Below are 129607 nucleotides of genomic sequence, written 5' to 3'. Positions count from 1 at the left end.
ACCTTCTCTAAGGAAGTTGATTTAAATACTTCAGTAATTTGTCAGGAACAATTTTAAGACCCAGTGTTACAACAACATCGCCAATTAAGGACTAACAATACCAAAGATGAAAAGAAAATAGAATTCCGACAATCTAAAGCCATAATGTCGTACATCAATAATTTTGAAAAGTTGTTTTGTAGGGAATCTCTTAGGTATTCAACAACAAACAGACGAACCAGATCTTGAATATTTAAAAATTTGTGTGCCACTGTCATTGTTCTTTAAAGCATTTCAGTTAGCTCATTGTGAATTGTCAGGTCATGTGGGACTAGATAAAACACTTGCTAACGTAAAAAGAATTTTTTTGGCCCGGAATGTATAAATGGATTGAAAACTTGATTGCTGCTTGTCTCGATTGCCAGAAAATAAACAAAAACAAAGAGACATCCACGAAGCACCTCTCAAAAAATGGACTGATACAGTCCCATTCCCCTTTCATACGGTCCACATTGATCACAAGGGACCTTTAAATCCTCCATCGAACGGTAAACATAATTATTTAGTTATTGTCGATTCATTTTCACGTTTCATTCAGTATACCCTTTACAATCCACAGACGCATTAAATACCATAAAAACTTTAGAAAAGTTCATCTTGTCTTTTGGAATACCACAAAAACTTGTGTATGGTAAGGGTTCCAAGATTTTGCGAGTTATATTCATTGATTAGGTATAACAACCGCACCTCGAACTGCTTATGCGGTTTGGACTAATGGTAAAGTCGAGGTCCAAAACAAACATTTAGGAGCACATTTCCAAATTTTTCTAGAACAAGCTCGAGGTAAATGGGATGAACTGGCACCTAAATTTGCTTTTTCTCATAACAAGGTTCCAAATGCTAGTACTGAACTTCATCTTATGAAATTGTGTTCGGACAAAAACCACAGATACCTCTGTCACTTAAGTTAGGACTCCTACCAAATTCACAACTCACATGCTACTCCGAGTTTTGCAAAGACCTGCCTCTTCACAGGCATACCTTGCAAACTTCGAAAAACACAGAAATTGACTAACTCCTAAAACCAACTATTAACAATTCATTAACGCTTACAAAAAGAGCTTAGAAAATAATAACCGCGCACATAAACACAGAATCGGACACAAGCTAGGTAAGCCACTGAAAATGGGACAAAACGTTTTAATGGAAAACCATCAAATTGAGTTAGGAACCTCAAAAACAACTACAGGAGCTAAGATCAGGTCCTTATACTGTAGCTAAAAAATTAACCAATGTCAACTGTGAATTAACTTTAGATAGCAACCCGGCTACCAGGAAGGTTGCTCATAGAAATCATCAAGCCGAGTACTACCCAGCTACTGAAACTATACAAGAGTTAACCCTAAAATATGGAGTAGATAAAAATAATTGTGACACATTTTATAATAACTTAATGACAAGTCAAATGAAAAAACTCAACAGTCGCTTGACTAATTTGTCCTTCCAAAGCCCAAATAACACCGAATATTTCCCAGTGGAGAATTTCATACGAAGGGATTCCCCCGTGCAGAACTTCGACCCTGACCGAAGTCCTACCAATTTCGATTCTGGATTTAACGAAGCAAGTTCAGGTGGTCGTGACAGCCTACCTCCAGTCTAAGCAAACCTGCCCAGCGGTAGTCGAACGAGAAGCTCAACTCCTTGCCCACAACACACTTCTAGAATACCATTAGATCCAAATTTAAGTCCTCTCCGCTCTAATAGATCGTAATAAGGACCTTCTAATCTGCAAACTTTAGAAAACAATAATTATAGGCGAACTTCTAGTCGCTCGGCCAAGCCACCATCACGCTATCAAGCCGGATTTACTTAATTTTGTTTAAGGTAACAATAAAACCAGTCAACAATTACTGGAAGTGCCTACTACTACAACTCATAGCCTAAACTCCCGAATTGAAAGGCTAAAAATACCAGGATGAAAAGATATCCTGATTTCAAAAAAACTATGTTTTCCTTAATTAGTTGTAAGTCTTTTCTACTTTTGTACTCTTTTTATAGTTATTAACGCTACTGGACCTCCTTTTGAGGAAATTAATGATGTATCTAACAAACTTAGGGTCATTCACTATGACTGTTCTAAAAGGAAAGAAAACAAAATGTATGCTCTAACACAAGTTTCTCCTTGCAAAATCACACCCGAAAACATTCAGAAGTTTGATACACGTGTAACACTTTATCAGCGGTCTTATCGGACTTTTGTCAAAGCCCTTATGTGCTAAGTGACTGCGATGCTAATTCGTTATAATTGTGGCATGTTTACCCATTCATCAATTGTACACAACGCTCCAATAATAACATACGATATTATTGTTTCGCCTTAACAATGTTTAAATGCAAACAAAACTGGAAAAATTACTGTTTCAGAAATTGATGATGATGACATGGAAATTGACAGAAAGAATGGAATAAAACTGTCTCCTATAAAAACCAAGGAGTTGATCTTGAAGGTGATTCATTAACATCTTGTGATAATCGCGGTCAAACTAAACATTTTTCTTTTGAAACCCTGATGCAAGAAACCGTACTCGATATTGATCTGTCTATAACAATCAAGGACTAAAACTTCCTTGTGTCCTCTCAGGAGGTTGTCATTCGACATCACTCGACCCCTTTGAATACAATTGGGAGGCACCAGAAAATTGTATAGTTACTAAACGATTTTCACAAAATGCCAAAATGCTTAAACATGAAAACGAACTTGGTAACGTACAGTATTTCATAGTGAGTGATGAAAAACCGGAGACGCCCTATGAAGGACCAGGAACGTATTCTCCTGCTGAAATGGACATAAAAAATTAGAGTAGTTGATGAAAAAAAAGGTGTGGAAAACCAGAACTTACATAAAGAACAAAGTTGGATTCTTTATACGTTTCTTATACAGGCGGATTTTATATGAAGACTGGCAAATCTTATAATTCAAAAACTCAGCAATTTTTTCATAAACTTCGTACTGATCCTGACAACAGCCGAAGTGTAAATGCGTTTAATAGGAAGCCTTCAGATGACCAGATCCGAACATCCGACAAGGGTTTTGTTGCATGGGAACACTTAGACAAAGACAAGTTAGACTATGATCTTAACCTTGCGGTAAAAATGGATGTTGTCATATATCATAAGTAAATGCAAAAAAAAACAAGCATGGAAAGGTTTGGTCATAGAGCAATGCAAATTTGATCAAACTCAAAATCAAATGATACTTATGCAGGCTATCCAAAATAATCGTTTAGCTGGAGACATGTTAACTGGCAACCGCTCGATATTCTTAGACACAGATAATGGCATAGGTTGGCTGTACCACTGTCCGAAACGGAACTCATCACTTAAGGTTCTTGATCAGTGTTTTGATAGGATTCCTATTCACTATGATGATAGGACAATGTTCGTCGATCCAATTACTCGACAAACCTATCAATTTGCTAACGAAGTAAATTGTGTTGGAGGCTACAAAAACGCTTACGAATTAGATAATGATAATGATAATTCATGGTACCATTTGATGCCAGCACCTGTTCCTTCAAAACCGCCAAAAAATTTCTCTTCAAGAGTTGTTAGCTCTGTTCCAAAATGTACCGGTTACGAATCACAACGTGCCCGAATTTACACACCAAATCAACAATAATCTTTCTGGGACAACATCTTGCATTCGGAAGCATCAAAATCAGTTTTGCCAAAAATTTCGAGAGAAGTTCTAGAAGGAAGAAGTATAGACTATTCACAAAAAGATTTCTATGCGTCCGAGATGGGCATAAATAGACAAATTTGTCTAGACTCTCTGCTCTCACCTACATTTTTTACGGAGCAGTTCAAAGGCACTTTTGGGATTATCACTTTCTACTTAGAAAAAAATTGGAGATTATTTTGCTTGTCACTTGTGCATAAAATTCTTAACTGACGTAGTTGTAACTATCATAATAGCGTTCGAAATCCACAAAATATCCAACAAAACAATGGGTTTTTGGAAAATTCTATTAGGAGCAACTTATAATATTTGTATCTAATCGTTCTTTACACCGGTATTTTCTAACAAAACCACACCGTCGGCTCCACAGAGCACCAATCATTTTTTACCGCTTAGTAATTATCAACCCTGCAGCACAATAGAAAAAAAATTACAAATGCGTAGAGGATCAACCAAGTGAAACTAAAATTGATGAGCATTGTCATACTGAAAATAATAAAAAAGTATACCCCAGTCTCGAGTCACATCAACCACAACCACAAAATGAGGCTACCATTCGAAGCGTGGTGGCACCTCCTTAAAGACCAAAAATTGTCCTTTTTATAAAAAAATATTCTCAAAAATCATAAAAAATATTTGTATTAGACCCTATCAATTAATTATTATCTTGTTTAGATACACCTCAAGGATGCTATGTTATGCAGCCCAATTCATCAGCCTAACGCTTTAATATTTCGATTTGGACAATACATCGGACAAATCTTATCATCAAGTAATTCTACCTTAGGAACTAATGTATCTATTAGAGTTGCATCTTTCTATTTCAGTGACATTATTGATCTCGACAAACCGCATTCAAATTTTCAATACTTCTCATTGTTAAGAGCCCTGATTGACGACACAATTACCTTTGTAAACGTTGGAGTAAAATACAAAATTGTTTCAAAGCGCCTGAAGAAAGATCTTACTAGATTTTGAATTCTCTTGTCAGTTCAACAGTGAGAGAAATGTGCGGAATCTTTTCTTTATTTTTATTTCTTATAATCCAGTTTCAACTGTTTAATCGTAATTATGTCCATCTAGCTATTGCCTGCATTCTTCCCCTACTTCGATTTTGCTACAGGGAATCCGATTGATAGATTATCTATAAATAGCAATCGATGTCAATAATCCTACTTTCAGAAGAATTCGCACCATAAAAAAACATTTATTTTTGAAAATAAGCATAAGTCCATGCATAGCTATGAAATGAAAAACAAACTAAATATTAACTAAAACGCCTCCATTAATGTACTTTTTATTTCAAGATCGACTGGTTACAATCTATCAAATAAAGAAAACATTTGAAAAAAATCATGGAGACATTTTGCCTCAAATTGTTATAAAATTCGAGTTTTGGGACATTTGGGAAAACGATAGTGTCATTTTAACCTCTCACTCGTTGTATTGGAAATATTTCCTGTATTTAAATCAATTGGATCCTAACAGTTTGCTAATGAACTAGACCAGCAAAAATGATTCATTTAACTAATAGAAACTTTCAAGTCAGAATCGGAAATCAAAATTTCGAGCTTTTAGCCGTAAACAAAGTTTCTGCTATAAGTATAGTGACTTTCGTGAAAAAGCCTATGACAAATATTTACAGACTTAACGATCTTCATTACCCATCCTCAGTTTGCCGAATTCGCCGTTTTTCTAGCTAACAAATAGAACTCGATATTTCAAGTTCAGCATCCAATCTACATTAATTAAGTACTTTTCCAAACTATGATATTTGCAGTTAACAAAAAATTTGTAGAGTTGCACGAAATTCAACGATCTTTCAATGCATACCCAACTCCTGTACCTACCATGCTAGTAACACTCAAAGAGATCCAAAGTAAAAGATTTTGTTTAATAAGTATTAGCCCCCTCTCAGTCCGTTGGAAATTCTTCCTCTTTATTCTAGAAAATCCAAACTGTGTACCTCATAAAATTTTTTTTGATCTGCCAAAAACCGATTCTTGCCAAAAACGATTCAATCACTAAAGAGTTGGAAACAATTAACAATTAAAAACCAATGATATTCTCATACCAAAATTGCCTAGTACAATTTCAATTTTTTGAAAAATCATTTGTCACGACAAAATGTAACAGAATAAACCCACAACTAATACTCCATTTTGAGTATTTAAACCCTTGGACTGATGGCACTATTACCTTAACACCATCTTCCCCTTATTGGACATTTTTTTATAAATATATCCCAAGCTTTAAATGGCTCTAAAATCCCTTTTAATTTAGATCTTCTGTAATGCTGTTCCATTTTGGTGAACGCCTGGTGAAAGTAGAGTCCCTTGAGAAATCGTTCACTGAAACACCTACCGGAGACACCAAACCCTGTATAAATATCCATTATACAGACTACGAACGTGGATGCGAGGGTTCTACTCGAGTTAACATGGGAATGATGCAGTGGGAATTCTTCCTAGCCCTCAATAATATTGAAGAGCACTTCCTAGTCAACTTGGGCGCTCTTCAGTAAAGTAATTGAGTTTACAAAAACAAAACTTTTTTCCCTTTAAACATTTTTTGCCAGCTCATTTTTTTTCTTTCCTTAAATAAGGTTGTTACTTCTTCGTTTTTTTGAGTTGTTAAAAACAATGATTTTGTTCGTCCATAAGGAAAAAATTAAAAATCTTAAAGTAGATAGTTTACTCTTTGTTTCGTGAATTATAAAGCATGTATTAGAGTAACCTATATGTTCTTAAACACAGGGACCACTGATCATTTTTTCATTTACCCAAATGATCAACACTGGAAATTATTTTTTGCTTTTACAGATTTAAATGTCACTATTCCAATGAAATTGAACACCCTGTACTAGAAATCTCATACCCAAGTATTGCTGACCTGTCAATGTAATGGGAAACATTTTAGAACTACATTCTCAGCAATCACCTATTCACCCAACCCTTAAAGTTGAATGCCCTATTTGTTACCTACCTAAAAACCCAGATAATTAACCTCCCCAATTTGCTTGCATTCCCTGTAGAAATGAGTTATTTAAATATTGGAGCCAACCTAATTGCCCCGTTTGCTAAACTCCCATTTATACAATGAGTAATTGCCATTATTTGCAGTGTGATTCTTGTCAGGAAATCAAAAAGTTATCCACCTGCCATAGCCACTTAAAAGATTTACACCCTAAAAAATCAATTTGTTTGCAGTGCATGGCTTTCACAACTACAAAATGCCCTCTATGTAAACAAACAATTGATCCAAACAACCCATGGTAAAATCCTCGATTCAAAACTACGTTCACAAACTATTCAAAAAGGGGTATACCTACATTACTTGATTTTTTATTATTGGCCCTCATGATTATTGCAGCAGCCTTTTCTTTCGTTTTAACCGTTTTCCTTGTAGTTGTAAGTCTTCCTTTCAACTTGTTAATGTTAATAGTTATATTAGTAATAGACCAAACAATACAATCCCAAAGTATTCTACCGTACCAGTTCAAAAAGGAATACAATTGACAAAGAAACCAATACTGAAGAATCCAAACCGGTCACATTATTTTGCCTATGCTGCAAACGCGAAACGATTGTTTGCAAAAAAAACTACAAAAAAACTTCCCAAACGAACAACCCCACGTGATGTGTCTGCTTTGTTATCAATATGTTATAAAAGATATGGGTTATGATTTTTGTCCCAAATGCTCTAAATTTAATGTTATCTTTTCAATCTTCAACTGGTTTCAATGTGATATTTGCAAACAAAAAAGATTTCAATAGTCTGTTGCAAAAACGTTTCATCACAGTGATCATAAGCCCGTCAACTTTTTTACATTTTGCGTAAAAGATTATAATTTATGCCCTCTTTGCGAAAAAAGAATCACCTAATCTAAGATGCGTCCAAAAACATCCAAAATTTTCTGGAAGATGGCAGAAAAAATGCTCGTTTTGCGAAGCTTCTTTAAACGATATTGTTTAATCAACTAAACACAACTCGATTCACAACAACAATAATTTTTTTCTCTCTCTTTCACCTTTTCCTCGAGAAGGGGTTACCTCAGATTTCTCCAGCTTGCCCCCCCCCTCTGGCCTTAGAACCTACACACTTAAGGAGGCGTCATCAAATTTTTTTCCAATTAATCAGCTCTTGTCTTTCTCCATAATGGTTCTAATGTTAACTGCCATAGTTCAAATATTTTTTTTATTTCTTTGAAGAGGAATTAAAACCTATTTCATAGTGTTACCTCTTCCGTGGAACCTTGACACGATAGAAAAATTCCCGACAAAAAACCCCGCAAAATCATATTCCAGCTCAGCAAGTTTGTCTCCCCAGCTGCACGGGTCGTTGCAGTAGTAGTGTGACACATGCCCCAAGACTCACACCTCCGGGCAGCGGAGAAAGACGTACTTGTGCCACGGCTGCCCGCCTGGCATAAGTATAAAATTTTCCCCCCTTTTTCTTACTTTTTTTTCATAACAATTAATTTAAAAATGGGCATTGTTCTCTCATCAAAAATATTACTTCCGCAGTATACCATTCAAAAACTGTTCAAAAACCCTTCGTTGGCTGATAAACGGAATTGAAATTGTATTTAATTGCCCTTATTACAGCATAGCCTTTATCTACCTAGTCATTGCGACTGAGCTTGGTCTATTCCCTATAATGTATACCAAACTCCACGAATATTTTCGAGTTCTTCACAGCGGTAGGGGCTAAACCAAGAAAATTGCATTTAGCAAAACAAAACTTTTCTACCAAACTTTAATAAATAATGCATTTAGCATTATAATTTTTAAATAAAGCAGTGAGCAACAAAACCTTCAAAAAAAAAGATTTTTACATTAGAATACTTTTTTATATTAGCAATACATTTTCAAATTTGAAAAGAAGCCATATTGTGTAATACTAATCACAAAGGCTAATAATATGAAAACATTTTAGACCTCAACCATAAAATGAGCACCAAGCACACCATCCCAAGTGTAATCATCCTCACTGCTTCTCACATGCAACCACCATCTTTATCAAGCCAACAACCAACACTACAACATCGCAATCTAATAGAACAAGAGAAAGCCACATCAACTCCGCCATTTCCACAAATGCGAGAACAACAGGACCTATATGACCCTTCAAACAACTGGCAAGTGAACAGGATAAGATCGTATTCGTTCCAAAATCCCCAACAAAGCAGTCACGCAGAGAAAAAAAAGAAAAATGGCAAACATAGATGACCTCATGAATGATAAAGAACGAAAGGACATCGCCTACTGCTTAAAAATACAGAAAAGTAAATCCTATGAATCCCAGATTTGTGACAAACTTGAGATATGCTTTGAAGAGCCACGCCAATAAGTTCAGAATCTCTGACAACGTTAAGGTTCAGAACATGTCAACCGGCGAAGAATTCCTTGCAAAAACCGAAACTCTGCCCATTATGAAAGAATTTTCCTTACAAGACACAATGAATGGATGGAGAATCAAAGACAGAGACACTCAAAAGAACACTTAACTCGCCAGAAATAATCAGCTAGACTCCTATGTCAACTTCCCCTATGCCCACTTGACTGCCTTTCCGACGCATGCGGACGCCATCGAAGAAGTCACTCAATCTTCACTAATTACGGAAAATTCAAAGTTTCTACAGGAATTATTTAAAAAAGAAACCGAACTGCAGGAGCTACAAACTATATTTGGAACCTCCAACTCAATTGATTGCAGCCCCAATCAACGAAAGGTTGAACAAAACTCAAAACTCACCTGACATTCATTTAGGACTTTTGTATGATGTAGATTAATCTATTAAATTTGTTTCTACTACTAAAAATGCTAAAAATCGGGGTGAGCTGTAGTATTACGATAGCCGTTACAAATGAACGGATAATTAATCCCCCATTAGAGCAAACGTATTTAGGCGTTAATTGACCATTCTTTTGTTGCGCGCTAAACAAATTAACGTTCGTTAAGACTACCAGTACACAAGTATTTAAACAACTTAGTTTGACTTATTTAAATTAACACCACTTTAGGCCTGGATGTCCTCGCTTATACCCAGGATAGAAAATGTACGTTGTTGAGCGTAGGCGGCCTGTATAGCCGCGCTCTCTTTTGTTTTAAATTACTGCTTTTGACAGTTGCAATGCAGATCTTTTCCCCCAAGTTCAATAAAGATGAAGCAGATTGCTTCAGGGAAAAGACAATAGAGTCTCATAAAAAGCCACCAAGAAAACCATAACTGTTGCGGTTTTAGAAGAGGGGAAAAGCAGAAAACAGGCGCCTAAGTAATCATCAATTGACGCTCTCAGTTTTTAGATTTTTATTATTTTTTGGAGTTTCAATAATTTTTCCGTGAGATAAAAAGAGTTAATTCTCTTGCCTTCTCGGCCAATAGGAAAATTAAGAAGCACCTCAATATGAACACGAGTTTGTGGTTCGCTCCCTATCGGCCCAAACTGAGCAGAAATTAATTTGTAAACTCTGTCAGCGAAGTGGGACGGAATAAAAATTAGTGAAAAACAAGAGAACCGAAAATCAGCAGCAGACAACTGCTTCCTTTTTCTTCCAAAACAAATTTCTAAATTCCAGCAGAGAGATTATATAGAAGACTCCGAACATAGCCATTTTTCAAACGGGCAATTCTTACATTGCACCTCCATCAACTTCCAGTCAATATGATCCGCAAAACAATTGGATAGTCAATCGCAAGAGAGCAGCTCTAGGAAATCAACAAAGCAGTCACGCAGAGAAAATAAGAAAAATGGCAAACATAGATGACCTCATTCGTGACAAAGAACGAAAGGACATCGCCCACTGCTTGAAGATGCAGAAAAGTAGGGAAAACGCTATGAATCCAATGAATCCCAGATTTGCAACAAACTTGAAGTATGCTTTGAAGAGCCACGCCAACAAGTTCAGAATCTCTGACAAGGTTAAGGTCCAGAAAATCTCAACCGGCGAAGAATTTCTTACAAACACCGAAAACCTGCCTATTATGAAAGAATTTTCGTTACCAGACACAATGAATGTTCGATGAATCAAAGACAGAGACACTCAAAAGAACACTTACCTCGCCAGAAATAATCAGCTAGACTCCTATGTCAACTTCCCCTATGCCCACTTGACTGCCTTTCCGACGCATGCGGACGCCATCGAAGAAGTCACTCAATCTTCACTAATTTCGGAAAATTCCAAGTTCCGACAGGAATTATTTGTTAAAGAAACCGAACTGCAGGAGCTACAAATTAGATTTGAAAGATTACAAATGCAGTGCAGTGAAAAGGAGAAAGTAACAAGCGATGACTATTGGAGGAGGCAGTACATCGTCTCCCAGCAAGTAAAGAAAACGGAGGAAAGTAATGTTAAAGAAATTAACAAAGTGTATGCAAGAAAGCATTTAGAGATCACTACAGTCAACCAGAAACTAGGAATGGAAAACAAAAAACTGGTTGAAAAAGCACAGCAACTCAACTCTGAACTGACGAAACTCAAGAAGAAGAACCGAAAACAAAAAAGGATAATAAAGGAACTATCAATTACAGAAAAGGATGACGAAGGAGACGAAGTAGAGGAAGTTATCGACAACATGGACGATGGTAACAGCCCGGTACCAAGCCCGGTCATTTTACCACCAGAATTTTTTAACTAATATGGCCACCGCCCTTTGCATTTTATTTTGTACCTCGCCACTCAAGTTCCTTTATCGCCTTTTGCGATTGTTTTTATAGCCCAACATTATCGCCCTTTGCGATTGATTTTACAGCATACCATTATCGCCCTTTGCGATTGATTTCATAGCACAACATTATCGCCCTTTGCGATTGATTTAATAATATGACGCCATCAAAACTTCGTGACTAATCAACTCTTACAACCCTTCGCAACCAACCAACATTTGCAACCTCCAACTCAACTGACTGCCGCCATCTCAACTCAATCAACGAAAAGTTGAACGGAACTCACAATTTACCTGACCTTCATTTAAAACTTTTGTATGATGTAGATAAATATATTAAAATTGTTTCTTACTAAAAATCGGGGTGAACTGTAGTATTACGATAGCCGTTACAAACGAACGGATAATTAATCCCGCATTAGAGCGAACGTATTTAGGCGCTATTTAGCCATTCTTTCGCCGCGCGCTAAACAAACTAACGCTTGTTAAGACTACCAGTACACAAGTATTTAAACAACTCAGTTCGACTTATTTAAATAACACAACTTTAGGCCTGGATCTCCTCGCTTATATCCAGGATAGAAAATGTACGTTGTTGAACGTAGGCGGCCTGTATAACCACACTTGCTTTTGGTTTAAATTACTGCTTTTGACAGTTGCAATGCAGATCTTTTCCCCCAAGTTCAATAAAGATGAAGCAGATTGCTTCCGGGAAAAAGACAATAGAGTCTCATAAAAAGCCCCCAAGAAAACCATAACTGTTGCGTTTTTAGAAGAGGGGAAAAGCAGAAAACAGGCGCCTACGTGATCAATAATTGATGCTCTCAGCTTTTAGATTTTTATTATTTTTTGGAGTTTCAATAATTTTTTCGTGAGATAAAAAAGAGTTAATTCTCTTGCCTTCTCGGCCAATAGGAAAATTAAGAAGCACCTCACTATGAACGTGAGTTTGTGATTCTTTCCCTATCGGCCCAAACGGAGCTGAGAGGGATTAATTGTTTCTCTCAGCGAAGTGGGACGGAATAAAAATTAGAGAGACAGAAACAACTTCCAGAAGTCAGCAGCAGACGACTGCTTTCATTTTTTCGAAAAATAACTTAGCACTTCGACAAGAAAATAACCGAACAACATTGTTTAAAAACTTAAACAAATATTTCTAGATTCAATTTTATAAATTTCTTTTCCCGTCAAAACTGAAGAACTACGCAACTGAACAATCGCCTTGCAGCTCATCTCGATTTCACCACAACGTAACTGGTAATTAGTAAGTTTTAATTGTATATTTTATCTTTTATAAATTAAATACTTTCAGCCCCCCAACTATTTTAAATTGAGACTTATAGCACAGACAGGTCTTAGGCATATATCTTTGCCTTCGATTTGTTATATCTTTTGTCAAGTTTGACTGGCATACATAAAGAGATCCCGTATCGTGTGATCTGTAGCAGCCCATCCTAATTTGATACTATTTGTAATCATACTGAAAATCAACAATTGCTAGGCACACGCACGGGCTCAGTGGACTACATTCCTCGTGACCCGCATCGCGATTAAGATTTACAACATGAGCAAATTTTGTTTGTCAAGTAAATTTGAGAATCCAGTGCAAAACAATTTCCTACTGAAAGAAAAAATACTCAAAACGCCACGGATTGTCTTAAATTTCAAATCGAAAAAACAAAATCGAATAGACACTAAATTACAAGTATCATTCGCGTCGCGAAATGACTTCACTGAAAATAATCACGCGCAATCACAAATGGCGCGAACACAAATTGGTCAAACGCAAATTTAAAAAAGAGTGAAAAAATAGCAAATAGTTAACTAATTCCTCTAAATGTCCAGTTCCAAATCAGTGGAGTCAAAAAGCAAATATTTATAAATATCTCATTGCCAGATTTTCACCAAGATTGCTGGCCAGTTTAACATCCAAAGGTAAAGGAGGTTAGGGATGGCATACTCTCAACGAAGAGACATGCAAAAAATAAACCCTTTATCAACAACTATTGGCGTGATTTGCATGTCAAGTCTGGTTGTATTGGCGTGGACGAGAGAATCGCTATCTCGATAAAAGAAGCGTACGTAGAGCCAATCCACAGTGCTCACCCCTGGAGCTATAGAGATGACTAGAGAATGGTACTTGTTGGCCATATATGAATCGGGATAAAGTGACAATTCTAAATACGCCGTATGCGTCAAGATTGTCTGACCGACTGAACTAATCAGCGAAGAGGCACGGGATGAACGCAGCAGAACCGACGAGCAGCTGGAGAGGAACTGCACAAACGCGATCCAGAACACCAATGAAAGGCAGAGGAATGCGCTGGGGAAACTCGGGTGATACCGAACGTACTGAGCCATTGCCTCAACGCCAGCGGTGAAACAAAAAACCTTCTATTTGCATTTCAAGTCAAAGGAACCTGGAAAAGTTCCCATACAAGTACCAAAATCAGACATGACCTAACAGAAACCCACACTTAAAATATATGCGACAATAAAGCCAAAAGAACCGACGGCACGCACAACCGAAGAAAATACCGCCAAGAAACCAACGGGTATGCTCCACAAACTATAGAGGGATAAGGAAAGTAAACATCCCGTACGACGAAGTACGCTGGGTATCTATCAGATCAAACGTTTCACGGTAATTGTGAGTTAGAGTGCCAGTAAAACCAGCCCTGCCATCAAACTAGATCAGTGAACTTCAGACGAGCAATGCAAATACACTCAAATAAAGTCTAAATCGAGACCGAGAAACAAACCAGCACTTCACCAAAACAAAGTATCGGCATTCACCCAATTTGCGGGGAAGACGCTTACTCTGGGAGCGAAACCCAATAAATCAAACAGACTATGAAGTTGGAGAAGTGTCACCGCAAACGGAACCAGTTGTACAAACGGGCATCTATCTCAATTTTGATGAGCGAATCCCATCGTTTCTCGGAAATCTTCCAATTGGGAGAGCGATTGAAACAAACGAAAAAGATAAACTTATTGGATAAATAATAGGTTGTTATTTATATTACCAACCAATGCATACTATTAATTAAGCCAGTGAATATCATTGCTAAATTCCTATCAAACCTAGTTTTTTCGAACCAATTAGTCATTAATTTTTTTCAATTAAAATAAATACAAGCAAATCTTATTTTCTCTGAAGAGGGAAAAGTGGTGCACACTGTACAAAATGCAACAAACAATTTGTTAGTTTAAACAATGTTAAGTTTTCATCGGCCTTCAACAGACTCCAAGGCAGTACAATCTTAATATTCAGTTTCCAAGGTTAACCTGTGTATTTTGTTCATCTGTGTGTTTATGTTGTTTACTTCGTCTGGAATAAATAAACTTCTGTTGATAAATTTACTCAATCCATTTTGATATCCAGTATCATCTAATTGCTAAATTAATGTTCCTCTCATTGTTCTATTGAAAAAGTGGGAGCAAAGCGAGATGCAAACTCAAACATAGCCGTCATATTGCGGGAAAATAGCCGCCGTTGACGGGCTTGATGAACTTTGGGATTGAAACAGAAAAAAAAGAGAAAAATTGACCGAATTTTTATGTTCTTTTTCAGTGTCCTAATTCGGCGTGCAGTTTTATTTAGATTTTTAAAATGTACTTCAATCTGCTTCTAAACTGAAAGCTATTAAGCTTAATACTGATGTCAGCTAGCAATCGCCTTAATGAACTTTGATAACCTAATGCACTATGACTTAATGACCTGGCTTTATTGGTTTATCCCGTTCTATTCATTTAGTACTTTTGACATTGGCCGTATTCACTACATTACTTAATTCGTGAAACAAAATTTCAATCCTATCAGTTGAAACAGCGAATGAAGTAAGTCAGAAGTCCAGCAGCATGACTTGTGTAAAACAAAAAAACGTGATCAAAAGGTAAAGCGAAAAAAAACAACATAGCAGGACAAGTGCTGACGTATAATTCAAAATATAGCAAAAACTAGACCTAGAATGGACCATGATATAATATGGAAAACCATTTCCGAAAAAATCGAAAAATTTAAAAAAAACTGAAAATCAATGTCAAAATGCGGCATGTGAACAAAAAACCACTAGAGAGAAAGCGAATTTTTGGTCAAACACAATTTCCTTACTCTACTTTAAAATTAGAGTGAAAAAATTTTAGGCCGCAAAACCACTCGCTTTTTCGCTACACTTCCTGTTTCGGTGTGTCCAAAATCAATACTCCAATCTAACTTCAAAATCATGAAAAAGGGTGGACAGATCTTAAAGACAGCGCCCCAATACAATTCAAATTCTTTGAATTGTAAAAAAAGGAGAGCGCCTAAATCATAGCCGCTGAGAGGCTGACGGCGGCTATCAATGATTTTGTGAGGTTCACGGACCCTGCAATTGTAATGCCTAATTTTGAAAAACCGATAGCATGCCGAATTCAAAGAACAAAAAAAATTACTGTTTGACGGAATACGACAATTCAGGCTAATTTGGACACAATAGATTGTTCGCTTTTGGGCAATTCCCAAAACTTTCAAAATTCAAAATATGTGGATTGTCGGCATAAATGCGAAGCTCAGCAGAATCACTAAAAAGGTGTGACAAGCGTAATAACTCTGTGGTGTGCCAGCCAGTGGTGATAGTTTTTTTCTTCAATTCTCTGCATGTGCTTTTCAGCGTCTAAAAATTAAGCTATTAAGCTTAGTACTGATGTCAGCTAGCAATCGCCTTAATGAACTTTGATAACCTAATGCACTAAGCGCCCCAATACGATTCAAATTCTTTGAAACGTAAAAGAAGGAGAGCGCCTAAATCATAGCCACTGAGAGGCTGACGGCGGCTATCAATGATTTTGCGAGGTTCACGGACCCTGCAATTGTAATGCCTACTTTTGAAAAACCGATGGCATGCCGAATTCAAAGAACAAAAAAAATTACTGTTTGACGGAATACGACAATTCAGGCTAATTTGGACACAATAGATTGTTCGCTTTTGGGCAATTCTCAAAACTTTCAAAATTCAAAATATGTGGATTGCCGGCATAAATGCGAAGCCCAGCAGAATCACTAAAAAGGTGTGACAAGCGTAATAACTCTGTGGTGTGCTAGCTAGTGGTGATAGTTTTTTTCAATTCTCTGCATGTGCTTTTCAGCGTCTAAAACTTTGAGTTGAAATACTTTCTCTCGGTTTCATGTGCCCGAGGAGTAGGGGGGAGGAGGTGATGATGCAGAATTTGCATCGTCCATCGCTTCGCGCTCCTCATTCTCGACGAAGGTCAAACAAAGGATAATTAGTTTCGCGGCTGTACTGAAACCAAAAAACTTTGAACGTTGAACATACTTCGCTGAAAGATTGGACGTTGCGGACATGAACTGCTGCAGTCATAAGAGAGTATCTTCTCTTTAAGAAAACAAAACACGAAATGAAAGTACTTTTGGCGGCTAATGTTTTCCGGTACAGTAGCAGGCGATAGCAGGACTTGGTCGGCTCACAGCTTTCTCTGAAGACCTTTTTAATGGTGAAACGACCAAATAATTCTTCTCGAAACTTTTTACAGTTGCAGTTGCACCACTTTTGATAAGTTCAGCTACCATAATTCTACGGTAAAGTTTTATTATTGCAAATATTAATGCCAACCTAATTCAAACATGATCCATTGCGCAAAAACTATCCTGGAAAAAAAATCAGAATGATGCAGTGATTGGTCATTAATCAAATTTGTGGGTGTCAATTCAACCAAAGATGATTCAAGGTGATTTCACGACTACGATGAACTCGCTTAGCACTAGCTAATCTGCACTCATGATTGTTTAAACATTGGTGTCCAAATTTTAAGGGTCTGAAAAGCTATCCCACCGCAATAATTTTATGACGAAGTAACTTATTGACAATAAAAAGCCCCAGACAAAAATTCCAAGTAATAAATAATTACAGCAAACTAGAAGAATTACAAAATACGTTAGACTACGAAAGTCCGAAGGATTATTTCAAGTTATTTAAGCACCGGGGCACAAAATGGTGTCAGAATATATATAGTTTCTGTTGAAAAGAACTACAATAGAACTAATATATAGGTACAAAAATAGAACTACATATAAGATAGGAATTCCAAACCATGAGAATTGCTGTTAAAAGTCCAATACCTCAATTTGAAGCTCTCAGAGCGTGAGTTTTGACCGATAACAGATTACGATTTGAAGTTCATCATCTCTGAAACTTTAATTATTAAAATACATTAATTGGCTGCCATTTGAAACAAATACCCATTTGCAATTTCGTCTTGAACATGCTTAGTGTAGTCTTTCGGCTCAACTTGTCGCTTGCATACATTACACTCTACAGTACCACTCATCCCTTCATCTGAATTCAATTTGATCCGTTTAGTCTCTCTGGCATCCTGCTGTTGCTTTCTTTGAATCTTCAAGTGTGATTCCCCGTCCAGATGCTGCCGGAAATTCGGCAATCCGGAAATAGTGATTTCACAAAGCTTACATTCGAATTGGTGTTTCTGGCCCCGCTTTGACTCCGGTTTCACCAGCTCTGATATGTTCCAAACATTTTGTTTATGCTGGTCACTCAGCAAATGCATTTGATATTCACTCTCGCTCGTAAAAACAATTTGGCAACAAATGCATGGTATTCTGTTACGATCTTTAGAGCTCTTATTCTCTCTGACAGAATTAATATGACAAGTTGCTTTGAGATGTCTATCAAACATTTTCGGCCCATTGAAATTTTTCCTGCAATTTGGACAGATAAGGATCTTCTCGTTGTCAAGTCCTCGGAACCTAGGAACGTTTGCAACAACTTCTTGATTGTGAGCGCTGCTCGCCAAATGATCATTTACGTGGCCCACGTTCAGGAGCTCCGAGTTGCCACATTTAACGCATACAGCAATATGGCCCACCTGGTTTTCGTCAATGGTTTCCAAAACGCGTGCTTTAGACAAACCAGACGCCCTTTTCCCGTTATCGTCAACATGCGAAGTACGCATACTGTTGTTTTCATCATCAACAGTTGACGAATGCGTGACAACCTCTTTATCAAGCGATTGGATTGCCGGCGGTTTCAAGTTGTCCTGTGTATATTTTTCTCCAGTTTCTTTTTGATTCTCTCGTAGTCTCCTCCGGTGCTTTTTTCCCTCATTGTGTTTCTCTATAGCTTCGGCTCCAGTTATATTGCTTTCGCAAATTTCGCAATATTTGGTTAACGTCTTTTTAGTAAGATTAGTTACTTTCTTTAAATGTCGTTTCGTGTTTAAATGACTTGATTTGCTATTTTCGTCTGGGACAATCACTCCACACAGCTTACAATCGAACACGTTACTCTTCCTTAGAGGGTCAAAACGAACATCAAAGCCCTCAATGACTTCCAATTTCTTTTCAGATACAGGAGCACTCGATACATTGCTCAAAGAACTTCGGGCTCTATTTACACTAATTTCAGTTCGAGCAGGCGGATTTTTGATATCATGCTCATGCAACATCATTGTACTATCAGGTATGCTCACTGATACTTTCGTACCTGAAGACCCAGAGATCGAATCCGAGCGAGAACCTTGTGCTTTCGAAGTGTCACCTGAAGTCAGTGATTCGGACGCCTTTCCAGTTTTGGGCTTGTCTATGCGGTGTCTGGATTCATTGAAAAACTCAGAGCACTTAGCATAGAAGATTTCATTTTCCTTCATAATATGTGCTTCCTTGCAAGCATGATCCAAACAACTCACATTTTCGACATTGATGGTGCAAGTTAGACATCGTACCGTTTCCTGTTTTGAAATTGCAGGAAATACCTTTGATTCTAAAAAATCGACAGTTAAATTTTCTTTGACATATTTTTCCAGCTTCTCTTTGTCGCGAAATATTTCATCAGAAATTCCAAACTTGAGTGCAGTATTCAAGGTCCAAAGCTGAAACTCGTCAAATATTTCAAAAACATTGAAGACTTGAAACCCAGAAAAGCTTGATATATAGGCCACCAATTCTCTCAGGAGATGCTTCAAAGAATAGAAATGCTTGCCAGCATCAGATGACTTCTGAAGGAATTGATTGCAAACTTCACACAACATCTTGAATATCACGATACATCTGAAAATATAGGCCATCAAACATACAGGTGTCAAAAAACCCTCGGTCTTAATTAGCTAACATGTTCAGGCTAAGGTGCTGAAAGCAAAAAACAAAAGCAGAAAACAGCCAAAATGCTCAATACATTCCAAAAAAAATCAACGAAAATGATGCGTTAAAAAGCTTTATTTGACGAAATAACAGAAAAATTAACAAATCAGCCAAACTTTTCGCATCAGAAGAAACCGCAATGGGTAGAACAAGTGCAGCCATTCGTCTTAAAAAATTAAAATGAAACCAATGAATTCCGAATAATCCATCTGAATATCCAAAAAACGTCATACGTCTAACTCTTCACAGGTAGAAACCAGAACAAATTGTTCTAAAGAAAAAGGTCAAAAGTGCGTGCAATTTTGGTTGGATTTCGTAGTTAGGCATATTCAATTTCTTAATTAGAAGACATGCATTAGTACGAATACCAATGAACATTAGACCTGTTTATTAAGACTAATTAGAACGCAAAATGTTGAAAAAGCGGCAAAATTTGGTAAGGCGAAACAAATTTTTGTCTGACAAGGTAAATATCATGGCTCAATAAGTCCTTAAATAGGATCCCAAAAGTTCAAGAACTGATTGAAGAACTTGGAAAATCCTGACCTACCAGCAGACTGTTTGAAAATTAAGAACGAAACAGACAAAAAAAATTTCTCATTTACAGAAAAAAAAGTAGCAGACATTGCGAGGCCCAATAATTGTATTGCGAGGCCCAATAAATGTTAAAACGAAAAATAAAATTTTAAAAATGAAAACTTGCTACTCTCAACTGTTAGGGTTGGCATAAGCAACACCAATATCATTCAAACACTTCACATTAAGCAATACCTTTTAGCATAAGCAATAACTATGCCTACACCTCACATTCAATTTGAACTGCAAAAACCTCTATTATTGGGTGAACAATGTCAATTGAAGACCCATTTCCCAAAAAATTGAAAAGGTAAACATACCCGGCAGATTGCCGGGAAATAGCCGCCGTTGATTCTAATAAGCATGATTGGGATTGAAAGAATAGAAGATATTGAAAAAAAAAGATTTTTGTACAAAAACATTTTTTAAGTCCGATTTATTTTGATGGCATTTCTTAGTTGAACATAACATACTTCTGTTTCTTAGAGAGAGGCTACAGGGGCTACTATCAATACCAATAAGCATTAGAGATGGTAACTAAGACTTATAGGAACGACGTTCAAATAGCGGGCATCTAAAATTGGGCTTTTTGGGTTTATCCCGTGTCTATTTCTGACTTCAATTTTTTATACTGACTCTGTTCATTTTGAAATGCTTTGCTGAGCAACTGATGTTCAAATTCACTTTCAGCAGAATGAGAGAAGAGAGAAACTAGCCTAGAGAAGTCAAAAAGAAATCACGTAAAATGTTGAAAAAGCGGCAAAATGAGGTAAAGCGAAACATTTTTTTATTCGACGGAGTAAAAAACATAGCAGGACAAGTCCTGACGTACAATTCAAAGAATTTTCATTGATTTAACAAACAACTAGACCTAGAACGGACAATGAGTGAATTGGGAAAACCATTTCTAAAAAAAATCAGATGAAAAAAAAAACAAAAAAAAAACAAATCAATGTCAAAATGCTGCTAGGGAGAACAAAAAAACCACTAGTGAGCTATGTAATTTTGATTCTAACAAAAAACTACGTCCAGAATGAGCTGTGAATGGATTGGGAAAGCTATTTAGAAAAAAATCCGATCCAAAAAATCGAAAAAAACAGTAAAAATCAGAGTGAAATTGCCGCATGTGAACAAAAAACCACTACCGAGAAACCGAATTTTTGTTCAAACACCGTTTTCTCACTCTACTTTAAAATTAGAGCGAAAAAATTTCACGCCGCAAAACCACTCGCTTTTTCGTTCCACTTCCTGTTTCGGCGTGACCAAAATCACTACTCCAATTTGACTTCAAAAATCACGAAAATGTGTGAACAGATCTTAAAAAAAAGACAGCGCCCCAATACAATTCAAATTCTTTGAATTGTAAAAAAATAGGAGCGCTATAATAGCCGGCTGAGAAGATGAGGGCGGCTATTAAACAATAACAAAAAAATTGCACCACTTCGGACTTAGGAATTGGAATTTTAACCTTAAATTCATGCCCTCACAGCAACGTCCCCAAATTTGCACTTTGAAGACTAAGAAAGCCCGCTTAGAAAATCTCATGCAACTTAATGTCTACAAATTAACCTGTTTATCCGGTTTTAAGTCTTAAATTCAACATGACAATTGGAGTACCAATCGAAGAATCTTCGCAAACTGAACAAAAAATATAAAGGAAAATATAAAAGACATAAATAACTATGAATAGTTTTAAAAAATGAATAGTTTTAAAAAGAGTTTTTAAAAATCCGATTAAAAATGGAATAAACATACCCGACTAACGTCGGACGAATTGTTCTCAAACAGTTGGCTTCCTCATTAGCTAGCTACGGTTTAATGAGGCTAGCTTTAGCTTAATTGAAGGAGCGTGAGGCGAGCGCAGAGTGGGGGGGGGGGGCAACACTAGCGGGGGCACCGGTTTTTGGCTGCATAGGGCCCTTACCGGCTGAACAATGTGCAGGGGGCGTGGAGTGAGAGGAGTGTTGATACGCAGGGGGTGTGTTGTGAGGGGGGGTCAACCTCTAAGAACCACTCTTCACACCATAAGTATGTCTCCAAAACAGTTTCTATGAATCGCATACTTGGAGACCAGTGAGCTGAAAAGCTCTAAGAGCATTTAATGCTAGCTGGGCGCCATCTGTTTATCCCGTTTTTGAGGCGGAAAAGACAAATGCGTCAGGCGAAAAATCGGTCAAGCGGAAAATTGCAAAAAAAGGACCGATGGGACCAATAAAATTGCGACAGAATTGTAACACCAGTAATTGAGTTAAATTGCCGCGCACAATAAAATTGCACTATCGAAAAAAACGGAATGTTCTACAAACACCATCAGAAACTTTTTGATCCTTATTTGGGCGCTGACTTTTTTCAAAAACTCTGTTGTATGCTATATATTGGGTAATTAAAGGTCTCAATGGCCAACAATAGATATTTAATTGAAATTAATAACTGATATCGGTATATAGCTAAGGGTTCTATCGACTTTCAATTTTCTTTTCAATTTTCTAAGTAAAAAGTATTCTTGAACTCTTCCCCTTCTGTTCTAGTTTTCATCACTTTTTCTTATTTTACAATTTCTTATCATTTCGGTAACTTGGTCTCATTAAAGAGAGATCTCATTTTTTTGTTGAACCAAACATTAATTTCCCTGTTGGTTAAATCTTTTTGACTTATGTCTTTAGGGCTTTGACAATTTGCTTCAAAGTTTTGTGAGTCTAAGTTACTTTGAAATGTTTGTGGTTCTTTTTGTTGTCAGATTGAGTTTTTTTACAAAAAATACTTTATTGTTCGAAGGAGACGCGAGTGAAGATTTAAATTTCTCGCGGTAAAAAACTTCAAAATTTAATAGCTTCAACACTGTGGTTTCGTATTATTTGAGAATTTTTGTTTAGTTCTGCTTGTAATTATTGTTGTAAAATTCTAGGAATCAGTCTCAATAATAACAGGCGCAAAAAATTTCTAAGATATTGCAAACTAAGCTGTCTATTTCCGATTTTTGAGAATTTTGCAAACGTTTGTTTTTAAAAAAAAGACAGAAGAATTTTTGAGCTTTGCCGATCTTGTTTTTGTTTATTGTTAGCTAGTATCTCTATAGACAATTCACAATCTTAATCTAGTGAACTAAATTTTGCTCCTTATAAAAGTTTTATTTTCTTCAAAATTTCTTTGTTCTTGGTACTACGAGTTTTCAAAAAACATTCGGGATTTTTGCTTCTTTTCCCATATTTTTTAGGTTTTCGTTTTCTCACAGTATCAAAAAAATGGGCAGTCATGTTGCCCTTTAAAAAATCGCTGTCATAACTGTTCAATTATCTCAGTGAACAGATTAATGTTTAATTGGCTGGGACACAGTTTTTGTGCAAATTCTTTTGTTTGTTTTGACTGCATTCTTCGTTCTTTTTTGTAGCCGTATGACATATCCTGGAAAATGAAAGGACTCAAAAACTTTCCATGAAGGCACAATCTAGTCTCTCAATGAGTTCAGTTGATACAATGTTTTCAATCAGTTTGACAATTATTTTTTTTTTCAATTTTTTAGTATAGGCTTTATCTGATGCCATTTTGATTTGGTTATTAATTGTTTTTAAAAAAATGGACAACGAGTACTGGTCGTAAGTAATATGTGTAATTTTTTAATTTTAATTGCCGTCTGTTCTGGTAAGCTGTAAGTGCACTTAATGCTCGCTGGGCGCTACCTGTTTATCCCGTTTTTGAGGACAAAAAGTCAGACAAATGGATCAGAGAAAAAATTGCTGAAGCGAAAATAGCATTAGAAAGACCGATGGGACTAATTAAATTGCTACATACTTTGTTTGAGAGCAATTAAGCAGTAACACCAGAAATTGAGCCAAATTGCCGCGCATAATAAAATTGCGCTACCGAAAAAATGGAATGTTCTACAAACACCGTTCTCTCGTCATTCATTTTTTGTATCCACCTCCCATCTTTGCGTGACAAAAATCATTGCTTAAATTTGACTTCAAGCATCAACATGGATGATCAGATTTCAGAACAACTGCAGGAAGAACTCCAGATTTCATTTGAGGTACGTGGGTGACTCCACAAAATGAAGTCACCATATTCAAAAGAAGCAATCAAATTTAGCAGCAATTTACAGCAGAGCTCTCTTAAAAACAAAAACTTTTTACCTAATTAAAAAAACCGTGCTGCGCGTTCTTTATCTGGTCGCATGCAACAAGAAGTTCAATTTCACAGAGTAGCATTTTTCTTTATTGTGCAATTGTTTAAGTTTTGATAATGTTGGATAATCAATGCTGGTTGAAGGCTTTCAAAAAGGTTTCAAGAGATTTAAACTTTACAAATGATTTAAATATTGTTATAGAAAGCAAATTACCTGCTCGCAATAGTTAGAACACATAGTGCAGAACAGTAAAGATCTAGCGCAGGGCACGAAGAATGCCAAAAAATGAAATTCAAAACTCAGAATAGACACATGCCTAGAAATTGCTGACACAATCTCCGTAAGCTCCAAACGAGAGCTAGTTGAAACTCGGCGCCCTATAAAAGTATTTTCTACACAAAATTTTTAACCCTTTGCAAATTTAAATCAATATTTATTCAAAATGCAACATTGTTTTTGATTTTGCAAAAATTTCACATCACATTTGATCGCATTCGCAAAGATTCGGAACGATTAGGTGTTTTTTAGTCGCGCCGCAAAATTAGGGATAGGTTTGATCTCATCATAGGTTCTTACAAACAGAAATTTTTTGATCTTTATTTGGGCGCTCCCTTTTTTTTAAAAAATAATTTGCTTTTACTGTTTTTTTTAATGTTAATTACTGATAAAAACTTCAATTCACGGTTCAATTAATAACAGCTCCGATTTACATGAAAATGAGGCTGAATGTACATATATTTTGTAAACAGAGAAAATCTAATAGCTTTATCTAATTTTTTGGCTTTAACAAACATTTTTAGTAGTCTAACTTAGTCTAATATATTTATGGCTTTGACAGAGTTTTAGTAAACTTTAACACAACTCTTGTGTTTTGCATTCAATTGTTATTCTTTTTGCAGTCTGACTACTGATTCTAACAGATCAAAGATCCCAATTGATTGTTCAAGAGGTATAAGTGAACATATGCAACGCATTTTGTTATCTAATGTCTCTTATGACATTGAATATAATTGTTTTAAGGATATTTCACTGATTTTTTGAACTTGTCAATTTTGTAACTTATTTTTGTCATCTTTCAGCTTACTCTCAACAAAAAAACAGGTGAAAATTCCTTTCATAAAAGATACAAACTAATCTTTGTCGCATTTTTTTAAAATAACGGCTTCTTGGTTTTGGTACTACGAGTTTTTGTGATTTCTGTGTATAATTGATTATTTATGCTGTTCGTTTTTGCTTCTTTGGTATCTGTCAAATTACTGAAAAATCCAACTGAAAAAAGCGTTCAAAATAACCAATGAACATATTTATTCTTTTTAAAACTGATGCGACACCGTTCTCTTGGAAAATTTGGCAGATTTTCTTTTGTCCTGTATTTTTTGTTATTTTCTGTTGTGGTATTCCATATATTGCGTAACTAAAGGTCTCAATGGCCAACTATAGATATTTATTTGAAATTTATAACTGATATCGGTATATAGCTAAGGGTTCTATCGACTTTCAAAAGTTTTTTCAATTTTCTAAGTAAAAAGTATTCTTCAACTTTTCCCCTTCTGTTCTATTTTTCATCAATTTTTCTTTTTTTACAATTTCTTATCATTTTCGTAACTTGGTCTCATTAATGAGAGATCTCATTTTTTTTGTAGAACCAAACAAACCCTGTTGGTTAAATCCTTTTGACTTATGTCTTCAGGGCTTTGACAAATTGTTTCAGAGTTTTCTGAGTCTAAGTTAAATGTTCGTGGTTCTTTTTGTTGTCAGATTGAGATTTTTTCTAAAATGAAGAATATATTGTTCGAAGGAGACGCGAGTGAAGATTTAAATTTCTTGCGGTAAATAACTTCCAAAATTAATAGCTTCAACACTGTGGTTTCGTATTGTTTGTGAATTTTTATCTAGTTCTGCTTGTAATTATTGTTGTATAGTCCTAGGACTCAGTCTCAAAAATGACAGGCGAAATTACTTTCTAAGACGTTGCAAAATAAACTGTCTATTCTTTCCGATTTTTGTGAATTTTGCAAACGTTTGTTTTTTAAATTAAGACAACGGATTTTTGAGCCGTGCCGATCTTGTTTTCGTTTATTTTTTAGCTCAGTAACTCTATAGACAATTCACAAACCAAATCTAGTGAACTAAATTTTGCTCGTTATAGCTGTTTTAGTTTCTTCAAATTTTCTTTGTTCTTGGTACCACGAGTTTTCAAAAAACATTAGGGAATTTTGCATCTTTTCCCATATTTTTTTTAGGTTTTTGTTTTCTCAGAGTATCAAAAAAATGGGCAGTCATTTTGCCCTGTAAAAATCGCTTTCAAAAACTTTTCAATTACTCAGTGAACAGCTTAATGTTTAACTGGCTGGGACACAGTTTTTGTGAAAATTCTTTTGTTTGTTTTGGCTGTATTCTTCAATCTTTTGTAGTCGTATGAAATATCCTGGAAAATGAAAGGACTCAAAAACTTTCCATGGAGGCACAATCTAGTCTCTCAATGAGTTCAGTTGATACAATGTTTTCAATCAGTTTGACATTTTTTTTTCAAAAAAAGCAATGTTTTTTTTAACTGTGCCCTTTGGCTCTTTTCTTGTCCGCTTGTTACCAGGACGCACTGCGGAACATAGCCAGCAAAACGCCGGAAAACAGCCGCTGCTGACCCGCTTGACGCACAAGGGGGTTGAAACAGAAAAAAGCGTTAGAAATTGACAGAAATTACACTTAAGCTAATAAGCCAAGAATTTACACTTAGGCTAATAAGCAATACTAACGCCAGCTAGCAATCGCTTCAATTTACTTTGATAACCTAATGCATTATGACTCAATGACCGCGCCTTATAAGTTTATCCCGTTTCTTCTGATTTTGCGCTTTTGACTTTGACCGTATTCATTACATTACGTAATTCAATACGTGAATGAAAAGAAAATCCATTGTTGAAACAGCAAGTGAAGTACGTCAGAAATCAAGCGTGAAATTAGTGACTTATGTAAAACGAAAAACGTGATCAAAAGGTAAAGCGGACTTAGGAAATAGGAGAGCGCCTAAATAAAAGCCGTTAAGAGGCTGGCAGCGGCTATTAAAAAGCCTCATATTTTTTAGGGAAGTGCAGGTTAATTTTTTAGTATAGGCTTTATTATCTGATGCCATTTTGATTTGGTTATTAATTGTTTTTAAAAAAAATGGACATCGAGTACTGGTCGTAATTAATATGTGTAATTATGTTTTTTTCTGCCGTCTGTTCTGGTAGTCACAATAAAGACAGGTCTCATTGGCCCTCTAAGTTAGATTGTTTTATTCATTTGGCATGTTATTTTTTCTATCTAGTTATGTTATTTTTTCATCTCTTCCTCATTTGGTATACAATTAAGTGAAAAATGTAAATGAGTGGGGTCGGAACATTATGCTCGAACGCACATTACCGAGCCTCCTTGTTCCTTCAGTGGTTTTTAGCATATACGGCATTTTCTGTTTCAAATTTACTCCTAGATCATCGATTAAAAAATACATGCTTCCAATACTCCTCTTCGGCTCGTAAAAACAGAAAATGATAGAGCCTCTTTGAGTCGCACAAAAACTAAAGCTCGCCATAACTCCTCTGTGAGTCGTAAAAAGACAGTGCGCCGATACACCTCGTCAAATCGTAAAAAATATAATCGCAATAATAGCCTGCTGAGATGACTGAGGCTATTAAAATAATTCAATCGAAAATAATAGCCATTTGTAAGGATTAGCTGACATTTAAAGTTCGTTATACAATGTTTCATTTTTTCTTTACAATGTAAGATTTGCTATAACTATTTACATATTCAGCATATCAAAAACAACTCATGTCATAACAGAAACTTTGGATTTACTTTAAGCGCCAGACTGGACTCGAGACTTCGGTTTTCGTATCTTCCGCTCTTCGCGGACGACTGGCAAATTTTGGGACGGTGGCTTCTTCTTTGTAGAACTGTTAGCTGGAGATGAGACAGCTCCGTTGGGCCACTTTTCATTGATTGCACCATCGCGTTTAGAATCAGCCGTCTCTGGCTTCAATGCTGTTGTATTTGCAGATTTCGGGGTGCGTCTCAATTTCTTCACCTGAAAGATAAAACCATACCAACGGCGGATGCCCCAATTTGAAAAATCCTTTTTGTCTCAATTATGTCTCACTATGATAGTTCAATCAGATTCTTCTGTGAACGCATGGGTCTTCGAGATGCTAGCATTGTGGGGGGTCAGATTCTAAGAACCTTCCTTCACATCGTAAGTTTAAGTCTCCAAAACAGTTTCTGTGAATCGCATACTTGGAGACGAGTGAGCTGAAAGGCTCTAAGAGCACTTAATACCCGCTGGGCGCTACCTGTTTATCCCGTTTTTGAGGACGAAATGTCAAATGGGTCAGACAAAAAAATTGGTCCAGCAAAAAATCGCATAGAAAAAGACCACAGGACTAATATAATTGCTAAACTTCGTTTGAGTGCATAAAAAATTTCAAAGAATGCGTTTTCCACGTAAGAAGTCCCCAAACTACTCAAATATAGCCTCAAATTTTTGGGAGGGCTTAATAAAAACCTCAATACGCATGTAGCTCATCATTCTGTGCTCGACTTCATCAAATTTTTTCAGTTGATCCTTACTTAAAATACACTAAATGCCGTTCACGATTGTCGTCAACTTTTCAGACTATGAAATGCCTCTCAAACAAACATTTTCCGATCAACAAACCATTCAGCTATCTGACCTAAGGATATTTAGAGAGTATGAACCAAGTCAATTTTAAGTATTGAAAATGAGCATAAGTTGATCGATCATTTTTGAAAACAACTTCTCGGCCACTACTACCTTTCAAGTGTCAGAAAGGTTAGAATTAAGTGACCGCAGAAAAATTCGTAGTCAATGACATTGTCTAGACCTCAAAAGGCGAATATCTTTTTCGACTGCGTCAATTTGGAGGTATTTTCAAAGTTTCCAAATAATAGATTATGAATAATGTGGTGTGATGATAAAAGCAGTTTTAGGTACGTACGTTCTTTAGGTTTCTGAACTCGCACGCTTTTGTTCTTGTCGATTTTTTTTTCTATTTTGTTCGAAATGGTTTCTAAGCCAACGCATAACACTCCAAACCCAAACTACATCTCTGAACAGCAAGCCCTGACAAATGTGTTTTAAGTGCTCCCCCTCAACAGGTGTCAACGTGATACTTAACGGTTACGCAATTTAAAGAGCAATCAAGAGCAATCAAAAGTTGAGAAAAATTGACTCTCCCACAAATTTTGGGTTCCATCAATTATTTCTTGAAGCAAAACTTGTCTTATTTTTATATGGCTAGAACAATCTAATTAGTATAAATTTTAGGCATTATTGCTTCCCATCCACTGTGGAAACATATTTCAATTCAACACTCACCATTCTGAAGGTAGTATTCCTCCAAACAAAGTAAACAAGCGCATCTGGCATAATGTTTCAAACTTTGGAATATTGCCCTAAATTGAAAAAGCTGAGTAGCTTAATCCATTTCCTAAAGAAATTCTTCTCGTTCATGCATACGGTACCAGACAAAATACAGATGTTCGATTGTGAATATCAAGAAAACGAATATAGCATTTCTACCTTCTTTCTGTTAGACGAGTGACCACTTCTTGCACTAGAGACGACTGATCTATCCGTGCGAGCATCTACCGACTGCACTTTCTGGTAACAAATTACACAACATTAGTTCAATTGTTTATTGTTCCGACCCATTCTAGTGGGAGAGGAGCTTTAAACTAAAATGGGTTTTTCTTGCTCACTCAATTTTTGCCGATCGATATATTCATCGTGGAGAGTTGTGGGTACAATTAAAAAGCCTGTCCAGCGTAGAATAAGTCAAACGTCCCAAACAATGTTGAAATTGTTACCGATAGTGTTGCTGGTTCTACCTCTAAAGATGGGAGAGCTTTGCTGAACTGTTTGATCCAATTTTTTGGCTAATTTTTTTTTGCCAAATCTTCCAAAATTCAGCCTTTTTCATCAAAAATGGCTCGAGATAAGCCTCTTTAGTCCAATTTGAATTTTCGAGATTTATAAAAGTAAAAACTGCTGACACAATCTTCGTTAACTCCAGAAAGGGCTAGTTTTACTTGAGCTTCCTTTAAGTGTTATGGGCAATTTTTTGGTAAATTAACTCGATAAAAATATTAAATGCATTTATTTTTGATATATTAACTTTCTTTTATCAAATTATCCATATCCAAAATATTCGGAAAAATTAACTGTTCCTAATGGGAGAACAGCAATAGCAAGGCCAATTTTTGTCTAACCTATTAAATTTTTTTTCACTCCGAAAACAATTTGGATTATAATAAGTCGCTGGCTTTCAATAAATTTGAATTTTCTGCTTTTTTATTATACTTACAGAACAGAAAATCTCAAATCAAGGTTCACTAATGCCCATTCCAATTGGCTTCCGATGGAGTTTTATGGAAAATAGTTAAGGAGTCCAAAGGGTTACAATATTATTTTTGATATCAATTTTACTGTCAAATTATCCATATCCAAAATACTCGGAACAATTACGTGCTCCTAATGCACGAATAGCAATAACAAGGCTATTATTGGTCCAGTCGTTGTTGTTTTTAAGTCCAGAAACCATCTGGATTGTAATCGGTTGCTGTCTTTTTGAAAAACGTTCCCAATTTTGCTTTTTTTTATGATCAAAAGCAGAAACTCAACAGAAAATCTCAAATAAATGCTAACCACTGACAAGTCCAACTGACTTCTTAGGGCAGCGTCTAATTAATCAACTATAATTTAAAATTTACCTAGGTTTATGGTTTTAAATAATGGAGTTTTGGCTTTGATACTAGTTTTCACAAACTTTCAATTTGATCTTCCCCCAATCTTTGAGGTTCTATTTCTTGTCTTCTCGAACTATCGACAACTCAGATATCACATTAATGTCATTTAAAAAGAAGGCTCAATTGAACATATCAGTTTTCTTTAAAGAGCTAGCATGCAGGTAAAAGCTAACTTAACTTATCTCAATGAAAATAGTGATAATTGATATACTCACTGAACTTTATAGCAGAGTAAATGGTGTACGGAAAAACATTTCACGAAAAAACGTACCCAAAAACATGAAGTAAACTAAGTCGTTATTTCGTTCTTGCAACGCATAGGCTTGACAGGTTTTTAAGGTCTAAAAACGAGAGAGAGCGACACACACACACACACACACACACACACACACACACACACACACACAACACACCACACACACACAGAGAGAGAGAGAGAGAGAGAGAGAGAGAGAGAGAGTGAGCGATCGAGCGAGCTAGCGCTCATACAATGACATGAAACACCGAAAGGGAGCGTGAAAGTTGTAAAATGAAAAAACACAGTCGGCAGATTGCCGGAAAATAGCCGCGATAGACGCTTGGGGCCTTCCATGAATTGAAACAACTAAAGAGATTAGATAGAAAGATGGACCACCAGTCCTTTAATAGACTAATAGCACTAGACTTTTTGGGTTAGCTTTGGACTGTCATTTTTGTGAGACACATAAGCTCTAAGGAGAAAGCCCTAATAGGGCTTTTCAAAAATTAGATCAATTTGTGCCCCCTCAGATTAGTGGGCGCATATTATTTGCATCCCTCAAATGCAAGTGCAATTTTTACATAATGACTTACTATGTAATGGCACGTACTCTGTAACTTGGGGGCGCATAACGTCCTGGGGGCACAAACGGAGAAGATCCCAAAATTAATATTTGAAATCAAAAACTGAAGACTCTAATAATCAAGAATTAGGGCATTTTTTTGGCACTACTTAGATGCACATTATTAACCTTTAACAAGTAAATGTTCATAAAACTTAAAGTTCAATAAGTGAGTTCAGAAGTCATTTTTTTAAGTGAGGCAAGTCATTGAAAAAGTCAATTGTCAATTCCAAGAAGTCAGGGTAAGACGAAACAAAAATCAGTTAGACGAAGTAAAAAAACATAGCCGGAAGAATTCTGGAAACGACTCGAAGGAGAAAATTGCCCATACATATGACTAAACAACTATTGTGAACCCTGATCCTCCACAAACGCTATAAAATATTTAAGGAAGAATAGAAACGGCATTCAAAAACAAATTGATCAAAAAAAACTAGAAAACTAGAAAAAGTTTTCTTAATAGTACAAGGAAACATAAAACCAAATAAAGTTACTTTGCAGTTGGGGCAATGAAAAGCTCACAAAACAATGGGCAAGTCATAATAAGCTAAGAAACTTGTCTAAGATTACAAAAAAGAAAAACTGGAAAAAAAGTATAAGAAAAATGGTTTAAAATTTTTCCATTTTTCTGTCAATTTCCCCAAGAAAAAAAATAATTTCTATCAAGAAAACCTTAGTCAATTGGTATCTGAATGTTCCTTAAGTAACAAGCTTGTATTAAAATCCCACTTAAAGCAAATAAACAAAAAAACAGGCAAAAAATCATTAAATTTCGTCCAAAAATCAGCAAAACTGATCAAAAACCTCCAAAATAGCATCAAACTCAAATTAACTACTTGAAAGCTTCAATTCCTATCAAAACAAGCCTAAAACTAATACAATATCATAATTAAACCTCATAACCATCAAAAGTCGCAAAAAACTGCTTTTAAAAGCCGCACGTGAAAAAAATTTCGCTCGCTTCGAGAAAATTTTTTCACACATCAATTTTTCGCTCTCAAAAATAGCGGTATGAACAAAAACCACTCTCTTTTCGCTCCGCTCTTCACTTTTGTTCAACACCAAATCACTCCAAATTTTTTCACGCGTTTCATTTCCCGCTTCAAAAATCACTCCAATAAAATTGATTTAGAAAAAAAGGACTTCTCCAATACTCCTCTTCGAGTCGTACAAAATTTAGGAGCGCCATAATAGCCGCCTGGAATTGAGGACCCGGCTATTAAAAAGAATGATAAGAGCAAGAAATAATGGAATAAGGAAAACAAAAAAAATAAGACAACCGGCACAAAAAATTGAATAGATAGCCAGCTCAAAATGCAGATAGAGGGTGAGATGGAACCGAGGAGACAAAAAAGCACAAAAACTAGAAAGATAAAGCCTAGAAAGATCAGTGAATGAAATACAAAAATTGAGAAAAATATAGAGGAAGAGCAACACATTAAACAAAGGTAAAGAAGGTTAGAAAACAGTTAAAAAGAGAAGACAGAACGGAACGATCGTTGTGCAAATTAAAATCTGTTGAAAAATAAGCATAAGCGCTTCTAAGGAGAGTACAATTCAGAAAGGTTTTCAAACAAAGGTATTAAATGAGAAGACATAGTCAGAAACTTGCCAATCCTAAATTAATAAACCAACTTTTGCGGTAAACATTCAGATACAAATACAGCGCTGTGGTGACAGATAGTTACCCAGCAAAACTTAAGAAATCCGTATAGTAAAAACGGAAAAAAACGAAAGACTAATTACAATCCAGCTGAAATAAATTTATAACAAAAGACTTGTCATGGAGGAGTCCTCTGTTGCTCTCAAAAAGCTATGGTATACTCAAGAAACAACTGGTATTAAAAAGGGAGTGCGTAACTCACTTAGGATCAAAAAAGTCTCTCGCAGAAAAATTATAAAAGAAAGGGCGGAAAGAGCACAAGGGACAAAACCAACAAAACTTGGAAAAGGCGCAGAAATTGGACAGAAAACGCTGCACTTTTCTTCACTAAACAGCTTACTGCTCAATCAATCTCGCTTAAACTATTAGTTGCAGCACTATTATGACACTTGAGTTTAATTCTGCGTCTGCAAATCATAGCTCAAAAACAAAACCATCTGTATCATTGAATCCATTTGCAACCACTTTACCTTGCTCTTCGATAGTAATATTAAAACATGATACTCAATTAGTGCTACTAAGCATATACCATTATATGTCCAAGCATTTAATATATAAATAAGTGAGAGAAAAGTAGAAAATGGCGGAGAAAGCAACAAATAGAAGAGCCGAAAAAGGAAAGATAGTTAAGAACGAAAGAATGAGAAAATGGAGGCTGAAGCATAGCCGGAATAGCTGCGAAAGAATAGACCTGCGTGCCATATAATAGAGATAGAAACAGATACAGATCTAAATTGAAAAAAAAATCGACGCTGCTCAAAAAACTAGGTAAAAGAATTTAGCGATAAATTAATAAAGCTTGTTAAAATTCATTCCGCAGAAGCCTCTTATTAAGGACCTTTACTGCACATATGAGTTCCTTTGACCTTAAACAAATTCAAATTAAACTTAAGTTTTAAAGTGCAAAAGTCATTTTATTGAGTGAGGTAAGTCACTTGTGATCAAAATCTAATCACGCAAAAAACTTTTGCTAAAGAGAGTGAGAAATGACGTCACGCAGAAAATTTTGAAGTCATTCAGAAAATTTGACTTTTTCAGCTTTGCTGTGTGAACAAATGTAAAACGAAAAAAGAGCGTCAGACGACGAACGACGAAACAAAAAAACATAGCAGGACAAGTCCTGACGTACAATTCAAAGAATTTTCATTGATTTAATAAACAACTAGACCTAAAACGGACAATGATTGAATTGGGAAAACCATTTCTAAAAAAAGTCAGATAAAAAATAAGAAAAAAACAGAAAATCAATGTCAAAATGCCGCATGCGATCAAAAAAACAACTAGCGAGAAATGAAAATTTAATTCAAACCAAAAAATAGGCCTAGAATGAGCTGTGAAAGGATTGGGAAAACCATTTAGAAAAAAATCGGATCCAAAAAATTGAAAAACAGTAAAAATCAGAGTGAAATTGCCGCATGTGAACAAAAAACCACTACCGAGAAACCGAATTTTTGTTCAAACACCGTTTTCTCACTCTACTTTAAAATTAGAGCGAAAAAAATTCACGCCGCAAAACCACTCGCTTTTTCGCTCCATTTCCTGTTTCGGTGTGACCAAAATCACTACTCTAATTTGACTTCAAAAATCATGAAAACGTGTGAACAGATCCTAAAAAAAAGACAGCGCCCCAATACAATTCAAACTCTTTGAATTGTAAAAACCAAGAGCACCGCAATATAGCTACGCTCAGCTTACAGCTTCGCAGCTATAACAAAAACGATCAGGGAAGAGGAAACAGAGAAAGAGAGGGAGAGAAGAGTTATAGGGCGAAGACAGGATAGAAGCGAAAGAGCGACCGAGAACAAAGAGGGAAGAAACACAAATAAAGAAACGGAAAAAAGCAAGACATAAAAAGGACAAAATAAAACAAAGGAAAAAGGAGCGAAAAATGAGACACGAGAAGCAGACAAGCGCAAGAGACAACGAAAAAATTTGAAAAGCGAGAAGACATTGAGACATTAGAGAGAAGAAACATAAGCAAGAAAACGGGAATTAAGAGACTAACACAAAGAAAGAGATATAAAGGCGACACACAGAGGAAGAGCCAGGACGACAAAAAGAGAATAACGAGAATTGAAAAAAAGTAATAAAAAATGGAATGGTAGAGAGAAACCAGGAGTGAGATAAGCGGAACAAGATAACAGCAAGACAAGATTACGAAGAGAAAAAATGAACCTTTAAAAAGAAAATGAAAAGACAGCGGCAGAGAAAATATAATTGAAGAAGGCCAAAAGCAAGAAAAAAACGAAAAAGACCGTGAGAGAGGAGAATGAAAGGTACGAGAAAGAAAGAAGAAACGAGAAAAATAGAAAACGAGAAGAGGAAAAAGCGAGCCAAGGTAAACCGAAAAAGAGCGAGAGAGGGAGAGTCGATTAAAAGTAAAATGAAACATGCAATAACAGAAAGGAGGACGAAAAAGAAACAGATACACAGTACGTAAGTGACCGCGGAAATTAACAAGAGTCAAGAGACAGAACAAAAGAAAGAAAAGGAAAAAGCAACGAGAGAGGTAGGAAGGACTAAGGGATTTTTTAAAAAAAAAGAGGGAAATCTGAATATTTTTTGAAACGTTTTCAAGAGAGCATGTTTTCCATCACTTAAACTCTTTGCGCTGGCACTGTTTTCATTGGTTTATCCTGCATTGCTATTTTTGGGACGTTAAAAACTGTCATGCAATGTGTCAGAAATTCTTTGACTTCCCCGCTTCTTTTTATTGATGACTCCTTTGCAGTTCGATCATGACTTTTCTTTTCAGTCATTGAGTTTTTGTATTTCAATCATCGCGCTTTTTGCATCAAAACTTTTTCGGACTTTGATCTTTAAACAGATCACCATTTTCGGCCACTGAACCTCTATCGCTCTGTTCCCGCTAACCGAGCTGCTCATGAGCTGTTAAACATGCTCTCCAGAGGCTCTGTAAACATGCATTTTAGCCTTTCATTAACCATTCTGCCATTAGTCATACAACTAATATATAGGATACAGAGGTATTTTTTAAACTTTGAACTTGGCTGTTCTTATTTTGTCTACCTGTTACCTATTATCACTCAGATCCCATATCACATTTCTGCTGTTGAAAAATGGCACAATTGATGATATCTGATGTTTTCGGTGCACTGCTTATTGTTTTCACTGCCTTGACAGTAGTTTTCGGGAAAATTTTGTTTAACTTTGTTGGTATAAATCGTTTGTTTTTAGACGCGTGACATTTTCTGGAAAAAAATTTCAATGGATTTCTTTGGAGAAGTCTATGAACCTATTTAATGATTTCAGCTAATCTTTTAATTACTTTGAAAATAATTGTTTTCGAAAAATAAAAATGTATTTTTCAACTTTGCCCTATTTGTCCTTCTTTGTCTACATGATACCGATTCTCATTACTCAGAGATAGGTCACATATCACAAACCTGTTGTTCAAAGAGGGCAGAATTGATTATATCTTATTTTTAGTGAAAATATTATGGTTTTAACGCCTTTGAGACCGGTCTTTCGTAAAATTCAATTGACGTTATTTCTCGTCTGTATCTGTTGTTTGTTGTTGCAGACGTACATATTCTTGATAAGTACAGGTCTTATTTTCTTTATATGGAGATATGAATTAGCATAAAACTATTTTTATTTTTCAGCTGATACGTCACGTTCGTCATTATTTGAAATTATGTTTTCAGAAAACAAAAACCTTCACTATTTTTGTTCTATTTTGGCTACCTTTTACCGAGCCTCCTTGAGGAATGATACCGTGTTTTTTGTTCTGGTGAAGTACAAAATAATTGCTTAGTTTAGGTTTCATTTGACGCTATTTTGACTGTTTTTTTTTCAAAAATAGACATTGAGTTTTGGATGTAAATAATGTTTGTTATTAGATTTCGTTTTTCTTGGAGTTGGAAACAACTTTTTTATTCATACACCAATTATTGTTGAACAATATTTGAATTTTTGAAAATTTTTAATCGTTTTCTCATTTGGTAGACAATTAAGCCGGAAATGTGGACGAGCAGTGTCCGAACATTATGTGCGTACACACATTGCCGATCCTCCTTATCGGATGCAGTCTCAATCCTTTCAAATAGTTTAACGCAACAATTTCAGAAACTTTACGGCACGAAGATTTTCAAATATGGCGAACAAATAACAGATGTAAGAATTCTAGTACAACTTGCTCAAAAATTGGATTCTGCTAAACAGTTCCCCGAATTCCGTATTTTTTCCGTTAAAATTGAATGATTAACTGTATCAAAAGCATTTTCAAACCTAAGAACCTTACTATATGTCGTTATTTTATTCAGTCCGCTTCAGTTAGTTTACCAAGAGCATCAATTGTATTATGTTTACTTCTCGATCCAAATTGCTCGTCATTTGATTTAAAAAAAGTTTCCGAAAAAAACGCTTTTTCACAACTCTCGAAACTTTTGCCCTATAAACGCAGGTGATATCGACCCAGAGTTAATTTGTTTATAGTCCTCCTTGACCCACGGAAAAACTTTTGCTCTGGCTAATTCCTTTGAACAAACTGCAGAAAGTCTTTCGAACTTCTGAACAAAATACAGAACAGTTGTCCAAGAACATAGCAAACGTTTGGACAAAATTACCTTGCTCCGATCTGGTGAACCTGAAGTATTTGCAGACTTCGGAGATTTGCTTTTACCTCCTTTGGATTTATCAGCTGAAGTACTGTCATCAACGATGACTTCAGTTGTGTCCATCTTTCCTCCGTTTTCTTCGGGTGCCTCTGAGTTTTCAGTGTTCTTATGGATGGGCAATTCAATTCCGGGAGAATCCGCATTTCCGTTTTTATCCAAATTTTGTTTTGAATCTTCATCGTGTTTGTAAGGGTTTGTCAGTGCGTATTTAGCCAACTCGTCGACGTTTGGATCAGATAAGAAGAAATTCTTGATTCCTGCAAAATTTGCATCTCGGTTTTTGCGACGTCCACTGCTGTAATCCATGGTGTCGAATAAGCTTTGAAGTAAACGCTTTTAGCTTTTTAGCGAGATAGCTTTAGCCCTCAATTTTTTTGGGGGGATAAGTCTGTTCAAGTGAGCCTGAATGCACGAAATAGGTGATACCAGCTCCTAGCGTCAATGTTCTGCCCAATATTCTGATTTAAAACTTCGTTCAGAGAGTCAAAACTTGTAAGTTCAAAATAAAATTGACAAAAAGCTTTGTTTAGAATAAACTTTTTCTATCGTGAATCTTTTACCAATGACCATCAGCACAGCATTGCTAACGAGGCGTTAAATCCTACAAAAAGATACTACCAATTTCCTAAGTACCCAATAGGCCAAGATACACGATGCCATATTACCCCTATAAAGGAAGCTCTTTAACCTTGATCACGTTCAATAGTCCTTTTACAAAAACATAGCCGGCAGATTGCCGGAATAGCTGCGAAAGAATAGACCTGCGTGCCATATAATAGAGATAGAAACAGATACAGATCTAAATTAAAAAAAAAAATCGACGCCGCTCAAAAAACTAGGTAAAAAAATTTAGCAATAATTTAATAAAGCTTGTTAAAATTCATTCCGCAGAATCCTCTTATTAAGGACCTTTACTGCACATATGAGTTCCTTTGACCTTAAACAAATTCAAATTAAACTTAAATTTTAAAGTGCAAAAGTCATTTTATTGAGTGAGGTAAGTCACGTATGATCAAAATCTAATCACGCAAATAACCTAAAAACTTTCGCTAAAGCGAGTGAGAAATTACGTCACGCGCGCAAATGCCGTTAGTGAGAGGAAGAAGTCATTCAGAAAATTTGACTTTTTCAGCTCTGCTGTGTGAACAAATGTAAAACGAAAAAAGAGCGTCAGACGACGAAACAAAAAACATAGCCGGAAGAATTCCGGAAGCGGCTCGAAGCGTCAAAACTTCAATAACAAAACCGTAATTGCAACGGAAACCACTACCTTTTGTATTAAACCATTAACTCAGTGCCTCTCCAGGTCTGCTCTAAAAATTGGTGAAACTTAAACCACTGTCACCAAGAGAAACAAAATGCAGCAAAATTTTATTATTGAAAACAATTGGTAACGTTAAAAAATCCAAATTAAGGTGGTCACAAACCTGATAGTCTGAAAAAGCTGACAAGGTTATCAATTATCCTCAAATAATTCATGATTCTAGTCTGATAAAGATCGCGAAAGCAAACGGGAGAAAAATCTTAAACTAAAATAAATCTTTTCAAAAAAGAACGCTCAAATTTAAGAATCAGAAAACACATATAATTACACTTCTAATCACTACAATTAAGACAAAAAACGACACACACACACCTGATTATGTTGTACAAATGCTAGACAACATGATTTCATACTAAATCAAAAATAAAATTGATCATAGAAAAGAATATTCAAAGAAGCAGCAGAAGAATATTCAAAGGCAAAAAATCGTTTCTATTAAAACCAAGGCCGGAAGAAAGCTGCAGTAAATAGTCATCGGTGGAAATTTTGAAAAAGGCTTGCTATCAAACTCTCAGTACTGCTTTATGAATGAAATCAATTGCAAACCAAAGAAATGACGAAAATCTAAGAAAAAGCAGAAATCATTCATTTTTTACAACTGAAAAATCAATACACCCAAAATAAATGTAGGTGCCAGGACAAAGCTAGAATGATACTAACTAGAATGTGAAGAATATGGGCACAATGTAATGAACACCGTAACAAAAAGACATTCTCAATTTTTGAAAGTTCTTAATAACCCTATCTCTTTTGACATTGCTCATTTGAATTCGACTGAAAGTATAATATTACGCAAAAACGTTCTCAGGGAATATCAGTGGTCAACTTTAAGCCTTTAAAGCATAACTTAGAAAAATAATAACCGTAGAGGCAAGATAAAACATGGAGAAAAAAACTTGAAAATCAATCAAATAATTTTTTTGTGCCGTTTAAATAAAGAATGAAAAGCTAAGATGAAAAACAAAAAACAAGACTTAGAATCTTTGAGGATTTCTGCCACAAAAAATTACTTCAGAACAGTTATCCGAAATCTATAAAATAGGATATTTGTACTCAGAAAATCGAAACAATTGAAACATTTTGCAAAAAAAAATGGTCAAAGTACTTTTAAGTTCAGACTGCATTTATGAAAGTTTTAACTGTTTTTTCAAAACTTAACGCCAAAAACTGATTCAAATTTCATTGAAACGAAATAAAAGTCCCCCATGTTGCACAAAAAAAACTATTTCTAGCAATTACAACCGAAATACAAACAAAAAACTGACGAAAATCGAAAAAAAAACTACCAAAATCGGATTAGCATATGTACAATTTCATGAAACAAAATTACAACGAGGTAGAAAGAGGCATTCAGTATATAAATTAATAAAGAGCAGTTGCCATATTAACTGAATTTTGACAAAAAGACGGTTAAAAGATCCAAAAATGAAGAAATTAATAGAAAAAAAGCCAAAAATTAACTAAAAAATCAATATATATGCGCCAATTTTCAATTTGAAACGCATTTTCAGGCTCTGCAAAATACTGTGGCATCAAGTTCCGAGGTTGACATTTCAGTATAGTATCAAATAAAAATTATTTCTACAAGAAACCAAATTATAAGCAAAAAAATTGGCCAACTTAGACGAAAAAACGGCTAAAAACGGTTATCTATATGTGCCATCTACTTTTCAAAGTCAAAAAGTCATTCACTAAACGCAGCGCATGATCAAAAAACTTCTCTCGCTTAGCGAAAATCTGTTCACCAAGACAACTTTTCTCACTTTCGCTTTTAGGTCAAAATGCCGCGTGAACAAATCTACTTCCTGTAAAAAAAAACATAGCCGGAAGAATTCCGGAAGCGACTCAAAGCGTCAAAACTTCACTAACAAAACTATAATTGCAGCGGAAGCCACTTCCTTTTGTATTGAACCTTTCACTCCCTACCTCTCCAGGTATGCTCTAAAAATTGGTGAAACTTAAACCACTGTCAACAAAGAAACAAAATGCAGCAAAATTTTGGATTATTGAAGACGTTTGGTAACGTTAACAAATCCAAAAAAATTAAGGTGGCCATAAACCCGATAGTCGGAAAAAGCTGACAAGGTTATCAATAGCCCTCAAATAATTCGTGATTCTAATCTGAAAAAGATCGCGAAAGCAAACGGCAGATAATAAAATTAGAAACTAAGTTAAATCTTTTAAGAAAGCTCAAATTTAAGAATCAGAAAACACTTATAGCTACACTTCTAATCACTGCCATTAGGACAAAACACAACACACATCTGTTCCTTGTTAATCATACGCTAGACAACATGATTTCATTGTAAATCAAAAATAAAATTGATCATAGAAAAGACATAAGCAGAAGAATATTCAAAGGCAAAAAACCATTTAAATTAAAACCAAGTCCGCAAGAAAGCTGCTGCAAATAGTCATAAGTAAAAATTTTGGAAAAAGCCTGCTATCAAACTCTCAGTACTGCCTTATGTTCAATAAAATCAATTGCAAACCAAAGAAATGACGAAAATCTAAGAGAAAGCAAAAATCATTCATTTTTTACAATTGAAAAAATCAATATACAGACAATAAATGTAGGTGCCAGGACAAAGCTAGAACGATACTAACTAGAATGTGAAGAATATGGGCACAATGTAAGGAACACCGTAACAAAACGACATTCTTGATTTTTGAAAGTTGAAAATTAATTTTAAAAAATCAAGAAAAACGAATACAATTCATTGTTAAGCTTTCAAGACATAGAAAAGATAACTAGTCATCCGATACAAAGATCTATCCTCCTGAAGAGAACAAAAATAGGAAAAATCAAAATTCATAAATACGAAACATTGAAACATTTCGCCAAAAAAAATGGTCAAAGAAGTTTTAAGTAAAGACTGCATTTCTGAAAAAATTTTAACTGTTTTTTTCAAAACTTAACGCCAAAAAATGATTGAACTGTTGCTGAAACGACAATAAAGTCCCTCAAGTTGCACAAAAAAACTATTTCTAGCAATTCCAACCAAAATATAAACAAAAAACTGACGAAAATTGGAAAAAACTACCAAAATCGGATTAGCATATGTACAATTTTATGAAACAAAACGACATCGAGGTAGAAAGAGGCGTTGAGTATAGGAATTATCAAAGAGAATTTGCCATATTAACTGATTTTTGCAAAAAGACGGTTAAAAGATCCAAAAATGAAGAAATTAATAGAAAAAAAGCCAAAAATTAACTAAAAAATCAAGAATTATGTGCCAATTTTCAACTTGAGACGCCTTTTCAGGCTCTGCAAAACACTGTGGCATCAATTTCCGAGGTTGACGTTTCAATATAGTATCGAATAAAACTTATTTCTACAAGAAACCAAAAAAAAGGCAAAAAAATTGGGCCACTTGGACGAAAAAGCGGCTAAAAACGGTAATCTTTATGTGCAATTCAGTCAAAAACTACTTTTCAAAGTCAAAAAGTCGTTCACTAAACGCAGCGCATGATCAAAAAACTTCTCTCGCTTAGCGAAAATCTGTTCACCAAGATCGCTTTTCTCACTTTCGCTTTTAAGTCAAAATGCCGCGTGAACAAATCTACTTCCTGTAAAAAAAAAGACCGAGAGAAAACCAATACTCCTCTTCGAGTCGTAAAAACCGAGAGAAAACCAATACTCCTCTTCGAGTCGTAAAAAAACCAAGAGCACCGCAATATAGCTACGCTCAGCTTACAGCTTCGCAGCTATAATAACCATTACAAGCATGTTTCGTCGTATTTTCTCAAATAATCTGATCTCATTTTCAGTGGTGACAATTACATATCAAGTGCTGTCGGCCTCTGAGACATTGCCATGCCGATTACATTACTATATTGGTTAGGTATGATCCAGGATAATAGTCTTTATGGAAATTTGAACTATGAGGTGAAACATTCGGGTAAAATTAGTGTATTTAAAAAGAAACACTGAATTTCCACTTGGCTTTAATCATAAAGAATAAAATAACGGAGGAGGTGCATAAGTTATGGTCAAAACAAAAAAATTGTTTTTATTCAAATTTAAAATCGTACCATGATGTTGAAGTAATCGATGCTACACTTGGGTTCGTTAAAATTAAAAGAAGGAAGTATTGTTTTAAACCGTATTTGTTTTAAACCGTATTTGTTTTAAACCAAATTTTTAAACCGTATATTGGTTAGAAACGCAGAGCTTTCTTGACAACTTGGTATTTTGTTTGTACCTAGATGGGCCTGGAGGCAGACTATCCGAAAAAAACATAGCAGTACAAGTCCCGAAATACAATCCGAAGAATTGAATGAAAAAAATGAAGAAATGAGAAAAATATTGTACCTGACCAGTAGATCAATGGAGCAATCCCAGCCAAAAACAATCGCAAAGTTGAGAAAATCAAACAAAATAAACAAAAATAATGGCAAAACTCTTGAAGATTTTACCCTGAAGAGTAAATATGATACAATTCAATATACTCATTAACTCACGCACAAGTCTTGAAAGAGAGTTATTATCCACTAAAGCTAAATGAACGAGAAATATAACAAATCTTTCAAAACTAGAGCAAATTTGAAGAAAGTTTATAATTTCCGCAAACAAAAGCCTAAACCATTTCTTTGTCCATGGAGTTCTGTCATGCAACCGATCTGCAAGACTTGAAAAATTTTGGTCGGCCAAAAAAGATGGCTAAACTCAGAAAGACGAAAAATTTTGAAAACAATTGCAAAAATTTTGAAAACAATTGCGATTTTAACAAAATCTTGCTAAAATTCGTGATATTATTATCTTCAGAACCAGTTCGTTGTCACCAGAGACTATCTAGTATCCCTATTCTAAGCCTTAAGTAGTTGCATTGGCTCATAAAGCTCTCGATAAACTGGAAACTTGATAAAAAAAATTTTAGAAAATTTGAAAAATTCAATTTTATTAAAAAATTGCTAAAACTAGTGTTATTAAAATATTGATAATCAATCATTTTCTCCAGCTAGTATGCAGTAACTTATTATCAAACCTAAGAGGAGGTTCCTGTGCCGATGTTGCCGGAAAAACTCACTGTTGAAAAATTTTAAAAAGTTTCCAAAAAATGCGTTTTATTTTAAAAAACTGCTAAAATTTGCGACATTAAAAATTGAAAACTCTTTCGTTGCCACCAGAAACTGCACTGTAACTTTTTATCAAATCTTAGAGGAGTTTCATTTGCCCCTTTGGCCTAAAAAATGACAAATAATCTTGAAAAAAAATGTAAAAATTGGTATAAAATTTGCGTGTTTATGTTTTTAGTATCTCTTAAAATGGTCATAGAAAAAAATTATTTCATGCAAAAAACCTTTATCAATTTTTACAGACCTTAAAAAAACTCCTTAAAAACTCCTTAAAATAAAAAAAAAGACAGAACACCAATGCAATCCAATTCTTGGATTGTAACAAAGTTTGACATTAAGTAGATAAAAATACAAATTCAGCTAAAAGCGAGACTTGTTGAAATCTAATCCATCTTTTGGCAGTTTAAACAGTAGAAATTTTGGATATATTTCCAGCAACACTGAATTTGGGAAGGCGAGCAGGAAAGCATTTCGGACATTACCAGAAAAACTCTCATCGTTCAGAACTATTGTTGCTAGAAAGAAGTCACCCTCAGCGTTGGCCATTTTTTGCCTGTCTCCTCTGAATCTGACCCCATTCTCTGACAATATCATGAATGAGTCTATCAGAGATTTGTCTTCATGGTCTCCAATGTTTTCTAAGGCACCACGATAATTTTAGTTAACCCCTAGAAACATACTTCAACTCAACTAAACGCGTTGAGATATGAGGTCACTCAAATCATGAATTAACTTTTATTCATTTTCTATAGGATTCGCATTTTATAATAGCTTCGAGATCCTGTTAAAATCAGAAATTCTATTCAAAACCTTTAAACAATAAAAAACAAGTACGACATTCCTATATAAATTTCTATCCAGCTAAGCAAAAACTATTCGCAGCACAAGTTGGGACAAAATTCAACAGTAGACCGAGATTACTGATTTCCATTATAAAATTATTTCCTTAATTCAGCGGGGGTAACTAGAAACTAGTCCTTCCCTCTTATTCTGGACGTAACAAGGAGTGATTTGGCTGATGACACTTGACGACGTAGAATTCTGGTTATCAAATACGTCGCTTTCGGACTCAAATTAGCAAATGGTTCGTCAATTATCAATATCTTCGCATTCCCAATCAACGCAATTGCAACTGATATCCTCCTCCATTCGTCCACACTTAGTTTACCAATTTTAGTGTTTTCGTTTTCTTTCAAGTCTAGCGAGTTTAGCAACCATTCTATTACTTGTGGAATGTTTTCACCTTTTAACCCACGTATTCGTGCGTAGAACAATAACTCTTGTTTCACTTTGAAAAACGAATGTAAAGCCTCATCATGTTCCGGGCAAAACCCGATCATAGTTCGATTTCTATTTGCACGATAAAATTTTGTCAAATCTTCACCTTGTATCAACACTTTTCCATTAGAAACTTCAGTTTTTCCGGTCAAAATATGCGTGATTGTAGTTTTTCCCGAATCTGTATCACCGAATAGATATAAACATGTCCACGGTGGAATTGAGAAGGATATATTTTTAACTGCATATTTGTCCCGAGCAATTCTTTCGCATTTTCCTTTTCTGCACTTACTACGAGTTGGTTGATAAGATTTGCTGATGTTTTTCACGTCAACGGCATTTATGGTTCGGCCTGCATTTTCAAAAATACTTTCTTCGACCATATCTCGAGCACTCATACCAAATGCCTCCGCAGTTGTTTTCCTTTCCCTGGACGATTTCACTTTTTTGAGAACAAACTCGACGATAAACAATATCAGTGTGTAGAAAACAGCGTCGATAACCAGGAATAACAGAAAAAGACCCAGACCTGATATATCTAACATACCAATAGCTTCGTCATATCTCTCTTGCTTGTAGGAAACAAAGAATATTTCCATAATTCCCCCACAAAGCGCATATGTTGGAGATAGCAGAAAAATAGGTTTCACAACTTTGCCAACGTCTGGCCAATAAACGTCCAAGCACATGGTAACTGTAGCGAAGCCAAAACCTTGAGAAATACTCCATCGTTGCTCATTCAAAAACAGCAGAATTTATTTCACAATTTCTTGAACAAGTTATTGTACAAGAAGTCCGACAGATAACGAGACAACTGGAGTCTACTTTACAAACTGCAACGAGCTCAGCATTCATGAAAACATAATAAACAAAGGTTCCTAATTCATTTTAAGGGAATTTTTTTATCAAAATTTCAGTATTGGAAAACAAACTTCCAAAGTTCCTCGTTTCGCATCAAGTATGACTTATTTAAATACAAAACACACATACTTAATTTTTCGATGCTTTTTCGAAAAACAAACAGCGAAACAGGATCAACGAATTAAGTTGAAAAATCCCTTAAATTAGGTGATAATTTTTTTCCACTCAAAAACCTTTAAAGCTCTGCAGAAAAACTATTTTGAAAAAGCGTTGCAGAATATTAGAATGAAAACCCATGAAAACCAGACTCCATAAACTTAGAATAATTAGAATAGTTCAAATACCAGCCACTTAAAACTTGGCTTCAAGGGTTAATCCAGTTTCAATTTCTGTTTTCGTTTATCAGATTCATTCTGTTCATTGTAGACGGCTCATTAAAAGCACTTTGAACAGAATGAGCAAAACTGAAACTAGCTGACCAAAGTAGAAAAGATTTCAAGTGAATTGTAGAAAAAACAATAATATTAGGTGAAGCAATAAAACAAGAACAGGCTAACCTAATTATTTTTTAAAATGACTTTTCCATGGCCGTTGACGCTGCTTTTAGAACTAAACTTAGCTTACAAAATTTCAATAAATGTTTTGGCCGCTACTGTACTCACGATTATTCTCTATTCACCATATTCAGCATTTCTCCTTCGTAGCCGTTCTTTATCAAGAATAATCAAGAAAGTTAACTGCATAGCATAAAGTCTTGTAGCGGAAAAGCTCATAACTCCTCAATCTTCACAGAAGTAGCAACCTAAGGAAAAGAGTAAAACTAAACAAAAAAATCATCAACACAACCTCTGATTCTTAATTAACTCTCATGAATTCCCCCATCAAAACTCATCAAACATCAACCCTCATTTCTAATCCATAAAGAAGTTTGCACGTGGTCTGTGAAAAGAACTGATACAAGGGTAATTCTAAAACATAAAAAAAACCTCGAGAAAAACTGATTCAAAACATGATTACTAAAACCTTTGTCCAACAAGATACCAAAAGAATCTCTCAATAGCACTGTTAAAAAATTGATCTCCCAACAGTTCCTTTTTTAAGTCGACAAAACGGAACTGAAGAATATACTAAACAAAGAAAAATGAAAAAAATCTCCGAAGGAGAACACAAATAAATTTGTTCAATATATCAAGATTTTAAATATATATATATATATATATATATATATATATATATGATCTGAACAAATCAAAACTAGCTGGCAGATGGCCAAAAATAGCCGCAATAGCTTAGTGCTGTCTCAAAAAGATAGTAAAAGAAACAGACCAAAAAACAAACTTTTTTAAATGTTGAAAATTACATTTTGATTAAGAACCTGTTTAACTTATTACTGCTTCCATTAGCTGCTCTCAAATACCCTGTTCATTCAAAAAGGGCAATTTCATTTCGCTATTTCTTGAACAATCACTTGTACAAGAAGAACTATGGACAGATAACAGAGCAACTGGAGTCTACTTCACAAACTGCAACGAGTTCAGCATCAATGAAAAGATAATAAACAATGGTGGCTAATTCATTTTAATAGAATTATTATCAACGTTAATCGATATTGGAAAACAAACTTCCAAAGTTCCTCGTTTCGCATCAAGTTAGCTTTATTTGAAGACAAAACACAGATACTTGATATTTGGATGCTTTTTCGAAAAACAAACAGCGGAAAAAGATCAACGAATTAAGTTAAAAAATTCACTAACATTCGGTGACAAATTTTTTCCACTAATAACTTTAAAGATCTGAAGAAAAACTGGCTTAGGAGTTAATCCAGATTCGATTTCTGTTCTCGTTTATCGATATTCATTCTGTTCAATGTAGGTGGCTGTTTAAAAGAACAGATTGAGGAAAACTGAAACAAGCTAACTAAAGTAGAAAAGAGTTCAATAATTTGTAGAAAAAAAATATTAGGTGAAGCAAAAAAAAAACAGGCTAACGTAATTATTTTTTGAAATGACTTTTCCATGGCCATTGACTCTGCTTTTACAAATGTAATTAACTTACAAAAAATCAATAAATGTTCTGGCCGTTTTTCAAAAATAATCATAAATGTAATCAGCAAAGCATGAAGTGTAGCGGAGAAACTCAATTTCTCAAACTTCACAGAAGTAGCAATATAAGAAAAAGAGTAAAACTAAACAAAAAAATCATCAACATAACTTCTGATTCTAAATAAACTCTCATGAATTCCCCCATCAAGACTCATCAAACATCAACCCTTATTTCCAATACATAAAGAAATTTGCACGCGGTCTATGAAAAGAACTGATACAACGGTACTTCTTAGAGACATAAAAAATTTGAGAAAAAACATTCAAAAAATGATTACTATAACCTTTGACCAACAAGATACCTAAAAGAGACACTCATTCGCACTGTTAAAAATTTCATCTCCAAACAATTCTTTTTTAACGACGACAAAAAGGAACTGGAGAAGGTACTTAACAAAGAAAAATGAAAAAAACATCAAGATTTTAATATATATCTGAATTAAACAAAGGTTGCTGGCAAAATGCCAAAAATAGCCGCAATAGCTTAGTAGATGTGCTGTCTCGAAAAGATACAAAAAGAAACAGCCCAAAAAATAAACTTTTATTTAATACTGAGAAATTACAGTTTGAGTTAGAAATCCAATTAGAGTGAAACGCACTTATTTTGCCTTATCTCCCTTCGAATTAAAGCAAAAAAGTCAACTTCCGAGTGGGAGGTCATTTTTGAGAGTAAATAAGTCACGTTAGACCAAAATTTGAATCAAGCGAAAAAATCACTAGCCATTTAGAGTGAAAAAAAGACGCCACGCACGCCATTTGGTTGAAATTGCATGAACGAAAGAACAAAGCAGATATGGGACGTCATCTGGTCCTAAAAAATCCTGTTGAAATAAAAAAAAACATGGCAGGACAAGTTCTGGCCAACAGTTCAAAGAAATTTTATTGACTAAACAAAAAACTAGACATAGAATGTACTAAACCATTTAGAAAAAAAATATAGCAAAAAAATTATAAAACAGTAAAAATCAAAGCGAAACTGCCGCACGAGAGTAAAAAACCACTAGCGAGAAAAAAAATTTTGTTCATACACCTGTTTCTCACTCAACTATAAAACTAGAGCGAACAAATTTCACGCCGCAAAATAACTCGCTTTTTCGCTCCACTTCCTGTTTCGGCTTGCCCAAAATCACTACTCCAATTAACTTCAAAAATCATGAAAATGTTTGAACAGATCTTTTAAAAAGACAGCGCCCCAACACAATCCAAATTCATTGAATTGCAAAAAAAAACAGTAGAAGGCCAATAATAGACTCAGCTATCGCTTTGCGGCTATTAATAATACAAACCACTTTTGTTGTTATTGTGAAGTTTACAAGGAAAGAAACCAGGAAAGAAACTGAAAGAAAATGGAAAAACTGCAAACCCGCCAATTTTGAAACAGTTGTCCTCAGCAAATAAGCACTCAGTATCCAAAAATAACAAAACACAATTAAAAGCTCATTAATCTAATAAATATTAAGATCTGGACAAAAACTAAGAAAATCTGTAAAATTTACACTTTTCTCAACTTTTAATTTCATGTAGCCGAGACCACGAAGCTAGAATACAACCTTTATTTAACATAAACAACTACCGTCTTTAGATGTGTTGCTTTTGTATGCCTCCTTAAGCGTTTTTCAGCAACTTCAAGGCACCGTACATTCAGAGCTTATAAAAGTTGCAAGAGCTGCTCAGATGTTTGATAACCTAGAGCTTCACCAATTTATCTCAAGTTCGAAGTCGGAAAGTGAAGGTAAATCGCTCAAGCGAGAAAAAGAATATTCGAGAAAATTCTAGCAAAGAAGTGAAAGTCAAAACGGTCAAGCAACAGATTTTGAATAAAAAAGAACGACACGACGGCTGTTAAATAGAAATTATTTTGAATTAGATGTAACCCATTAGTGCTGAAAGAAAGTTACGTGACTAAATAAAGACTTCGCTCTACGCAAAGCACGTGTCGACGGATGAATAAAATACTCGAAAAAGTACATTTTGCGACGTGGTGGAAAACCAAGAGGTCACAGCTAATAGGAACAAACAATACCAATACGCTTCATCGCGTCACAAGAAAACAGCTCTTCGATACACTTGAAATTCTAAGAAACATAGACCGCCAAGACAATGTCAATAAAAGCTTCGCTCAGCTATCTCTGAAGCGTTTATTGCTGTGAATAAATAGGTCTTTTGAATGATGAACTGCAAGCATTATTGATGAAAAATATACTTCGAATTATTCATAAATGCAATTTAGGAAAAATGCAATTCTTGACTCTTGAATGAACATCTTTACCTTGCAGAAAGACCACACATCTCATAACGACCATTGCAGTTCCAGGATTGTTAAAAAAGGGAACGAACACGTAGCACGAAGGTAACACGGCTATTGCAAACAAGAACATAAGCAGCAGCACAGAAGGCATAAAAGGTACTTTCGTAATCGCCAACATCGCTAGAGAACATAGGATACACACAACAAACAGTATGAGAAACTGGAACAAGAAATTCGCTAACCAGTATAAAATCGTGCTAACACCACTTGTATTTTTCAGATGTTTACAACCACTCGATCTATCCCACACCAAGAAGTAAACAAAATAGCCCAAAACTAAGCTAAAAACAAAGCAGATAAAGGCCATCATTATGAAAGTTGGAAGATTGACATATAAATCCCGCTCATAGTCATAATAATAAGGTATCCACGAATGCAAACTTGCAACAATGGAGTAACCGTCAGCTGAATTTTCCTTGCCTTTGACTCCTTTCATAGTAGCTCGCAGTATCACATTGTTGATACTGTTCACAGCAATTGCTAAAACTTGCAAAGCTTTGTTTTCCCACCATATGGTTACGCCTTGCTGTGGAAACATTTCGGCGATCGGAATTTCAGGAATTTGGGACCATCCTAGAGCAGTGTAGTTTAGATACGGTGAATTGTTCAGAAAATTTTTGAATGACTCAACCGCTTGCTTAGAATCTTCCGCTTTATAATACGTGTAGGGATTCGAGTTTTCGTCGAATAATACAAAACCGAACAAAAGTTTGAATCGATCATCCATTCTAGTCCTCAAAACGTAATCAGAGATATCAATGTCTTTCATGTTCAGCAAAGTATCTCCTGTACTCAGTGTTTTTTTCTTAGGTTTCTTGGACGGCGATTTGCACTTTGCCGGTGGACCATCTTCAATTGAGCAAATATCTTTCGCAGCTCTTGGTACTAAGTGCATAATACCATCTTCCGAAGACCGTTTATTTGTAGACAAAATTTCAGCCTGCCGAAAACCACTCGACTCTGAGGTCTTATCGCAGAACTTATCAGTTTCAGAGTACTTTTCATCTTTTCCCTTTACACACGCGGTTGAAAAATAGGGTTTGTTCACAATGCCTTTACCCACTCGGGTCATTAGCAAATTTTTAGCGGCTGAGTCTTCATATAGGATTAAATTTTTCTTTCCGTACAACCACGGATGCAATTCGACTCTTTCATCAAATGCCCATTGAGCGACCACAGCAAGACTGAATAAGGTGACAGCTATCAAAAATAGCATAACTGGGAACAGCACAAGGATAACTAAAGCCGGTAAATTGATTAGAGCGCGAAAATTTTTGGACATGATTGCTCTGATCTGGGAACAATGTAGTTTTCTTCCTGTGTATACCAGAGTGTTAGCCCTGTAGAAAGAATTGTTTCCTTGCATTGAGAATTTACGATCGATTTTTCTCAAAAACAGATTTTTGTGACAATGATATCTAGCACCAATGGACAAATTAAAACTGTTCAAGTTGAAAAAACGTCTCATAGGCAACCTTACCAACATAGGGTGTGAATATATTAGAGTAATAGGTCACAGAAAGGAAACCATTCCTCGCAATTTCTGGGCTATCGTAGTTCGGTACACTTCTATACGAGTCCATGATCGAATTCAAATTTGCCAAATTAGGCGTACCAGAATTGAGCAAAATGAAATCCGTCAGCATAAGAGTATCTTTCTGACTTCGAAGACGGTCCAATAAAAACGCTAGTTCACGCCCTCTAGCGGAATGTTTCGACAATCGATAAACTATCTCCAAGCCTTCATCTCTTACCAATTTTGAGTCTTTAAACGTGTCCACCATGAACCTGTCAATACCTCGCAAGTAGTGCTCATTTGCTATATTTACATTTGGAGGGTACTTCCTGTATAATATTATGACTGGATCAGCTGCAAGAGTCTTTTTCACAAAATCTGGACTGCCGATTACGTTCATGCCGAGAGCAGAAACAACAACAATCTTATTGCTTAACAACTCGGCTTCCCGACAGCTTCTTGTTGCTATTAGCATGGTTCGCTTTGGATCACTGTCTATGGAAAAGAGAAATGATAAAATTTCTCCTTCAGCGTTCAATGTCACGTCCGTTGATGGTTCATCAATTACAACAATTTCCGGGTCGTTCAAAACCGAAAGAATTAATGCAACTTTTCGCTGCTGGCTGTAGGTTAACGTATACAAATGATCTTTATAAAGTGATACAATTTTCAAATCTTCTAAATGAACGAGTGCTTTTTGCTCAATCTCAGCCTTTTTCAGACCTTGCAATGCGCCATAAAACCACAGATTCTGCTTAACTGTAAGATCTACGTACAAAGGTATGTATTGAGGAGTAAAGCCAATTTTCGCTGTAGTAAACTTTCGCTCAACTTTTATACCTTTGACAAAAACAGCACCAGAGTGCGTTTCACGAAGGCCGCAGACCGCAAACAGGATACTGGATTTCCAAGTTCGTGGTGTTCCTAATATGCAGGTAGTTCTCCCCTTCAAACAATCGAATGTATAATCGGCCGAAACATTTGCTCCTGTAGTGGAAAAGGTATCTCAAAAAATCACGGAGGAAAAAAATTGTGTCGTCAAAAACCTCTAATATCTGAATATCAGAAAACTCAAAACTAAGTACTTTATTTGCTTATATAATAATTTTAAGAGCTCATCACAATTTAACTGTTCAGTCATATTTAGTAAAATTTCAACCGAAATCAGGATGAAATTTGTCGACTTACTTGGCCCGATAAATCTTTGCCCCACGAACTCCTTTAGAAGTTCGTGGCCCGATAAATCTTTGCCCCACGAACTCCTCCGACAACCGACTATAGTTGCATTAATTTCTCTCAAATTGTGCCCGGGGTATTGCTAGAACCCCCGCAAGCACTTGAGTCAAATTTCCACTCAATTTAACTAACATAAAACCAACTAGTGTCGGATGAATTGCTCTCGAACGACAAACGTCAATAATATATTCTAGAACAAAAACCCAAAAGCGTTAAGTGCAAAAATTTGGATAAGAAATCCACATGAGTTCACAATAATTTAGCTCGAAAGCAAATACGGTCATCTAGGCTATAAATTTAAGCTTTCACAGCATTTATTGGCTCACCAGATATTTCGGAGAGCATTTCAGCATTTACGCGACAGGAAAAAGGACAGGCTTTATAAGGCTAACAAGGCGGCTCGGTAATGTGCGATGGCACATAATGTTCCGACCCCGCCCATCCACAAATTTGGCATAATTGTCTACCAAATGAGGAACAGATAGAAGAACCCAAAAACTATTTTTTGCGATTCCCAAAAAAGCCCAAGTCTTTTTCAAAAAATTCTGTATCAACGATAAGATAGCCTCCAAAGCAAATAACTCAGTGGAGTAAAAGTTGATGCATTAGATTGCTGTAATATGTCAATATTAAGAAAGCGAGTCAAGACGAAAAGCAAAATCAAACAACAACAACAACAAACATTAATTACATCAAAAAATTTATGTCCCTCTTAAAAACTAAATTTAATAACAAAATCAACATACCGTCAGATAAACCTAAAACTAAACAAAAATAACTTATAAATCACCAGAAAACATATGCGACCAGTCCATAAAAAGGTTTGGTAACAATTATACAAAAAAGAACAAAAACAGTAAAGTAAAAAAATTAACTTAATTTTTTGAAACAGTTAACTTCAAAGTAATAAATACCGTTAGGAATCAATTAATATTACCACAAATTTACGATTTCTACTACTTCTATAGAAGGGCCTTAGGACCTGTCCTTATTCATTTTTTAAAGCGGCTAAAAAGAACAACAAAGAACAAACAAAATTTCAATTGAAACTTGCCAGAAAACGCTGTCAAAACCGTCAAGCCAATTTTTGGCACTCAAAATACATTTGATTGCGCCTTCTTCAAACAGCTATAATTTAGTACGTGGCTATTCATTAGTAAGACTAGGTAACAAGCAGACAAAAAAGCGAAGTGCTAAAGTATGTAATTTTTTTTCGAAACAAAATTACATTTAATGTCATGAAAGGCATTAATAACAAAAAGAGCTATTTAAATAGGGTCGTTTATTCAAAAAAAGCCATCGAGATCTGTAATTATCCAGAATATTTCTTGCATCTACAAAAAGAACGTCAAATATGACAAAAATCACATTAGTTTACTTTTTTTTGTGAAAAACCGGTGTCGAAGCCAGTAAGGTCATAACAAATTCTTCAAAAGATTTTGGGACACCAATCCCTCTTATTCCTTTGACACCTATAATGTTATATTTGACCTGTAGTTAACTAACGAGATTCGAAAACAAAAAGAAACATAAAAAGAACAAAATTGCGAAGTTGAAAATTTTTTTTTTTAATTTTGATCGTCATGAAAGCCATCAGCTATCTACTAATATCAGAATATCGGTTCTTCTACTCTTCTATGAAAAGCCAATGAAAGCTATCACTATACAGGAAATTTCATACGACCGAAATGACAAAGTATAAATGACAGTTAATGACAGACAAAATTCAATTGATTTCTTCAAGAAAGAGGCGTCGAGGCCGTTAAAACGATGATGTATATCTTTCAGAATTTTAATATGTTCAATTGTGCCTTATTCTGAATGCTAATGAGGTGACATGAGAACGTCAAAAATGTGATAATGTGACAAAATTTGAAAACGTGAAAAACTGGCAAATATCAAAACAAAAATCTGAAATCTTGTGGTATCAAAGCCAGAAAACAATAATTTCAGGCTTAAAACTGCAACTGAGAATAAATGTTAAATAAGTAGAAAGAAGAAGCGGTCGTTTTTTTTGCTGACATTAAGCTGGAAGTTGTACAAATTAAGAAAAAAAGTAGAGAAAAAGTTAATTAAGCCATTATTTATTGAAAGGTCAATTATTTTTTAAAAAAAGAAACGACCATAAATTTTCAATTGAAAAACTTAATGCATTAGCTTGGAGCTGCTTAACAAGCAAATCGATTGGACCTATCACTCCTGAGCTTTGATTTGATATGTTCTGTTTTTTATTATTAAAAAAAAGTCTTTTTTTAAAAAAAAAAAGACCGACTGATTAAAACCCGATTTTTTTTGGATTGTAACAGTCCTGGAATGGCCAAAAACAAACCCTAATAATACTTATTGTCCCTTAGGAATAACTGATTTTTCGAATGTTGTAGATATAGATAATTTGTTAGTTGAAAACTCAAAATAAATTCTGCATTTTTGATAATCAACGAATAAAGTTGGCAAAAAACGGCAAGGTTTTAACTACAGTGCACTCTCAGCGGACTCTGAAGTAGAAATAGCCCCCCTCTGAGTCTACAAAGATTTTTTGATTGTTGTTTGGGGATGTACTGTCGGCAAATTTAATCAAAGTGGACTAAATTAGCTTATTTCGTGCTGTTTTTGATGAAAAAGTCTAAATTTTGAAATGTTTATCCAGATTTTTTGACCAAAAAAATTAAATCAAAACAATCAACAATGCTTGTTCGTCTTCAAAAATAAAATCATTCTTAAAAATTATAACAAATTTTAGCAAAATTGACGAAAATTTAGGCAAAAATTCCGGAAAATGTGAATAAAAACAACGTGAATTCACTCTTCTTTTCTCAGAACTTTAAACCTCGATAACTCTCTGTAGAAATCGAAAATTAAAAAAATCTTTTAATTCCATATTCTACGCTGGATGAGCTTTCTAATGATACCAGTCTCAACTCTCTACGATGAATATATCGAGCGGCGAAAATTCACGGAACAAAAAAAAACCCAGTTGAGTATATAGTTCCTCCCCCCTCAAGAGGGTCGGAACAAAAAGTTTTATGACTTTATAAGGCAAAAAGTACAATTTCAGACAACAACTAATGAAGGATAATTTCGACACAATCTATTCACATTTGAGTTCGCCCTTCAGTTTTTGTGAACAACACTCAATCGATGTTTTCAAATAAAAGCAGGTAAAACACCTAACAAATTAGAATGATGGTTGTTTGGCGTTCGTAGTATACGGCTATTAGACTATTAGCTATGACTTTGGCTCATTGTCGAGAAGTATTAAGTTAATTCTGTTTTATTGCATGGCATGGATGGTTTTTCGATAATTATTTAATACACGCTATTGATATACAAAAACACCTGTTGATATATAGATTAATGCCAGTGACGTATAGATTTAGCTTTTTGATCCATCACTTCAAAACTAGTAATTTTGTTTTCTGCGACCACACTTATTTTCCAGAAAATATTGTTATATTTCTGATGTCTGTATTTCATGCCTTTTTTTATACTTTGCCATTTCTTTCGGTAATCAACACTACTATTGAAAATCTTTGGTTTCAATGTATAATTTTGAATTTAATTAATGACTGGTATAAAATGATTTTGACACAGAATGAAAAAAAACATACCACAGATTGCTGGAAAATAGCCGCCGTTGATCCCCATAACCAAGATTGCGATTGAAACAAAACGAAGGAATTTTGAAAATGATTATTTGTACACAAAAAATTTTGAAATGCGAACTATTTTGATGCCATTTTAGAGCTGAACAAACTCCTGTTTCCTGTTGAGACGACACAGGGTCTAGTATCAATACCAATAAGCATTAAAGATGGTAACTAAGAACAAGTTCGAGTAAAGGTCATCTAAAATTGAGCTTTATGGGTTCATCCTGTTTCTATTTCTGATATCGTTTTTTGATAATGACTCTGTTCATTTTGAATTGCTTTGCTGAGCAACTGCAATCTAAAAACACGTTTAGCAGAATGAAAGACGGGTGAAACTTGCCTAGAGGAGTCAAAAAGATTGCACGCAAAATGTTGAACAATCCGTGAACTAAGGTAAAGCGAAAAAATTTTATTCGACGAAGTAAAAACCATAGCAGGACAAGTCCTGACGTACAATTCAAAGACTTCTCATTGAGTAAACAATAACTAGACCTAGAATGGACTATGAATGAGTTAGGAAAACGCTACCAATAAATCAGATAAAAAAATATAAAAAAACTGAAAATCCATGTAAAAATGCCGCATGTGAACAAAGAACCACTATGGAGAAAGATGAATTTGGTTCAAACAGAAAAAAATAAGCCTAGAATGAACTATGAATGGATTGGAAAATTCATTTAAAAAAAATACGATCCAAAAGCAGAAAATCAAAATGAAATCGCCGCATGTGAACAAAAAACCAATAGCGAAAAAAGCAATTTTTGTTCAAACACCGCTTCTCACTCTACTTTAGAAATGGAGCGAAAAAATTTCACTCCGCAAAACCACTCACTTTTTCGCTCCACTTCCTGTTTCATTGTGACCAAAATAACTACTCCAATTCTTTGAATTGTAAAAAAAAACATAGTAGGACAAGTCCTGACGTACAATTCGAAGAATTTTTATTGGCTAAACAAAAAACTAGACCTAGAACGGACTATGAGTGAATTGGGAGAACCATCTCTAAAAAAATCAGATTAAAAAATGGAGAAACAGAAAATCAATGTCAAAATGTCGCATGTGAAAAAACCACTAGCGAGAAACCGAATTTTTGATCAAACACCGTTTCTCATTCTACTTTAGAGTTAGAGCAAAAAAATTTCACTCCGAAAAACCACTCACTTTTTCGCTCCACTTCCTGTTTCATTGTGACCAAAATCCCTACTCTAATTTGCCTTCAAAAATCATGAAAATGTGTGAAGATCTTTAAAAAAAAGACAGCGCCCCAACACAATTCAAATTCTTTGAATTGTAAAATAGGAGCGCTATAATACCCGGCTGAGATGCCGCCACTTTATATTTGAGAGAAGGAAATTTATATCGCGCAAAACTCAAGGGAGTAAAAGTCGCTCGAAAAGTCAAAACAATCGAGCAAAAAATTTTGCAAAAAAAGACCAACACCTTTCCAATAATTGCTTCAAACTTCGCTTCGAGAGCAATTGATAACAGTTAGAGCGTCCATTTTCAGAAAATCTTGCTCTTTTGTTTTGCTGCATTATTTTGTTGATTTGTTTTGTCATTTAATCATATTATTATAAGTTTACTATTGAAACTCAGTATCCTGTCCTCAGCGGTACAAAATCCAAGCTATGGTCTTTATGACTTTCACAACGTTTATTTTTAAAGTTGTCTTTTCAATTTCTTAGTTTTGCTAGCATTCTTTACTGTTTATCAAATTAGTCAATTAATGCTGTCATAACAAGCTGGCGTATCTGTTTTTAAGATGCATGTTTTATTTTATTCTGTTCAGAGCTAAAGAAGGCGACGTCAACTTTCTTTTTATCCATTCAAGTGGAAACAGATGAGCGAGCCTCCTTTTATAACTTAAATTCGTAATATTCGTGTCAAGTACATCCCCTTCTCTTAATTAAATATGGGAATTTTTAGGGAAATCTTATCGAAAGCCAATAGTACACATGGTTTAATTAATAAGATACCTTTTCCGAATAACATCGGATACTCAATTCGCATTTCCTCAAATTCAACCATACGATTGTCAGTTGTCTTTTTCGAGTTAACCATTAAATTTGTCAAGACATCCATCTCTTTTCCATGCTTCTTCTTTTTACAACAGAAACAACATCCTGGACGGACAAAGTACTTCCCGGGAGCAACTCTCTCCATGTAGAGTGCAATCAACATGTACACAATTGTGTTCAGGTAAAGCATAGCTATTCCATGACCAATGGAGAATCCATCGGGGAACAAAGGGGTCGTGAACAGATTCGACCAATTGCCGCCAACTCCGTAAAACTCCCATATGGCAAAATAGAAGAAAATTAATCCCATTGATATGCTATGAAAGAGAAAACAGCCAATATACTTCAAAAATAAAATTGGCCTCATGGCTAACAGTATAGACGGTAAAAATGCGAACAGGAAAAAGAAACAGGCAATTATACAAGCGAAGTGTGCACTTTGGAAAAACACGGTGAACACCATGACAAACGCCAAGGTAGTCAGCAAGAACGAAAAGTACACAAAAATAATTAAACTTATACTTGAGTTAGGAAGTAAGACGCAGGTTACAGCAATAGGAACCAACATTATAACGAAAAGAAATATAAAGAAACTTATAATCCATGCACTCCAAAGTATAGAAGTTCTTATACCATAAAAACGCAAATAAAACTTAATGCCTTCTCCTTTTTCGTAAACAACGTAGTAAACAAATATTGTAATCGTAATAAACATTGCAAGAGTAACAGCCGTGGCTATGGAAAAGAATTCAAAGTAAATTGAATTTGGATCTCTGTATGTTTGTATGTAGGGAGGAGATGGAAACTGTTGGATCAGAAGTCCCACATTTTCATAACTTGACCCAGATTGTACTTTTATGATGGCCTTCTCAACCAAATCCATGAGATATACTTGACCTAAATACAAGTCATTACTTTCCAAAAACATTGTCCACTAACACAAATAACTAATAGACTAAATTCGAACGAATTGCTCTCAAGCGGCTCGGGGTAGAGTGAGGAGCGGGGGTTGTGTCCAAGCCCCGAAAAATGGCCTTCTCATAATTAATGGATGTCTTCTCAGCAGCTTAGATGAGTTGTACCCTTAGATTAGAAAATTGTAAAGAGCTGCTCCGCAACATAATGCCCTCTGGGCTTTACCTGTTTATCCCGTGCTTGAGAACAAAAAGACAAGTTACAGACGAAAATCGATCAAGCAGAGAATCGCATAAAAAGACGGCGAGGCTTATTGCTAACCTCGTTTGCAAGCAATTAAAAAAGAAGTGATCAAATGATACTTTTCTCTTGCCCTCTTTAACAGTTGTTTCTTTTACAGAGTTTTCTCAATATTGTAGTTTGATTTCGACGGGTTGGAACATAATGTGCAAAAGCACATCCCCGATCCTTCTTGTTTAGAATTAGAAGCACTATAGCAAGACACCGACACAAGCAATTAGCAAAATTAAAACATGAGGGAAATACCTGAAGATAGCTGCTTCAGATCAATTTCTGGGTCCACTGAAGGCGTATAATTCCATGGATACTGCCTTAAAATGTAAGTGGGTACAACCAACGCAGCACTCATTCTCAATTTATACGACACAATCTTCGGCACATTTCCGTTTTTGACATTCTCGAACACAAAACCGCCTAGCACTTTACCGTCTCGCAAATCTTTTTTACCTTCCTTTATCATCGTATCTTCATCTTTGAAGGCTGTTACTCGTGACGTCACAAAACACTTCCCGATGGAGCTGAATTTTTCCATCCAATCTTTTATACTGCTCAAAATCGACCTCCAGTTTGAATCCTGTGCGTTACTCAAAAGTTTATATTGTTCAGCTTTCTCAGCTAGGAAGACTGCAAAAGGTTCCGCAATAGATACAAAACTTTCCACAGCTTTGACTGTGGTATCGTAAGACCTCAGAAACCCCGAGATATCTTTGTTTATGTCAGCTATTGCATCAAAATATTTTTGCACTTCAGCCATGATCTTTTTGGTTCCATCGTTTTCAGGGGTGTAGTAAATTTTTCCCATTAAGATGGGTTTGTTGTATTTCAACCAGTCGTCGCCTTCTGCGAATCTCCAGGACGTTAACATGTCTCGACATTCGAGAGGCAAAGAGTTGTCCTCTTTGTAATAAAAATCTCTTCTGAATCGAGACAGTACAGGCTTGAACTCTTTCCCACAGAACGTAGCCTCTTAAACACAAGTAAAATTGTACATTTTTGTTCAACAAATGGCTACAATGGAAATTCTGGATCTATCCTGTTTTAACCCATTCTTATAAATTTCCAAATTTCCGTGCAGTAATTACCACCCATCAATTTTTCTGAAAAGCGCACATTTTATACCAGTTGTGTACAAACACCTCCACTTGTTCTTCTTGGGATTCCTCTTTATTTAAATCGATTTGACTAGAGGACTAAATATTTTATTAAAAAACCGATAATATCGGGCAAATTGTTCTTAAACGACTGTCGAGCGGTTGGCTTGGTCGCACTTGGCTTCAAGAGGCTATCTATCGGTTTGGCGATTTGTAAACTTAACAGACTACTAACGCCCGATGAGCAGCCCAACTTAATGTCATCCGGGATTTACCTGTTTATCTCGCTTTCGCAAACGAAAAGTAAAATGGTCAGATGAAAATAATTTGTCAGACAAAAAAAATCGGTAGAACAAAATTTGCATAAAGAAAAAAGACCAACAGGACTAATATAATTGCTATAAACTTGATTTGAGAGCAACTAAGAACTTCACGAGAAGACCACAAAATCTAAAACAAGAGCACATCATTTGAGATCTACCACGTCAATATCTACCATTTAAGGAAGCCAAATATAAAACATACCCGGCAGATTGCCGGAAAAAAGCCGCCGTTGATTCCCATAACTCTATTGGGATTGAAAGAAAAGAAAATATCAACAAAAATTGATATTTGTAGAAAAATATTTTTAAGTGCGATTTATTTCGATGTCATTTCGTAGTTGAACATACTCCTGTCTCTCAGTGAGACGCTAGAGGGTCTAGTATCAATACCAATAAACATTATAGATAGTAACTAAAACTTATGAGAACGAAGTTAAAGTACCGGGCATCTAAAAAATAGGCTTTATGGATTTATCCCGTTTCTATCTCTTCTCTGATTTTGATTTTTTATACTGACTCTTCATTTTAAATTGCTTTGCTGAGCAGCTGCTGTTTAAAAAAAACATTGAGCAGAATGATAGAAGAGTGGAACTAGCAAGGAGAAATCAAAAAAGATTTCACGCAAAATGTCAAAAAAGCGGCAAAATGGGTAAAGCGAAAAAAAGTTCGAGGAAGTAAAAGAACATAGCCGGGAGAATTCTGGAAATGACTCGAAGGAGAAAATTGTCCATACTTGTGACTACACAAGTAGCACAACTATCGTGAACCCTGAACTTCCACAAACGCCAAAAAAACTTAAGGAAGAATAGAAACGTCATTCAAAAACAAATTAAATAAAAAAACTAGAAAAACTTAAGTTTTTTTTTATAGTACAAGGAAACATAAAGCCGAGTAAATTTCCTCTCCAATTAGGACAATGGAAAGCTCGCAAAACAATGAGCAAGTCATAATAGGCTAAGAAACTTGTCTAAGACTAAGAAAAAAGAAAAACTGCAACAAATGGTTTAAAATTTCTCAATTTTTCTGTCAAAACTTTAGTCAATGGGTAGCTGAAAATTCCTTAAGAAACAAGCTTCCATTCAAATCCCACTTAAAGCATTAATACCAAAAAACAGGCAAAATAATTAAATTTCGTCTAAAAATCAGCAAAACTGATCAAAATCCTCCAAATTAGCATTAAACTCGGAATTAACTACTTGAAACCTTCAATTCCTATCAAAACAAGCCTAAAACTAATACAATATCATAATCCAACCTCATAACCATCAAAAGTTGCAAAAAACTGTTTTGAAAAGCCGCACGTGAACAAAAAAATTTCGCTCGCCTAGAGAAAATTTTTTTACACATCAATTTCTCGCTCTCTCAAAAACAGCGGTATGAACAAAAACTTATCTCTTTTCGCTCCCCTCTTAACTTTTGTTCAGCCCCGAAAATCGCTCCAAATTTTTTCACGCGTTTCATTTCCCGCTTCAAAAATTACTCCAATAAAATTGATTTAAAAAAGGACTTCTCCAATACTCCTCTTCGAGTCGTAAAAATAGGAGCGCTATAATAGCCGGCTGACAAGATGAGGGCGGCTGTTAATAAAAGACGTTCAGTTTTATCTGGGGTTCTGAAAGTCCTCATGGAAATTTGCATAGATACAATTTGAAAAGAAAAGCTCATCTTTGAACAATTAAAAACAACCAACTGCCGTCATAGTAGTAAGGTGTCTTACTGGGCACGCAACGGGGGGGGGGGGGACATTTGGGTGTTACTGTGTTCGCAACGGGGGGGGGGGGACAAAAAAAATTTTTTCGAAAAGTTGATAGTTTTTGGCGTTTTGGCAAGAGCGGTGGAAAACGCCAAAAGCTATCGCCTTTTCGAAAAATTTTTTCGTGTCCCCCCCCCCCGTTGCGAACACAGTAACACCCAAATGTCCCCCCCCCCCCGTTGCGTGCCCAGTAAAACACATTTTTGGCAAATTTCTGATTTTTTTGACGTTTTTTGGTAGGTTTGGTTTGTTTTATATGTTAGTCGGGAAAAAGCACTGCTGTTCCAGTGGTTGTCATTTTGTAATCAGCCCAGGTGAGCCTCATCATTAAAAAAATTTTTTTGAAAAAATTAAAAAATGAAAAATTCAAAGTGTTAAAATTGCATGAATTGTATTTTACACTGGGTTTCAGGTCTCAAAGACGATTTTTTGTTGACCTCATCTCACCTGGTGGGCCTAATCATTGAAAAAAAACTGAAAAATTTTGGGAAAATTCAAAAATTTTCAAGTACTAAAATTGTGTGAAATGAATTTTGCGCTGGGTTTCAGGTCTCAAAGGCGATTTTTTGTTGACCTCATCTCACCTGGTGGGCCTAATCATTGAAAAAAAAACTTTGAAAAATTTTGGGAAAATTCAAAAATTTTGAAGTATTAAAATTGTGTGAAACACAATTTGCGCTGGGTTGCAGGTGTTAATGTTAATTTTTCGTGGACATCATTTTAACTGGTACTAAGATTATATCAAATGTTTTATAACCAAAAACTGTCATCAATAGGTTGTTGACTGTTTGTAGTATTCTTTATGTCTGTTACTATCAGTCAGTACTCTCAAATACTCTTATAACCCTTTATTTGATGATGCATGAGAACAATATAGTAATAGGCAAGGAGGTGAGTGGTTGTTGCTATGCATGTGTTGTTGTTAGAACTCTATGTGTCATCAATCTATTTTTAGAATATAATGTATACTATGACTAACTACTATAGTCACTGCCGAAGGTCATTATACACGAGTAGTTGTCGTATTCCATTGTGATTGGGAGACCGATCGACCGAGAGTGTCTATGATTTATTTTTGAATAAGTTTACATGTTCAACTGTCTGCATTGGGTGGTTTTGTTATTACAGTTTAACACAGTACTTTTATAGCAATAGAGCAAACTTATAAGAATTTGTTTGAGTTTCAGTTTGAGTTTGAGTTTTATTTGTAAACAAACTATGCCAGCGGTTGACGATTATTCCTTCTTTGACTTTTCTCACGATATTACGTGTACAGAAAAACGTTATGTAGTTGCTTGTGTGGAAACTTATGACTCTACTGGAACATATATAACGGTTAAACTTTTAAAAAAAGATAACTTCCGTGATCAAACCCAAGACAACAGAAACAATTGTAACAGTGAAGGTTTCAAGTTCAACCAGAAAATAACACTATCTTTAGCCGAGTTTGAACAATTATCTCCGGAGACGAATAGCTTTAATTCAACTCAGGTTGCTGGTCGATCAAAGAAGAAAGCGAAGAAAAGTTCTAGGAGCGACACACAGTATTGAAAATGGTTGAGGCAATGTTTGAACGAACACCTGAATTCTTTCGACAGTTTCAAAAGAAATTTCACTATTTTATCTGCAGAAGTGAGCCAATATTTGATACTAAAGAAATCAACAACAGTTTTGCTTACAGTTTGCATGAGAATAACAGCTTTTGTAGAATAAAAGAACAACACTATCATGTTATTGTAGCTTTGGATCAAGTAACAGAGGCTTTCAAAAAAAATCTTCAAAACCCTATTCTATACCTTGCCTATACACATGTTTCAGACTTCTACTCCACAAAACACAATCTGTCAACATCACTTTTCACGGTTAAATTTTTGAGAAGTTGCAGCAAGCAGTCATTTACAATCACCAACATCAGCTAGATTTATATAGCTCCAAAAGAAAGCTTCCAAATATCTTTGAACTGGAGACTGTCAAAGAGAATGTTCAAGTTCAAACTGATTTCATACCAACTTGTACTTTTAACCGATTTTTAAGTATTTATCAGAACAGTTCTTATGCAGAATTTTCAAAAATTATTGATATTATTATTAGTGGATATGGCTCCCTGAATGTTGATAATGAGAATGTAAAATACTTTCGATTTGAATTAAAAAATTAATCCCACTTGTTTCATTAAAAAATGAGTGATCTAGCCTCAAGGGGAAAACGTTACGAATTTATGAAAACAGTTGATGCTAAAAAATTTAAATTGATTGATTTGTCCTACATCATATGCTTAGCAAATCGTAGTAAATCATCATCATTAATGTAGTGTACAAACGGATAGCTATATGTGAAAATAATATGGGCAATATAAATACAAAAGAGTCCACACAGTTTGGAGTTTGGGCTCTGAATTGGCTGCAATCTGAGACACTGAACGACTTCTTCTTCGAAGTAGAACTGCAGCAGTCGAGTTTATACAAAATGGTAGCAATCCAGTGCTTGCCCAAGTGGATCAGCAAAGTACATTGTTTTTTTATAATTACAAATCAGTAGCCAATGACTACCCGATGATGTTGATATTGAGGCATTGACCACAGCAAAGCAATTTTCTGGCAGTCTTGGAAAATTGTCAGCTGCAAAAACTCCACAAAACTTGTGCTTCAGATGAAAACATTTATATACTAGATAAGTTATCTCAAAATTATCCATCAACAGGATATGTAATAACCGAGTTTTTGGTAACTTTTCGTTCAGAGTTGACGTAAAAAGTTGAACTTCGTTCGCCTAGGAATAAAATTTCAACGTTGTCACCCAAAGGTGTTCCAAAAGTGAGCTCCACTGAAATTGAACAATTTGTTAATTCTGGGATTCCAGGATGAATAAAATCGTGTGAAGCCTCCTGTGTTGAAGTAAGGTCAAAGGCCAGAATAAAGTGATTTGGATAATCCGCTAGGGGAATGCCATGACCACCTTTATCAAGAAAATCTAAAGCTTCAAGCGTGTTGAAGTAGACTCGTTGATCTGAGGTTGTTGAAATTGGTGTTCCAACAACCGGTAGTCCATTTCGATAAATTACTATTTCATTCAAATTGAATTTCTGGCAATGGAAAGGATTCGTTCTGTTAGTTCCTAAATATGACTGATTGGTTGACATTGCTATAATCATTCTTCGAACTGGTTCTTTGGAGAAGATGTCTTCTTGACTCCAACTGCGGATGCCAGCAGTGGCAAGACAAGTTCTGGGCAACACCTCCGTGTACCGATAGACAGCTGGTGTTTTTAGCAAAGTTTTTTCTATCGCAGACAACACATGATCAGCCACGGTCATTTTGCGCACGTACAGATTTACTTCAACAATTTTTACTCTGTAATGTTTATTAGATTCGGATATGACGGTAAAATCGTTTGGGGACCTTCTGAAGGAGATGCGTAGTGTAGCACCACTGAGAAGATGTTTGTCACAGGTCAATATATCACTGGCCGGTTTTCCAAGTAGAGAACATTCCAGAGAGTCACCAACTAAAGCTTTTCGCGCAGCAACATCAGTAACTCTGTTGTCAGCTCCATCAATTGTAGCCGGTTCGTCTTCATAATAATAGTATGACAAACTAACCAAGTGCTCTTTGCTGTTCTTCCGGATGAGAATTCTGTTTATGAAAGCCTTGTGTGCGTAGTTGCCGTTTGTATTTGACAATTTAACACCATTTGCCGAAACTGTACACTCTGAAAACAGAGAGTGTAATGCGTTATTGCTAAAAATACGGCGAATCTGTGTTTGTGGCATCAGTACCAGTTCTCAAATCGGCATCATTGGTTCTCGTGATTTTGCATTTTATTTCAAGTAGAAACTTTTGCAAATCAATAAAGTTGTTCCTGTCGCCAACAACTTCGAATTCCAGCATTGGACCATCCGGTGAGTATGATGGACCAACCTTTTGGGTAAAAGCATTGTCAAAGGTGATCAGGAGAGGCTGCTTTTCAAACAAGTCTAGAGTTGTGTGTGTTGCCTCTGCTGGCAATAAATTAGTATTCATTTTTCACTTTGGAAAAGAAATCGGACCGACTTCTCAGTAACGGTTGTTTTCTCTGAATGATTTTTTGGGATTTGACAGGACCACTCTGTTTCTGTTTTTTATAAACATTTCCACCACGAACACCTCCAATTCGGGCTCTTGAGCCACCGACTTGTTTCTTTACCGTTTTCTGAACAGTTGATTTGAGTGCTTCTTTAGGACTCTTCTTTTTGGCTACAACGTCAACAATCTCTGGTGCCGCCTGTACAAACAGTTCTCTTCCAATCTTTTTAGCAACAGGCCACAAAAACTTTTTAGCTATCGGTATGGCCGCCCTACCAATTCCAGCCGCTAAAGCCCCGAACCCACTGCCTCGTTGACGATAGTATCCTGCAAAGTATGGTGAAACTGATTGTTGTTGATAGTAAGCTTCCATTTAATTAAATTTTTTAAAGTTTAAAGTCAGAATAACTTTTCCTGTTCCCGTAAATGGAACAAATTTACCAGTTTCGGTTCTCAACTGAACTTCAATACACTGAAAATTGTTTGACAACAATTTCTTATATTCCAAATTGCTAAAAACTATTCTATGCGTAGGTTCAATTTCACAAAGGCTACCGTTTTTCAGGCGTTGTTTTGAATCAATGATACGAATCAGCGGAGCTTTTGTGTCTCCAATGTGTTGATACTCAATTATGTTGCTGTATACAAATATCAATTGTTTTCCTGCAAGCAGATCAAAAGGGTAATCAGCAACAAAAGCTTTTGCTTCTCCGTCACCCAGTGCCAAATTGTCAAAGGAATCTATCATTTTATAACCAATATGAGTACCTGGCCCATCTTTGATTCCTTCAAAGCCCAGAATGCTTGGTATTTCATTGTCAGGAAATGTAATTCCTTCATTTTTACCAAAAAAAAACCAAAACGCCTGTGATTTTATTGTACTGATGACTGAATTTAGTTAGACCAGTAGCTGTCTTGATGGCTTTTATCAGGTGTTCCAAGTTCTCATAGCTTCCAGTATTGATCAAGACTGTCTCCCCTTTGTATGGTTTTGAAACAGCACCAGATGGAATACTTCTCTGATGGTTTTTGTTACCTTCAGAGGAATACTTTATGATTCGAGTGTTATTAACCTGGTTGATTCTGGATGGGAAGATAATTTCACTCAAAGCTACTCTCCAATCACCTTGCAGGCTGATTTCTTCATTGAAAAAGTTTTTGAAGTTAGCCAAAGTGTTCTCTGGAAAAATGTCCATGGAAGCTGATGAAACTAAATGTATGGTAAACTCATTCATGCTTTGTCAACGCTTCGCTGTTGTCAGCAACTTTCACTAGTTCCAATTGATAGAACTTACCACTGATTGGATTCTGATTCGAATCAATTAGGCTGTATGTTGGAGGGTTTATCGTTGGAATATCGTAAACTTCAAACACTTCGTTGGTAAATGTCTGTTTATAACCTTTTCGGAAGGGTAAATCAATTTTTGATATTCTAACAAAATCACCAATTCGAAATTTGGGTCGACTAACTATTTTCTCGGATGCACTTGCATTTAATGATAACAGATAAGGAACGTCTTTTTTGGTTACTTTGTTCGGAGCTATTTTTGTTACACGGTTGATGCGTGAGTTTATTGCTTGCATAAAATTTTTCAACTGAGAGATGTATGAATATGTCCATTTTTCTTCCAGATACTTGTAAATAACATTCTTTAAAGAGCGGATGTTCCTTTCTGCAAACGCAGACGTCTTTTCGCTGAAAGTTTGATAAATTTTAATGTTTCTCCTCTGGCAAAGTGTTTTGAAGTTTCCCATAAACTCTGTTCCAGCATCCACCCAAACTTTTTTCGGCTGTTTATGCTTAATCATACGTTTGAAGGCTTTAGCTGTTGTTGTTGCATAATTTGATTTGAGTGGTTCGGCACGTAGATAGCGTGAAAGACAGTCAACAGCAATCAATAAGTACTTAATACCTGCGTTTTGACAGTTTGTCCACGTGTGCCAAGTCAAGAGACCAAATTTCATCAAGGTCATATGCAATAACTTTCAAACGTGCAAAACTTTTTCGAAAGCCCTTATATTTTGTGTGAGCATTCTTGGTCTCTAAAAACTGTTTCACTTTGCGAGGTTGTAATTTTGTGTTTTTTTTGTAAATTTTCAACGCTTCCAAACGCAGCTGGCCCTTTTGTGTACATTGACTGCAGCAATTTTTCTTCACTCGTCGTAAGATTCCCATTGTTTTTCCTTCTGTGCACTTGGTTCGTACGGAGTTTCGAAACCTTCCTCTTCTTTTTCGTCACTACTGCTTTCGTCTTCGGTGAGTAGTGCTCTGCTGGTCTGTTGCTGCTTCTGGTTGTCTTGTTTTGGGGGCTTTTGAAACTTTGAACGTTTTTGTTTCTGTGATTTATTAACGATTTTTTTTCTTTTTGTTGCGGTTTCTGGAGAACTTTTCCTGATCGAAGTTTTAGCATTGCTGTTAATTACTTGTTCTTCCTTTATTTGTAACACTTTTAATAATCAGGACTGTCAATTTTCTTTGTTGGTTGCTGTAAATTGTACAAGAAAGTGAATGCGTTTATGTCAGTTGGACTGTTGTCAATGAGTAACTTCTCGTCTTCACCAATGAGTACACGATTAGACTTTTCAATTAGATCTACAATATAATTACACTTTAAGTATTTTGAATGAGGCAAGAGAGATGATAATGTTTTTAGGACCTGATCTGCCCGTCTATTTGAAAGTTTGAGCCGATTTTCATCATCATCAACACCAGAGTCTTGTTCCGATAGTTTGTCATTGAACTGTGCTTCAATGTGTTCCTTTGGTCGCATTCTATTTATAATAGAGAGCTGTGCTGATTTGTGTTTAATGTCAGGATTCTCTAAGACCCGGGTTTGGTATGGTTGAGTTTTCATTTAAACTTTTTTGGGAATTAAAATAAATTCCTCAGCAGTTGTCATTTTCTTCTCTTTTATGATTGAGTCAAATACTGGTAGCAAAAATGAATAATGAGCCGAACTAAATCAAAACCTGTTTTTGTGAGTAGTATGGCTCTTTTCTTTTCAACTGAAACGTTTTTACGAAGAATAGTCTTGATCACGTTTTCATATTGCTCCAAATCGTTAATCTGAACTTTTACATGTCCTCTGATTACGTTGTAAAAACATTCACACAGTACCAATACAATATTGTCGTCGTAAGTGCGGAGAAATTTCCTCAACTCAGGATCAGATAAAAGTACCATTCGCTTCAGTATAAAGAATTTTTTCTCGTTCATTTGATATGTGAGTAATATCGGCTTTGTCTGAAGGTATGTAGAAGACCGACGGTCCAGGCTCTGTAATGTTTGAACAAAATCGTAGACAGTCCGAAGTTTTTGGATCCAGGTCAATCAATAAGTGTCCAAATGTTTCTCTTGTTGCTATTTCATAACAATTTTTTAAAAAATGAGTAAGATTCAGTTGCTTACCGAGAAACTCGACTTGCTGAACGTCACGTGGTGATTTGAACAAAATGATATGAGTTGTATTCAAATCTATTGTTCGTGAACATTTACTTTGCTGGTAAAGATTGTGTTTCACATAAATGACATTAATGTTCTTGTGTCGACCTGCGGTAGCCAGCTTGACAAACTCTTTGTCATTAAAAATTTCCTCACAAGAATCATCAAATATAAGCAAACAATTTTCAGTATTTTCCAAAAACTCCAAGTTTGTGAATTTTTTGAAAACAATGTTTGAATGCTGGTCAACTTGTGAGTATATTGGTTGCATTTCGTGGTAAAGAAAATTAACATTTTTAAACTTTGGATAAAAGGTGTTTCCTGTTATTATTCTGAAAATTAAATTCGTTTTACCACAACCCGACGGACCTACCACGGCCATAAAGATTCTGTCACTGGTAGGGATAATTTTGTTCATAATCGAGGATTTGGTAAGATATATCCAACTAAACCTGACAAAATCGAAATCCAAACTGATGTTTCCTCACAAGTTGGTTTAAGCACAGTCAATTTCACAATGCAAAGAACTATTAGCATCAAAATTACAAACATTTGAACAAAAAACACAACTTCCGACCGTGGTAACATTATCTGGTTACAAAATTTCCAAGTAGATTTTCCACTACTTTGCTTTTCGAAAAGAGTTTCTTGCACAACTTGATCAACTGTTACTTGTTCTATCACAAAAGAAAATGTGTATAAAATGAAAATTTATTGTACTTTTTATTGTTTTACATAGAACAGTTCATAACAACTATAATCACTCAAAAATTCATTCATGTGCACCATGAATTATGCGGGTAATCTTGTAGTTTTTTCATAGTACACAATTTCTTTGACTTTGTCCGTGTTCACGAGTTCCTGAATTTCTTCAGGCAGCATTTTGTCATTTTGATCTACTTCTTTACCAGTTGGATGTTTCGATATCAATAGAAATTTCGGAGGCGAGACGTTGCGTTGAGAATCCGACATTTTGTTTTCTCCACTGAATAAAAGGCTCGATGTAAAAAACCAAGTGTGTAATCGAACGAATTTCCTCCTCTGTCAAAAACACCCTAACTTTTTTCTGACGAATTTGAGTACCACTTTTTATCGCTTCTCCTTTGCAAATTGAAAGGTTCAGTGTCCCCTCCTTCGTGATCAAGGCGCAAATAGTCGAATTCGCTGACAAGGGTGCTTCCACTTTCGTCAATTCCTCTCTCATTTGTCAACCAGTCAAAATAGAAACAAGCTTTTTCCCGTGCACAATGATTGTTGAAGATACCACGATGTGTTGAGCTATGATTCCCACAGTTAACTGTAAAAAAAACTAAGATATTTTAGGACACTTCAGAGTATTTAAATCGATTACTGGACAATCGAGCAACTCCGATAAAAGTTGAGACTTTTCAAAACCTTTAGCGTAGTAAACCGCTCTTGGGTTTCTTAAGCGAACGCTTTGGACAATTTGTGTTAGATAAATGTAAGGATAGTTTTCAGAGTTCCAATCTAAGCCATGTAAGTTTTTAGATAACCAACTGATTGAAGTTTTCTGCGGATTTGTCAAATCGGAAAATTTTGATGGTGGTGAAAACAAAACACAATCGTTGTAATCTTCAATACATATACCAAACTCTTTAACAATAAATTTTTCTTTCCTGTGACGGAAACCTTCAATGTCTAACACAACTGTTTTACTGCTTAACATTCCAACAAGGGATAAATTTTTGAGTGGAAAACTTTAATATACAAACAAAAAAGAATTCCTGTCAGATGTCCAGTGAAACAACTATTAAGCTTCCAGGGAAGCATGTACGAGTAGCCGGGTCCTTCAGTGTAGAGCTCCTGGATGAAACCACCAGCGTCATGCAAAATTGCGTGTAATCGTAGAATTTTGCAGTTGTTTAGGTATGAATCTAAAGAAGAGTTATCTATTCCAATAAGTCCTCCGTAAGGTCGAAGTTTCAAAGCATTATCATAATCCAAGTTTTCCTTTTGACTAAAGTATTCACTGGCTGCTAAGAAATAGTTCAGTCTTACTGAAATGTTTGGGTATGTTGTGGCTAATAACAAATACTTCTCATGAATGTTTTTCAAACAATATCTACAAACTATTGGTTTATCAAGACGCATTCCGAGTTAGATTGAAGTCGACTGAATCTGAAAAAAAATACACTTTTGATTTTCTCTATGAAAAAATTAAATCAATCTAATTCATAGAGGAACAGATTACAAAACTAATTGTCTGCTGCAGTTGAAAGCGTTAAAAGTAATTAAAACATTTTTCATGTTTGTCCTCGTTCATTCGTAAAACAGTGACATTCATTAGAAAGTCAAACACAACAAAAAAGAATTTGTCTATTATTTCTGTTTTATAGCACCAGTTTGAACATAAGGTATTGTAAATAAAATAACAACCCACTTAAAATGTTCTATATTGATTCTTAAAATAGCTTCCCGGAAAGATAAGAACTGGCTGGTATTACACTGATACTTTCAAATCTGTCTTTATTTTAGATAAGCTGAGTACATGTAGCATAAAAACAGCAGACACTAAAGAAAATATCTTCTCGTCCATATAATTAAATCTTTGTAGAACACAAACACTTCTATTTACGGTAGCAGACCACCCACAAAATGAGTTTTCAGTTCTTCGCTTAAACCAGATTCTTTAGATTCAATACTTTATAAGTAAAATATTTATATTCTGTCTCAATCGTTGGAAATTGTATTGATATAGGTTTAAGCTTTGATAATTCTTGTTGATAACAACTAATCAGATTACTTCAACAGTAATTAACTCATTATATTTACCATATTCTTCTTAGATTTTTCTAACAGTTTTTTTTTGGTATATTTTACAGTCTTCATCAATTTATTCAAGGCCACTTATACGAGTGTAAACAGACGAAGATATCACTGAAATCTTAAAATGTTTCCCATTGCAATTATACTAAAAGAAAAATCTTCTTCCAGCAGTCGAACAATTGCATACGAGACTTAAAAAAAGAAAATATTGTTATTGTTCAGCAAGAGTATCAAGGCAAAGACTGGAAAACTGTGAAACACATAACATTACCTGTTGTTACTTTCGATTTCATTCAATCTTTTAGATGTGAAAAAGCGTCATTTACGGGAGCTCAATATACTCTGGAATTCGTTGCGGGCTGTACTCGTGAGTTTATATTTGACTCAAACGTTCTGGGAGATGATATTAGAAGAATTCTCTATGATTACGATGTTCAAGAAGTACCTATCTACGAAAATCAGGAAGAATATTGGCAGGATTTGGAGCTCATTGAAAGTTTTTGGAAAATTCCAGCTATTACTGAAACTCCAGATTCAACAACCAAGAACTTAGAAAACTCGATAACATCTACAACAATTTCAACAAGTTTAATCAAAACACCCGAATGTAGTAGGCTCGTGGCAACCAACAGTCTTGAAACGCCGCCTGTCAGTTCTTGTCTTGCTCCAAAAAACGTAAACTCTAAACTAGTCTCCTAAACCTCAAACAGTTATAATCTTTTGAATTGCATTTGCTCAACCTCGATAAACTACTAATAATACAATAAAACATTGTTCGTTGTTTTGTTGATGTTTTAATTGTTTGTTCGTCTCTAGTGTTCTCTCATTTGATGGCTAAAAGTATGTTCTGAAAAAAAAACACTTTCATAATGACAAATTCAATATGTTTTCCTGGCAGGACTCTTGGAAGTTTGCTAGTACAATATGTTTTCCTGGAAGTTTTTATCCAATTAAATTAAATCTGTTAGTTCAAGCGCAAGACATAAGCAGATTATTTACTTCCTTAATGTCTCAATTTTTTTAAGTATAAAAACAAGTGTTTACACTGACAGCTACAAAACGTCTTTCTGTACCGCTACTGTCATGAGAAAAAATAAAAAAGAAGGAACAATCGTCAACCGATGGCATAGTTTGTTTACAAATCAAACTCAAACTCAAACTGAAACTCAAACAAATTCTTATAAGTTTGCTCTATTGCTATACAAGTACTGTGTTAAACTGTAATAACAAAACCACCCAATGCAGACAGTTGAACATGTAAACTTATTCAAAAATAAATCAGAGACACTCTCGGTCGATCGGTCTCCCAATCACAATGGAATACGACAACTACTCGTGTATAATGACCTTCGGCAGTGACTATAGTAGTTAGTCATAGTATACATTATATTCTAAAAATAGATTGATGACACATAGAGTTCTAACAACAACACATGCATAGCAACAACCACTCACCTCCTTGCCTATTACTATATTTTGTTCTCATGCATCATCAAATAAAGGGTTATAAGAGTATTTGAGAGTACTGACTGATAGTAACAGACATAAAGAATACTACAAACAGTCAACAACCTATTGATGACAGTTTTTGGTTATAAAACATTTGATATAATCTTAGTACCAGGTAAAATGATGTCCACAAAAAATTAACATTAACACCTGCAACCCAGCGCAAATTGTGTTTCACACAATTTTAATACTTCAAAATTTTTGAATTTTCCCAAAATTTTTCAAAGTTTTTTTTTCAATGATTAGGCCCACCAGGTGAGATGAGGTCAACAAAAAAATCGCCTTTGAGACCTGAAACCCAGCGCAAAATTCATTTCACACAATTTTAGTACTTGAAAATTTTTGAATTTTCACAAAATTTTTCAGTTTTTTTCAATGATTAGGCCCACCAGGTGAGATGAAGTCAACAAAAAATCGTCTTTGAGACCTGAAACCCAGCGCAAAATACAATTCATGCAATTTTAACAATTTGAATTTTTCATTTTTTTTTTCAATTTTTTTTCAAAAAAATTTTTTTACTGATGAGGCTCACCTGGGCGGATTACAAAATGACAACCACTGGAACAGCAGTGCTTTTTCCCGACTAACATATAAAACAAATCAAACCTACCAAAAAACGTCAAAAAAATCAGAAATTTGCCAAAAATGTGTTTTACTGGGCACGCAACGGGGGGGGGACATTTGGGTGTTACTGTGTTCGCAACGGGGGGGGGGGGGGGACACGAAAAAATTTTTCGAAAAGGCGATAGTTTTTGGCGTTTTCCACCGCTCTTGCCAAAACGCCAAAAACTATCAACTTTCCGAAAAAATTTTTCGTGTCCCCCCCCCCCGTTGCGAACACAGTAACACCCAAATGTCCCCCACCGTTGCGTGCCCAGTAATACACCTTACTACTGGGATTGCTCTTGATGGACAGGAGAGCGGTTGGCTTTGTCAAAGCGGTACATCATAAAGTATTCGGGGAAAAACATAGCAGGAACCCAAAAGGAACCCAAAAGTTTGATGGACAGGAGAGCGGTTGGCTTTGTCAAAGCGGTACATCATAAAGTATTCGGGGAAAAACATAGCAGGAACCCAAAAGTTCGCCCTACCTCAAAACCTTGAACTTACTGCATTTTAAACTTATGCCAGCCTGTACACATCAAAATATATAAACTAAAATCTGAAAAACCCATTTGACTTTCAAATAAACAAGGAGGCTCGCTAATGTGCGTTTGCACATGAAGTTTAAACACCGCTCATACATATTTTTGTTATAAACGTCTACCAAATGAGGAACAGACAGAAAAACCCCAAAAAAATATTTTTCGTTAAAAAAAGGGGTAACAAAAAAATCGCCCCCACGCAGATAAGTCAGTGGAGTACAAATGCCGCATTAGACTGAAGAGATCAGTAATTATTCAAAAAAGACAATCAAGGCGAACAACAAAGTCAAACAACAATAACAGCAAACATTAGTTACATCCAAAACTTATGACGATTTTTTAAAAAAACTTATTAACAAAGTCATAATAGCGTCAGATAAAACTAAAGAAAATAACTTGTACTACATTAGAAAAGATATGGGACGGCTCCAGAATAAGGCTCGGTAAAATTAGACAAAAAAAACGACAAAAAACAGCAAAATTAAAAAAAAAATGGCTTATAATTTTAAAAACAAGTAATGAAAACATTAAAAAGCAATTGAAAACATCCAACATGTTTTTGATAACATACGCCTCTACAGTAGGGCACTAAGACCTATCATCACTAAATTTTTTATGTGGTTACAAAAACAACAACAAATAGAGACAACAAACAAAAAAAACTCAACTGAAAACGCTGTCAAAGCCGTAAACACAAATTTTGCTCCCAATATATGTTTGATTGAGCCCTCTTCGAATGCCAATAATGTGGTAATGACCTGTCATTATTAGGAATATGTAATAAGTAGACAAAATAGAGAAAAAATTGCAAAAATTAGTATTTTGTATTTTTCAAAGTCATGAAAGCCATTATATACAAAAATAAATAATTAAATAGGTCCGTTTATTTGTTAAAAGAAAGCGCTTGAGACCTGTAATTATTCAGAGTACGCCTTACGTCTACAAAAAAACGTCAAAAATAGACAAAAATCGAGAACTAGTTTACTTTTGCGAAAAACCCGTGTCGAAGCCAGTAAATTCATCACAAATTCTTCAAAAACATTAGATTTTGTACACTTGGACCATCCCTCGACATCAATAATGTCATATGTGACCTGTAATTAACAATGCTAGGTAACAAATAGACAAAAAATAAAAAAGCGAAGTTAAAGTTTTTTTTTGCAAACAATTCTTTTCAAAGTCATGAAAGCCATCAGCCATCAATTCAAATCAGAAAATTGGCTCATTTATTCCTTCATAACGAACCAATGAGAACTGTCATTATCTAGGAAATTTTATAGGACTAAAAAGACAAAACGCAACAGTTGAAGATAAAAGTGAAAATTTCGATTAAATTCATCGAGAAAGGCGTGTCGAAGCCGTTAAAACCATAATCAAAGAATTTAAAGACTTTATATGTTCAATTCTGCCTGATTTTGAACGTCAATAAAGTAATATGTGAACTATCAAAATTGTGATAATGTGACAAACGAGAAAAAATCCGTGAAAAAAATCGACAATGCCTGAAAATCGAAAAAAAAATGTGAAATCTACTACTATCAACGCCAGAAATCCATAACGCGTAAAACCGCAAAAGGATTAAATTTTAATTCATTCAAAAGAAGACAAAGGAGAGGAATTCCTTCTTTGCTGACACTCAGCTACAAGTTGACCAAATTAAGAGAAAAATAGTGGCAAAGTTTAATAAGCCATTGTATGAAAATAAAAGATTTTCAAGTCAAAACGACCATAACCATTCGAGTAAAGAAACTAGACATATTATTTGGGAATGCTTAGGAAGCCAATAGGAACTACTGACAGTGAGCTTTGATTTTAATCGTTCTGTTCTTTAATTAACAAAAAAACTTAAAAGACTGGCCGATTACAATCCGAAATTTTTTGAATTATAGCAGTCCAAGATTGGACCAAAACCAGCATTTCTATTGCTTTTCGTCCATAAAGAACACTTCAAATATAATCTAGATAATCTTTTAATTAAAAAATCAAAAACAAATGCGGATAACAACGATAGCAAACTTTTTGATAGCAAAACACGACGAACATTTAATTCCAGACCACTCTCAATGGAAGTGGAAATAGGACTAGCTCCTTTTTTAGTTTACAAAGACTGTGTTAGTTGTTGTAGGGTGTGTACTTCTGGCAAATTTAATCAAAGTGAACAAAAAAAGTTTATTTCGTGCAATTTTTCATGAAAAAGGCTGAATTATGAAATATTTAGCCAAAATTTTAGCCAAAAAATATATCAAAACAGTCAACAATACTTTTTTGTCTTTAAAAATAAAATCAACAGCACTATTGTTAACAACTTTGACATATTTTAGCAAAATTGAAGAAATTTTTGGCAAAATTTCCGGAAAATGTTAATGAAATAAATGCAAGAAACAAAGAATGGACCTAGCCGACAGATCACCGCAAAAAATAGGCTGTTAAGGCCCTCTGATAAAGATATGCTGATTTCGTACTGTCCTTATTTTCGAATCAAATTTCATACACCGATGTCTTTCAGGAAACCTAGTCTGACAAGTATTACGCTTGCATGACATCTGTTCCATTTTGTTTAAAGTTTACTTTCACAATTTAGATTTTGAAAGATTATAAAAAACTTATCACAAGATCTAAAAACCAGATATATCACATATGGTCGTCACAAAAATGAGGACAAGTGAATTAAGAAAACATAACAAGGCAATTCTTGAATTACAATTCAAAGATTTGAAAAGACAGAAGACAACACTATCAGCCTCTTTAGGCGCAGCCTCCGATAATGCAAAATTCATAAACCAAAACAATACAAAAATCCACAAACAAATTTATTTCTTTCACTTTTAGAAATAGGTTTATTTAAGTTTAAATATCAAACAACGTGAACTTCGAGGGTAGCTTAGACATCAGACGTTAACTTTGTAAAAAACCACAGCGACGAAGTAAATGGCCAAACATTTGGCAACAATCTATTTTTACGATCAATCTAAGAACGCACACATTTCAATTTGAGAGTGAGGAGGTCATAATGAATTATAAGAACAAAAACAACGAACCAGTGAACAAAAAACAGATTTGCAGGGAGTGCGACATTATATAATTGTAATAAAATTCTTGAAAAAAATCAAGAGAAGGCCAAAATAGCTCCGCTCAACTATCGCTAACGCACTTATTGAAAAAGTAACCGACAGAATACCAGAAAAGGTGAAGAGACGTGCAATATTAAATCCAAACATCTGAACTAACAAAAATATTAAAGAGAACGAAAGAATTAACAGAGACGAATTATCTTTCAAAAACTGTGAAAATTATTTTTGAAGTCATATTATAGACAACACTTTTATGTGGGTTGGAAAGAGTATGCGTGGTGGGGGGGGGTAGGTTCATGGTGGGTATGCAGGTATGTGGGCAAGGCTCTGGCAAGGGGATAGGTTATTTGTGTGCGAGGGGCAGAGGGCAAGGATAGGTTGCTTGTATATGTGCGTGTGCGGGGGGGGGGGGGGGGGTCAAAAAGAAAGAACATAGCTGCAGATTGCCAGAAAATAGCCGCAATAGATTCGTAGATCGGCAGTCTAAAAGAAACAGTAAAAAGACAGACCAAAAAAACTCGTCTTTTCATTGAAGGCTGATCTGTTATATTTTCATTAAACATCTGTATAAGTTATTGCTGCCTCTATTAGCTGATCTCAAATAACCTTCATTTAGAGTGACACACACCCAATTGACCTTATCTCTTTGAATTAAAGTAAATAAAAGTCAATTTCAAAGTGAGGAATTTGAGAGTGAGGTAAGTCAAGTGTGACCAAAAATTTAATCACGCGCATGAACAAAACTTGCTCCACTAAGAGCGAACAATGACGCCACACATGCAATAAAGTTGAAATTGCATGAACGAATGAACAAAAAGTGGCTGTGACGTCATATGGTCGTAACAAAAATCATGACGACGAAATAAAAAAACATAGCAGGACAAGTCCTGAAATACAATTCAAAGAAATGAATGAAAAAATAGAAGTACTCTACCTGACCAGCAGATCAACTGAACAAAGCCTGCCGAAACACAAACAAAATCATGAAAAAAATTGAGAAACAAAAAAAATCCAACAAGGTAAACCAAAATATACTCATTGCCAAAACACTTGAGCTTTTACCCCTAAAGCAAAATTTGATCCCATTAAATATACCTATTTCAAAAAAATGTTCAAACCAATTTTTGTTTCTGAAATCGGTCCCGTGTTATATCTGCAAGACCTCAAAAAAATTCATTGGCCCTTGAAGATCGATTAACTTGAAAATGACCAAAAAATTTAAAAAAAAAATGAATTCAATTGCAAATTTTAATGAAAGGTTGCTAAAAACCGTGATATTAATTTCAGAATCATTTCCCGGTCTCTAGAGGCTATTCAGTAGCCCCATTTCAAGCTTTAAAATTCATTGGCTCAAAGATCGATAGGCAATAGTTTTTAGAAATAGAAAAATTCAAAAAAAAAGAAATTCGTTCTATTAAAATGTTGAAAGCCAATCAAATGCCCCCAAGCAGGTAATTAATAACATGTTATCAAACTCAGGATGAGGTTACCTGGTTACTGAGACAAAAAAATGAATAAAAGACAAAGTTTTGAAAATTGCAAATTTTACCCAAAAAAATTCTAAAATTCTAAGGGTTAAATTTTTGAAAAACAAACCCATTGAAACTAACAATATAGTAACTTTTTTATCAGACCTTGGAATAGGTTTTCTGGCTCTTGAGAAGGGAAAAAAATCAAAAATCCACAAAAAAACTTTAGAAAACATTAAAAAAAAATTGCAGATTTTATGAAAAAAAAAGCTGAAATTCGAGACATTAAAATGTTGAAAACCAAGTCATTGTTTCTAGAAACTATTTAATGCCCTATTATCAAACCCTAAAGGAGATTCCCTGGCCCCTGAAGCAGGAAAAATCCAAAAATTGACATAAATTTTTAAAAAATTTGAAAAAAAATAGCAAAAATTAGTATCATTTTGCGTGTTTGTGTTTGTAGTACCAAAACATATAGCTCATAAAATAGTCATAACAAGTAATTTTGTCTCGCAAAAGGCCTTTATCATTTTTTTTTAAAAACTTCAGCCTAAGACTAATCAAACAAAAAATTCAAAAAAATCACAAAAAACATGAAAAATTGCACCATTTTGAGCCCAAAAACTCCTAAAAATGACCTTTTAACCTTAAATTAAGGCCATCCTTGCAGCTGCACCACTCTAAGCACTTCAAGGACTACTAAAGCTCTCATTGGGCCTCTAATGAAACCTAATGCCCACTGGGCTTTACCTGTTTATCCCGTTTTGAAAGATCAAAGTCATTGAAAAATGTGTGAACACATCTTAAAAAAAACACAGCGCACCAATACAATTCAAATTCTTTGAATTGTAAAAAAAAATTAGGAACGCTATAATAGCCGCCTGGAATTGAGGACTCGGCTATTAATTAGCATATATTTTATGAATTATCGCTTCCCATCCACTGTGGAAACCTATTTCAACACTCACCATTCTGGAGGTAGTACTCCTCCAAACAAAGTAAACAAGCGCAACTGGCATAATGTTTCAAAACTTTGGAATATTACCCTAAATTGAAAAAGTTTAGCTTAATACATTTCCTTAAGAAATTCTTCTCGTTCATGCATACGGTACCAGACAAAATGCAGATGTTCGATTGTGAATATCAAGAAAACGCATATAGCATTTCTACCTTCTTTCTGTTAGACGAGTGACCACTTCTTGCACTAGAGACGACTGATCTATCCATGCGAGCATCTACCGACTGCACTTTCTGGTAACAAATTACACAACATTAGTTCAATTGTTTATTGCTCCGACCCATTCTAGTGGGAGCGGAGCTTTAAAGTGAAATGGGTTTTTCTTGCTCAGTAAATTTTGGCCGATCGATATATTCATCGTGGGGAGTTGTGAGTGGTACAATTAGAAAGCGTCCAGCGTAGAATAAGTCAAACGTCCCAAAAAATGTTGAAATTGTTAACGATAAGGTTGTTGGTTCTACCTCTAAAGATGCGAGAGCTTTGTTGACCTGTTTGATCCAACTTTTTGGCTAATTTTTTGCCAAATCTTTCAAAATTCAGCCCTTTTCATCAAATATAGCCCGAGATAAGCTTCTTTAGTCCAATTTGAATTTCCGGGATTAACGAAAGTAAAAACTGCTGACATAATCTTCGTTAACTCCAGAAAGGGCTAGTTTTACTTGAGCTTCCTTTAAGTGTTACGAGCGTTTTTTGCTAAATTAATTCGATATATATGAACGGACTATGAATGGATTGGGAAAACCATTTATAAAAAAAATCCGATCCAAAAAATTGAAAAAAAAAACAGTAAAAATCAAAGTGAAATTGCCGCATGTGAACAAAAAACCACTGGCGAGAAAGCGAACTTTTGTTCAAACACCGTTTTCTCACTCTGCTTTAAAAAATTTCACGCCGCAAAACCACTCGCTTTTCGCTCTACTTCCTGTTTCGGCGTGACCAAAATCACACAATTCTTTCACAACACACAATTCTTTCATTCTGTACAGTTGCTTCTTGACCTTCATTTTTTAAACACTTTCTTATGCATTGCTAGTTTTAAACGTTAGAAAATAGCCGCAATAGATTCGTAGATCGGCAGTCTAAAAGAAACAGTAAAAAGACAGACCAAAAAAATTGCAGATTTTATGAAAAAAAAAGCTGAAATTCGAGACATTAAAATGTTGAAAACCAAGCCATTGTTTCTAGAAACTATTTAATGCCCTATTATCAAACCCTAAAGGAGATTCCCTCGCCCCTGAAGCAGGAAAAATCCAAAAATTGACATAAATTTTTAAAAAATTTGAAAAAAATCGCAAAAATTAGTATCATTTTGCGTGTTTGTGTTTGTAGTACCAAAACATATAGCTCATAAAATAGTCATAACAAGTAATTTTGTCTCGCAAAAGGCCTTTATATTTTTTTAAAAACTTCAACCTAAGACTAATCAAACAAAAAATTCAAAAAAAATCACAAAAAACACGAAAAATTGCACCATTTTGAGCCCAAAAACTCCTAAAAATGACCTTTTAACCTTAAATTAAGGCCATCCCTGCAGCTGCACCACTCTAAGCACTTCAAGGACTACTAAAGCTCTCATTGGGCCTCTAATGAAACCTAATGCCCGCTGGGCTTCACCTGTTTATCCCGTTTTGAAAGATCAAAGTCATTGAAAAATGTGTGAACACATCCTAAAAAAAACACAGCGCACCAATACAATTCAAATTCTTTGAATTGTAAAAAAAATTAGGAACGCTATAATAGCCGCCTGGAATTGAGGACTCGGCTATTAATTAGCATATATTTTATGAATTATCGCTTCCCATCCACTGTGGAAACCTATTTCAACACTCACCATTCTGAAGGTAGTACTCCTCCAAACAAAGTAAACAAGCGCAACTGGCATAATGTTTCAAAACTTTGGAATATTACCCTAAATTGAAAAAGTTTAGCTTAATACATTTCCTTAAGAAATTCTTCTCGTTCATGCATACGGTACCAGACAAAATGCAGATGTTCGATTGTGAATATCAAGAAAACGCATATAGCATTTCTACCTTTTTTCTGTTAGACGAGTGACCACTTCTTGCACTAGAGACGACTGATCTATCCATGCGAGCATCTACCGACTGCACTTTCTGGTAACAAATTACACAACATTAGTTCAATTGTTTATTGCTCCGACCCATTCTAGTGGGAGCGGAGCTTTAAAGTGAAATGGGTTTTTCTTGCTCAGTAAATTTTGGCCGATCGATATATTCATCGTGGGGAGTTGTGAGTGGTACAATTAGAAAGCGTCCAGCGTAGAATAAGTCAAACGTCCCAAAAAATGTTGAAATTGTTAACGATAAGGTTGTTGGTTCTACCTCTAAAGATGCGAGAGCTTTGTTGACCTGTTTGATCCAACTTTTTGGCTAATTTTTTGCCAAATCTTTCAAAATTCAGCCCTTTTCATCAAATATAGCCCGAGATAAGCTTCTTTAGTCCAATTTGAATTTCCGGGATTAACGAAAGTAAAAACTGCTGACACAATCTTCGTTAACTCCAGAAAGGGCTAGTTTTACTTGAGCTTCCTTTAAGTGTTACGAGCGTTTTTTGCTAAATTAATTCGATATATATGAACGGACTATGAATGGATTGGGAAAACCATTTATAAAAAAAATCCGATCCAAAAAATTGAAAAAAAAAACAGTAAAAATCAAAGTGAAATTGCCGCATGTGAACAAAAAACCACTGGCGAGAAAGCGAACTTTTGTTCAAACACCGTTTTCTCACTCTGCTTTAAAAAATTTCACGCCGCAAAACCACTCGCTTTTCGCTCTACTTCCTGTTTCGGCGTGACCAAAATCACACAATTCTTTCACAACACACAATTCTTTCATTCTGTACAGTTGCTTCTTGACCTTCATTTTTTAAACACTTTCTTATGCATTGCTAGTTTTAAACGTTAGAAAATAGCCGCAATAGATTCGTAGATCGGCAGTCTAAAAGAAACAGTAAAAAGACAGACCAAAAAAACTCGTCTTTTCATTGAAGGCTGATCTGTTATATTTTCATTAAACATCTGTATAAGTTATTGCTGCCTCTATTAGCTGATCTCAAATAACCTTCATTTAGAGTGACACACACCCAATTGACCTTATCTCTTTGAATTAAAGTAAATAAAAGTCAATTTCAAAGTGAGGAATTTGAGAGTGAGGTAAGTCAAGTGTGACCAAAAATTTAATCACGCGCATGAACAAAACTTGCTCCACTAAGAGCGAACAATGACGCCACACATGCAATAAAGTTGAAATTGCATGAACGAATGAACAAAAAGTGGCTGTGACGTCATATGGTCGTAACAAAAATCATGACGACGAAATAAAAAAACATAGCAGGACAAGTCCTGAAATACAATTCAAAGAAATGAATAAAAAAATAGAAGTACTCTACCTGACCAGCAGATCAACTGAACAAAGCCTGCCGTAACACAAACAAAATCATCAATAAAATTGAGAAACAAAAAAAATCCAACAAGGTAAACCAAAATATACTCATTGCCAAAACACTTGAGCTTTTACCCCTAAAGCAAAACTTGATCCCATTAAATATACCTATTTCAAAAAAATGTTCAAACCAATTTTTGTTTCTGAAATCGGTCCCGTGTTATATCTGCAAAACCCCAAAAAAATTCATTGGCCCTTGAAGATCGATTAACTTGAAAATGACCAAAAAATTTAAAAAAAAAATGAATTCAATTGCAAATTTTAATGAAAGGTTGCTAAAAACCGTGATATTAATTTCAGAATCATTTCCCGGTCTCTAGAGGCTATTCAGTAGGCCAATTTCAAGCTTTAAAATTCATTGGCTCAAAGATCGATAGGCAATAGTTTTTAGAAATAGAAAAATTCAAAAAAAGAAATTCGTTCTATTAAAATGTTGAAAGCCAATCAAATGCCCCCAAGCAGGTAATTAATAACATGTTATCAAACTCAGGATGAGGTTACCTGGTTACTGAGACAAGAAAAATGAATAAAAGACAAATGTATTGAAAAAACTTGAAAAAAATTGCAAATTTTACCCAAAAAAATTCTAAAATTCTAAGGGTTAAATTTTTGAAAAACAAACCCATTGAAACTAACAACAATATAGTAACTTTTTTATCAGACCTTGGAATAGGTTTTCTGGCTCTTGAGAATGGAAAAAAATCAAAAATCCACAAAAAACTTTAGAAAACATTAAAAAATTGCAGATTTTATGAAAAAAAAAGCTGAAATTCGAGACATTAAAATGTTGAATACCAAGCCATTGTTTCTAGAAACTATTTAATGCCCTATTATCAAACCCTAAAGGAGATTCCCTGGCCCCTGAAGCAGGAAAAATCCAAAAATTGACATAAATTTTTAAAAAATTTGAAAAAAAAAATAGCAAAAATTAGTATCATTTTGCGTGTTTGTGATTGTAGTACCAAAACATATAGCTCATAAAATAGTCATAACAAGTAATTTTGTCTCGCAAAAGGCCTTTATCATTTTTTTTAAAAACTTCAGCCTAAGACTAATCAAACAAAAAATTCAAAAAAATCACAAAAAACATGAAAAATTGCACCATTTTGAGCCCAAAAACTCCTAAAAATGACCTTTTAACCTTAAATTAAGGCCATCCCTGCAGCTGCACCACTCTAAGCACTTCAAGGACTACTAAAGCTCTCATTGGGCCTCTAATGAAACCTAATGCCCGCTGGGCTTTACCTGTTTATCCCGTTTTGAAAGATCAAAGTCATTGAAAAATGTGTGAACACATCTTAAAAAAAACACAGCGCACCAATACAATTCAAATTCTTTGAATTGTAAAAAAAATTAGGAACGCTATAATAGCCGCCTGGAATTGAGGACTCGGCTATTAATTAGCATATATTTTATGAATTATCGCTTCCCATCCACTGTGGAAACCTATTTCAACACTCACCATTCTGAAGGTAGTACTCCTCCAAACAAAGTAAACAAGCGCAACTGGCATAATGTTTCAAAACTTTGGAATATTACCCTAAATTGAAAAAGTTTAGCTTAATACATTTCCTTAAGAAATTCTTCTCGTTCATGCATACGGTACCAGACAAAATGCAGATGTTCGATTGTGAATATCAAGAAAACGCATATAGCATTTCTACCTTCTTTCTGTTAGACGAGTGACCACTTCTTGCACTAGAGACGACTGATCTATCCATGCGAGCATCTACCGACTGCACTTTCTGGTAACAAATTACACAACATTAGTTCAATTGTTTATTGCTCCGACCCATTCTAGTGGGAGCGGAGCTTTAAAGTGAAATGGGTTTTTCTTGCTCAGTAAATTTTGGCCGATCGATATATTCATCGTGGGGAGTTGCGAGTGGTACAATTAGAAAGCGTCCAGCGTAGAATAAGTCAAACGTCCCAAAAAATGTTGAAATTGTTAACGATAAGGTTGTTGGTTCTACCTCTAAAGATGCGAGAGCTTTGTTGACCTGTTTGATCCAACTTTTTGGCTAATTTTTTGCCAAATCTTTCAAAATTCAGCCCTTTTCATCAAATATAGCCCGAGATAAGCTTCTTTAGTCCAATTTGAAATTCCGGGATTAACGAAAGTAAAAACTGCTGACACAATCTTCGTTAACTCCAGAAAGGGCTAGTTTTACTTGAGCTTCCTTTAAGTGTTACGAGCGTTTTTTGCTAAATTAATTCGATATATATGAACGGACTATGAATGGATTGGGAAAACCATTTATAAAAAAAATCCGATCCAAAAAATTGAAAAAAAAAACAGTAAAAATCAAAGTGAAATTGCCGCATGTGAACAAAAAACCACTGGCGAGAAAGCGAACTTTTGTTCAAACACCGTTTTCTCACTCTGCTTTAAAAAATTTCACGCCGCAAAACCACTCGCTTTTCGCTCTACTTCCTGTTTCGGCGTGACCAAAATCACACAATTCTTTCACAACACACAATTCTTTCATTCTGTACAGTTGCTTCTTGACCTTCATTTTTTAAACACTTTCTTATGCATTGCTAGTTTTAAACGTTAGCACAATAGTTCTTTTTAAGCAACAGATTCTGTAACAAAGTTCTGATTGTAAATATCAATAATTGTAAATTACTCCTGTAAATATCCTCCTGTAATATATTCCAATCATGATGATGACTGCAGAAAAGTTTAATAGTTATTCAAAAGCGGATCTTTATAAAATTTAATGCGAACTTTATCAAAAATTAGAAGAGAAGGACAATCTCATCGCCGAGCATGTGGTAACCGTGAGTGAATTCCTTAAAAAATCGGCACAGGTAACAACTAATTCACCTATTATAACACCAAAGATTAACACGAGTGCAAAAAATGACGTTTTTATTCGAAAGTTTGAAACATTAAAGATCGAGAAAAAAACAGAAAATTTTTTAATTGGTAGTAGTATCATCAAACACGTGGCAAGAGATCGGACATTTCCTCAAGACTGCAGTATACATGCTTACTCAGGCTCGACGACAAAGGAAAAACTGCAATTTTTACAGGGTTACGATCAAAAAAAGATGAAAACAGTCATTTTACAGGATGGGACCAATGCTATTCTAAAACAAAAAAGTGATCATTTAGAAACATTATTCTCAGATTACAAAGATCTTGTCTCTGCAATAAAGGAAAAATTCAGCCCAGAGACATTAGTATTGATGGAAGTGCCTTCCTTAATAAAATGCCGAAAAACGAACAGACAAACAACAAAATTTACGAATTCAATGAAAAACTGCGAGAGTATATTACACAAGAAAATACTTCCTGTGTGCAACATGTTGAGTCAAATGGCAAATTACAATGCTCTCTTTTACGATGACAGAAATTTTAACTTTCAGCAGGGAATTCAGTTCATTAAAAATGCAGTTTTAAGTCATTTTCTTTTAACTTCTTGTAATCTTGTTCGTTTACAGCCTTTGCAATATTCTCAAAGCGCATACGTGAATAGGGCTAACACTTACAAACCATGGAGACAAACATATCGTTACACAAATGGATTTTAGCTGCAGTTTCTGCTGTTTTTAAGCTATTTTGCAACGTGTAATGATTTATAATCAGATATAACCAAAAATGGCAGGTATTCGACTCATAGTTATACTATGTGTACTACTCATATCCTCCGATAGTATTTCAGAATGTTTTTTTTTACAGTTTTCCTTATGCATCTCGAATACCTTCATTCAAAGCAATCTGTAACCTCAAACAATGTGCTTTACCATCCAAATTCAACCTTTCCTTTTTCTTGGTTGTTATATGGTATCTTCTACTAAAAAGTGGTAATATCGAAATAAACCCTGGACCAGTTTTACCATATGCACTTATGATGAAAAAAATAAAATTATTTGATTCCAGAATGAAAATTCTACATCAAAACGCCAGAAGTTTAGCAGGACAACATCTGCTGTTGAAAGAACTCATTCAAGACATTGGTTACAACTGCATATATGCGTTTAGTGAAACATGGTTATCACAAAATCATCCGGAAGAATTTTGGCATGTAGATAAGCAAAACTTTGAATGTTTTCGAAAAGATCGCATCCAAACAACAAAAACAAAAGATGGTGGTATTATCATGTACATTCCGAAATCATTAAAACCTCGTCTCCGCGATGATCTCAACTGCTTTCCGGATACAAATTTTGAAAGTTTATGGGTTGAGTTGTGCATACAAAAAAGACATGCGTTTTGAATTTATCATACTGTCCTGAAAAAAAACTTGTTGAGAAGTTTTTGGAAAAATTGCTCCTGGGAATTGATCTTGCTATGGCTGAAGGAAAATCTGTCATACTTGCTGGAGACTACAACTTAAACTATTTTGCAAAGCGCGACAGAAGACTGCTGCAATCTGTATTTCTCCATATGATCTTAAACCAACGAATAATAATACAGCTACAAGAATGACTACCTCTTCTTCAACACTTATCGATTATATCATAACAGACGATTACGAAACTGGCATAGTTGCGGATACGATTTTGAAAACTGATCTTTTTGCAACAATCGCAGTTCTTAAATCTGTGATGCTAAAATCAAAAACAACAAAGAAAAAATTTTTTGACAAAAAAAACTATTCAGCCATAGCATTCCAAAATTTTATTGAAAATTCAGACTGGAGACACTTTTACGGTGCAGTGACAGGAGATATGATATTATTAGAATTTCAAAGAATTATTGAAAGAGCATTAGCACTACATGCTCCAATTAAAGCCTGTTATATTAGAACAGATAAACCAAAATTCTTGCTTCAAGAAAAATGGTTATGTGAGGAAACAAAGACAGTTTTCAAAAATTAGCGAAGATGAAACTAAAAACGATTTAATCCGTCAAAAAAACAACTTCTTTCAAGTTTTATGGAGTTAAACAGTGAAAAAGCCAGATGGAAATTCATTCAAGATCTTCGTAATAAAGAAAAGACTCAAGCAAGAATTCAATCTTTATTAAACAGTTTTGGTGATAAGATAACAAAGCCCATGGAAATCGCAAATCTTCTAAATTACAGATTTTCGACTCTAGGAGAGTTCATTGGCTTGCAACAAACTAACAACATTCCTCCTAAAACTGCTCCGAGAAAGTGTTTCAATTTCCGATATATAACAACCAAGGAAACAAATGTGCTCATAGATTCATTGAATACAAGTAAACCAGTCGGTCCTTCAAAAATACCAGCTTGGGCAATAGAAGATGCTAAAGCAGCTCTAGCGGAACCACTATGTTATCTCATTAATCAATTCATTACAGAAGGAAAATTTCCAGAAGATCTTAAAAAAGCTTGTGTAACTCCACTCTTCAAAAAAGGGAATCCCGAGGACCCACTCAATTGTAGACCTATTTCTGTCACTTCTGCTTTGTCAAAAATTTTTGAAAAGGCGTTCAGTTCACAAATCACAAGTTTCCTAGAAAGGGAGCAATTATTGTCGGCCAGTCAATTTGGTTATAGAAAACAAACTTCAACAATTGATGCTATCCTGAAATCGACAGAACAAATAAGATTAGAACTCAACAAGAAAAAAAATGTTACAGGGGCGTTTTTAGATCTGTCAAAGGCTTTTTATTCTATAAACCACAAAATACTGTTACGGAGACTTGAAAATATAGGTTTCGATGAACATGCTACCAATTTAATAGAGAATTATTTGAGTAAAAGAACGCAAAGAGTTGTTCTGAATGGAATTGAATCGGACTGGATATATTTGAAGAGGGGAGTTCCACAAGGTACTATTTTAGGACCTCTATTATTTAACATTTACGTCAACGATTTAGCAAAGATTGTTGAAGAGGATTGGACGGTTGTCCAGTACGCAGACGATACTTTTCTTTTTACATCCGACACTGATGAAATATTGGCAAAAACAGAACTTGAACATAACACCTCAAAAATTATTGATTTTTTTGCAAAGTCCCAGTTAGTAGTGAACAAACAAAAAACAGAATATATTGTGTTCAGCACCAGGAAGAGGTTAACAGATACTGTTCTGAATGTTGACAATGAAAGAATAGCAGAATCAAATAGTGTGAAGTATCTTGGCGTAATTATAGACAGCAAACTGAAATTTGATGGAGAAGTGAAAAAAATTCTTCAGAGAATGGCTTGTGGAATAAAAGTTTTGAATACACTAAGTAAAAGTTTACCAGAGAAAACGAAAGTCTTAATACTTAATGCAATAGTAATAAGTCATCTACATTATTCCGCGCTAATTCTAATAGTGTTGCAAAAGTCATTACTCACAACTTTAGAAAAACAATTGAATTGGGGAATAAAATCCATTGTTAATAGGAGAAAATACGATCGGTCTACAGATCTCAAACTTCACAAGAAAATACTACCAGTTTCTTTTCTCTTGAAATATCGTTGCTCAAAATATTTTATTCGCTTACTCAGCAACGATCTTCAAGCATATAAAATTGAACCTCTCTCTACCATGAGAATAAAACAACATGACAGGTCAAAAAAAGCAACGTTCGATAAAGAACAATAAGTTTTTAACTGATTCTTTTATTGCACAAGCCATTCCAATTTATAATAGTCTGCCTTCTAATATTAGACTGAAAACAACATCGAAAGCTTCCTTAAAAAAAGAACTTAAAGAATATTTTTGGAAAGAATTTTTGAAGGACCCAAAAGTAACAGATATAAAAGATGACATTGAGAGCATTAGATTTTAATTTTAATTTTTAATCTTCACGATGTACATATAAAATTGTGAGAACATTTTATGCTCGCATTTTAGGCCGTTTTTTAATGTAAGGTCAAATTTTTAATTAAGTAATTTAATGATTTTATAATTTTACATAATGTTATATTCTTAACTTTACATTGCCTCTTTTACCATTTGCTTTTTATACTTATGTGTACCTTTTTAACAATGTTCCTTTTTAAATCACTACTCCAATTTGACTTCAAAAATCATGGAAATGTGTGAACAGATCTTAAAAAAAAAGACATCGCCCCAATACAATTCAAATTCTTTGATTTGTAAAAAACCAAGAGAAGGCCAATAATAGCCCCAGCTATCGCTGTGCGGCTATTAAACACGAAGTTGAAGTCATGAAGAAACTTCCATTCGCTATCGAAACACAACCGAAAGAATACCAGCAACCACTCGAAAAAAACTCCTAATTAACCTCACCTATATGGCCAATATTAAAGAGCAAAAGAAATAACAAAATACAGAAGTCAAATGACCAATTCAGACACAGTTTTAGTTTGAGGGTAAGTCGCGAGTTTATATGCGCCGGAGTAGGTAGGTAGCTGGGGTAGAAATTGAGGGGTACATGGGGGTAGGTAAGGGGGTAGATGTCGAGGGGGTAGGTGGGAAAAAATGACCTCCTGAACTGGAATACCATCAGTAGGTCCTAATTACAATACACTCGAAACTACGCTACTGTTAAATTCCATTGTTCGAAACAGTCAACGTTCTTACAAAAAAGTCAATGTTCGAAAAGAAAGAAGTGAAAGTTCAAGTCATGAACAAACTTAGTTCAACTAAACAAACCTGTAGAATAACAATACTCTTCGAGTCATAAAAATTAAAACATACCCGGCAGATTGCCGGAAAATAGCCGCCGTTGATTTCAATAAGCATGATTGGGATTGAAAGAATAGATATTGAAGAAAAAAGATTTTTGCACAAAAACATTTTTTAAGTCCGATTTATTTTGATGGCATTTCGTCGTTGAACATACTTCTGTTTCTTAGAGAGAGGCTACAGGAGCTACTATCAATACCAATAAGCATTAGAGATGGTAACTAAGACTTATAGGAACAAAGTTCAAATAGCGGGCATCTAGAATTGGGCTTTATGGGTTTATCCCGTTTCTTTTTCTGACTTCAATTTTTTATACTGACTCTGTTCATTTTGAACTGCTTTAATGAACAACTGATGTTGAAAATCAGTTTTAGCAGAATGAGAGAAGAGAGAAACTAGCCTAGAGAAGTCAAAAAGATCTCACGCAAAATGTTGAAAAAGCGGCAAAATGAGGTAAAGCGAAACATTTTTTTATTCGACGAAGTAAAAAAACATAGCAGGACAACTCCTGACGTACAATTCAAAGAATTTTCATTGACTTAACAAACAACTAAACCTAGAACGGAGAGTGTGAATTGCGCAAACCATTTCTAAAAAAAATCAGATGACAAAAACATAATCATAGTCAAAATAATGCTAATGCTAGGGAGAACAGAAAACCACTAGTAAGATAAATTTTGATTCTAACAAAAAACTAGGTCCAGAATGAGCTGTGAATGGATTGGGAAAATTATTTAGAAACAAATCGGATGCAATAAATCAAAAAAGCAGTAAAAATCAAAGTGAAATCGCCGCAAGTCAACAAAAAACCGCTAGCGAGAAACCGAATTTTTGTTCAAACACGGTTTTCTCACTCTACTTTAAATTTAGAGCGAAAAAATTTGACGCCGCAAAACCACTCGCTTTTTCGCTCCATTTCCTTTTTCGGCGTGACCAAATCGCCACTCCAATTTGACTTCAAAAATCATGAAAATGTGTGAACAGATCTTAAAAAAAAACATAGCCGGAAGAATTCCGGAAACGACTCGAAGTGAAAATCCATTTAAACGCCATCCAACTACTCATCAAACAAAACGTGCCTCCACTAATTTATGATTATCTTGAAACAAAGTCATGAAACAAAAAAGTAAAAACAATAAAATCAAATCTGTTAAAATATGATAAAAAATCGGATCAAATTTTGTTATAAATTGAGATCCCGAAAAAACTATTTCTGCCAAAATAACTTCATCAAAACAACTAGTACTTACAAAAACCACTTATCTGAATTTTGAAAAAAAAATACTTTAGGCTAAAATTATGAAAAAAATAGCCCTTAAAAACAACTTGAAAAAATGAAAAAAGTTACTAAATTTTTTAATATTTCAAAAACATATAAATCCAAAAAAAAAATTCCCTTCAGTCAATAGGGTATCCAGATGCTCGCAAAACAATAGGCAAAGAAACTTAGCTAAAAACAGAAAAAAAAACAAAAAACTGCAAAAAATTAAGAAAAATAGTTCCAATTTTCGCACATTGTTTGTCATATTTCTCAACAAAAAAATGATTCTTACCCACAAAACTGTAACCAATCGTTATCATAAAATTGCTCAAGTAGAAGGGGTTTCTTCAAAACCCATTTGAGCTGGTAAACAAAAAAATCGTCAAAAAAAACACAAAAATTAGCCCGAAAATCAGCAAAATACATTAAAAACATCCGAATTATCATAAAATTCATATAAATTTCCAGAAACCTTCAAACCACTACCGAAACCAGCCTAAAATTAAAGCAAAATCATAACCAAACCTCTTAACCAAAACAAATGAAAAAAACTGCTTTAAAATGCCGCACGTGAACAAAAAAATTTCGCTCGCTTAGAGAAAACTTTTTCACACATCAATTTCTCGCTCTCTCAAAAACAGCGGTATGAACAAAAACCACTCTCTTTTCGCTCCGCTTTTCACTTTTGTTCAGTACCAAAATCACTCCAAATTTTTTCACGCGTTTCATTTCCCGCTTCAAAATTCACTCTTAAAAAAAGGACTTCTCCAATACTCCTCTTCGAGTCGTAAAAAAGACAGCGCCCCAATACAATTCAAATTCTTTGAATTGTAAAAATTCTTTGAATTGTAAAAATTCTTTGAATTGTAAAAAAATAGGAGCGCTATAATAGCCGGCTGAGAAGATGAGGGCGGCTATTAAAAACAAAACTCCTCTTCGAGACTTAAAAACTCAATTCTCGCCTTTTGTGAAAAAAAGACAAACACATTCACAATAAAGGCTTCAAACTTCGTTCGAGAGCAATCAATAGTCTCGCTATTCCTTAATTGCGACTTCACGTCATCCAACAGCTTACTTTTAGCCAATCGAACAGCTTAGTGGAACTTGATACGAAAACATTGCATTGATTAAACAATAAATATAAAATTCTAACCAAACACTGACTTCGATCCTGTCAGCAAGATTCCAACTTCGATCATTGCTCCAAAGAAAGCTGAAGATGCGTTCAGGTACTCTTCAGACGAATAGGCCTTCATCAAATTGTCTATTTTCTTCGTAGAATCATTACTCTTTTTCAAATTTTTGGCTGCAGTCGCGGCAGGAGTGAACAGAGACTTGTAAAATTCTTTCTTCTTGGCATCAGTTTTGTCGAAAGAGGCACCAGACTTCACCCCAACGTTACAGTAATCAGCATGGAACGCCGTCTGAACATTTAGAAAACCCTTCAAACAGCTACATATAGACAAAAACAAATATAGCCGACTAACGCCGGGCTAATTGGGCGTGGGGTGGAGCGCTCTGGGTTAAGAGTGGATTGCGGCGTAGGAAGTGTTTGAGGGAGGGGGGGGGGGGGGGTTAAACTGAGAACCGCCCATCACACCATAAATTTACATCTCTTTAGCATTTTGGCTCAATCACATACTTGCAGACTAGTGAGCCGTAAGGATCTAAGGGATATTAATTCCCATTTGTCCGTTTTTGTAGACAAAAAGAAAAATAATCAGACAAAAAAAATCGATCAGACGAGTCGGTAATACAAATCTCTTTTAAAAAAACCACCAGACCAGAACTAAAATTTTGTTTGAGCAATTAAACAAACAGTTGCTCAAAACCTAAAAATAGTACGAGTAGAAAAAAGCCACTTGCTTGCTTTTCTTGCAGAAGGAAGAATTTGCACAAAGCAACACATCCTTCAAACTTTTTCGTTTAAACACCCTGTTTCAATGACCGAGACCACAAAGGGGCGAAAATGATAGTATCAGTGCTCGAAAGACGACTACCAGGATTTAAAAAAAAAAGCAATAGCGCTCTTCTATAGAACTCAACACAATCACATTTAACTGAATTAGGTTATCAAGATCAAACGCTCATTTTCGTTCTAAACAAAGAATGAACATAGCCGACAGATTGCCGCAAAAAATAGGATGTTGAGGCCCTCTGATAAAGATATGCTTCAAACTATCCTTATTTTCGAATCAAATTTCATACGCCGATGTCTTTCAAGAAACATAGTCTGACAAGTATTACGCTTGCATGACATCTGTTCCATTTTGTTTAAAGTTTACTTTCTCAATTTAGATTTTGAAAGATTTTAAAAAACTTATCACAAGATCTAAAAACCTATGCAGAAAACAGGAAAAATCACGTCACGCGCTCAAATTCAACTGTAGAGGAGCAGAAATCATCAAAAAATGTCGCATTTTGACTTACTGGCAAGTGCCCAAATGGTCGTCACAAAAATGAGGACGACGGTGAATTAAGAAAACATAACAAGGCAATTCTTGAATTACAATTCAAAGATTTGAAAGGCCAGAAGACAGCACTATCAGCCTCCTTAGACGCAGCGTCCGATAATGCAAAATTCATAAACCAAGACATCTACGAAAGTAAACAATACAAAAATCCACAAGCAAATTTATTTCTTTCACTTTTAGAGAAATAGAGTTATTGAACTTTGTATTTCAAACAACGTGAACTTCGATGGTAGCTTAGACATCAGACGGAAACTTTGTAAAAAACAAACATTTGGCAAAAAAGTGTTTTTACGATCAATTTCAGTGCAAATATGTGACATCCAACATTGAAATCCAACAGCAATTGAACTCTACAATTTATTTTCCGTTATCTCAACATAGAAACCTAATATCAACTTAAATTAAAATAAAAAAGAATTAGGGATCATAAAAGAAGCAACATATGCACACAACAATCAACAGCTCAAAAACTTTTAAAACAAATGGTCTCAAAGTAAAAAAAACTATTAGTGAATCCCCTAAGAGGATTCGATTATGCCTAATTAGAGAGCAAACGAGAGCTATGTTTAATTATAAAGGGACCGAACAGGTAAAAAAAATTACGAAGGGCAAAATTCATAAATGATAAACATTTTTCAAAAGAAGTGTTGTCAAAGTCGTGAAAACCTTTCGCTATAAATTAAAAAATAAAAATATTCAATTATGACTAATTAGAAAACCTAGTAACATATCATTAATGAGACTAAGTGACTAAGAATTCGCAAAACCTAAAAACTAACTAATAATTTCCGGAAACAAGTTGTCACATTCGATAAAAACCTTCAGTTTTGAAATATAATAAGTCAAAAAAGCCTAATTTAATGGCCAACGGGATCTATTATTAATGAGACCAAGAGAACGGAAAACTAGACAACGAAAAAACCGGCAAAATCCATTAAAAAAGTTTTGAATGCAAGTTGTGTCAAAGTCGTGAAAAACGTTGGATTTGATCGCCAACCTTACAATTGAATCAAATTGTTGCCTTCAACGGAAATACATAGCTGTCTATAATAATCTGAGTTAGAGAAAAATAAAAAACCGTTAAGATGAAAAACCAAAAAAAATCTTTACATATTTGAAAACAAGTAGTGTCAAATTAGATAAAAACGGTTCACCTTCTATTCAAATAAGTAATTTATTATAAATTAACTTCACCAGGATGCCATTGAGACCGCTGATTATATAGACTAAATAACATAACACCAAAAAAAACAAGCAAAAATCTAAAAAAAAAACGTTTTTTGACGACAAATAGCGTCTAAATCTTGAAAACTAGTAGTTTCTCTTTGTGGAGTTTAAACAGCTGAGATTAAGCTTTATAAGAGCACACGTATCACCTTTCAAAATAATCACAGAAAAGATGAGGAGAAAATAGTGCAAACAAGTCAAATTGCCGCACGAGAAAAATTCGCTCTCAAAAGACGTAAATCTGTTTAAACATTCTCTCACTTCACTTTTAAAAGCAATTTGAAAAAAGTCCCGGCTCCTAACTATTCAATTTTTGCTCCTCTTACTACTCCAAACTAAAATCTGTCTAAAATCACTACTCAAATTTGACTTCTCATTGACAATAAAAAAAGGTCATAAGAGTGATCAGATTTTTAAAAAGCATAGCCGAACAAGTCCTGAATAACAATCGAAAAAAAATTTTAAACATTGACATGACAATTAACAATTTTACAGTAAAATTAAATCCGGCAAAAACCCAAGATCCTATACGCGCAACACTAAACAAAAAATCTAGAAACAATTAGAATATTTTGTTCTCCAAGATCTAGCGTTTTGCAACAAAAAAAATGTTTTGCAACAAAAAAATGTTAACACATTATAAAAACACTGACTCTACGCATCATTAAAATGAGAATCAATCTCAGAGAACTCAAAACTGAGGCGAAATTCACACAAAATCATGAGAATAGTATTTTTAGAGGCAGCGAAAAGACAAAAAAAAAACAGAAACTGCAACACTAAATCAACCATTAATTTTCAAAAATATCTAAATCATAAAATCGATTCGTAAGATCTCATGTATTTAATTAGATGCACTTTTTCCTCGTTAGCAACCAATGCAACCTGTCATAAATTAGACCAAACAACGAGACAAAAAAGACAATCAATTTTCGCAAAAACCAAAGAACTGGCTTCTTATTGACCATTATTAGTATAAACAGCACCGAATGCGCTAGCTACGCAATAAAAGAATGTTATATTTTTCTTGTATTTAAGTGATTAGACCCCAACAAGATCAATTACACTCACTCAAAAAATTGGCCAATATTAATGAAAACGAACAGCATATAATTCATGGGAAGCAATAGCTATGAACTCTAACGATTATCTTGATTCATATATGCATACTTAGGAACTATTGAGGCTTGTCATTAATGATGCTAAGAGATAACACAACAAAGTGACAAAAAAACACGCAGCAAAAAATCCCTGAAAAGAAAACAATATTTCTTGAAAAAAAATTAGGGTCAAGGTCAGAGCAATCAATCGCTTTAAAACAAAAAATCGATAGATTAAATCTGAATTAGTAACCTATGAGACATTTCCCTAATGCGATTATATGTTAAAACAACAAACAATATACCTACTCCCAAAAAATTTACAACATTTTTTGAGAACAAATGGTGTCAAAGTCAAGAAAACCGCTATCTATAACATAGCCGGCAGATTGCCGGAAAATAGCCGCGATAGACGCTCGTGGCCTTCCATGAATTGAAACACCTAAAGAAATAAGATAGACAGATCGACTACCAGTCCTTTAATAGACCACTAGACTTTTTGGGTTAGCTTCGGACTGTCAATTTTTTGACACATACGTTCTATAAGGAAAAAGTCCTTAAAGAGCTATTTCAAAACTGATATTCGAAATCAAAAACTCAAGACTAATAATCACGAATTAGGGCATATAAGATTGGCACTACTTAGATGCACACTATTAACTAGTAAATCTTCATAGAAAATTAAATTCCATAAGTGAGTTCAGAAGTCATTTTTTTGAGTGAGGTAAGTCACGTAATTGACCTAAAAGCAGAAACGACGTCACGTACATAAATTTTAACTGCAAAGCAATAGAAGTCACTGAAGTCAATTCCAAGAAGTCAATTCCAAGAAGTCAATTCCAAGAAGTCAGGTCGTAAGAATCATCGATGGAGACGACGAATTAAAAAAAAAACCACGATGTCCCCAATAATAGCCGCTATCGCTTCGCGGCTATTAAAAATCACACCATTAAATGGGTTTATCTATTTCTAATTAGCAACCAACAAGACGTGTCATTAATAATACTAGGTGATAGGACATGAGTAATATTTAGAAAAGTGGGAAAAATTCAAATTGTCACTAATATTCTAAGACTACAAATAGTGTCAAAATCATAAAAAGCAATAGCTGCCTATTAATCAATTCAAACAATTGCACAAGGAAGCAATAAGAACAAATACATATTAGTTTAATAGCACTCGAGAAGAAACACTGAAAACAAATTAAAAGGACGCATGTAAAAAACATACCCGGCAGATTGCCGGAAAATAGCCGCCGTTGATTCCAAAAAGCATGATTGGGATTGAAAGAATAGATATTGAAAAAAAAGGATTTTTGCACAAAAACATTTTTTAAGTCCGATTTATTTTGATGGCATTTCGTCGTTGAACATACTTCTGTTTCTTAGAGAGAGGCTACAGGAGCTACTATCAATACCAATAAGCATTAGAGGTGGTAACTAAGACTTATAGGAACAAAGTTCAAATAGCGGGCATCTAAAATTGGGCTTTATGGGTTTATCCCGTTTCTTTTTCTGACTTCAATTTTTTATACTGACTCTGTTCATTTTGAACTGCTTTAATGAACAACTGATGTTGAAAATCAGTTTTAGCAGAATGAGAGAGAGAAACTAGCCTAGAGAAGTCAAAAAGATTTCACGCGAAATGTTGAAAAAGCGGCAAAATGAGGGAAAGCGAAACATTTTTTTGTTCGACGAAGTAAAAAAATAGGAGCGCTATAATAGCCTGCAGAGATGAGGGCGGCTATTAAAAATTCCCACCGAAAAACTGAAAACCTGTTTGGACAGCACTTAGAAGAAAATGTGAACATAACAGGACAAATCCTGAATAACAATCCAAAGAATTGACTAACCCTTATAACAATACGATTATTATTTTAAAGCATCATCAATCTACGAGAGTAAACAAAGCACCTGACCCCATATGCGCAAAAAAAACGAAAAACCCAAAAACAATTAGAATTTCATTTCGCGAGACTTAGCGAGTAAAGAAAATTGGCCAATATCAAATTTTAAAATCAGTGGCGCAAACTCAGGGAATCCCATAACTACAACCCAAAACCTTAACCGAATCTTCATTATAAAACTTTTTAAAATGACAAAACACTTCACTGGAAATAAAATTACGGCGCAATAGAAACAAAAATTTATTGGTGAGAAGGGAAAACACTTCTATTTTCCAAAAAGAAGGTGTCCTAGTCTTCAAAATGATAGCTGGGAACTGAAATTACTAATCAGATTCATCTATCACTTATAGGAAACCAATGACAACTACCATAAGTGAGATTAAGTGATAAAACAGTAATAAGTACAACAAATACTATTAACACTCCAAAATTCAGTGAACATTACAACTCATTAATTCAGGCACCTTAGTAACCATTGATACTTGTCGCTAGGGAAACAAAGAGAAAACGAACTAACCAACAGAATATCAAAAATTGGATAACTTTTCTTGAAAAGTATGGAAGCCAAAGTCATATGAAGAATTAGCTCTGAACTGCAGCAATTAAGTCGATTAAAATAATTGATCTTAGAAGCCTATGCCTAATGATATAAAACGATAAGACAACAAAAAGGACAACAAATACTCTAAAAAAAACTACTCTCAAAACTTTAAAAAAACAATAAAATATGTTAAGAACAAATATTGTCAAATTCTTGAAAACCACTAGCCATAAACTCAAACACATAACTAGGTTCATTAATGCCTCATTATCAAAAAAATGACACTTTCATTATTGATACTAGGTGATCAGACAACTGAGATAGTTCTAACAAGGGGCAAGCATCAAGTTTTCAATAACATTTTATGACAAATAGTGTCACAGTTTAAAAAAGCATTAGCTGCCCGTCAATGAGATAAGTCAATTTCAATCAAAGATATAAATCAATAGACGTCAATAAAAAAAATATGTATAATAATAGCACTCAAGAGAAGAAACACTGGAAACAGCAGTCAAATTGCCGCACGAGAAAAATTTGCTTTCAAAAACCTAAAATTCGTTCAAATGCCAACTCCTCACTCAACTTTAATGGTACTTTGAGAAAAAATCGCGCTTCAAACTCGGTTTTCGCGCCTTTTACTACTCCAGCGTGATTGAAATCACTACTCTAATTTGAGTTCACTTACGTCAATAAGCCGAAAAAAAGTGTGAACAAAAAACGACAGCACACCAAAATAATCCACATAATTTGGATTGTAAAGAGACAGCACACGAATACAATTCAAATTCTTTGAACTGTAAAAAGTCAAGACCGCGGCAGAACAAGTCCTAAATTACAATCGAAAGAATTGAATAAAATACAACTTCGCTCCTTTGTTTTTCAGATTCTGACGTGATCTATTTGGGACCTAATCTATTTTGTTACCATTTTAAAAAAAAATTCCTTTTAAGGCATTGCTGTTATTGAGATAAAAATATGATTGTTGCGTTTTGTAAAATCACGCATGCCATGCTTGGAGGGCAGGACGGATGTGATTTGTTGATGCGGCATCCAAAACTTTCCCTAATTAAATTTTTATTAGAAACTGTGATATTAGCTGAAGAACAAGACAGTCTCGCATGCATTTTTCCCCAAAGTTCTCTGAAAACGTTGAGTCTTTAATCCTTATTAATACAGACTACGGTAAACAAACGAAAAACGGTAAGACAAGTCAAGTGAACTTGACGCAACAACAACTCGACGAAGAATACCACCCTGTCATAAGCTACCAAATGCATTCCATTTAAAAAAGAGTGGATGACAGTGATTCAAAAACATGCGTTTTCGAGGCACTAAGACTTTATTAGGATAGAACAAATTATGTAGATCAAAGAAAACAAAAGAGCGACAGATTGCTAAGCTGTCATTTTTACATCTGAAGTTAGTCCCACAGATTTCAAGGGAGGCAACTCTATGTAGTCTGGAAACCCTTTAGGGTCACTAGCGCACCAATCAATGTACCCTGAAACACGCAGCATAAATCGGCTAAGCCATTCCTTGACTTAAAAGCATACAGCGACTTTACACACAGAATATACCCCCGTTACGATAAAAAATTTCATAACAAGGCGTCTGGAATGAAACACACACATACCGTTTATTACCGCTGACTCAATAATACAAAAATTGTAGGAAACGGCTTTTAATTAAGTCATGAGGTGGTTCGACTTCCTAACACATTAAATCTACAAACCAATTTCCAGAGAAGGCAATTGAAAAAAAAGAAAGGATCCTAAACAGTTAATTATTGACAAAAACAAGAGAACTCGTGTGAGTCTGTGTAAAGTACACTATTCAAGCCTAGAAAAGCATTTACTAGCATCGGTGGGTTCTTTTGACTCTGAAATAACTTCATCGACGAAGAAATTTCTTCCAAGTAGTTTCCCTACAAAAATTTTTCTGGATATTTCTCAATACGTACATATATATTTATCCAAAAATATACTTTTTAAGTAATACCCGACATATTGGCGAAATAGCTGCATTAAGATTTGTAGGCTATATAAAATCAATTTCAACAGAGAGAGGATCGAGTTAATGGCATTTAAGCATTTTCTTACCACTTGAGTCAAGTTGACTAATAACTGCTTCAACTTTGGCTGATGTTTTCAGTTCATTTAGCATCTTCCCTGGATTAAATCTTGACTGATCCAATGCCTTGAAGAAACCCTCAGGCAAGTCAGTCTTGCCACCTTTCATGTCACTGGTGTTGAAAAAGGCACCAACCCGGAAAATCGCGTACAGACCTGACTCTTGTAGCCACATAAGGTCATCCTAAACCAAACAAACAGTCAAAGTTCAAACTATGAACCAAAACTATGAAGCATAGAATACTTGAGGTATTAGAAGTTAACGGGCTCCCAGAAAAAAAAAGTGATATACAAATGCCAATTTCCAACAGGACATTTTTTTTAAACTACGAAGTTGCCAGTCTTAATTACACGGGAACATTACTTTTATAACTATTCTAAATACCCTCGACATTGAAACATTCGGTAACGCTAGCCCCAAAATTGGACTACCACATATTTCCAACCTAGCGCGATATTACCTTAGCTAATAATAACTCATCAACTTTTATTTGATTCGACCGTTATTGGTTCCATGAACTAAGCAAATTGTTTTTCTAACCTTTTGCTTTTCCACAATACCGCGGAGTGCCTGAAGCATACAAAACATTGACAGCAATCCAGAGAGATGATTGTTAAGTTTCACGAATAGCATATTCTTCGTGGAAATTAAAATGAAAACCTAATAGCACAGTACAGTCGTGATTAAGTGAGTATTTTGCATGTCAAACATTCTTTTAAGCTGCTCGCAGCTTCAGTTGCTCCTTCAATCATACAATGCGAAATTTTGAATATGTAACTTACTTTTCCCTGAGGGGCTATCTTTTCAGAGAACAACAGCCAGATCTTTGCAAACGGTGAGTCAATCCCAAAAGGCGGCTTCTGCTCTTCATCGCATAAATTGTTCCTAAGAGTGAGATTTTGACAAATAAAAACTCAGGAATTGCTTATGCCGATTTTACCTTTGATCAAAAGAATTCAGCGCATTGCAGCGGTACTACTTTACATAAATAACACTAGTTTCAGTTGAAATAACACTAGGTTCTAGTTGAAATTTTTAATCATATTTGTTTCTTATTTGTCAAAATCGTACCTGGAGCACATGAATGATTGCATGAACGGGATATAACCCGCAGACGGCAAGGCTCTGGGTCTTAAGAAACAGGAAGGCATGTCTTTATTTTCTCCAGTGTTCAGATACAAATAGATGAACCCGAGAAGTACTGCAAAAACCAAAGTTGGCCACACAATTTGGAATATGAATAAGAACAAATGGCTGCTCATTTGTAGGAAATTTTTCTCAATCATGATTCGTAATTGCTTGTGCTTCGGTACTGAAGAGCGTTTAAAAGCCACTGGTGTCTGCTTGGATGAAGGCGACAACACCTGACTTGGTTGCTGCTCACTTTCAATCAATAATTGGTCCGTTTTTGTTTTTGAAGTACTAGCACTTTTCACAACTGAATTAGTTAGACTTGATTTCTGTTCACCGTCATCGTGAGTAGCAGTGAGCATTTCAATAATCTCCCGTGATTCCGCGTGCGAAAAAAGTTTGTTATTTTGACCTGAAACCTCATCTGCGGGTGTGACCTCATACTTGGTTTTTGGTGTTCCAGTTGACGGTCGTTTACCGACCTGATCCGACATCAAAAATTGTACCAGCATAAGTTAACTAACTACGTATCTAAAAATGCAGAAATAAAATTAAAGTGGAAGCTCCTATAAAGCATTCGGAATTGTCAATTGATAGAGCCCTCAGTTGAACATCACTCGGATATTTCATGACCTCTAAGTATAAAGGTTTAGAAGCGATGAAAACATCAAAACAAAAACCTATTGCGCTTGAAAAAATTCCCCGCTCAATGATTTGATTCTCGTCGTTAAGGGCATCGACCTTCGGGGGATTATTATTCGCAACGAAGACAAATGCTGGCTCTAAATTATTAGAGAAACCAGGGTGAAACGCTATGTTGCACCTGCTAAGTTCCCTCCCTAAATAAGCAGTTTTATATGATTGATTAAGTGATGTTTTTGGGCAACTCCCTTGTATCAAACTAAATCGATTGTCGAAAAAGAGAATCTCTCCTTGCGACACAAAAATAGGCTACATAGCCCTATTTTGCTCGCTCATATTTGATGCTCAGGACTTAATAAATAATTTTGAACGTAGCTGGCAGATTGTCAAAATATAGCTGTAATAGCTTCGTGGACCTGTAGTTTCGAAAAGAGTAAAAGAAAAGGACCGAAGACCAAAAAAAATCAATGCGGAATATTTATTTTGATTTAGAATCTGTTGAACTTACTGCTGCTTCTATAAGCTGCCCTCAAAAGCCCTTCAATAAGAGTGACACGCACTCACTTGACCTTTGAATAAAAGAAAAGTCAATTTCAGAATGCGGAAGTCATTTTTGAGAGTCAGGTAAATCAGGTGTGACCAAAAGTTTATTCACGCACATGAAAAAATCACTCTCCACTAAAGGTGAAAAACGACGTCATGCACGCCATTAAGTTGAAATTGCATGAACGAATGAACAAAAAGCAGATTTGAGAAGATTGTGACGTCATAAGGACGTAACAAAAATCCTGCTAACGATATAAAGATCATAGCCGAATACTCCGGAATCGAATCGAAATAACTTAAACTAAACAACCACTAACTGGTACAACTATTATACGACTCAATTTCAAACAACCTGAGTTAAATTATCAGGGAAAAACCAAATTAAAAAAATTCTCAAAAAACCATTAGGGCAACTGAAAAGCATTGCACATGATAGATATTCTTGCATAAAGAAATGATAGGATAAATATAACCATACAGAGAAATCAAACAAAGAAGCTCATTTCAACCAATTATGTTAGACGAGTAACTGAAAATATGAAAAAAGTACAAAACGCTGAACAAAAGCCTCTAAATCTTAAAATTGGCTCAAGATTGTGTATAAAACACTCATAAAAGATTGAAATGTTCCCGCACAAAAATTTGTTAATATGTTTAAAGAAAATCACTGTCCAAAAAATTAAACTAAAAAGCTGCCGAAAAGGCCACATGTGATCAAACTATTTCGCTCGCTTAGCGAAAACATTTTCACATCTACCTTTCCCCCTCTCTCAAAAACGCGATATAAACAAAAATCACGCTCTCTATTCTTCAATTCAAGCGTTTGACCTAAACGCTTAGATTTTACGAGCTTCATTGACTTTTACATCCTGTTTTAAATACACACCAAAAACTATTGATAAAAAAGACGCTCCACCAAAACCCCTCTTCGAGCCGTAAAAACATAGCAGAGCAACTCTTGGCCTAAATTCATAGAATTTACATTGACTATATTAACAACTAGACTAATGATGGACAATAATTGGTTTGGAAAAACCATTTACAAGACAAATTGGATCAAAAAATCAAAAAACAAAAAACCGAAGCAAAATGCCGCGAGTGAAAAAAAACCGCCCGCGAGAAAGCGAATTTCTGTTCAAACGCCATTTTCTCAGTCTTCTTTAAAATTACAGAGAAAAATTTTACGTCGCAGAATCACTAGATTTTTTTGCTCAACTTCATTTTCCGGCGTGCCAAAACCGTCACTCCAATTTGACTTCAAAATTCATAAACATCACCCGCTAATGTCGGGAGAATTGCTCTCAAATGACCGTTGAGCGGTAGGCTTCGTCAGTAGCCAGCCACGGTTTAATGAGGCTAGCTTTAGCATAAATGAAGGGGCGTAAGATGAGCGCAGCGAGGGCGCAAAAGTGGATTGGCGGGACTGAGTTAAATTATCAGGGAAAAACCAAATTAAAAAAATTCTCAAAAAACCATTAGGGCAACTGAAAAGCATTGCACATGATAGATATTCTTGCATAAAGAAATGATAGGATAAATATAACCATACAGAGAAATCAAACAAAGAAGCTCATTTCAACCAATTATGTTAGACGAGTAACTGAAAATATGAAAAAAGTACAAAACGCTGAACAAAAGCGTCTAAACCTTAAAATTGGCTCAAGGTTGTGTATAAAACACTCATAAAAGATTGAAATGTTCCCGCACAAAAATATGTAAATATGTTTAAAGAAAATCACTGTCCAAAAAATTAAACTAAAAAGCTGCCGAAAAGGCCACATGTGATCAAACTATTTCGCTCGCTTAGCGAAAACAATTTCACATCTACCTTTCCCCCTCTCTCAAAAACGCGATATAAACAAAAATCACGCTCTCTGTTCTTCAATTCAAGCGTTTGACCTAAACGCTTAGATTTTACGAGCTTCATTGACTTTTACATCCTGTTTTAAATACACACCAAAAACTATTGATAAAAAAGACGCTCCACCAAAACCCCTCTTCGAGCCGTAAAAACATAGCAGAGCAACTCTTGGCCTAAATTCATAGAATTTACATTGACTATATTAACAACTAGACTAATGATGGACAATAATTGGTTTGGAAAAACCATTTACAAGACAAATTGGATCAAAAAATCAAAAAACAAAAAACCGAAGCAAAATGCCGCGAGTGAAAAAAAACCGCCCGCGAGAAAGCGAATTTCTGTTCAAACGCCATTTTCTCAGTCTTCTTTAAAATTACAGAGAAAAATTTTACGTCGCAAAATCACTAGATTTTTTTGCTCAACTTCATTTTCCGGCGTGCCAAAACCGTCACTCCAATTTGACTTAAATTCATAAACATCACCCGCTAACGTCGGGAGAATTGCTCTCAAATGACCGTTGAGCGGTAGGCTTCGTCAGTAGCCAGCCACGGTTTAATGAGGCTAGCTTTAGCATAAATGAAGGGGCGTAAGATGAGCGCAGCGAGGGCGCAAAAGTGGATTGGCGGGACTGATGTCGGGGCGTTGAGTGGGGTGTGGGCTTAGTTTCTAAGAACCTTCCTTTCACTATAAGTATAAGTCTCCAAAACAGTTTCAGTGAATCGCATACTTGGAAACTAGTAGACTGAAAGGCTCTAAGAGAACTTGATGCCCACTGGGCGCCACCTCTTTATCCCGTTTCTGAAAACGAAAAGCCAAATGGGTCAGACAATAAATAGGTCGAGCGAAAAATCGCAAAAAAGACCAACAGAACTAATATAATTGATAAAATTTATTTGAGAGCAATTGAAAAAATGTGAACAGATCTTTAAAAAGGGACAGCGCCCTAATACAATTCAAAGCCTTTGAATTGTAAAAAATTAAGAGAAGACCAATATTATCCTCAGCTATCGCTTTGCGACTATTAAAAAAGAGAAAATTCGCTGAACTAATCTGAACACGAAATTAATATTTCTAACTTAATATTAATTCTACTTAGAGCACAAATGAATATTGTGCACAACTATCGAAAACAAAGATGAGTTTTTGAACAAAACCAATTTATTGCAAAAAAATTAATAATTCACTTTAGAAAAGACAAATGGGAAAATCAGTTAGTTTTCCTCCAAATTCTCATTGTTTTAGAGGACAACAACAGATACCGTCATGGTGTTGAACTATAGAGTTGTGAGCAGATACAACACAGGAATAACTACTGAAGGCAGTCCATAGAGTATTTAGGGCTACGTAGCATCCCCCGTATCGAGTGGGAAAACTGAACAACGGCTTTGAAAAAAAATTATATTTAAGATTAAAATCAAGAACAGGAGCAGATGAGGAAAACCAAACAAGAAACCGGACGATTAGCTAATTTTTTTATTCAATACAAGGGTAATTTTAGCTAGCAGTTTGCTAAACGGCTACAAATATTTTCACAAGAATTTCATTGCTCCACAGAGGCATGTCTGCAATCAAAAATTGGAACAAAAATCATGTTTAGCATTTCGGTTTAGCTTTTTCGAGACATTTATCAACAAATTGATTGACTTTCTGGAAGTTAAGAGAAAGAAACGCAAGAAAACTAGAAAATTAATCTAGATAAAAAATTTTTTAATGTACATTTTACGATTCTCAAACTGAGAATAACTCCAATTGTCATTGATTGCAATAAATGCTACCAAATAAGTTGATTGCAAATAAGACGATTGCAAAATATTGATCAAAACAGATCACTGGTTGCAATAAATCGAATTGTACTTATTGCAAATCATTTTATTCTCCAACAAACAGACTTCATCAATCGTTTTTTTTAATTGATCAAATTGACTTTCGCTTTTTTACACCCCCCCCCCCTCACAGCATTTTCAATCAACACATTTCAGACCTATTCTGTTCTGCCTTACCAGCTTAGTGGTTACATATCTTATAAACCCCATGCACACGTTCTATTTTATAGCATATTAACGTGTTATATAATAACGCATTATTATAAGTGGTTAAAATAAATGGGCAGTTTCAGTTTATTTGTTTGGGTCAGAAGTTTTCGCTCTATATAGCATGTTCGGGGGGCTAAAACAATATATTAAAATATATTAGCAATGAAAATGAATTCAATTCATTTTTTTTCAAAAAAAATTGGTAAATCTGAATCCAAACATTGCTTAATTCATTTTACCTGCAATTAATATAATTCAAAATCCTTTTCCCGGATCTATTTCGTTCCCCCACCCCAGCAATTTTTATGACCCTCCCGTCACAAATTATGAGACGTTATATAGCACACTACTTAGCAAAAATAAAGCACGTGCTCCGGGAGGGCATAAAAAATATATTCCCACTAAGCTGTGGGGGGGGGGGGAACAGAATAGATCCATTTTTTCACCCTACTATTAATTTTAGACATCGATTCTAGCGATCACCTTCTGCAAATGTTTGCTACATCTTTTCTTCAAAACTCAAGACTGTAAAATTCAGATACAGTAGCATTCTTCACGTTGCTAAAAATTCGAGTGACTTCACCGCTCGTTTCGATTGCACGTTCCAGTGTGGTCTTTGGTTATGTTACGTGTATGGCTTCCAATAACAGCAATTCTTGTGTCTCATTTCAATTGCATGCGAAAAATAAGGCATGCAGCAGTTAGCTCCATGTAATAAGAATGGAATAACCGTACTCTTAAAGAGATTTAGCTTCGTATTAACTGCCAGGCGATTTGATGAAGTTCTTTTAATTTGGTGGAAGAACTTATTAGCTTTACCAGTCCTCAATTCTAACTGTTCCTCCCATGTGAGGCTGTTATTCATAATGATTCCTCGGTCCTCCACAGATCTCTATTGTTTCAGCGCCCATTGACTTAACATTATACTCAGTCTAGACTTGATGTTAAAATTTATGTACTGGCATTTTGATAATTTGAATCATATAGTATTTTCGTAACTCAATTCCAATATTGAATCAAGATCTTATTTGATTTCGACCGGTTAAAAAATTTTCAATAATTAAAAATTAAGCTCATCAGCAAAAAGAAAGACTTTAGATTTGGAGACAATCTCATGTAGCTCATTAATGAATGTAAGAGAAAAAATAGGCAAAGTTTTGAGCCAGGAGGTATACACGAGGTGACCGACGAAGATTTTGGTTTCATATTACCAATTTCAACGTTTTGCAGACTGTCGCCCAAGTAACTCGTTAATTTCTGCAACAACCCCTCACGACCACTTCCTCTTTCAATGCAGTTGATTTTACGTATGACTGTCAAATGATCAATTTGGTCAAACTTTGGAGACGTTGAAGAGAGATTAGGTACTTTCTTGATTGTTCTAAAAACTAGAATATATTAAATATTCTTAAATATATTCTTAAATATTCAAGCATTTGAAGAATAACCGATCTTCTTTCAACAAACCCGTTTTGTGAATCTGTTATGAGTCCTCTGAAGAAACGGACGATTGAGCCGTGCAATAAACAGTCTAGAGCCTCCGAGACTGGAAACAAAGCTTAACAAATTTTCACAACAATGATTTGCCACATACGTCTTGTTCTTTTTTGAAAATCAAGATAACTGGTCCTATTTTTCCTGCAGACGCAAAAATTCTGAGGCGTTTAAAAATTCTCAATAGTTCGATGAAAAACTTCGCAGGTTCTTTACGCAGTTCGTGAGGATAACAAATAGTCAAGACATAAGCGACTAACGTCGGGCCAATCGTTCTCAAACGACGGTTGAGCGGTTGGCTTCGTCAGTAGCTAGCGAAGGTTTTTGAGGCTAGCTTTGGCTTGATTCGAAGCTGCATTTTTAGTTTTCTAGCTTTGTTAATATATAAATCAAATAAAAAACTGATGCTTTAAAAATTTGCAAATTACTGCAAATTATATAATGGAAGCTTTTAGATTTCCTAATTAAAACGTTCAATTTTTCTGTCTCTGTAGTTATGTCATGTAAACCATCTGCAAGACCTGAAAAACTTCGTTGGCGAGTAATGATCGTTAAACTAAGAAAAAGACAAAAATATTCAAAAACTTTGAAAAAAACCACAAAGTCTAAGAAAATCTTGATAAAAGTTCAAGATACTGAAACCTTCAAAGACATTTCATTGACTCAAGAAACTATCGAGTAGCCCTTTTTAAAGATTTAAGTAGTTTCATTGGCTAATAAACTTGAAACATGATCATAGTTTTCGAAAAAATTGAAAATATAATTAAATTTAGTCCAACAATTTCTAAAACTGGATGCATTAAAAAATTGATAACCGTTTCAGAAACTCTAGAAAATATGCGAGAGCTTATCATCCAACATTAGAGGAGGTACCTATGATCCTGGTGTTGAAAAAAATCATAAACTTTCAAAAAAGATTTTTAAAAAACTTGAAAAAAAAAGGTACACAATTTTTAAGAATTGCTGACATTAAAAACATGGAAATAATTCCATTACTTGTAGAAGCTATGCAGATTAGGTACTCTTTTAATTGTTCTCAACACTAAATTTATATATTTCATTTAAATATTCAAGCATTCAAAGAATGACCGATCTCGTTCAACAACCCGTATTGTGAATCTGTTATGAGTTCTCTGAAGAAACTGACGATTGAGCCGTGCAATAAACAGTCTAGAGCCTCCGAGACTCGAAACAAAGCTTAACAAATTTTCACAACAATGATTTGCCACATCCGTCTTCAGTTCTTTTTTGAAAATCAAGATAACTGGTCCTATTTTTCCGGCAGGCGTTTAAAAATTCTCAATAGTTCAATGAAAAATTTTGCAGGTTCTTTACGCAGTTCATGAGGATAACAAATAGTCAAGACATAAGCGACTAACGTCAGGCCAATCGTTCTCAAACGACGGTTGAGCGGTTGGCTTCGTCAGTAGCTAGCCAACGTTTCTGAGGCTAGTTTTGTCTTGATTCAAACCTATATTTTTATTTTTCTAGCTTTGTAAATATATAAATCAAACAAAAAACTGACGCTTTAAAAATTTGCAAATAACTGTAAAATTTATAATGGAAGCATTTAGATTTCCTAAATAAAACGTTCAAAACTTTTTTTGTCTCTGTAGTTATGTCATGTAAACCATCTGCAAGACCTGAAAAACTTTGTTGGCCAGTAATGATCGTTAAACTAAGAAAAAGACAAAAAATATTCAAAAACTTTGAAAAAAACCGCAAATTCTAATAAAATCTTGAAAAAATTTCAAGATACTGAAACCTTCAAAGACATTTCATTGACTCAAGAGACTATCGAGTAGCCCCTTTTTAAGTTTTAAGTATTTTCATTGGCTAATAAAGATCCATAAACTTGAAACATGATCATAGTTTTCCAAAAATTTGAAAAAAGAAATTAAATTTAATCTAACAATTTCTAAATTTTGAGGCATTAAAACATTGATAAACATTTCATTAACTCTAAAAATCATAGCCGAAGACTCCGGAATCGACTCGAAGTAAAAAAATAACTTACACTAAACTACCACTAACTGGTACATATATTATACGATTCAATTTCAAACAACCTGAGTAAAATTATCAGGGAAAAACCAAATTAAAAAAAATTCTCAAAAAACCATTAGGGCAACTGAAAAGCATTGCGTATGATAGATATCCTTGCATAAATAAATGATAGGATAAAAATAACCATACAGAGAAATTAAACAAAGAAGCTCATTTCAACCAATTATGTTAGACCAGTAACTGAAAATATGAAAAAAAAACAAAACGCTGAACAAAAGCGTCTAAATCATAAAATTGGCTCAAGATTGTGTATAAAACGCTCATAAAAGTTTGAAATGTTCCCGTACAAAAATTTGTTTATATGTTTTAAGAAAATCACTGTCCAAAAAATTAAAGTAAAAAGCTGCCGAAAAGGCCACATGTGATCAAACTGTTTTGCTCGCTGAGCGAAAACATTTTCACATCTACCTTTCCCCCCTCTCTCAAAAACGCGATATAAACAAAAATCACGCTCTCTGTTCTTCAATTCAAGCGTTTGACCTAAATGCTTAGATTTTACGAGCTTCATTGACTTTTACATCCTGTTTTAAATACACACCAAAAATTATTGATAAAAAAGACGCTCCATCAAAACCCCTCTTCGAGCCGTAAAAACATAGCACAGAAACTCTTGGCCTAAATTCATAGAATTTACATTGACTATATTAACATTTAGACTAATGATGGACAATAATTGGATTGGAAAAACCATTTACAAGACAAATTGGATCAAAAAATCAAAGAAACAAAAAACCGAAGCAAAATGCCGCGAGTGAAAAAAAACCGCCAGCAAGAAAGCGAATTTCTGTTCAAACGCCATTTTCTCAGTCTTCTTTAAAATTACAGAGAAAAATTTAACGTCGCAAAATCACTAGATTTTTTGCTCAACTTCATTTTCCGGCGTGAAGAAAACCGTCACTCCAATTTGACTTCAAAATTCATAAACATCACCCACTAACGTCGGGCGAATTGCTCTCAAATGACCGTTGAATGGTAGGCTTCGTCAGTAGCCAGCCACGGTTTATTGAGGCTAGATTTAGCATAAATGAAGGGGCGTAAGATGAGCGCAGCGAGGGTGCAAAAATGGATTGGTGGGACAGATGTCGGTGCGTTGAGCGGGGTGTGGGTTGAGGGCTTAGTTTCAAGGAACTTTTCCTTACACCATAAGTATAAGTCTCCACAACAGTTTCAGTGGATCGCACACTTGGAAATTAAAAGATGAAAGGCTCTAAGAGAACTTCATGCCCACTGGGCGCCACCTCTTTATCCCGTTTCTGGAAATGAAAAGCCAAATGGGTCAGAAAAAAAATCGGTCGAGCGAAAAATTTTACAAAAAGACCAACAGAACTAATATAATTGATACAGAATTTATTTGAGAGCAATTGAAAAAATGTGAACAAATCTTTTAAAAAACAACAGCACCCTAATACAATTCAAAGTTTTTGAATTGTAAAAAATCACGAGAAGACCAATAATATCCTCAGCTATCGCTTTGCGGCTACTAAAAAAGAGAAAAATCGTTGAACTATTCTGAAATCAAAATTAATATTTCTAACTTAATCTCAATTCTACCTAGAGAACAAATGAATATTGTGCACAACTATCGGAAACAAAGATGAGTTTTTGAACAAAACCAATTTTTTGCAAAAAAATTAATAATTCACTTTAGAAAAGACAAAAGAGAAAACGAGTTAGTTTTCCTTCATATGCTCATTTTTAAGAAGACACCAACAGATACCGTCATGGTGTTAAACTATAGGAGTTGTGAGTAGATACAACACAGGAATAACGACTGAAGGCAGTCCATGGAGTATTTAGGGCTACGGAGCATCCCCCCATATGGAGTGGGAAAACTGAACAACGGCTTTGAAAAAAATATCTAATATTAAAATCAAAAACAGAGGAGCAGATGAGGAAAACAAAACAAGATCCGGACGATTAGCTAATTTTTTCTTTCAATAGAAGGATAATATGAGCTAAAAGGCTACAAATATATTCAAACGAAGTTCGGTATTCTAGAAGCAACAACAAGCGCGAGGAAAATGATTGACTTTCTGGAAGCTAAAGGTATTCTAGATAAGAATATTTTAAGGTACATTTTACGATGCTCAAAATGACAATAAATTTAATTATCAACGATTACAATAAATGCTAGCAAAAAAGATGATTGAAAATCAGTCAACCTCAAATTATTGATTGCAAAAAAGATCACTGGTTGCAATAAATTGAATTATACTTATAGCAAATCATTTTATTCTCCAACAAACAGACTTCATCAATTGTTTTTTTTAATTGATCAAATTGACTTTCATTTTTTTAAACCCGAACCCCTAACAGAATTTTCGGGTCCTTCCCATTATAGCCCCCCTAGCTTAGTGGTCAGATAACCCATAGCCCCCCAATCATGGTAATTTTACCATAATTGGGGGGCTATAATTTTATGGGGTGCTATAATGGGAAAGACCCGAGTTTTCAAACAACACATTTCAGACCTATTCTGTTTGGACTTAACAGCTTAGTGGTTACATATCTTATACCCCCAATGCACCCGTTCTATTTTATAGCATATCAACGTGTTTTCATATTAACGTGTTTGATAATAACGCATTATTAAAAGTGGCCTAATTGTTGTGATAAACTTATAAAATGGTATGCGCGCTGGGCTGAATCAAACTAAACCTTTTCAAGCCTCGCCACCCCAGCCGTAGGCAAATGAACCAATCTCCCGCTCCGACTCATCACATCAGGTCGCATCATTCGCTCTGATTTCATTTTTAGAATACTTCCTTGTGTTTTTGAATGTTAGCAAGCTCCGTGAATGGGATTTTTTGATGCCAACCATCTTCCTTCATCACATCAGATTTTACCATTCTAACACTGATTTCATTTTTAGAGCAATTTCTTGTGTTTTGAATGTTAGCAGGTTCCGTGAATGGTACGTTTTGATGCCAACCCTCTTCCCTCTAGCTGATCGGACTTGGTCTTCGGCACATCTCGTACCAAATATATAGACGAGGGTCAAGTACAGGATTGTGTACACTCCAATCGAGGTGCTAAACTGCTAGATCTCTGTGATGTTATCAATCAATACCCAAATCAGAAATTGAACACTGTTGTAGTAATTGCTGGCTTCAATGATCAACGTAGTAGTATTGCAACTTGCTTAGAGCATTGAAATTTCCTCATTCAGATCATTATTGTTAAATTTAGCCCACATAATTTGATTGTTCCCAAATTTATACCCACCAACTGTAATTGCCTCATAAATAAGAAAATCGGAGCCCTAAACTAAGCTTTGTATAATTATATTGATTCTTGTGCCTTAAAGCTGTTTATTGTTTTACCCTCGCTTGGGAATGTTTTTGAATCTGTTCTGTAAAGACACCGTGCACTTCTCTTTTCATGGAAACCATGTTTTCACTATTATTCTGTTTAACATCATTCAAAACTTTAAACATCGTTGCTGCTATTACTCTCCTGTAATTAACTTAATCTAGTCACCCTCAGTGCAGCCTTCCCCAATCCTAGCCCGTAGTCTGAAGGCTGATCAAATCCATTGTCCACTCTGCAAGGATCCCCTACGTAGGGGAGGCGTCTGGTGTCATACGTGTTTTAAATATTTTCCCGTGAAATGCAGTGGCCTAGCCGCAGCGAAAGAGTGGACGGAAAACTTCAGCTGCAAAAGCTGCTCTGAGGTCACCGCAGCCACTGAACCAGCAATCGCAACGCCGGCACCACACAATGATTTGATCGTTCCCGACACTGCACTCATAGATCCTGCAAATTTCCACGCCCCCAAAAATTCCGTAGCTACACCATCGGATAATTTTGGGCACATTCTCCAGTCTCATCACAAGGTAACAGTACGCGAAATATACCGCGAGGTCATCACATGGAAGCCCTCGTTCTTCACGCTCAGTAAGAACAAGACAGGGGAACAGTTCGCTGAAGCCCTTCACAGTGTCCTCTCCCCGATCGCCGTAAAAACGGATAGATCCGATTTATCTCTGACGCTCTGTATGATATTTCTGCACTTAACTCTCAGTCGAACAGAGAACATGGACGATGGATCGAACAATAAGACCATCAAGCGTAGACTGCGTGCATGGCACAGCTGCAACTTCTCAGAACTGTTCTTTGAAGCGAAGGCAATCCAAAGGAGAATGAATTCAAGGAACAAAAAGCAGCTCTCTGATCTCAAGATGTTCAACAATTTCAATTCTCGTGGTATGATCAGTAAAGTTTTTCGCGTTCTTTTGGATGAGCATAAAGACGGCGTGCTCGCACCTACCGATCTCATAGACGGTGGACCGGTCCTGGAGATTTCACGCGACAAAAATCCTGAAGGGCAACCCTTGGCGCCCAACTGTATTAAGAGCGAACATTCACGCACGCTCTCCTACCACACCGCTGTTTTCAACAAAATCAGCGCCAGTTTCTTCCGAAAACATGCGATGAAGTTTCATGGCAGTGCGGGGCCTTCAAGTCTCGATGCCGATGACTGGCGTAGACTAATTCCTGCTTTCGGGCAAACCTCCACGAACTTGCGCAAGCTTGTTGTCAAGTTTGCTAAGAGGCTGCCCACGTCCATAATACCACTGGATGATTTGATTGCACACAAAGGTTTTCAACTAGTGGCTCTGGATAAATGTCCAGGTGTAGGACCTTTTGTTATTGGTGAAGTGATGAGTCGCATCAAAGGACGCATAATCGTCGACTGCATCAGGCAATATCTAAAATCCCTCGGTGGAAACATGCAGCTGTGCCTAGGCCAGAAATAAGACCTAGAACCTGCCATAAATTTGCTTTGCCAAAAGTTTTATGATCCCGAAAACGAAGCAATTCTTCTAAGTGATGCCAAAACGCATTTAACGTGCTCAATAGACAAACAGCATTATAGAACGTGAAAACCTTATGCCCATCATTGCATGTTGCCTTACAGAATTTTTGCAGCCATTCGTCTCATCTCTACATCGGTAAGTTGATCATTCTGTCTCAGGAAGGTACGACACAAGGCGATCCCCTTGCGATGGCAATGTCTTGAATCGCAATCCTACCCCTAAAATCAAGACTTCACAATGACTCCTTGACACTAAATGGTATGCTGATGATGGTAGCGTCGTCGGAAAGTTGAACGGTATCAGGGAGTTCTTCGACAAGCTCACTCAGCTTGATCCCAAGTAAGGATATCTTGTCAATCATCCGAAGTGTCAATTGATAATTAAGCCAGGAGGCAAGCACCAGGTATCAACCGTGTTTGCAGGCACAAATGTGGAAATAATGCAGGGCGCTCGAGTCCTGGGATCAGTTATCGGTACCTCTGAGGCCAGTAAAAATTTCCTGAAAGGTGCAGAAATTAAATACACAAAAATTTTGGACAGACTTGGTCAATTTGCTCTCCACTCTCCCCAGAAAGCCTTTGCATGTTTGACGAAGAGGATTCAACAGTAGTTGAGCGTCCTGTTACGTACTACGCTATTCAGGGACTGTTTTCTGGACAAAGTGACGGAGCAGCTTGGCCGAGTCATACCGAACATCATCGCAAAAAATAATTCAAGAGGAAATAGAATTTTTTTCTCTCCCTCTCAGAATGCGTGGGCTTAACATCGCCCTCCCAGAGGATCTTCATAAGAATCTTGAGCAATCAGTTGAATTCTCAAGTCCAGTGGCGTCATTCAATAACGATTCATTCAAAAATCAACAATGTGAATTGGAACAAATCAAGATCATTCTCAAACAGAAAGCAGACATGCAACATGAACTCATCTCAAACAAATCCAGTCGAATACAATCTACCAGAAATGAAGTATACCATCCAGCTCGCCTCGGAGAAAGGAGCATCTAGCTGGCTTAACACGCTTCCGTTACCAAAACATGTTTTTGACCTCACGATGAATGAGTTCCATGATGGAATAGCACTTCGCTACACCTCGGAAGCAAAAAATACGCCAGCTAAATGCCCATGCGGGAAAAAATTTAGCCACTCCCATGCTCTACTTGGCGCCAAAGGCGCGTATACGCACCTACGACACAACGAAATTAGAGACGTGTTTGCAAAGCGGATGGATGACGTTTGCCACCACGTCCATTTAGAGCCAAAACTTCAATCACTCGATGGAGAATCTTTCTCGAGTAATTCCACCACTTCTGATGATGACGCTCGACAGGACATTAAGGCAAACGGTCTCTGAAGCTCCCGCTTTAATGCCATTTTCTTCGATGTGAAGATTTTTGACCATCCCTACAACGCCGCTGTTTTCGACAAAATCAGCGCCAGGCTCGTCCGAAAGCATGCAATGAAGACTCAGGGCAGTGCCGGGCCTTCAAGTCTCGATGCCGATGACTGGCGTAGACTAATTCCTGCTTTCGGGCAAACCTCCACGAACTTGTGCAAGCTTGTTGCCAAGTTTGCTAAGAGGCAGCCCACGTCCATAAAACCACCGGATGATTTGATTGCACACAAAGGTTTTCAACTAGTGGCTTGGATAAATGTCCAGGTGTAGGACCTTTTGTTATTGGTGAAGTGATGAGTCGCATCAAAGGACGCATAATCGCCGACTGCATCAGGCGATATCTAAAATCCCTCGATGGAAACATGCAGCTGTGCTTGGGCCAGAAATAAGACATAGAACCTGCCATACATTTGCTTTGCCAAAGTTTTGATGATCCCGAAAACGAAGCAATTCTTCTAAGTGATGCCAAAACGCATTTAACGTGCTCAATAGACAAACAGCATTAAAGAACGTGAAAACCTTATGCCCATCATTGCATGTTGCCTTACAGAATTTTTGTAGCCATTCGTCTCATCTCTACATCGGTAAGTTGACCATTCTGTCTCAGGAAGGTACGACACAAGGCGATCCCCTTGCGATGGCAATGTCTTGAATCGCAATCCTACCCCTAAAATCAAGACTTCACAAGGACTCCTTGACACTAAATGGTATGCTGATGATGGTAGCGTCGTCAGTAAGTTGAACGGTATCAGGGAGTTCTTCGACAAGCTCACTCAGCTTGGTCCCAAGTAAGGATGTCTTGTCAATCCTCCGAAGTGTCAATTGATAATTAAGCCAGGAGGCAAGCACCAAGTATCAACTGTGTTTGCAGGCACAAATGTGGAAATAATGCAGGACGCTCGAGTCCTGGGATCAGTTATCGGTAGCTCTGAGGCTAGTAAAAATCTCCTGAAAGGTGTAGAAATTAAATACACAAAAATTTTGGACAGACTTGGTCAAATTGCTCTCAACTCTCCCCAGAAAGCCTTTGCATGTTTGACGAAGAGGATTCAACAGTAGTTGAGCGTCCTGTTACGTACTACGCCATTCAGGGACTGTTTTCTGGACAACGTGACGAAGCAGCTTGGCCGAGTCATACCGAACATCATCGCAAAAAATAATTCAAGAGGAAAGAGAGTTTTTTTCTCTCCCTCTCAGAATGCGTGGGCGTAACATCGCCCTCCCAGAGGATCTTCATAAGAATCTTGAGCAATCAGTTGAATTCTCAAGTCCAGTGGCGTCATTCAATAACGATTCATTCAAAAATCAACAATGTGAATTGGAACAAATCAAGATCATTCTCAAACAGAAAGCAGACATGCAACATGAACTCATCTCAAACAAATCCAGAGTCGAATACAATCTACCAGAAATGAAGTATACCGTCCAGCTCGCCTCGGAGAAAGGAGCATCTAGCTGGCTTAACACGCGTCCGTTATCAAAACATGTTTTTGACCTCACGATGAATGAGTTCCATGATGGAATAGCACTTCGCTACACCTCGGAAGCAAAAAATACGCCAGCTAAATGCCCATGCGGGAAAAAATTTAGCCACACCCATGCTCTACTTGGCGCCAAAGGCGCGTATACGCACCTACGACACAACGAAATTAGAGACGTGTTTGCAAAGCGGATGGATGACGTTTGCCACCACGTCCATTTAGAGCCAAAACTTCAATCACTCGATGGAGAATTTTTCTCGAGTAATTCCACCACTTCTGATGATGACGCTCGACAGGACATTAAGGCAAACAGTCTCTGAAGCTCCCGCTTTAATGCCATTTTCTTCGATGTGAAGATTTTTGACCATCCCTACAACGCCGCTGTTTTCGACAAAATCAGCGCCAGGCTCGTCCGAAAGCATGCAATGAAGACTCAGGGCAGTGCCGGGCCTTCAAGTCTCGATGCCGATGACTGGCGTAGACTAATTCCTGCTTTCGGGCAAACCTCCACGAACTTGTGCAAGCTTGTTGCCAAGTTTGCTAAGAGGCAGCCCACGTCCATAATACCACCGGATGATTTGATTGCACACAAAGGTTTTCAACTAGTGGCTCTGGATAAATGTCCAGGTGTAGGACCTTTTGTTATTGGTGAAGTGATGAGTCGCATCAAAGGACGCATAATCGCCGACTGCATCAGGCAATATCTAAAATCCCTCGATGGAAACATGCAGCTGTGCCTGGGCCAGAAATAAGACATAGAACCTGCCATACATTTGCTTTGCCAAAGTTTTGATGATCCCGAAAACGAAGCAATTCTTCTAAGTGATGCCAAAACGCATTTAACGTGCTCAATAGACAAACAGCATTAAAGAACGTGAAAACCTTATGCCCATCATTGCATGTTGCCTTACAGAATTTTTGTAGCCATTCGTCTCATCTCTACATCGGTAAGTTGACCATTCTGTCTCAGGAAGGTACGACACAAGGCGATCCCCTTGCGATGGCAATGTCTTGAATCGCAATCCTACCCCTAAAATCAAGACTTCACAAAGACTCCTTGACACTAAATGGTATGCTGATGATGGTAGCGTCGTCAGTAAGTTGAACGGTATCAGGGAGTTCTTCGACAAGCTCACTCAGCTTGGTCCCAAGTAAGGATATCTTGTCAATCCTCCGAAGTGTCAATTGATAATTAAGCCAGGAGGCATGCACCAAGTATCAACTGTGTTTGCAGGCACAAATGTGGAAATAATGCAGGGCGCTCGAGTCCTGGGATCAGTTATCGGTAGCTCTGAGGCTAGTAAAAATCTCCTGAAAGGTGTAGAAATTAAATTCACAAAAATTTTGGACAGACTTGGTCAAATTGCTCTCAACTCTCCCCAGAAAGCCTTTGCATGTTTGACGAAGAGGATTCAACAGTAGTTGAGCGTCCTGTTACGTACTACGCCATTCAGGGACTGTTTTCTGGACAACGTGACGAAGCAGCTTGGCCGAGTCATACCGAACATCATCGCAAAAAATAATTCAAGAGGAAAGAGAGTTTTTTTCTCTCCCTCTCAGAATGGGTGGGCCTAACATCGCCCTCCCACAGGATCTTCATAAAAATCTTGAGCAATCAGTTGAATTCTCAAGTCCATTGGCGTCATTCAATAATGATTCATTTGCAAATAAACAAAGTGAATTGGAACAAACAAAGACAATTCTCAGACAGAAAGCAGACATGCAGCGTGAACTCATCTCAAAAACTGCAGAATCGAAAACAGTCTACCAGAAATGAAGTATATCATCCAGCTGGCATCGGAAAAAGGAGCATCTAGCTGGCTGAACGCGTTTCCGTTATCAAAACATGATTTTCACCTCACGAAGAATGAGTTCCGTGATGGAATAGCAGTTCGCTACACCTGGGAGGCGAAAAACACGCCAGCTAAATGCCCATGCGGGACAAATTCAACCTCACCCATGCCCTATATTGCGCCAAAAGCGGGTATACGCACGTACGACACAACAAAATCAGAGACGTGTTTGCAAACCTGATGGATGACGTTTGCCAAGATGTCCAGATGGAGCCAAAACTTCAGTCGCTCGATGGAGAAATTTTATCGAGTAATTCCACCACTTCTGATGATGACGCTCGACTGGACATCATAGCACTCCCGTGGTGGGACTCCCGTTTTAATCGCACTTTCTTCGATGTGAAGTTTTTCAACCCTCACGCGAAGAGCTGTCCTGAGACCATAAAAGATGCATACAGATATCACAGCGAAATAAGTTCGAAGAATGAATCTGGAAAACCGAACACAGCAGTTTCAACGCACTAATTCAATGGTTTTTGCTTGCTCGGGCGGTGCTGGGTTATCAGCATTGCGCGTTATGAAACAACTCGCAACCAAGATTTGCGAAAAACGTGGAGAGCCGTACGCCGACACTATGAACTACATCCGAAGCAAAATCAGCTTCGCTCTTCTGAGGAGCTGTGTTCTCTGTTTGAGGGGATGTCACGCCCTCAAGCCTCGTGTATTCAGTGAGACTTCAATTAGCGCCGTCTTGGAGGAGGGAAGTCTGCACTGAGTGTTTGGCAGCTTAATTTATTCGTTTGTTTATTCCTTGATATCATATTTTAATTTTAATCCTTCCATACAGTTCCCTTTGTGATATATATATATATATATATATATATATATATATATATAAATATATATATATATATATAAATATATAAATATTTATATATACATATATATATATATAAAAATAATATAAATATATATACATATATATATATATATATATATATATATATAGGTGCTTTCCTCTAGTCTTGTTATCTATTTTTGTGACTTGGCCGTCTTTACACTGTCTGGAGGGGATTAGATCGGAGTGCAGCATCCGGCTAAGTGCTACTCATCGTCCCTTATGTTCCGACTTACATCCATGGTTGCTGTATGGTGTACACAACCCTTTTTCTAACTTTTAAAAAAGAGTAGTGTATTATAAGTGGTTGAAATAATTGGGCAGTTTCAGTTTATTTGTTCGGGTTAGAAGTTTTGGATCTATAATGCATGTTTGAGTTAAAACAGCAATTTAAAATATATCAATGAAAATGCTTTCATTTCATTTTTTCTGGAAAAGTTTGGTAAATTTGAATCGAAACACTGTTTAGTTCATGTTACCTGCATTTAACATAATTCATTATCTGGATCTTTTCTGTCAATGCCCTCCCCCTCAGTACGTTATTCGCCCCCCCCAGTTAAAGGGCACCTGCCATTACATAGTAAATTACTATGCAAAAATATGGCACCTGTGCATTGGGATGCAAACTAAGCTGGGGGGCACAAACAGAAAAGATCCCATTATCTTTTTTCGGACCTAATCTGTTTTGCCCCCCTTGCGTATTTTATGACCCCTTTTCACAAATTGTGTTTTGTTTTATAGCACAATACTATGTAAAAATAATCCATGTACATCGGGGGTCATAAAAAATGTTCCCAATAAGCTGGGAGGGGGGCGAATCAAAATAGATCCCTTTTATCACTCTACTAATAATTTTAGTCATTGATTCTATCCATCACCTTCTGCTAATGTTTGCTACGTCTTTTCTTCAAAACTCAGACTGTTATAATCAGATCGAGTATCTTTCTTGGCGTTGCTATAAAAGTGGAGTTTTGATTGCACGTTTCAGTTTGTTCTCAATTTTGTTAGATGTATAGTTTTGTTTAGGTGTATTCTTGCGTCTCATTTCATATGAATCAAATTTTCGTTTTAAATATTTTACCTGCATTTAATATAATCAATTATGTTTTTTTCAACATCCTCATTTTTAGGCATCGATTCTACCAATCAACATCTGGTAATGTGTGATGTCTCTTTTCTTACAAACTCAGAATTTAAAACCTAGATTGGGTAACTTTCTTCACGTTGCTATAAATATGAGTGGATTCACCGCTCGTTTTGATTGCACGTTTCAGTGTGGTCTCCGGTTCTGTTACGTGCATGGCTTCCTATTCCAACAAGTCTTGTGTCTCATTTCAATTGCATGCAAAAAATAAGGCATAAAGTTAGTTCCACATATTAAGACTGGAACAGCCGTACTCTTAAAAAGATTTAGCTTCGTAGTAACTGTCAGTCAATTTGATGTGTTTCTTTTAATTTGGCGGAAGAAGTTGTTAGCTTTACCAATCCTCAATTCTACCTGCTCCTTCCAAGTCAGGCTCTCATTCATAGTGATTCCTAGATCCACCACAGTTCTGGATTGTTGCAGCGACCATTGACCCAATATTATACTCAGTCTTGAATTGATGTTAATATTTACGTTTTGGAATTTTGTTAAAATAAATAATATAGTCTTTTCGTTCCTCAAATGCAATATTGAATCAAGATCTTGTTGGATTCCGCGCTGTTCCAAAACTTTGTTTAATTTATTATTTCAGATCGTCAGCAGAAAAACGTAAAACTTTAGGAAAATCTAAGGCAGGTCGTTTATGAATATAACAGAAAAAAAGACCCGATTATTGAGCCTGATTGTATACCAGAGATGACCAGCGAAAACTTCGATTTCATGTTTCCAATTTAAACGTGTTGCAGATTGTCGCTCAGCTCACTTGATAAAATTTGGAACAACCCGACTACGCCCACCTCCCTCTTTCAATGCAGTTGATTTTACGTAAGGGTAATAATTTTTCTTTATTGTTCTCAGAACTAAGTTAAAAAGTTTATCAGTTTTAACCCAACTGATCTTCTTTCAACAAACCCGTATTGAAAATCAACTAAGAGTCCTCTGAAGACATTGACGATTGAGCTCTGCAATAAAGTTTTTGAACTTCCGAGATTCAAAAGAATTCCCTACCAATTTTCAGAATGATAGTTTACCGAATCCGTTTTCGATCCGTTTTTTTGAACAACGGTCTAATTCGACGTTGAGGTAGTTAAAAATTCTCAATAATTCAAGAATAGATTTCGCAGGTTCTTTGCGCAATTCCTGAAGAAAACTAAAGTCAAATTATCTAGCCCACATTAATTCGATACACTTAGTAACATCGGAGCTTCAACAATTGGACTCCTGTGACCGTGAAACTATCCGACGTTTTATTTCCATTTATAAAAACCTGAGCAAAAGTATTTTTTAGGAGGAGAAATTTTTTCATTAATTCAGTTTTCTTATAAACTTCTTCCACATAAATTAAGGCGAAACTGAAGGTATTTTCCATAATTTTTCAATAATTCTGCACACAATCTGTGAAATTTGTGCGTTGGTGAGCTATGATTCAGATTTTTTCTGCTCTATGTCTATAGCCGCTGCTAGTTTTTTTGATAGTTTTATCTTAAGTCTTTGTTGGCTGTTTAATCCTCTTTTTGCTTAAAGGTCTTAGTTTTTTCTTTAGATTTGATGCGGCATGAGTGATTCAAGGAACTAAATTAGATCTAATCCTACACACAAAAATTCTTTTCACAAAAATTTTGTTGCACTATAAACAACAACAAGCTTGAGAAAAAGCGGTCTCGGCAACTAACACTAAATTGATTTTTCCACAGAGGCACAACAAAAAATTTTCATCAACAAAGATTTAGCATTTTGTTTCAAAATGCCCATGCGGGAAAAAATTTAGCCACACCCATGCTCTACTTGGCGCCAAAGGCGCGTATACGCACCTACGACACAACGAATTTAGAGACGTGTTTGCAAAGCGGATGGATGACGTTTGCCACCATGTCCATTTAGAGCCAAAACTTCAATCACTCGATGGAGAATTTTTCTCGAGTAATTCCACCACTTCTGATGATGACGCTCGACAGGACATTAAGGCAAACGGTCTCTGAAGCTCCCGCTTTAATGCCACTTTCTTCGATGTGAAGATTTTTGACCATCCCTACAACGCCGCTGTTTTCGACAAAATCAGCGCCAGGCTCGTCCGAAAGCATGCAATGAAGACTCAGGGCAGTGCCGGGCCTTCAAGTCTCGATGCCGATGACTGGCGTAGACTAATTCCTGCTTTCAGGCAAACCTCCACGAACTTGTGCAAGCTTGTTGCCAAGTTTGCTAAGAGGCAGCCCACGTCCATAATACCACCGGATGATTTGATTGCACACAAAGGTTTTCAACTAGTGGCTCTGGATAAATGTCCAGGTGTAGGACCTTTTGTTATTGGTGAAGTGATGAGTCGCATCAAAGGACGCATAATCGCCGACTGCATCAGGCAATATCTAAAATCCCTCGATGGAAACATGCAGCTGTGCCTGGGCCAGAAATAAGACATAGAACCTGCCATACATTTGCTTTGCCAAAGTTTTGATGATCCCGAGAACGAAGCAATTCTTCTAAGTGATGCCAAAACGCATTTAACGTGCTCAATAGACAAACAGCATTAAAGAACGTGAAAACCTTATGTCCATCATTGCATGTTGCCTTACAGAATTTTTGTAGCCATTCGTCTCATCTCTACATCGGTAAGTTGACCATTCTGTCTCAGGAAGGTACGACACAAGGCGATCCCCTTGCGATGGCAATGTCTTGAATCGCAATCCTACCCCTAAAATCAAGACTTCAAAATGACTCCTTGACACTAAATGGTATGCTGATGATGGTAGCGTCGTCGGTAATTTGAACGGTATCAGGGAGTTCATCGACAAGCTCACTCAGATTGGTCCCAAGTAAGGATATCTTGTCAATCCTCCGAAGTGTCAATTGATAATTACGCCAGGAGGCAAGCATCAAGTATCAACTGTGTTTGCAGGCACAAATGTGGAAATAATGCAGGGCGCTCGAGTCCTGGTCTCAGTTACCGGTAGCTCTGAGGCCAGTAAAAATTTCCTGAAAGGTACAGAAATTAAATACATAAAATTTTTGGACAGACTTGGTCAATTTGCTCTCACCTCTCCCCAGAAAGCCTTTGCATGTTTGACGAAGAGGATTCAACAGTAGTTGAGCGTCTTGTTACGTACTACGCCAGTCAGGGACTGTTTTCTGGACAAAGTGACGGAGCAGCTTGGCCGAGTCATACCGAACATCATCGCAAAAAATAATTCAAGAGGAAAGAGAATTTTTTTCTCTCCCTCTCAGAATGGGTGGGCTTAACATCGCCCTCCCACAGGATCTTCATAAAAATCTTGAGCAATCAGTTGAATTCTCAAATCCATTGGCGTCATTCAATAATGATTCATTTGCAAATAAACAAAGTGAATTGGAACAAACAAAGACAATTCTCAGACAAAAAGCAGACATGCAGCGTGAACTCATCTCAAAAAATGCAGAATCGAAAACAGTTTACCAGAAATGAAGTATATCATCCAGCTGGCATCGGAAAAAGGAGCATCTAGCTGGCTGAACGCGTTTCCGTTATCAAAACATGATTTTCACCTCACGAAGAATGAGTTCCGTGATGGAACAGCAGTTCGCTACACCTGGGAGGCGAAAAACACGCCAGCTAAATGCCCATGCGGGACAAATTCAACCTCACACATGCCCTATATTGCGCCAAAAGCGGGTATACGCACGTACGACACAACAAAATCAGAGACGTGTTTGCAAACCTGATGGATGACGTTTGCCACGATGTCCAGATAGAGCCAAAACTTCAGTCGCTCGATGGAGAAATTTTATCGAGTAATTCCACCACTTCTGATGATGACGCTCGACTGGACATCATAGCACTCCCGTGGTGGGACTCCCGTTTTAATCGCACTTTCTTCGATGTGAAGTTTTTCAACCCTCACGCGAAGAGCTGTCCTGAGACCATAAAAGATGCATACAAATATCACAGCAAAATAATTTCGAAGAGTGAATCTGGAAAACCGAACACAGCAGTTTCAACGCACTAGTTCAATGGTTTTTGCTTGCTCGGGCGGTGCTGGGTTATCAGCATTGCGCGTTATGAAACAACTCGCAACCAAGATTTGCGAAAAACGTGGAGAGCCGTACGCCGACACTTTGAACTACATCCGAAGCAAAATCAGCTTCGCTCTTCTGAGGAGCTGTGTTCTCTGTTTGAGGGGATGTCACGCCCTCAAGCCTCC

General features: G+C 35.7%; 2 protein-coding genes across 6 annotated transcripts; both read right to left on the bottom strand.

Annotated features, from left to right (window-relative positions):
• Window positions 1-17093: 17093 nt before the first annotated feature.
• On the bottom strand, window positions 17094-19445 carry LOC142346306 (uncharacterized). Its single transcript, XM_075398832.1, has one exon. The coding sequence runs from the start codon at window positions 19428-19430 to the stop codon at window positions 17598-17600; it is 1833 nt and encodes a 610-aa protein (XP_075254947.1). The 5' UTR covers window positions 19431-19445; the 3' UTR covers window positions 17094-17597.
• Window positions 19446-27862: 8417 nt separating this feature from the next.
• Window positions 27863-105814, bottom strand: LOC142345662 (phospholipid-transporting ATPase ABCA1-like). Of its 5 annotated transcripts, XM_075397866.1 has the most exons (11): window positions 105202-105814; window positions 104913-105015; window positions 104671-104700; window positions 104100-104313; window positions 103413-103501; window positions 95906-96176; window positions 61042-61761; window positions 44988-45252; window positions 38158-38527; window positions 29820-29900; window positions 27863-28307 (listed from the first exon to the last, which is right to left on the bottom strand). In XM_075397866.1, the coding sequence occupies exons 1-11, from the start codon at window positions 105771-105773 to the stop codon at window positions 28080-28082; spliced, it is 2943 nt and encodes a 980-aa protein (XP_075253981.1). In that variant the 5' UTR covers window positions 105774-105814; the 3' UTR covers window positions 27863-28079. The 5 variants fall into 5 exon arrangements, with proteins under 5 accessions (XP_075253981.1, XP_075253978.1, XP_075253979.1 ...); XM_075397861.1 differs by lacking the exons at window positions 27863-28307; window positions 29820-29900; window positions 38158-38527; window positions 44988-45252 and adding exons at window positions 52092-53666; window positions 59539-60477; XM_075397865.1 differs by lacking the exons at window positions 27863-28307; window positions 29820-29900; window positions 38158-38527; window positions 44988-45252 and adding an exon at window positions 52092-53666.
• Between the last annotated feature and the right edge of the window lie 23793 nt (window positions 105815-129607).

Source organism: Convolutriloba macropyga, chromosome 9 (assembly GCF_964194025.1).
Source record: "Convolutriloba macropyga chromosome 9, txConMacr16.3, whole genome shotgun sequence".
Classification (NCBI taxonomy): domain Eukaryota; kingdom Metazoa; phylum Xenacoelomorpha; order Acoela; family Convolutidae; genus Convolutriloba; species Convolutriloba macropyga.
The sequence above is the reverse complement of the archived record's forward strand: the minus strand, read 5'-3'. Positions and strand labels throughout refer to the sequence as shown.

Excerpts from the sequence above, each read along its gene's own strand:
- LOC142345662 (XM_075397861.1), bottom strand. The coding sequence starts at position 105,773 with ATGCTGGTACAATTTTTGATGTCGGATCAGGTCGGTAAACGACCGTCA. Across the intron at positions 61,762-95,905 it reads AGGATCGAAGTCAGTGTTTG|AGGCTACGTTCTGTGGGAAA; the intron begins GTTAGAATTTTA and ends CTTGTGTTTAAG. Across the intron at positions 53,667-59,538 it reads TCCGATGTTATTCGGAAAAG|GAGCAAATGTTTCGGCCGAT; the intron begins GTATCTTATTAA and ends TTTCCACTACAG.
- LOC142346306 (XM_075398832.1), bottom strand. The coding sequence starts at position 19,430 with ATGTTGTGTGAAGTTTGCAATCAATTCCTTCAGAAGTCATCTGATGCT.